This window comes from Oncorhynchus tshawytscha, linkage group LG26 (assembly GCF_018296145.1).
Source record: "Oncorhynchus tshawytscha isolate Ot180627B linkage group LG26, Otsh_v2.0, whole genome shotgun sequence".
In the NCBI taxonomy this organism is placed as follows: Eukaryota; Metazoa; Chordata; class Actinopteri; order Salmoniformes; family Salmonidae; genus Oncorhynchus; species Oncorhynchus tshawytscha.
In genome coordinates, this window is record NC_056454.1 from 38,205,431 (window position 1) to 38,349,609 (window position 144,179).

Sequence of the window (144,179 nt, forward strand, 5' to 3'; positions counted from 1 at the left end):
AATATACTGTTCCTGGTAATATTATGGTTAATAAACAGTATTTAGCATGACAGGCCCCATCAAATTATCTTTGTATTTTCCAGAATTCTATTTTCTCAGTTTGATTGTAGTTTTTTTACTCTCAATATAACAATTATACATACAGAAAAAATGAAAATGTATGTTCCGAGTCCACATCAATGCTTTAATCACATTTTTGAAGTACGGAAGAAGAAGATAAATAACAAAATGTAGATTTTTTGGGGTGTAATTCCCCATTAATTGAGCATCTATCAAGAGAGGAATGTGTCAGTCTAGAAAGGTTTCTGCTGTTAGGACAAATGTTTCAGAAAATGTCATGGCAGAGTTTGCAATACAATGGCCACCAAAATTGATACAATGAATATATATCGTTCTGTCAGCCTTCTTTGCAGTGTACACATAATGGAGAAAGTTTATATGGAACGTCTTTCCGTCTACCCACAAGACGCCGGTTTTCACTACCTGGCTATTTACGGACTGATAGACAAACTCGCACCAAACAGACACAGGCAATATTGATGGAAATGAATTGGCAAATATTGTGTTACGTTTAACTTTAAGCCAATAGTGGCTAACCAGAGGTGGGATAATGTCAATGTGGCTTTGATTGGATAGTAGCTGGGAGCTTTATGTTTATGACAGTTTGCCATGGAACACATGAAAAAAAGGCAAGTACTTTCAGATTTGATTGGTGAGCTACTCGTAGGTGGGCTGAGCTCGCAATCTACCTGTTGGAGACCCCTGATCTAGAGTAAGCAAGCACGAAGTGTAAGGTAGAATATTACAATTCACAGCACAAAGCTGATTCACCTTAGACATAGCTAGGTCTTTCCACGAATAGAGTGCATTTTGGGTAGTGTAACTTGGTAAAAACAAAAATGGTTTTAAATCACCTAATTTTAACATTCTGTCTTAAAGAGCATATGTTCAACTCCATAAAAAAACATGTTCCCCCATCTCAGGGGTTAAATCAAATAAAAAGACTATAGTAATTGCCAATAAAGCGGCATTAAAGAAACAGGCTTGACTGTAACAGTACCAACTGACAAGGTTGAGGTTTTCATCTTAAAAGTCAGCCATAAAACCCCTTGTGACAGGAGGAATGGAAGCTTGTGTGCAACCCGGGAGGGGCAATTGAATGCAAGCTTCACATGTTTTTTAATATATTTTTTAAAAGGAACAGACCCTTTTTAAAAAAAAAATCACCTAAAATTACACACCCAAATCTAACTTCCTGCCTGGAGCTCAGGACCTGAAGCAAGGATATGCAAATTCTTGATACCATTTGAAAGGAAACACTGAAGTTTGTGGAAATGTGAAATGGATGTAGGAGAATAACACATTAGATCTGGTAGATCTAATCTGGTAGAATACAAACAAAAAAACATACGTTTTCTATTTTGAAATGCAAGAGAATAGCCATAGAGTTAGGATCCTAGGTGTAATTTAGATTTTGTCCACAAGGTGGCAGCAGTGTGTGTGCAAAGTGTCAGACTGATCCAGTGAATAATTACATTACTACACAATATTTTGTATCAAGTCTGCCAGGAGTTTACCCAAATGTGCCGAATTGGTCAATTTATACATTTTCAAGTACATAACTATAAAGAACATACAACAATGCTATGGTAATAAAACATTTACGTTTACACTCCCAGGAATCTCATACATGAATCATTAGCTTCCCTACAGAAAATACACCAACTTTCACACATCTAGATGGCCGGGCAGGGTGGGTGTGGAGCCAGAGACAGCAGTGGGGTCAAACTGTAGACCCTAGTTCCTACTTTTGAATATAAAATGGATTTTATCAAATAAAACTATGCTACATTTTATCTCTGGGACCCTCAGGATGACAAATCAGAGCAAGATTAGTGAATTTAAGTACATTATTTACCTTCAGAGGAGATTAAATCAAACCAGTTGCTGTGGTAAAAGTGTTTTGTTGTTGTGCACTATCCTCAAAACATGGTATTGTTTTTCTGTAATAGCTACTGTAAAATCAGACACTGCAACTAGATTAACAGCTTAAATTATATTCTGCCCATATAAAACATGTCTATGTCCCGTAAAGTTGTATGTTGTATACAAAGTTTTCCGGTCACATTAATCGCATATTGAGCAACAACCATCCCGGTTTAGGGACACCGATCCAGTAGAGGTTAAAAAATGTCTAGCCTATCTATGGGTAACAGGGTTGACATGTTATGCTTGACACACAGTTTTCCACCATAAAACACCAGAAAAATGTTCAGTTCACGTAACAGGGTTGACCTTAAAATGAGGGACACATGTAAATTAATCACATGATGAAATCAATAAAAATCTTCAGAAATGACTGTCAAAGCAAGAATATAACTACGGCTTCACAATGATGGTGAAAACTTGAAATGTTGTGGTTAAGTGGGTTAAAAATCGTCCTAGAAGTCGGAAAAACATGACGAAGGTACTTTAGCAAGTCTTTTTTCATATAGAAAAATCAGATTTATTGAATTTTCTATGTGGTCACTTCATTTAATATAACAGGCTTTTAAAATGCAATATTGGTGAACAATTTCTACTTAGAATATCAAAGGGATGCAAAATGTACTCTATTCGTGGAACAACCCAGCTACAGTAGTACTGTACATCAGTGGTGAATTGTGGTGGGTAGGAGAGAGACTTACATGGAATGTAGGAGACCATGGTGAGGATGAGGAAGGTGTGGTAGTCGAATGAGAAGTTGTACTTGTTGGGAAGGGTGACAGAGTAGAGGCCTGTCTTCTGAACGTAGGGCAGGGCTGCATAGACAGTCAGCAGTTCGCCAGTTACTCCCATGGGGTACAGCACTAGGAAGAATGTGTACCTGGAGAGATTTTATTTCATTTTTATAGAAACCCTTTATTGTCACCATTTAGCTACTGGAAAGAGGGAGAGGAGGCATCACTGGTAAACAGGGACTAGCACACCAAATGGGTAGCTCATGAAGATAACACTTTACATTTTACAAGTTGCTTGTAGTATTAACGCTGTATATTACAATAGTAACATTGTATTATCATTAGTATTGCATAGTAATGTAGTGAGACCTGATCTAAATCACTGAGGCTAATCTTGGCACCCTTAGTTTAATTTCTCACCTACGTGACGCTACCCGTCATATACCTCAATCTGCCTTTGAAAAGCCAATTGAATGTGAAAAGAGCAAAGCACCAGAACATTGTCTGACATTGGGAGAAGATTCATCAACATTTTCTACCCGGCAACAAAAGAAGGTCCCACCAGTAGGCTACTGGAGCTCGTTAAGACTTTGTTGCCATGGTTGTGACTGAGAAAAAAAATATTATGGAGGTGGAGTGTCATAACAGTTTCAAACACTCCCATGTTCCATCATTCTATATTTAACTTCCATGGACACATATAGAATAAGAAAGCCTCCAGGGATAAAGTCAAAGTTTCCCTACCATTTAAAATATTGCTTTTGTTTTACTGCTTTCAACCCTGAATGTTGCTTTATGGCCTTAGACTTTTAGTGAATAAATAGAGGGGTGTTTTTGGACCCACGTATTCAAACAACACAGATCATTACACTGTATTTATGACATCCTATTTGATTAAATGTGAGTGCCTGTGTCATCCACCTGTCCAAGTCAAATCAAATGTTATTAGTCACATGCACAGAATACATACTAACCAACAATGCAGTTAAAAAAAAACAGATAAGAATAAGAAATAAAATTGACATGTAAAAAATAAGTTACAAACAACGCAAAGAAACAAACAAAAAACACAATTGTTTGGGCACATGTAAAACTTCAGCCTTCTTCTCCGGCGCCAGGGTTATGCCATAGAGATACATAATGCATTCAAAAACTGATATCATATATTCAATATAATGACTGTGTTCTATTTCATTATGTGAGCCTTACCGTGCCCATTTGACGAGGTAGGGCAGGTGGTTGAGCAGACTGAAAGTGTAGAAGGAGTAACGGATGATCTCTGTGATGGTCCAGGCTGACACAAAGAGCAGGACACTGTCTTCATTCTGGACCTGTAGGGACCACACAGGCACCAGACAAGCATGAGGGTGGGAAACAAGAAGCACTCTAGCAGGAAATAGACGGGGTTATGGTAGAATCGTGCAGTTTGTAGCACCCACTACATACAGCATTCTATAGTAACTTTGCATCTCATGACAGGCATGGAGACAGAGACACAAGTCAGCACAAGTTAAAAAGCTAAACTCAGTCTTGGTAAGTTAACATAGATTCAAATGCTCACAAACATATAGAAAGTTTGAATGTTTCAGCGCTCACAATCATGTCAGTGTTATTCACCATGTTGGTTTCAAGCATGTTTACTATTTCAGGCTCACAGACCTTAGTGTCTCCGCAAAGCTCTTTCTTTGGGACGAAGACAACTGCTGACGTAAAAAGGACTTTAGAAATAAATGCCATTGATTGATTGACACTGATGCACATAGAGATAAGGGATAAGAGAAAGAGAAGAGACGTACCTCTCGAACACTGTGTGTCACGGCCCAGGTGAGGAAGACTCGTGACAAGACCTGAAACCCTGTTAAAACTACTGAGGACGGCACGATCCCTGGAGCAGAAGACAACACAACGGTTAGAGAAGATGTATCACCTCACATCAGTTTTACCATGTTTTAGAGCACAGTGATATGGAGAAAATTATAGGATTTCAATTAGCCAATCAAGAGTTGACTACAAATAAAAAAGTATGCTACAAAGAATGATAAATAGGTAGCAAAACCTAATGCACAGTAGCAATATTAGCTCATTCAAATACAGTAGCATTCAACTGTATAACTCTATAGTACATGAGAATACATGCTATGGTGTGGCATCGGTGTTTGGCCAGTAGAGAGTAGCAGAGAACAAGACCAGGAGTGGACAGACAGCTGCAGTATGTGAAAGGTCAGGTTTAGCTTTAAATCCCAGATAATGAGTAGTGGACTGTGAACCGGGAACGCCACGACCACAACGTAGCAGGGCCAGGCTGTTATCAGGCTTAGCTTATCCACCATCTTCTGTATAGACTCTGAGCTGAGGGAATGGCTTTTTGTAGTAGGCCTATAGCTCCACATGCCTGGTTTAGTCATAAAGAAATACCACTATGTGGTCACCCTTGAACCTGTATGGGACTTTCAACAGGAGCAGAAGAATGAACTTACCTACTGCACAGTGCAATACCTGAGGGGAAAGGAAAATAACGTAATACATAAACACAACACATGGTCAGTGAACATACTAAACATGCAATAATATCATTTCCTAAATAAATACTCAAGCTGCATTGTCATAATAATGTTGCTATAACACAGCTACGATATACTGTATGTAAAAATTCCTCAAATTGTTCTTCAATGAACCATGGTTAAAAATGTAAATAAGATGGTTGTTGGAACACAATAGATATGTGCACCAATACAGTTCTTTCCACTAGTCAAGGAATAGACAAAAGCCTACACTAGTCTCTAAACCTAATCACAGCACAGGAAATGGCCCGTGTTTGAAGACGTTTTTATGAATGATTGGAGTTAGTATGACTGAGAGGTCAATTACCCGGTAGACAGAGCTGGAGTTCCACTAGGCCTAATCCTTATCTCTGTGTTACAGTATGGCTGGCTGGAGAGGATCACACTAACACCCTACTAGGTATTCGTACTGAGTAGAGTAGGACAGAGGTGGAAGAGGGGAAAGGCCAAGGCCAGTCACTATGGAGGACTTATTATATTTTTTAAAAATGTAACAGCACTGTGAGATTAAACATTCCTGCCATTAAGTTGTATTCGTACAGTAGGGGACATAACCAACTCACCACCCACAGAAAGCGATGAGTCTGTTCTATTTACCCTTCTCTGAATAAAAGCTCATATTCAGTGGGGAGAGAACATTTGGAAGGGAGTGAAATTCACATGTTGTTATTAGTCATTTAGCAGGCGCTCTTATCCAGAGCAACTAGTGCATTCATCTTAAGATTGCTAGGTGATACAACAACATATCACAATCATAGCAAGTATATTTCCCCTCAACAAAGTATAAAAATACATTGTTGTAAGTTTGTTAATGTTTTTAAATTGGGGGGGGCACTACCGAATAACGTTTTGCTAGTGTACCTAATGAACATGACCCAGGTCTGACCTATACAACAGAGACTCGGGGGGTATTCATTACGGAAACCATTTACTGTTTAAGAACCAAACGGAAGCAAATGGAACGAAACAGGGAGGGACCTACCTGAATTTGTCCAATAGAAACTCTCGTCTGTATTTTTAGTTTAGAGTAAACGTTTCCTGTTGCAAAACGTTTTGCAACAGAATCGGCATAACGATTGCACTCTTGGCCTACAGCCACTCACCTCCAGAAGAGCTCCGGTCTGGAAAAACTTCAGTGGTTTCTCTATAGAGTAGTACAGGCCATGGTAGCTGCCTCTGGCCAAGTAGGCCCGCACCAGGCCCACGGCTATGACCAGCCACCTGGAAGAACGCACAGATTTTCATTTAGGTCATTTAGCCAGGATAGTCCACTCAGTAACAAATGGCACTATTGTCCAAGGAGTCCTAGGTGGGAATATGTTTCTGATATAAAAGAATAGCCTCAGTTTGCTCTTAGAGGACAGGGTAAAGCAAAACAGTCCAACCACGTAGAACGGAGGCCCAATACATAGATACTTCTATCTGCATCTGCATAATAATATACTTGAATAGGCATGATTGGTATGAGTGACTGAGGTTTTCAACAGATAGAAACTCATCTACTAAATAAAGTCATAGAAACTGAGCAGGCTACATAGCTCCTGAAAAGGTGGGATGTACCCCACTGTAGCTGGTATTCAATAGACAGAGAAAGTATGACACAGGGCAAATATCACCTCACCAGACAGGAAACAGAGGGGGGAAGCATTTCATATTACTCTGTAAGTAAATTCATTACACTCAATTTAGTATGAAGTTTGGTATAGTTACATAAGACAATGGTTACTTAAGGCAAACAAAGAAAGGAGGGTGGTTGGTAGGGGTAGATGAGTGGGAGTATAACGGGAACGTCAACTTTAGCATCTTTTCAACTACTTTTTAGCTACTTTACAACTACTTAGCTAACCCTTCACTTAACCCTTTAACCTAACTTAACCCTAACCCCTAGCCTAGCTAACATTAGCCATCTAGCTAGAATTTGTAACTTCTCATACATTTAGCAAATCCGTAACATATGGTACATTTTTCAAATTCATAACATATAATACGAATTGTAATTTGTAACATACCATACGAAATGTAGCATATCATACCAAATGCTGTGTCTTGCATTTACATACTCAATAATACAAAATGCTTTGAGACCAGGTTGTGTAAAGTCACCTAACTGGTCAGGATGGGATAGCATCCATAATTCTGCACTTGTGCAATTTCTTTCACAACAACTTTGTGTCATAATAACCTAAGTGAAATCAGAGATATTGCCATAACATTTTTGTCAAAGCAATACAAATATGTATTTAATGTAACCAATTATGATTAGATTGAAACTACATGCAGTATAGAACAATAACTATAATTGTACATAATGACACCGTGGGCGCCAATTGTTTCTTGAAATACACCATTCACGGGATTACAGTACATTTTATTTAACTAGACAAGTCAGTTAAGAACTAATTCTTATGTACAATGACGGCCTACACCGGTCAAACCCGGACGACGCTGGATCAATTGTGCGCCGCCCTATGGGATTTCCTTCACAACAACTTTGTGTCATAATAACCTAAGTGAAAATCAGAGATATTGCCAGCACATTTTAGTCAAAGCAATACAAAAATGTATTTATTTTTTAAACTCTAGGCAACATAATTGCAGAGTATTTTAGACGCGCATTCGGCAACAATGTAACCAAAGACACTGACAATTGATACATTCCCGACGAAGTCGGTTACAAAGTAACAACACAGAAGTTCAGTGTGTGGCTGAGTTGAATTGCTACAGTGCAGCTGAAGGCAGCACAATGAAACGAGGCATTATTGTGCAACATATCCATAAAAACAGTTCGGGATCGAGTCTCGTAACAGGCGCGTGTCTTCTTCCCAAGCCATTCACTCTGGCATTTCATGCACCCTTGCACCCAATTGTCGTTAAGTAGCCTACAACAAGAAGTGTATCAGAATTATGTACATACCCAGCTGTCATAACCACGTTATATATAACCAGATACGCCGTAGCCAGTGCACCCGGTCCCCTCTTTTTCTTCGGGGCCACATCACTGTGCGCCGTCTTCGTGGTCCCCATAGCAGGTGCCGACATGACTGAACCCCACTTGGCGCTGCCGGATAAGTGTGCCGGATGGTACTAGTATTCTACAAGCAGCACAAACTGTGACGTCACTTTCATATGGCAATGAGGAAACCTTCTAAATAAAAGCCCGCATTTCAAAACAATGAAATGTGGATAACTCATTCAAATTATATTGAATTTTAATCAATAGCCACGTTTATTGTGACAACAAGAAAATGCAATAAGTAAAGAAGAAATATGGTTTTAAAAACAATTTTTAAGACCAATAATGAAAATAATACAATATTGACACTGGTATGTTGCGAATATTGGGCTGTAGAGAGAAAAATGATCTACCTGTCTCAGCTAAAGTGGGGTGGGAAATACTCAGTAGGGTCTCTACTAACCAAATATGCTACGTTTTGGAGGGGGACTGTGTCGTACATACCAGCAGCACTTCATTATCTACCCCTTCCATAGCCCCCAATGCAATGCACTGTAATAGACTGTACATGGTATACATATTGGCTTTTAGAGAGAAAGCTTTTACCTGTCTCAGCTAAAGTGCATGGGAAACTTTAACTTTAACACTATTATATTGCTTACCCGGTTTGCTTCCAGTGTGAAATCAAATGAAAATTTAGACAGACAAAATGTAATCAATGATGAAATGGCATACATGTTAACAACCCAGATTAATTTAATGGCGATGGTAATGGGTGCACCTTTACAGATTTAAATCAGCTCTTGGCCAGCCTTGACATGTGCCAAAACTTGCATATGGAAGCAAGCACAACATGAGTCTGAAATGCACTTTTCACCTGCTTTATACTTTATTTTAAAAAATGTTGTTTTAACTTGTGCTCCTTCCCTTGTGCTCCTTCCAACCTCCCTTTCAATTATTGGGTAGAATTTCCAAAATAAATCTCTAATTTGATAGGCCTACCTGTAAAAGGGGAGGGGTGTCATATCCCCTCAACCAGTATAAAAGAGAATTAAAGGATAGACTACTTCCCCTTCAGAAATACCTGGCATTACAGTATCTGGTACTGCATAGATGTGACACTTAACTATTAATTTTCTCATTGGTGCCCCAATGTAATGCCTTTGCTGACCTTGAAAGATAATCATGACAATATTGCTTATAAAATAATCGTGTCTATGTTATTACCCTTTTAAACTAGGTACCAGGCTTTTACTCTATACCAGTGTTTCCTACCCTGGTCCCCCAGTACCCCCAACAATACACATTTTCATTGTAAGCCTGGAAAAACACACTCATTCAACTCATTGAAGGCTTGAGGATTAGTTGACCAATTGAATCAAGTGTGCTTGTCCAGGGTTACAGTAAAAATGTGTACTGTTAGGGGTACTGGGGGACCAGGGTTGGGAAACACTGCTCGATGCGGCAAAACTTCATAGATAAGACTTGTAAATCATTTTCTCCATTGCTGTTCAGAAAGTGTAATTACACTGTGTCTTAGCCTGGTTAATATTCATTACATTTATTATTTTTGATTTAAAAGGTTGCTTTGTGTTTATTTTCTTTTTTGGTGTATTGTTTTCAGGACTATGGATACTGCTGGGTCATTTAAAGCGGTGTTGCTGGATATGTACAACACTGTCCCCCTCCAAAACGAACTATATTTGATTATTTCCCACCACACTGAGACAGGTGGAAAAGTTCTCTACTAGCCAATATGTACCCCATGTACAGTCTGTTACAGTGCATTGCATTGGGGGCTATGGAGGGGGTAGATAATGAAGTGCTGCTAGGTATGTATGACACAGTCCCCCTCCAAAACAAAACATTTTACATTTTTGGTTAGTAGACACCCTACTGAGTATTCCCAACCAACTTCAGCTGAGACAGGTCAAAAAGCTCTCTCTGCAAGCCAATACGTATCCCATATACCGTATATTGCAGTGAATGGAGCGGGTGGAGTAAGGAGTCTACAAGTACTCTGCATTAAACCCGTTGCCGAGCACAAGAGACCTATTTCAGTTTTACAGACTTTATTGAGTAATTCCAATAACATATATTTGTATTTTATTAAAAGTGTATTTCTTTAAATATTGCCTAGATATACAATAGCTTTCAACATACCAGTATTTTGTGTACCCTTTCAAAATAAATGCTGGTATAAGTAATACATTATTAAAAATAAAATATGCCAAATTATCCTTTTATTTATTCAAATGTAGTTGCAATGCTATGCAAAACAGTTGAAATGCACTAGTTCCCAAAAGTATCATTATTCCCCAAATATAGCACGTCTTTGCAATGGGACTCTTATTCCCTCCCAAAATCAGCGTGCTGTCAGTATAATATCAAATATTTGTATAATTAGCTGTGATAATATCCTGCTGCTTGTTGAACGGTAATCCCAATGCTAAGGAATCGGTCCACCAAATCAGGAAATGAAAGGCGTAAACTGGGCCTGCGCGGTATTTTATGGGACTGTTTCGGCAACGTTTGACGTTACCGTGAGCAGTTTTGTTTAGTGCTTGTTTTGGCGCAAACAAAATATTGTGTGCGTAGCCTATATTTCTAATTTACAACAAATGATGAATATCGATCGGTGTGGCCATTTAGACAGATTTACTGCTGTTGCTGCATGACTCTTTGTGAGTGGCAATATACGTCATGCTTTTCGAACCATTCCATTTTTATTAACGCCTTATAATAAAATAAAATGAACATTGGGATATTCTCATACGTACTTCTTCCTCCCTAGGGGTGGCAGTGTAACGTTACACCAGGATTTTTAATTGGGTCATAAAATGTGTCTTTTTATCTGCCTGTACATTATACATTTGAATGCAGAAATACAGCAATGTTAAATGTACGCTAATTAATGATCTTAACATATACATTAATCAATAAGTGTCGATATGATTTCAGTTCTATTTATTTTCCATGTAATGCTCGCAAATGTATTCAGGCATTTTCACAGCCACCTAAGTGTACGGAAGAGCAACTGGTGAAAGTGTACAGGGTTTGATGGATGAGCAAGGGATTTTTTTACGTTCTTGAAATAAATATTCTAGCTACATTTTCTTTCTCAACAACGTCGGTTTATTTAAAGAAGTAGACATGCCTTTATTTGCGCAGAATCCATTCGACCAAGATGTTGGTAAGTTGAGCGCTTCATTTGGCATGTTGGTTAGCAGTGACCTAGCGTAACTACCGTAGCTTCGTACATGGCGAAACCTCTCGCCCGCAAGCTAACAACAACAACTAGCTAACGTTAACCGGGCTGCATGTCTGTAGCTAGCTACCTTGACGTTCTGACCAAATGTGAGATTATCCACATAGCTAGCTAGTTATGCGGTTTGGTAAACTCGGTAACTAGCTTGTAGCAGACAGTCATCGGCCAGACTTTTTTTTTGCTAGCTATGTTAGCTAGTTGTTGTGTCATCACTTTATCGTAATGAACGATTTTCAATAACAAGACTGACTAAACTGCAACAAGCTCACACATTAAACAAGAACAACATTATCTAGCTAGTTAGCTAGTTAGTTAATTTAGCTTAATGCATTCATGAGTTGGGTTAGTTTTAGGTTTACTGAAAGGAAAGGAGGGTCTTGTATGCAAACGTTGTATGCATATAATATACAGTGCATTCGGGAAAGTATTCAGACCCCTTGACTGTTTCCACATTTTGTTACGTTACAGCCTTATTCTAAAATTGATGTAAAAATAAAAATATTATCCTCAGTCTACACACAGTACCCCATAATGACAAAGCGAAAATAGTTTTAAAAACATTATTTACATAAGTATTCATACCCTTTTCTATGATAATCGAATTGAGCTCCGGTGCATCCTGTTTCCATTGATCATCCTTGATGTATTTCTGCAATTTGATTGGAGTCGACCTGTGGTAAATTCAAATGATTGGACATGATTTGTAAAAGCACACACCTGTCTATGTAAGGTCCCACAGTTGACAGTGCATGTCAGAGCAGAAACCAAGCCATGAGGTTGAAGGAATTGTCCGTAGAGCTCTGAGACAGGATTGTGTTGAGGCACAGATCTGGGAAGCGTACCAAAAAATGTCTGCAGCACTGAAGGTCCCCAAGAACACAGTGGCCTCCATGATTCTTAAATAGACAACGTTTCGAACCACCGAGACTCTTCATAGAGCTGGCCGCCCGGCCAAACTTAGCAATCGGGGGAGAAGGAGGTGACCAAGAACCCGATGGTCACTCTGACAGAGCTCTAGAATTCCTCTGTGGAGATGGGATAACCTTCCAGAAGGTCCACCATCTCTGCAGCACTCCACCAAATAAGCCTTTATGGTAGATTAGCAAGACGGAAGCTACTCCTCAGTAATAGGCACTTGACAGCCTGCTTGGAGTTTGCCAAAAGGCACCTAAAGACTCAGACCATGAGAAACAAGATTGATGAAACCAACATTTAACTCTTTTGGCCTGAATTCCAAGTGTCACGTCTGGAGGAGACCTGGCACCATCCCTACGGTGAAGCATGGTGGTGGCAGCATCATGCTGTGGGGATGATTTCAGGGGCAGGGACTGGAAGATTAGTCAAGATCGAGGGGAAGATGAATGGAGCCAAGTACAGAGAGATCCTTGATGAAAACCGTCTCCAGGACCTCAGACTGGAGCAAAAGTTCACCTTCCAACAGGACAACGACCCTAAGCACAGGAATGGCTTCAAGACACGTTTTTGAATGTCCTTGAGTGGCAGAGCCAGAGCCCGGACTTGAACTCGATGTGAAAATAGCTGTGCAGCGACGATCCCCAACCAACCTGACAAAAGCTTGAGAGCATCTGCAGAGAAGAATGGGAGAAACCCCTCAAGTACAGGTGTGCCAAGCTTGTAGCATCATACCCAAGAAGACTTGAGGCTGTAATCGCTGCCTCAAGGCTGTAAAGGTGCTAAAACAAAGTACTGAGTAAATTGTATGAATACTTTAGGTAAAGCGTTTTGAGTTTTTATGGTGTTTTTTTTACAAATTCGTAAAAAAATCTATACTTGTTTTTGATTTGTCATTATGGGCTATTGTGTGTAGATTGATTGGGGGGGGGTCATACATTTTAGAATAAGCCTGTAGTGTAAAACAAAATGTTGATCAAGTCAATGGGTCGGAATACTTTCCGAATGCACTGTAGCTAGCTAACCCCCTCTAAGGTGAGCAGTTTAGCCATCATCTTTGTAACAGATGCTCTCGTATCTCCTAGTGTCTTTGTAGCTACAATAATACGAATTTCACTCTGTACAGAAATATATAGTTAGCCATGTGTAATGGCTTTATCACAAATAAAATAGTCTATTGGTCGCATACACAGATTTGCAGGTGCAGCGAAATGCTTGTTTCTAGCTCCCAACAAAAAAAGTTTAGTCATAAAAAATACCTACCAATCACATAATCCAAAAAGTAAAAAGAAAGCAATTAAGTCAGGTCTGGATGTCCACATTTCTATTGAGTGACTAAGTAATAATACATGGTCTGAGCAAATAAAAAAAATACTGCAAAGTTGGCTAGGAGCTAGAAACACGGTGACTGTGCCATCTTGTATCACACATCAGATACGGAATAATTGACTTTATTCCTAGTCTAGTCATACAACTTCCAGAATTATGTGTTAACTGTCAATCCTATACAAATATAGTGGTGAACTAAAGCAATGAGAACTAGAGGTATAATATTGAGTTAATGTTGGCCCAACACACTACATGCCAACCACAGATTGTCTTTTCCCAACTAACCACATGTATCTCGGTGTACCACATTTTCAGAGAAAGCCACCAATGAAACCAATACAGTGGAGGACTGGGCTCTGATTATGGATATCTGTGACAGAGTTGGACAGACGCCCAATGGGTAAGTTGAAGTGCGACTTCCTTTTTCTAAAATATCAGCATTGTTTCTAAAAAAAATGTTTAAAATTTTTTTTAACCAAAAATGAACAGTACAGGGACAATGGGACAATGTACAAACATTTGAGAAAGATCATTTGAAAAGACCGTTTCCTTTTATTTATTTTTTAAATTAACCTTTAACTTTGTTTCATCTTGATATGAGATGAACATTAATTAATTCAAGGTTAATTGTTGATGTACAAATCGAACCGATTTTTAAGGTTGTAATTATTGGTGGGGTGGGTTCACGAGAAATGAGGTTCCTGCTGAATAAGTTATAATGCCACTGCTCTAAACTAACTCCAGGACTCAAGTTGAGGTTATTGGTTATGATTATTTTATTTATAGCTATGGTATTGAATAGCAGTGACTCAAAATGCAATTCATATCTGCATGAAAAAGTATGCAGTCACCATTGGAATTCGCTCTGGATAAGAGTGTCTACTAAATGTAAATACAGTGTTTCAGAAAGTATTCATACCCCTTGACTTATTCCAAATTGTTGTTACAGCCTAAATTCAAAATGGATGAAATATATTTTTTAATAAACATCTACACACAATACAACATACTAACAAAGTGAAAACATGTTTGCAAATGTATTAAAAATGAAAGATCTAGTTTACATAAGTATTCACATCCCTGATAGTTTATAGAAATACCTTTGGCAGTGATTACAGCTTTGAGTCATCTTGAGTAATCTTGGGTTGTAATAGTAGTAGAGGGAGGGATTTATTTCAGCTTTTATTTCTTTCATCACATTCCCAGTGGGTCAGAAGTTTACATACACTCAATTTTAGTATTTGGTAGCTTTGCCTTTTCAATTGTTTAACTTGGGTGAAATGTTTTGAGTAGCCTTCCACAAGCTTCCCACAATAAGTTGGGTGAATTTTGGCCTATTCCTCCTGACAGAGCTGGTGTAACTGAGTCAGGTTTGTAGGCCTCCTTGCTCGCACCCGCTTTTTCAGTTCTGCCCACAAATGGTCTATAGGATTGAGGTCAGGGCTTTCTGATGGCCACTCCAATACCTTGACTTTATTGTCCTTAAGCCATTTTGCCGCAACTTTGGAAATATGCTTGGGGTCATTGTCCATTTGGAAGACCCATTTGTGACCAAGCTTTAACTTCCTGAGTAATGTCTGAAGATGTTGCTTCAATATATCCACATAATAAGTGCACCAGTCCCTCCTGCAGCAAAGCACCCCCACAACATGATGCTGCCACCCCCGTGCTTCATGGTTGGGTTGGTGTTCTTCAGCTTGCAAGCCACCCCCTTTTTCCTCCAAACATAACGATGGTCATTATGGCCAAACAATTCTATTTTTGTTTCATCAGACCAGAGGACATTTCTCCAAAAAGTACGATCTTTGTCCCCATGTGCAGTTGCAAACCGTGTCTTTTTTATGGTGGTTTTGGAGCAGTGGCTTCTTCCTTGCTGAGCGGCCTTTCAGGTTATGTCGATATAGGACTTATTTTACTGTGTTTATAGATACTTTTGTACCTGTTTCCTCCAGCATCTACACAAGGTCCTTTGCTGTTGTTCTGGGATTGATTTGCACTTTTCTCACCAAAGTACGTTCATCTCTAGGAGACAGAACGCGTCTCCTTCCTGAGCGGTATGACGGCTATGTGGTCCCATGGTGTTTATACTTGCGTACTATTGTTTGTACAGATGAACGTGGTACCTTCAGGCGTTTGGAAATTGCTCCCAAGGATGAACCAGAATTGTGGTCTACAAAAACAAATTCTGGGGTCTTGGCTGATTTCTTTTGATTTTCCCATGATGTCAAGCAAAGATGCACTGAGTTTGAAGGTAGGCCTTGAAATACATCCACAGGTACACCTCCAATTGACTCAAATGATGTCAATTAGTCTATCAGAAGCTTCTAAAGCCATGACAAATTTCTGGAATTTTTCAAGCTTTAAAGGCACTGTCAACTTAGTGTATGTAAACTTCTGACCCACTGGAATTGTGATACAGTGAATTATAAGTGAAATCTGTCTGTAAACAATTGTTGGAAAAATTACTTGTGTCATGCACAAAGTAGATGTCCTAACCGACTTGCCAAAACTATAGTTTGTTGACAAGAAATTTGTGGAGTGGTTGAACAACTAGTTTTAATGACTCCAACCTAAGTGTATATAAACTTCTACACCTGCATTGCTGGCTGTTTGGGGTTTTAGGCTGGGTTTCTGTACAGCACTTTGAGATATCAGCTGATGTACGAAGGGCTATATAAATAAATTTGATTTGATTAAACTTCCGACTTCTATCCCTGAAATCTGAAGACTGTTCCTTGGACTTCTGTTTCTGCTTTGACATGCCCAGTCAACTGAGGTACCTTTTTTTAAAATAGACAGCTGTGTTTCATGTCCAAACAATTGAATTGGCCACAGGTGGACTCCAATCAAGTTGTAGTGACATCTCAAGGACGATCAAAGGAAATTGGATGCACCTGAGCTCAATTTGGAGTGTCATTATGTTAAATAAATTTGCAGAAATGTCTAAACATGTTTTCACTTTGCTATTATAGGGTATTGTGTGTAGATGGGCGAAAAAAAAGTATCCGTTTTATCAATTTTGAATTGCAGCTGTAACACAACAAAATGTGGAATAAGTAAAAGGGTATGAATACTTTCTGAAGGCACTGTAACTGTATATTGAAGATGGTATACTTTTGGAAAACTCATGTAGGAATAACCTTCTACTTGAGCCATAATAACCATGTCTCTACCTGCCATTCTTCTCCCAGAGCCAAGGACTGCTTGAGGTCTGTGATGAAGCGAGTCAACCACAAGGTCCCACACGTTGCCATGCAGGCCCTCACCGTGAGTTCTTATAACTTACTTTATTATTTAATGTGGTATTCAAGATACCTGGAGCAAAAGCTGCATATCATTTGGTAGACCGTTGAAAAACCTACTGCTTAACTGTGTAATAGGCTTTATTATACATGAATAAACCGATGTCAATAGAGAAATAGTCTGCATAGGGTGTGGGGTTAGTGTAAGGTCAGGTGTTTTAGTCTCAGCATGGTGTCAGGCCCTGGAGCTTGTTTAGTGACTGCGAACATAGACACAGTTAATGAGTCATGAATCCTTCTATAGAATGCATAGAGTTTAAACAATTTGTTTGTATAAAGTCTGAGTGTGAATTTATTGGTTCAGGCAGTGAGGCTGGTGGATCAAAAGTTCTCTGACTGTTCCCATAAGCCTCAGTGACACCCACCAGTCTGATGTAATAAAGTATTTGGGAAGAGTGGTCCATCTCCTTCTGCTCTTGGCAGTTCTAGAGCTCTGAGCTCATAACTCTCCTGCTCTGGGTAGCCAGTCAACCAGAGTGTGATGATCCATGGCCCTGGATCCATTTTTTTTTACTGCTTTGTTCTGTTCTCTCTGCTGCTTAGAGTTGTTATAGAGTGATGATGCTAAGCCTCAGACCATGTGAGCCTTCTCTCTGACTCACCATTAGGGTATATAGTCAAATGGCTGTTCCATTTACTAGATATCTCTCTTCACTCAGTCAACTTTAGCTCCCTCTGTCATAAAATCATGCATCATTTCAATGATGTTACATTTATTAGTGTTAATACATTTATGTTATTCAATTAAATGTGGAATTGTGGAAGATTATAAAAGCGTTGGGCTACTTCTCTTGCTGTAATGTGAAACTTCTACATAAATCATCTAAACTGACTACTGTACTAACCTGGCTTTTCTCCCTGTTACAGTTGCTGGCTGCCTGTGTCAATAACAGTGGAAGAATATTTCACTTAGAAATCTGCTCGCGGGAGTTTGCCTCTGAAGTCCGTACTGTGTTGAGCAGGGTAGGGAAGCCGTCTCAAGTTTTTTTTCGTTTGCAATATTTGTGATGAATTGAGGATGTTCAGACTTACACACACGTGAGCAAGCATAACAATTTAAATCAAATTTTATTTGTCACATGCGCCAAATACAACCGGTGTAAACCTTACCGTGAAATGCTTACTTATAAGCCCATAACCAACAATGCAGTTCAAGAAATAGAGTTACTCAAATACTAAAATATATACGACATAAACTAAAGGAAAATTAAAAAGTAACACAATAAAATAACAATAATGAAGCTATATACAGGGGGTACAGAGTCATTGTGCAGAGGTACAGGTTAGTCAAGGTCATTTGTACATGTAGGTAGGGGTAAAGTGACTATGCATAGATAATAAATACTACTGCTACACTAACAGTAGCAGTAGTGTAAAAACAAATGGGGGGGGTCAGTGTAAATAGTCCAGGTGGCTATTTGATTAAATCTTATGGGCTGTGGGTAAGAGCTGTTAAGGAGCCTTTTGGAACTAGACTTGGTGCTCCAGTACTGCTTGCCGTGGGGTAGCAGAGAGAACAGTCTATGACTTGGGTGACTGGAGTCTTTAACAATATTTAGGGCCTTCCTCTGACATGCCTAGTATATAGGTCCTGAATAGCAGGAAGCTTGGCCCCAGTGACGTACTGGGCCATACGCATACCACCCTGCATACCACTGCTGGCTTGCTTCTGAAGCTAAGCAGGGTTGGTCATGGTCAGTTCCTGGATGGGAGACCAGATGCTGCTGGAAGTGGTGTTGGAGGGCCAGTAGGAGGCACTCTTTCCTCTGGTCTAAAAAAATATCCCCAGGTGCCATCTTTCGGATGGGATGTTAAACGGGTCTCCTGACTCTCTAAGGTCATTAAAGATCCCATGGCACTTATCGTAAGAGTAGGGGTGTCCTGGCTAAATTCCCAATCTGGCCCTCAAACCATCACGGTCACCTAATAATCCCCAGTTTACAATTGGCTCATTCATCCCCCTCCTCTCCCCTGTAACTATTTCCCAGGTCGTTGCTGCAAATGAGAACGTGTTCTCAGTCAACTTAACTGGTAAAATAACGAATAAATAAAAAATAAAATAAACCTTTGGTAGCTCCTTACAGTCAGATGTCGAGCAGTTGCCATACCAGGCGGTGATGCAACCGGTCAGGATGCTCTCAGTGGTGCAGCTCTAGAACTTTTTGAGGATCTAGGACCCATGACAATTTTTTTCAGTCTCCTGAGAGGAAAAATGTGTTGTGCCCTCTTCACGACTGTCTTGATAGTTTGTTGATGTGGACACCAAGGAACATGAAACTCTCAACCCACTCCACTACAGCCCCGCTGTTGTTAATGGGGGCCTGTTCAGCCCTCCTTTTCCTGTAGTCCATGATCAGCTCCTTTGTCTTGCTCACATTGAAGGAGAGGTTGTTATTCTGGCATCACACTGCCAGGTCTCTGACCTCCTTATAGACTAATCTTTTTCGGTAATCAGGCCTACCACTGTTGTGTCGTCAGCCAACTTAATGAGGCTGTTGGAGTCGTGCTTGGCCACGCAGCCGTGGGTGAACAGGGAGTACAGGAGGGGACTAAACACGCACCCCTGAGGGGCCCCAGTGAGGATCAGCATGGCGGATGTGTTGTTGCCTACCCTTACCACCTGGGAGCAGCCCGTCCAAGATCCAGTTGCAGAGGGAGGTGTTTATTCCCAGGGTCTTTAGCTTCATGATGAGCTTTGTGGGCACTATGGTGTTGAAAGCTGAGCTGTAGTCAATGAACAGCTTTCTCACATAGGTGTTCCTTTTGTCCAGGTGGGAATGGGTAGTGTGGAGTGTGATTGAGATTGAGTCATGTGGATCTGTTTGGGCGATTTGCGTATAGGACTGGGTCTAGGGTTTCTGAGATAATAGTGTTGATGTGAGCCATGACCAGCCTTTCAAAGCAATACATGGCTACCAACGTGAGTGCTTCGGGGTGGTAGTCATTTAGACAGGTTACCTTAGATTTCTTGGGCACAGGTACTATGGTGGTCTGCTTGAAACATGTAGGTATTACAGACTCAGGCAAGGAGAGGTTGAAAATGTATTTGAAGACACTTGTCAGTTCTAACACACATGCTCTGAGTACACATCCTGGTAATCCGTCTGTTGACCTGTTTAAAGGTCTTGCTCACATCGGCTACTGAGAGCGTTATCACACAGTCGTCTGGAACAGCTTGTGCTCTCATGCTTGCTTCAGTGTTGCTTACCTTGAAGTGAGCATAAAAGGCACTTAGCTCATCTGGTAGGCTCGCGGCTGGGTTTCCCTTTGTAGTCTGTAATAGTTTGCCAGCCCTGCCACATCCGACGAGCGTCAGTGCCGGTGTAGTAGGATTTAATCTTAATTCTGTATTGACTCTTTGCTTGTTTGATGGTTCGTCTGAGGGCATAGTGGAATTTCTTGAAAGAATCCAGATTAGTGTCCTACTCCTTGATAGCTGCAGCTCTAGCCTTTAGCTCGGTGCAGATGTTGCCTTGTAATCCATGGCTTCTGGTTTTGTATATGTACGTATTATCACTGTGGGGATGACATTGTGCACTTATTGATAAAGCCGGTGACTGAGGTGGTATACTCAATGCCATTGGATGAATCCTGGAACATATTCCAGTCTACTAGCAAAACAGTCCTGTAGCGTAGCATCTGTGTCAGACCACTTCCGTGTTGAGCGAGTCACTGATGCTTTAGTTTTTGCTTGTAAGCAGGAATGAGGAGGATATAATTATGGTCAGATTTGCCAAATGGAGGGCGAGAGAGAGAGCTTTGTCTGTGTGTGTGGAGTAAAGGTGGTCTAGAGTTGTTTTTTTCCTCTGGTTGCACATGTGACATGCTGGTAGAAATGAGGTAAAACCTTATTTAAGGTTGCCACCATTAAAGTCCCCGGCCACTAGGAGCGCTGCTTCTGGATGAACATTTTCTTGTTTGCTTATGCCCTTAAACAGCTAGTTGAGTGCAGTCTTAGTGCCAACATCGGTTTTTGGTGGTAAATAGATGGCTACGAATAATATCGATGGGAACTCTCTTGGTAGATAGTGTGGTCTACAGCTTATCATAAGGTACTCTACCTCAGGCGTGAAATACCTCGAGACTTCTTTAATTTTAGACATCGCGCACCAGCTGTTATTGACAAGTAGACACACACCCCTGCCCCTCGTCTTACCAAAAGTAGCTGCTCTGTCCTTACGAATCACGGAATACCAAGCCAGCTCTATATTATCCATATCGTAGTTCAGCCACAACTCGGTGAAACATAAGAAATTCGTTTTTAATGTCCCATTGGTAGGATAGTCTTGATTGAATATCATCCAGTTTATTCTCCAGTGATTGCACTTTGGGCAGTAGGACAGATTGTATATTGGATCTTTAAAAATAAAAATTAAGGCAAGCATCCCGGAGTCTCCTCTTCACTGTTGATGTTGAGACTGGTGTTTTGCGGGCACTATTTAATGAAGCTGCCAGTTGAGAGCTTGTGAGGCATCTGTTTCTCAAACTAGACAGTCTAATGTACAGTAGCGGTTTACCCACTTGCCATTGAATTCTCACAGGGCAGCTCGACCTTCCCGTGTATCTCCATCTTTTCTTCACGCGAGTGACAGGGATTTGGGCCTGGTCTTGGGCGCTATTATTATCATTCAGCTGGCTCTTTGTGTCAATGTTTTGTTTGTATCTACCTCTGTCAAATAAGTAGCCTAATAATAATTATTATTACTATTCCCAATGCAGGCCCACAGCAAGGTGTGTGACAAGCTGAAGGGGATGATGGTGGACTGGTGTGATGGGTTTCAGAAAGATCCACAGCTCAGTCTGGTCAGTGCCACCATCAAGTCTCTGAGAGAGGAAGGGGTCATCTTCCCATCCTCTGGGTCACAGGTAATGTAGTCAACAACCTATCGTCTATCACCCTAACCCAGTGTTGCCTCTATCATTGTATAGGCCAGGCAGTTTCCCCTCACTACTAACTGTTACCCCCTTCCTAAAAGAGTTTGTTTTTTATTTGTTTCAATTGACAATTTTTGTGCCAGATGGCCTGGATGTGCCTCACCTGGAAAATAGAGCCGTTTGAACCGCAATGTCTTTAAAAAAACTTTTACCCCTTTTTTTTCTCCCCAATTTCGTGATATCCAATTGGTAGTTAGTCTTGTCCCATCGCTGAAACTCGCCTATGAACTCGGGAGAGGCGAAGGTCGAAAGCCATGCATCCTCCAAAACACAACCCTGCCAAGCCGCACTGCTTCTTGGCACACTGCTCGCTTAACCCGGAAGCCAGCCGCACCAATGTGTCGGAGGAAACACTGTCCAGCTGGCGACCGAAGACCGCTTGCAGACGCTTGGCCCACTAAAAGGAGTCGCTAGAGCGCGATGAGACAAGGAAATCCCAGCTGGCCAAACCATTCCGGGACCCGGATGACGCTGGGCCAATTGTGCGCCGGCTCATGGGTCTTCCTGTCACGGCCGGCTGTGACATAGCCTGGGATCGAACCTGGGTCTGTAATGCCCCAATAACATATACTACCCACCACTGCGACCTGTATGTTCTCGTTGGCTGGTCCTCGCTTCATATTCATCGCCAAAAACACTGGCTCCAGGTCATCGATAAGTCTTTGCTAGGTAAAGCTCCGCCTTATCTCAGCTCAATGGTCGCCATAGCAACACCCACCCTTAGCACGCACTCCAGCAGGTATATTTCGCTGGTCATCCCCAAAGCCAGAACCTCCTTTGGCTGCCTTTCCTTCCAGTTCTCTGCTGCCAATGACTAGAACGAATTGCAAAAATCACTGAAGTTGGAGACTTCGATCTCTCTCACTAACTTTAAGCGTCAGCTGTCAGAGCAGCTTACTGATCACTGCAGCTGTACAAAGCCCATCTGTAAATAGCCCATCCAACCAACTACCTTCCCTCATCCCCATATTTGTTTTTGTTTTTCTGCTCTTTTGCACACCAGTATATCTACTTGCACATCATCATCTGCACATACATCACTCCAGTGTAAATTGCTAAATTGTAATTACTTCACCACTATGGCCTATTTATTGACTTACCTCCATACTTCATTTGCATACACTGTATACAGATTTTTCTGTTGTGTTATTGACTGTACATTTGTTTTTGTCGCACTGCTTTGCTTTATCTTGGCCAGGTTCCAGTTGTAAATGAGAAGTTGTTCTCAACTGGCCTACCTGGATGCAATGCAGTTCCTTAGACCGCTGCGCCACTAGGGAGGCCCCCATAAACCAACGTTGTTTTATGTACTATATCAGTACTTTACCCTCTTACAGGGTGCTACGCTGATATTTTTTACAAAAAATGTAGGAGCACATCAAGAAATTTAGGGGCACAAATGAAAAATATTCACATTTTTTTGTATAAGAATTGCCAGCAATAGCAACATACTGGTTTAAGGAGCACCAGAATTTTTTGGGGGGGGTATGAATCTTTTGAAGCTCATCTCCTGAAGAAGCTATTTTCCGTTTCCTTACTTTTTGTTCCACTAAATGTTATCTGGGTGTTTATTTTATTATTTTTTTATGTAAAAAGTAGCACAGCAAAATATTTAGGAGCATAGCCGACTGAAAAGGTAGCATTGTAGAGCCCTGTGTTATTGAAGCTATCGCCAGACTCGCCTACGAATCCAAGACAACTGTTTTTGGCTAGCTCAAACACAAAGCTCTCCTCATGACTTCAACCTGTGGTCCACTGTAAGCAAATAAGCTCTGTGTGTGTACGTTCACTGGCCCCAGTGCAGTGTGGTCTATCCTTGTCCTCAGTACGCTGCTCTCCCATGTGTTGCCAATACAGAGGAGGAGGATGGCGCTTGTCTCTGTGTTTTTAAGGCATGACATCCGAATGGAATTTTCTCTCACATATTTCATGTAGTACCCCAGTTCTCCCTATTTATTTTGTATTTTTTATTTCACCTTAATTTAACAAGGTAGGCTAGTTGAGAACAAGTTCTCATTTACAACTGCGACCTGGCCAAGATAAAGCAAAGCAGTGCGACACAAACAACAACACAGAGTTACACATGGAATAAACAAGCATACAGTCAAATAATACAATAAAGTCTACATACAGTGTGTGCAAAGGAGGTAGGATAAAGGGGTGAGGCAATAAATAGGCCATAGTGGTGCAATTATTACATGATGGAAAATTAAATATATGTGATAGATGTGCAGAAGATGAGTATGCAAGTAACGATATTGGGGTGCAAAGGAGCAAAATAAATAAATAAAATGAATAACAATATGGTGATGATATGGTGATGAGGTAGTTGGATGGGCTATTTACAGATTGGTTATGTGCAGGTGTGATCTGTGAGCTGCTCTGACCGCTGGTGCTTAAAGCTAGTGAGGGAGATATGAGTCTCCAGCTTCAGTGATTTTTGCAGTTCGTTCCAGTCATTGGCAGCAGAGAACAGGAAGGAAAGGCGCCCGAAGGAGGAATTGGCTTTGGGGGTAACCAGTGAAATATACCTGCTGGAGCGCGTGCTGCGGGTGGGTGCTGCTATGGTGCTATGGGTAGGTGTGGGCAGCGATTGGTTGAAGAGCATGCATTTTATTTTGCTTGCTTTTAAGAGCAGTTGGAGGCCACGGAAGGAGAGTTGTATGGCATTGAAGCTTGTCTGGAGGTTAGTTAGCACAGTGTCCAAAGAAGGGCCAGAAGTATACATAATGGTGTCGTCTGCGTAGAGGTGGACAGCAGCAGCAAGAGCGACATCATTGATGTATACAGAAAAAAGAGTCAGCCCGAGAATTGAACCCTGTGGCACCCCCATAGAGACTGCCAGAGGTCTGGACAACAGGCCCTCCCATTTGACCTCTGTCTGAGAAGTAGTTGGTGTACCAGGCGAGGCAGTCATTTGAGAAACCAAGGCTGTTGAGTCTGCCGATAAGAATGTGGTGATTGACAGAGTCGAAAGCCTGGGCCAGTTCGATGAATACAGCTGCACAGTGTGGTATCTTATCGATGGCGGTTAGGATATCGTTTAGGACCTTGAGCGGGGCTGAGGTGCTCCCATGACCAGCTCTGACACCAGATTGCATAGCGGAGAAGGTACAGTGGGATTCTAAATGGTCAGTGATCTGTTTGTTAACTTGGCTTTCGAGGACCTTAGAAAGGCAGGGTAGGAAAGATAAGTCTGTAGCAGTTTGGGTCTAGAGTGTCTCCCCCTTTGAAAAGGGGGATGACCGCGGCAGCTTTCCAATCTTTGGGGATCTCAGACGATACGAAAGAGAGGTTGAACAAGCTAGTAATAGGGGTTGCAACAATTTCGACTGATCATTTTAGGAAGAGGGGGTCCAGATTATCTAGCCCGGCTGATTTGTAGGGGTCCAGATTTTGCAGCACTTTCAGAACATCAGCTATCTGGATTTGGGTGAAGGAGAATTGGGGGAGGCTTGGGCAAGTTGCAGTGAGGGTGCAGAGCTGTTGATCGGGGTAGGGGTAGCCAGGTGGAAAGCATTGCCAGCCGTAGAAAAATGCTTATTGAAATTCTCAATTATCGCGGATTTATCGGTGGTGACAGTGTTTTCTAGCCTCAGTGCAGTGGGCAGCTGGGAGGAGGTGCTCTTATTCTCCATGGACTTTACAGTGTCCCAGAACTTTTTGGAGTTAGTGCTACAGGATGCAAATTTCTGGAGTGACGATGAAAGAGATATTGTCTCTAGAAATATCATTTAAACCAGGTGATGTCACCGCATGTGTGGGAGGTGGATCTAAAGTGTTAACTAAGGCGTATTGAGCAGGGCTAGAGGCTCTACAATGAAATAAGGCAATACTTACTAACCAAAACAGCAATGGACAAGGCATATTGACATTCGGGAGAGGCATGCGTAGCCGAGTGATCATAGGAGTCCAGTGAGTGGCTTCAGGCAGCTAGCGGGCCGGGGCTAGCAGAAGGGGATTAGAATTCCTTTTGTGATTGTATGTGAGGGACAGTCTGGTACTCTATTAATTTGGTTGAAATGGTGGGCTGAGTATCCTATTCTATATTAAAGGCCCAATGCAGTCAAAAGTTTGTTTTTTCCTATTTTGTATGATAGTTGCTGGTTGAAAATACAATCTACACAAGACCTTCTAATCAGCCGTTTTGCATGGGTAGGAGTTTTGGCCTTCCACGGTGACATTAACATGCGGTTAATTGGTTAATAGTCCAATCAAAGAGATCCAAACCGCTCTGCAAAACAGCTATTTTTCAGTTTCCCCCTCGCAACTCAGATCATCACTCCAAGCTAAATTCTTGCTTGAGAAATGGCCTAGTTTTTAAAAATAAAATCTATTAAATGAAAGTACTTTATTTTTACACAGAAATCATTTGTTATTGATATAAAACTGCTCCATTGGGTCTTTAATAAATTACTCTGAAGTATTTTCAACTGAAACTGACTTTTCCCAACCTTTCTCACAGACATCAATTTATTCTTCATACTGTAGTCAATGTCACTGTTTTCCAGATGTTAGGCTATATATGTTTGCGTATGAAGCGATTGCAATTTCATGTCATTCAATGTCCTATTTAATTTTAGGAGCTCTTTTATACTCTTAAGGAATCCACATGCTTCCCAGCTAAAACAGTTCAGAACAGTTTCTGCATATATTATGACAACATTTTTGTGACTTTCTTTGTATTTTTTTTGGTCTTGCAGCAAGTGGTTTATTGGCCGTTCGTGCACACACTTTTTTGGGGGGCAAGCAGAAGTCTACTCCCCTTCGTCTGTGATTGGTCAACAGTAAGGATTCTTCAATGACGTGTCATTCAACAAGAGACAAATCGTTTTCAAAAATGTTTTCGCTTGAGAAATATTGCAGCAAATACCTTAGTTATATGTCAAATTGTGTGACTAAGATATCTACAAAACTTACATGAATGACCGATTTCTTATTTTAGATTAATTCTGACGCTACGGTGTCTCAAGATGGACAAACGGTACTATTGCTGCTTTTTTTCTTATTTTTCAAGCAAGGTCTTTTAAGGGAGTATGTAAGCACATTCGTTTGGTTCGCCTAGCCGAGTTTGGGTAGCCGAAACAAAGCATGCTGACGCCTTTACTCGCTCTCAGTTTACTACCAAAATACTGCCTGTAAAGCCTGTAGTACCTATCAATCCCTACAGGTGGCATCAGTCACAGCTAATCCCAAATCCCCTCTGCTCTGGAAGGCTTCTCTCTAACCAACCACCTCTTATCAACAGGGGTCCAGCCTAAAGGGCACCACTCCAGCTGTTAGTAAACCATCTGACGATGACGACCTGGCCAAAGGTACAAATAATATCCAACAGATTCTAGAATACCACATCATATTACATTATGAATTGTGCATGTTGATGAATGAATTAATACATTTATTAGACACATTAAAATCATTGAGAATGACACAGTGTAGAGCAGTGTATTTCAATTTTGTTCCACTGCCTCTGTCCTCCTCCCATCTGCAGCCATCGAGCTGTCCCTGCAGGAGCAGAAGCAGTATGTGGAGACGCGACCCCTCACCGTGACCGCCGACCCCCCCTTCAATACCAACGGGGGCGGGGGTAGCAGGGATTCCCGGAAGTTGCGGGCGCTCTACGACTTTGAGGCGGCCGAGGACAACGAGCTCACCTTCAAGACTGGAGAGCTCATCCTCGTCCTGGACGACAGGTAACTAACGACATGCTTCTATGGAAACCTGGCTCTGACCCATATGATGGCCTACTGTATAGGCAAATATGGGAACAAAAGTTCTTCAGTTACATGTCTGTTGTTCTGCAATGCATGCATTCATTTAATTTATAATGGGAAGTGTTCACTTACAAGAATGTTTGAACTGATTTAACCATGTTGATGCCAAAGTGACCCAAACTGGTGGAAAGGAGAGAACCACAGAGGAGTAGGTCTCTTCCCGTCCAACTTTGTCACGACCAACCTCAACGCTGAGCCTGAACTAGGTACGTTTCCCCTCTGTTCCTGTCCAGTACCATACCTCACTCTTGTACCACCATACGGAGAGTCCTTCTAGTCAAGTGTTTGGTTTCATGTTTTAAATACTGACTCTAAAGTGGCTCTGAATAAGAGCGTTAACTAAATGTGTAAAATGTAAATTCCTCTCCTAACAGTAACGTATGTTGAGAAGACACCAGCCCCGGAGGAGCCCAGCATAGAAGCCAACGTAGAGCCTGAGCCTGTCTTCATAGATGAGGTGGGTGCTTCTACGTACCGTACCTACTGCATGATTGTCCATACAAGTAGGCCTAAATCATGTTATATCATCATGTATCTTTTCTTCTTAGATATAATCAGTCCACCGTCAGTTTTGACCGTTTGACCATTGAAAACCCTCTTCATCAGTCTGTCAGTTGTAACTTAGTAAAACGTTTAGAATGGTTAATAAAGTCTGACATGGCTTGTTATACAAAGTTGTAATGTAACATCGTATAACAAGAATCTTTCTCCCCCTCTCTCATCCCCTCTTCCTTGTTTCTCTCTTTTTCCCCCTCTGTTCCTTCCCTTCTCCACCTCAATAATCCTCACCTCTCTTCCTCCCTCCCCCTCTCTCATCCCCTCTTTTCCTTGTTTCTCTTTTTCCCCCTCTGTTCCTTCCCTTCTCCCCTCAATCATCCTCACCCCTCTTCCTCCCTCCCTCCCTCTCATCCTCACCCCTCTTCCTCCCTCCCTCTCATCCTCACCCCTCTTCCTCCCTCCCTCTCATCCTCACCCCTCTTCCTCCCTCCCTCTCATCCTCACCCCTCTTCCTCCCTCCCTCCCTCTCTCTCATCCCCACCCCTCTCTCTTCCTCCCTCTCTCTCTCCTTTCTTGCTCTCCCCTCTCTCTTCCTCCCTCTCTGTCTCTGCAGGAGAAGATGGACAGAGCGCTGTATCTGCTCCAGAACACAGACCCTGCTGAAGCAGCACCTGACTGCCAAGAGCTGGTCCAACTGGAGGGTATAAGACAATGACTTAATGCTCTGATAAATCCTAGTAGCCATGCTCACTAACATTGCAGTTGGACTATTTTCTAACACACACACACACACACACACACACACACAGTCTCACCTTATCAATGCTTTACCCACCCAGGTGCTTGTGAGCAGATGAATCCAATGATTGATGACAAGCTGGAAGACATTGACAGGTAAAATGAATTTAACTGTAGTATAATTAATTATTCATAATGGACTATATTTTCAATTTGTATGTTAGAGGCTACACTATTGCATGTCAGAGTTTTATTTCTATTGGTTTCTATTGTTGTACAGAGTTATTCAAATTGTATGTATTTATACATACATGATATAGTTTATATTGACTGTATCTGGATGACCGCTACAATCATCAGTCTTTGTCCTACTTGTGTCGTGATGACCTCTATCTCCACCCCTCCCACTCTCTCTCCCTCCCTCCCTGGCAGGCAACACTCTGAGCTGTCTGAGCTGAATGTGAAGGTGCTGGAGGCCTTGGAGCTCTATAACAAACTGATGAACGAGGCACCGTTTTACACAGCCTACTCCAAACTGCAGTCCCAGCAGCAACCGCAGCAGCAGCCCCAATACGCACCTGCCTCCCAAGTCCCCATTCAGGTCAGGAAAAACAAACTATCTAACCACTGTCACATACACTACATGACCAAAAGTATGTGGACATCTGCTCGTCGAACATCTCATTACAAAACCGTGGGCATTAATATGGAGTTGGTCCCCCCTTTGCTGCTATAACAGCCTCCACTCTTCTGGGAAGGCTTTAGTGAGGTTGGGCGATGGCCTGGCTCGCAGTCGACATTCCAATTCATCCCAAAGGTGTACGATGGAGTTAAGGTCAGGACTCTGTGCAGGCCAGTCAAGTTCTTCCACACCGATCTCGACAAACCATTTCTGTATGGACCTCGCTTTGTGCACGGGGGTGTTGTCTTGCTGAAACAGGAAATGGCCTTCCCCAAACTGTTGCCACAAAGTTGGAAGCACAGAATCGTCTAGAATGGCATTGCATGCTGTTACGTTAAGATTTCCCTTCACTGGAACTAAGGGCCCTAGCCCGAACCAGGAAAACCGTCCCAGACCATTTTTCTTCATCCACCAAACTTTACAGTTAGCACTATGCATTGGGGCAGGTAGCACTCCCCTGCCATCCACCAAACCCAGATTTGGCCGTCAGACTGCCAGATGCGGACGCGTGATTCATCACTCCGGAGAACGCATTTCCACTGCTCCAAAGTCCAATGGCGGTGAGCTTTACACCCCTCCTGCCGACGCTTGGCATTGCACATGGGGATCTTAGTTCGCTCGTTGCGAACTAATTTGCAAGAATTTTACCCGTTAGATCAAATACGGAACGGTTCTGTATTTCACTAAAATAATAAACGTTTTGTTTTCGAAATGATAGTTTCCGGATTTGACCATATTAATGACCAAAGGCTCGTATTTCTGTGTTATTATAATTGAGTCTATTATTTGATAGAGCAGTCTGACTGAGTGATGGTGGGAACCAGCAGGCTCGTAAGCATTCATTCAAACAGCACTTTCCTGCGTTTGCCAGCAGCTCTGCAATGCTTCAAGCGTTGCACTGTTTATGACCTCAAGCCTATCAACTCCAGAGGTTAGGCTGGCAATACTAAAGTACCTATTAGAACATCCAATAGTCAAAGGTATATGAAATACAAATAGTATAGAGAGAAATAGTCCTATAAATATTATATTAACTACAACCTAAAACTTCTTACCTGGGAATATTTAAGACTCATGTTAAAAGGAACCACCAGCTTTCATATGTTCTCATGTTCTGAGCAAGGAACTTAAACATTAGCTTTCTTACATGGCACATATTGCACTTTTACTTTCTTCTCCAACACTTTGTTTTTGCATTACTTAAACCAAATTGAACATGTTTCATTATTTATTTGAGACTAAATTGATTTTATTGATGTATTATATTAAGTTAAAATAAAAGTGTTCATTCAGTATTGTTGTAGTTGTCATTATATATATATATATTAAAAATAAAAATTTAATCGGCTGATTTTTTTTGTCCTCCTATAATTGGTATCGGCGTTGGAAAATCATAATCGTTCGACCTCTACTAAGGAGATTGGAAGCTCGATTTTATACACCCGTCAGCAACGGGTGTGACTTAAATAGCCAAATCCGCTCATTTGAAGGGGACACATACGTGTGTGTGGCCTCGGTGAAGGCAGAGAGACTATGCCAGTGTCCAAAATGGCATCCTATTAATTGCCTAGTTAAATAAAAAATATCATATGGTGGGCTCTGGTCAAAAGTAGTGAACTATATAGGGAATAGGATTCCATTTCAGATGCTGACCATGTGTGCTGTTTGTCCCTGATGATGGATGTCAGTCCCTCCTTGGAGACGAATGGGAGATTCCAGTGGTCATGTTTGGACTGTTTTACCACCTCACTTTCTGCACTGCAAAACCAGTTTAGAAACAATCTCTTCCTTGTTGTGTACCTGGCTGCACCTGTAGTAATGTTGGTTGTATAGTTTAGTGGAGTAATGCAATGTACACTGTACTATGAAATGTGTTTTACCCAATTTCACATTGAACGTTCTCTTTTTGCTCCCCTCCTCCCTCTCTCAGGGTTACCCAGGTCAGCCTGGTGGTTCCTACATGCCTCCAGGGATGCCCCAGGGCCCCCCAGCCCAGCAGGCCTACATGGGCTCTGACCAGCCCGGACCCCTCCACTCACTCCACCCTAACGTCACATCTCCCAACGGTCAGCCAGCACAGCTTCCTTACAGGTAAGCCTCGTACTTTACAGGGTTACACGTCTCCTCGGTATACCAGTACTTTACAGGGTTACACGTCTCCTCGGTATACCAGTACTTTACAGGGTTACACGTCTCCTCGGTATACCAGTACTTTACAGGGTTACACGTCTCCTCGGTATACCAGTACTTTACAGGTTACACGTCTCCTCGGTATACCAGTTACACGTCTCCTCGGTATACCAGTACTTTACAGGGTTACACGTCTCCTCGGTATACCAGTACTTTACAGGGTTACACGTCTCCTCGGTATACCAGTACTTTACAGGGTTACACGTCTCCTCGGTATACCAGTACTTTACAGGGTTACACGTCTCCTCGGTATACCAGTACTTTACAGGGTTACACGTCTCCTCGGTAAACCAGTACTTTACAGGGTTACACGTCTCCTCGGTATACCAGTACTTTACAGGGTTACACGTCTCCTTGGTATACCAGTACTTTACAGGGTTACACGTCTCCTCGGTATACCAGCCCTGACTAGGCAACTAGCTAGCTAAATGGCAGCCATTTTGTGAGGTCATTTGAGAGTATTACATTTTTGGGGGTGGCATTGCTCCTGTGTTGAGGGTTAAATGTCTGTCTTAATGCTTGTGTTAGGCAGTAGGTGGCTAATATTGTACCATTCTGTCTCTTCACCGCAGTGTACCATATGCACCTGCTGGATACCCTCCACAGATGGGTGTGGCCCCACAGATGGACATGTCGGCCTATCAGAACGCCAACCTGCCTCCAGCCTCCTATCAAATGGCTGCTCCATCGCAGCAGGCCCCACACCAGCAACAGGCCTACTATCAGCAGCCTCTCCTATAAAGGCAGGCTGTGCAATACTATCAGGGCTGTCTGAGTGAGAAGCAGCATATCCCCACCAACAGACACAGTACAATGACACAATCCTCCCCCTCTTTTGTCCTTTATGAAAAGATTATGGCAATGGTATGAGGTATGCTTGTGTCCCAAATGGCAACCTATTCCCCATGTAGTGCTCTACTTCTGACCAGGACCCATAGAGCTCTGGTCAACAGTAGCACACTATTTGGGAAATAGTCATTTGGAACACCGCCTAGATTGTCACAAAGGTCAGTGTCTGTCTGAGAGGTGTGGAGACCCACAGGAGGAGACCAAATGCCAACCTACCACCCACCCACCACGGCCTGTTTGGAAGGGATGAATGTTTTGAAACAGTATGTGAAATAAGTACTTTTCCTTGTCTTGGTTTGCCTCTTTAAAACAGTTAAGGGGGCAGCTCATCCAAACTGCTTCATTAATGTTGTGTGTATTTGTCCTTGTTCAGAGATCTTTTGTTTGTTTGCTTTTTAATCATCTTCTATTTTTAAATGTTTGTTTTTCTGTTCACCGTCTGGTTTGGTGTCTGTCTGGAGATCAGTCCAAATGAAGGAACCCATGGCTGGCCAGGACCAGGGTTCGAGTCAATTCGAAATGGAATTGACCCCAACCCTGGCCAGGACTTTTCTATCCCCCTCTCTCTAACAGCGTCATCCACTTTAGTTGACCCTTCTTGGGGCCAAAGGTTATGGAGTGCTCTAGGTATGTCTTGTGCTATAATCAGTACCATGTTTTATTAGATACTATGGTACAGTTAGAGATTAGCTTCCCATACACTGCCTGCCTTGCAGCACTCTTTGGGTGTTTAATATGTTCTAGGAGTGACACGTTTTATCATTTTCATGTCATTTTGTTATGAAATTAACTGAAGTCATTGTTAAATACATTTTGAAGTGTGACCATGCAGCCTTTCCAAATTAATGCTATTGTAGGTTTAGTGCACATTTTCATACACATAGCTTTTTTAGTAATGCAAATGTAATCTAGCTTGGGTGCCTGTCTGTTTCTACTCTATTGCCAACTCCTTATGGAATTTGTCATGTTTGCCTTGACAATGACAACAATGCAGTTGGCAAGACAGCATAAACAGATCTGGGACCAGGCTAAATGGAATCTTCAGATTATATGGTTGTTGATTAACAACATTCATGTGCCAAGGCTCTTGGCAACTTGGTAGATGTCCTATATACCTTGAGTAACAAGTTGTAATCGCAAGGAATAAGAGATTGGGAAATGAGCCAAGTCCTAGCTATATCTTTCTATGGTCCTTCTTCATTCACTCTTCTGTTGAAAAGGCTTTTGACCATCGCCGTTAGTAATAGATGTTTGTAATTATTAAATTAATATCGGTGTGCTTTTCATGTTTCTGGGCTGTAGGTCACGTTTTCATATAACCATTATTTCCACAAAAAGATTTATCTTTGGAATGGCTGTTTGCTCTGCATTTGGACCTTTAATTAGAAATTGTAAATGACATCACTTGTATATTATCTTTCTCTGGATTATATCCATATGATCCATATTATTTTATGGTTTATAAATGTATGGTATGCTTTCCCCTTTAATACTTTTTGGTTTTACTTTATTTGTGTCAGAACAAATGGCTACCGTGACCAACAGTTAGAACTGGCTCATTGATAAATGTGTGAATTGTACAAAGTTTTATAGCTAGAGAACTGTTTGGCCTAAAATGTTCATCTGAAATTAATGAAACTGTTGGGTGTAACCGAGGACCAGATTTATTTACCCCCCTTCTTTAGCTGGATAGTCTACTCTGACTAAAATAATAACTGTGTCCACTTTACTTTTTCTTTATCTGCATCTGAAAAGGTGTTGTATATTAGATGTAAAATATCTTCTGGCATTGTGGGTATTGCACCTTAACTTTGTAAACATTTTATTTACCACTGGATGCCTTGTTTTCTTTAGAAATAAAATCAAAATGGAAACATCTTTGGGAAAGGACTTGACCCTGAAGCTGCTGTATATCTAGAACTATATATTTAAAAAATATTCCAGGGAGTGTTCCCATTCAGTACTACCGATTTATTATAACTCACTCCATGTTTTGTTACTTCAAGATTTCTCTGTGTTATCATTGTAAATCCTTTTGTAACACTGTCAACTCTAATATTCTTTAAAATAAAATGTACCTGTGTTCACAGCTTTCTACTGATGGATGCAGTTTTTTCATGTTGCAATGTGTGTTCTCTGAAAACTCTGAGATGGACATCTTGTAAGTGCGTGCTGTTTGAGGGGATACTTTTGAGTCGTTTGAGAACAGTTCAATGACACATTTCTGATGTAGAAAGAGAATTAAAATGAATTTCTATATGCAGCACAGATGCTGTATCTTAATTTGACCCAGTTTTTCATAGCAGGAAAATAATCAACTGGAAATGAGAATTATGTAAATTGTCATTATTGGGCATTTTTTTTGTAGGGGCTGAATTTTTTTCGTTGGGCAAATCATGTCTGAAATTTAAAGTGGAAATTACAAACTTTGGACACCTTTTAAACTTTGAATACACTACAAGTTTGCATTTCCTGCTGTGCAGGAAAATACCTGCAACAGCATGATCAAATTAAGATACGGCATCTATAATATTCAAGACAGATGGTGTGGGAATTTGATCTCGCGTACAGAAAACACTCCTATTCCCTTGTGTTACACAACTTAAGTCTCAAGTCTTTTCAGTTTCTCGTTGACCATGTATGGCAGGGGTAATAACCTCTTACCCGATAAGGTCTGGAGCTGGAAGTTTTTTTTGTTCCACTTGATACTTAATTGCACCAACCTGGTGTCCCAGGTCTAAATCAGTCTATGATTAGAGGGGAACAATGAAAGAAAGCAGTGGAACTGGCTTCGAGTGATGTATGGGGTCATATCTATTTGGAAGAGGGAGACCCATATCCACTATTCATCTTGTACCTGTGGAATTGGAGGACTGGAGGTAGTCCCTTATTGTCCGATATGTCATGTTCAATGGGTCACAAGTTTTGTTTCATTCTTTCGACTCTGTGAAGGGGTTAGGTCCATTCTGTTATAACAGCTTTGGTGAGGGGTGTGAACAATGGTCTACTGAGCAGGGAACATATTCACACTACATTAAAAAAATCTCTCCCGAGAAACTCACTGTGGCCAGGACACAAGTTTTATTCAGTGAGCCTTTTCTTTATGATTTCTTCATATGATAGCTGGGGTGCTTTAGCTAGTGTAGTAAGGTTCTAGCACAGAGGTTGAAGGTTCAACAAGCCTGGCGTCCTGTCTAATTATCCCACTTCATGTGAGCTGTCTTTGGGTCTTGTTCTGGCTTGTGTGCATTTCCAAGATACTCTAGGGGCAATGTTTCCCAACTCCAGTCCTCCAGTACCCCCAACAGCACACATTTTTGTCGTGCCCCCAGACAAACTCATCTGATTCAACTCATTGAGGGCTTGATTAGTTGACAAGTTGAATCAGTAGTGCTTGTCCAGGGTTACAATAAAAATGTGTGCTGTTAGGGTTACTGGAGCACTGGAGTTGGGAAACATTGCTCAATGGCAGGGTCAATTTCTTGACTCTTTTTCCACTTGAAAATGTCCTTGGAGAAGACTGAATGTACACAGTGTACAGAAATATTATGAACACCAGACATAGACTGATCAGGTGAATCCAGCAAAAGTTATTATCCCTTATTTATGTCACTTGTTAAATCCATTTCAATCAGTATAGATGAAGGGGAGGAGACAGGATTTTAAAAAAAGGATTTTTAAGCCTTGATACAATTGAGACATGGATTGTGTATGTATGCCATTCAGAGGGTGAATGGGCAAGACAAAATATTTAGGTGCCTTTGAAGGAGGTATGGTAGTAGGTGCCAGATGCACCAGTTTGAGTGCGTCCAGAACTGCAACGCTGCTGGGTTTTTCACACTCAACAGTTTCCCGTGTGTATAAAGAATGGCCCACCACCCAAAGGACATCCAGTCAACTTGATATAGCTGTGGGAAGCAATATATATATATTGGAGTCAGCATTGACTAGCATCCCTGTGGAATGCTTTTGACACCTTGTAGAGTCCATGCTCTGACAAATTTAGTGTTCTGAGGGCAAAGAGGGGGTGCAGCTCATTATTAGGAAGGTGTTCCTAATGTTTTGTGCACTCAGTGTGGTCCTCCATTGCTATGCCTAAATGGTTAGTATTATCTGGGATCCTTGGGACGTCCCTACCCTAGAGCCTAACCCTATCCCCCTCCTACCCTAAACCCTAACCCTTAACTATCATGTTTCAGGAGAAGACCCAGATACAGACAGATGGAAACAGGAGACATGGGTTTGATCCTAGACACATGAAAAGTGGGATGTATACGGAGGGTACAGGGCAACAGAAGACGAACAGCAGAGGGGCTAATGATCTTGGAGATGGGGAACGGGACCGATAAACCGAGGGGAATGTTTGTGGGACTCCACTCGGAGGGGAAGATTTTGGGGGACAGCCTTACCCTCTGCCCGAGATGATACCGGGGGAGCCGGGGTCCAGTGGCAGTCCGCTTGTCGTCGAAGTGGTCTTGAGAAGAGCCGACCGGGCTCTCTTCCAGGTACGATGACAGCGGCGGACAAACATCTGGGCCGAGGGTATGGGGACCTCGTCTTCTTGCTCCGGGAAGAGCGGGGGCTTATAAACCAGGGAACACTCAAAGGGCGAGAGACCCATGGCAGAGCAAGGAAGGGTGTGGCGGGCACATTCAACCCACACTAGTTGCTGGCTCTAGGTGGTGAGGTTGGCAGTGACCAGGCAGCGAAGAGTCGTCTCCAGGTCTTGGTTGGCTCGCTCCGACTAGCCTTTGGACAGGGGGTGGAACCCAGAGGACAGGCTGGCCGACGACCCAATGAGTGTGCAGAACGTCTTCCAGAAACGGGACGAGAACTGAGGACCCCGGTCGGAGACCATGGATCCGGAAAACATGCTGCACCATGAGCTGGGCCATCTCTTTGGCAAAGGGTAGCTTGGGGAGAGGAATGAAGTGGGCGGCTTTGGAAAACTGGTCCACTACTGTCAGGATGGCGGTTTTGCCATCGGACGGGGGAGACCCGTGACAAAGGATATGTGAGAACAGGGATGGTGAGGAACAGGTTGAAGGAGACCAGCCGGAGCTTGCCGGGAGTCTTATTCTGCGCACAGATCATGCATGTGGCGACATCAGGAACCATGGTAGGCCACCAAAAGCGTTGTTGCACAAAGGCCAGGGTCCAACAGGAGCCCGGGTGGCAGACAAGCTTGGAGGAGTGAGCCCACTCCAGGACCGGGGAGTGGACAGCGTCAAGAACAAACATTCGGTTATCTGGGACCAATCCACCACCGCTCTCACCTTCGGACGTAGAGCGCGAGGATGTTGTCGAGGTAGACGAAGATGAACCGGTTCAACATGTCTGGAACACAGCCTGGAGCCTGGAACACAGCAGGGGCATTGGTAAGGCCAAATGGCATGACCAGATACTCGAATGACCGCTGGCCGTGTTGAAGGCAGTCTACCACTAGTCGCATTCCCGTATCCGCACCAGGTGGTAGGCATTTGGTAGGTCCAGCTTGGGGAACACGGTGGCCCACTGGAGCGCCTCGAAGGCCGAGGAGATGAGTGGTAGTGGGTAGTGGTTCTTCACTGTGATGTCATTGAGGCCCTGGTAGTCAATGTATAGGCGCAGGGTTTTGTTCTTCTCCACAAAGAAGAACCCTGTGCCGGTGGGGAAGTGTTAGGAGAATTCTATTCTCCTGTTCATCAACAAATTAAATTATGTTACCCTCAGTCTGTTATATCAGGATTTGTAAGATACTGATAGAAATTAAAACAGACAGAGTCCCAGTCTACCAAAGTTAAATGTTTATTCACGGAACGTTCTGACGTGCACAGTACAAGACCTTCAATTTATAGTGACACACATACTTCCACACAAACCATCAAATCCGCCCGCCAATAGAGATTAGAGGAGTACATAAAGAATAGTGTCTTCCTACCCTCCCCTAAGATAGGGAGAGACCTGGGACTGGGAAGTTCTCAGTGTCCCAGCCAAGGTCGGCCCCGAATCTGGCTCAGACAGACAGTCTGTTCTCAAAACACTAGACATATTGTTCCCAAAACGTTGATTCTGACTAAAACCACACACAGTATTATAATATAATAATCGAATGATTCTAACACTTACACACATGTATTATAATAATCTAATGATTCAAATCAATTTCATACAATCACATGGTTTCAGACCTATGGTTTCATGCAATCACATGGTTTCAGACCTATGGTTTCAGGAGTGTAACATTCTAATCATTTATTAAAACACAGAAGGATGGATGAACCCTGCAGCTAGGAAGTCCTTAATGTTGGTCTCCATTGTCTTGGTCTCCGGACCCGACAGAGAGTACAGTCGTCCCCGGGGCGGAGTGGTGCCTGGGAGAAGGTTGATCCTGCAGTCATAGGATTGGGGCGGCAGGAAGCGAAGTGGCCCGGGCCTTACTGAACACCTCCCGGAGGTCCTGATACTCAGCGGGAATGGAGGAGAGGTCCGGTGCAACTTCCAAGTCCCCAGAAAGACATTCCGGGGCAGGCTGTGCTGACTTCAGGCAATGAGCATGGCAGAACGGGCTCCAGCCCATGATTGGCACCAACGGCAGGGTAGCCTAGTGGTTAGAGCGTTGGACTAGTAACCGGAAGATTGCAAGTTCAAATCCCCGAGCTGACAAGGTACAAATCTGTCACCCTGCCCCTGAACAGGGAGTTAACCCACTGTTCTTAGGCCGTCATTGAAAATAAGAATTTGTTCTTAACTGACTTGCCTGTTTAAAAAAATATTTTTTTTAAATAAGACCAGTCAATAAGGGGATTGTGTCTCTGGAGCCAAGAGAATCCCAAAACCATGCAAACCTGAGGAGACTTAATGAGCAGGAATTGGATCGCCTCGCTGTGGATCTCTGACACACGTAGGTTGATGGGGGTGGTATTGTGGGTGACCCGGCCTATAGAGCGCCCGTCCAGCACTCTAACGTCCATGGGAATGGAGAGGGGCTGAGTGGGGATGCCCAGCTTGGATGCCAGGGTAGCGTCCATAAAGCTCTCATCAGCCCCAGAGTTGATGAGCACCCTGAGTGATTTCAACTGATTCCCCCACAGCAAGATGGCTTGAAAAGGGTTGCGAGTAAGGGGAAACGAAAAGTTATTCGTATGGCCCACCAGCCGTTCAGCTGGAGACAGCCTAGCTCTGCCTAGTTGCATCGGCTCGGAAAGAGGTGAATTGGCAGACTTCGGGGGAACTCGGGTAGCCTCGGGTTCTCTCTGCAACGGAGCCGTCTGAGACTTCCGGGATGTCTCGGAGGCGAGCCTTGGGCGGGTGAGTGAAATCAAACCTCCTCTCCTTTGCTCCAGTAGTCGCCCATCGATCTGAATGGTCAAGGCGATGAGCGAGTCGAGATTCATCGGTGGTTCCCGGGCAGCAAGCTCGTCCTTTACTTCCTCCGATACTCCGTGCAGGAACATGTCGAACAGCGCTTCCGGGTTCTAGGCACTCTCAGCTGCCAACATACAGAAATCAACTGCATAGTTGATTCCCACACTGTGGGAGTCTTGCCGTAGCTGGAGTAACTTCCGGGTAGCCTCTCTCCCGGACAATGGAGCATCAAAAACTTTCTTCACCTCCGCCCCGTGTAACGGATGTGAAACGGCTAGCTAGTTAGTGGTGGTGCGCGCTAAATAGCGTTTCAGTCACTTGCTCTGAGACCTTGAAGTAGTGGTTCCCCTTGCTCTGCAAAAGCCGTGGCTTTTGTGGAGCGATGGGTAGCGATGCTTCGTGGGTGACTGTTGTTGATGTGTGCAGAGGATCCCTTGTTCGCGCCCAGGTATGGGCGAGGGGACGGTCTAAAGTTATACTGTTACATTGATGCTGTTGACCCGGATCACTGGTTGCTGCGGAAAAGGAGGAGGTCAAAAGGGGGGTGAGTGTAACGGATGTGAAACGGCTAGCTAGTTAGCGGTGGTGCGCGCTAAATTGCGTTTCAATCGGTGACGTCACTTGGTCTGAGACCTTGAGGTAGTGGTTCCCCTTGCTCTGCAAGGGACGCGGCTTTTGTGGAGCGATAGGTAACGATGCTTTGTGGGTGACTGTTGTTGATGTGTTCAGAGGGTCCCTGGTTCGTGCCCAGGTATGGGCGAGGGGACGGTCTAAAGTTATACTGTTACACACGCACTCCCCCAGACTGAAGCATATGGTCGACTGCTGTTCCCATATTGCCGTAGCCCAGGCAAGAGCCCTCCCGGACATTGCGTGAGCGGTCCAAGGGGAAGGAGGAGGGCTGCAGCTCGATGATGAGGGAACACTGAGCGAGAAACGCCCGACAGGTGCCCGACTCTCCATCGAAGTGTTCCGGGCGAGGTAAGCAGGGTTCCCGGGAAATCGGGGTGGCCGGGTTACTGAGGGACTGGGAAGTTGCCATAGTGGTAGGCTGCCTAACAGACAACCCGTGGAATTGCTCCAATAATGTGTTCAATGCGCGGTCATGACGTTTGGTCTGGAACCCTTCCATAAGACCATGAAGCAACTCCTTGTGCCTTCTAATGGTGGCTCCTTGGGAGGAGATGGCTTGCGGAGCTGGTCTGAGTCTGCAGGGTCTGTCATGGCCAGTTCGTACTGTCACAATTCAGGAGAAGACCCAGATGCATAAGGTGTCAAAGTAACAAAGTGTATTACTAGAACAGGGGGCTGGCAAAACGACAGGTCAATGGTAGGCAGAGGTCAGCAATCGAGATCAGAGTCCATAAGGTACAGAACAGCAGGCAGTCTCAGGGTCAGCGCAGGAAAAGGTCAATGAACCAGGGTGGTGTGACAAGGTACAGAATGGCAGGCAGGCTCAGGGTTAGGGCAGGCAGAATGGTCAAAAATGGGAAAACTAGAAAACAGGAACTAGAAAAAGAAAGGAGCAAGGGGAAAACACTGGTAGGCTTGACGAACAAAGCGAACTGGCAACAGACAAACAGAGAACACAGGTATAAATACAGTGGGGATAATGGGGAAAATGGGTGACACCTGGAGGGGGGTGGAGACAAGCACAAAGACAGGTGAAACAGATCAGTGTGTGACATTGAAATAACCCTTACCGTAACTTTTCTTTTTTCATTTTACCTTAACCGTTTTAAATGTCAACTTCAATGGGGTGACATCAGATTTGGGATCTCCCTTTCCATGCCTGTTATGGAGAGGAAGAGGATGCCCCTGGGAGAGGGAGTGCTTTGATCAACCAATCACACTCTCTTGACTAGCAGTGGATTACAAACAGTATACTTTAATAGAGGGCATCACAGCTATCTCTCTTGATCCTATCACCACACCACAGCTCCTTAGTCTGTTGAAATGTAAATATTCAATGTGTGTAATGCTATATGTATGTTTTATGTCTGTTTTGATATGTTTACCCTGTAAGACAGAACACCAAATACACATTTATATTTAGTGTTAAGCTAATGGACAATAGTTTTATTGTCTTATCAATTCCCAAAATACATTTCAACAGGATTTATTGTTTTCATATTTCATTCTTGGGTAAATTGTTACATTATTTTCATTCCAAATATATATGTACACACCGGCAGAGATTGTTCCAAGGTCAAAAGGAAATACAAACATAATATACAAACCTGTAATAAAACAAAACTGTAAGAAGCTGATGGAACTAGAAACATCAATACATTCTCCAGATGAGAATGACAGATAGAGCCATTGACATAATGTAAATGGTTAGTACGATGGATGATGCGAGAGGCAGAGCTCAGCAGCCAAGAGCGTGCCAGTTGCGCGTGCACATCTGTCGCGTAACCTACAACAGCAGCACAGAGTAGCACTACTGCACGCGCGCAAACAGATACCGGTTGGTTAATTCACACGGACTGTTTACCAAGAAAGCACTGTATCGTATCGTTCCTCTCTCTGTTGACAGTTTGTAAGCAACAGTGCAAAGCTGGAGGAACCAACTCAACAACCGCAACAGCAGTTGCCATGGACCGGGACAGAGAGGCAGCCTCCCCCTTGGACCGACGAACTAGCCGAAATGTCCCGGCACATCTACACCCGTCACGGTGCAGGCGATGGACTCCAGAAGGTAAAGTACCGCAATATAGTAGATACTCTGCTCTATCGGTTTCTGACTCTGTTCTCTTACTGCTGTTAATAAAACGTGTTAAATTCCCATTTTGTGTAATTAAGATTATCCTGTGGGATGACTACCAACTTCACTGCACCAAAATGGGGAAAGCATTCTCTATGAGGCTACCTACCTTCAGAAAGTTAGTTACAGATTCATGTTGTCTATATATTTATTTATTAATAGGCTAGTTTCTTTATTTTCTCACATTTGTGATCAACGCTCAATAATCCTTGGTACGTCATAAGCTTCGCGCTGTATGTGATGTAGTCGTGATCAGTGTGACGTTTAGCAGATGGTATGTGAATTTGATTGATGTGGTTTGAAATAGGGTATTTAATAATTCATCCATGTAGCTGGAATCCATTGATGAAGGGCAGACTGACTGAACACATGACCTAGTTTTACAGCCTCATACCAAAATATTAGAGCATCTTACATATGTAACATCTTACAGCAAATAGTAAACATGTAATATATAGGTTCTAAAAATGACACACTTGTTTTTAAGTTTTTAAGGCAGAAATAAAATGTGATGCAGGTGTATTTTCTCTGCAATAAGCTACATCCTTAGTTCTTATGAAAGGTCACCAGCTGAGCTAAAGGTTACCCATTAGTTTGGGGAGCCAATGCAAGTCTTCAGGTCTCAGCCAGAAGTGGACAGCAGGCTACACCGTTACAGACAGGATGGAAATGCATACATTAGGGATAGGCTATACCCAGGCACCTGATCACCTGTAGGGCCCCAGTGTTCCTTATGGTGCCCTTGTTGTCGTGCTGCAAAGTGAGTGACAGTGAGAATGATGTGTGTGTTTCTGGCTGTACCTACTCAGGTGAATAGAGGGACCTACTCCAGACGCAGCCGGCTAAAGAGGTCTGACGGGAGCACCAACTCCACCAGCTTCATCCTCAGACAGGTGAGAGAGACAGATGGGTAACACATTACTACTCAATTACAATAGATCCCTATGCAACAACGCGTTATCACAACGTTTTTACGAGTGTAATTACAGCATTACTACACAGTCAGGAGCAAAAATTGTATCGGGGCACAAATCCCACTACACTCTCTATGTTTGTCCAAAACAGGCTGTGCACAATACTTTAAACCATATTTGCTGATAGTTTTTCAGCAGTGACTGCTCTTGTAATCCACAACCAGTTGTGTTATCCAATTAACAGTTGCATACTGTCTGTACTACACCCTGTACAAAATGTATTGTCTGAAGGAAACATTCTGAATGGTTAAATTATTCTGGGATAAGAGAACGGTCAACGAGACCGATATTGCTTCAACATGGGGTTGTCACCTCTGTTGCAGGGGAGCCAGTGGCCTTGATTTGAGTGTTATCGGGAATTCACTTCCTCTCATTATCTCTGTATTCACTCTCTGTATTCACTACCATTCATCTATTCTTTTTTATGAACGATTGAGACATATTGTTATGGACAAAGTCATAGTTGTCTCAGCACCTGTGTTCAACTGTATAATAAATGTAAAATAGTCCTTCGGTGTAAAACTATTATTGTGTAATACAGAGGGGACCATTTGCTGCTGGACTGTGAGATCCAAACTAATGGGTTGCCTAGGGAACTGGCTTCCATCAAGGCTATTCAACAACACAAGGACACCTGAATGTTATTGCCTACCTTTGTTCTGCTTCTCTATCTCTCTGTCAGGGGGCTGGTCTATCACGTGTTAGCTAGTGCGTGTGTCTGTGTGTCTGTAAAGCTTAACAAATCAGGTTCAGTTTGGATGAGATAATTGACATGAACTACATACATGACAGATTTTCAGAGATAGTATGTCTACAGATTTGCTGACACTTATGACTGACTATGAAGGATGTTATGAAGTCTTGCACAGTTGTTTATAAAGCTTAATGAATGCATATATAAGGGGGGCTATGGTCAAGTGTTAAATATTACGTTATACACTGAGTGTGCAAAACATTAAGGACACCTTCCTAATATTGATTTGCATCTGCCCTTTTGCCCTCAGTACAGCCTCTACAAGGTGTCCAAAGCGTTCCACAGGGATGCTGGCCCATGTTGACTCTACAAGGTGTCCAAAGCGTTCCACAGGGATGCTGGCCCATGTTGACTCTACAAGGTGTCCAAAGCGTTCCACAGGGATGCTGGCCCTTGTTGACTCTACAAGGTGTCCAAAGCATTCCACAGGGATGCTGGCCCATGTTGACTCTACAAGGTGTCCAAAGCGTTCCACAGGGATGCTGGCCCATGTTGACTCTACAAGGTGTCCAAAGCATTCCACAGGGATGCTGGCCCATGTTGACTCTACAAGGTGTCCAAAGCATTCCACAGGGATGCTGGCCCTTGTTGACTCTACAAGGTGTCCAAAGCGTTCCACAGGGATGCTGGCCCATGTTGATTCTACAAGGTGTCCAAAGCGTTCCACAGGGATGCTGTTCTTAACTGACTTGCCTAGTTAAATAAAGGTTAAAAAAAGTAATAATTTAAGTCTTTGAATTGGAAGTAGAGCACAGTTTGTTCCATTCGCAGTTTATTTATCTCTGAAATGGTAAATGCTTATCCAGTTGTGTCTTGCAGACAGGCATCTCACGCTGTTTTCCAATGACAGAAGAATCTGTATGGGGAACTGGTATGATACGTGTGGGCCCCATTGAGGCATAAGGTTAGAGGGAAAAGACAGCTTCTCACAAGTCGTCTAGGTAGACAAGGCATGCATTATTCATTCAAAATACACACGCACGCACACACACACACACACACACACACACACACACACACACACACACACACACACACACACACACACACACACACACACACACACACACACACAGATATCCTGCACTGTTGCCTGGCTGACCTTCCTCAGTTTGCCCTCATAACACTATATAAATGGATGTTAGAGGCAACATCTGCCAGAAATGCCTAGTGACTCTTTCCAGAGTGGGGATTTACTGAGGATCTGCTTAATGATACAATCTGGGATCTGGGAATCTGTTCAATGGTCTTTTCAATGCTACTGTTTTGCTGAAAAACAAGTCCCAGATTGAATCTTTAATGGCCCACCTCAGGGAAAGTTGCTGGACTTATTACGAGTAATTCCTGTCCTAGAGCGGAAATTGTTATTCGGTTCCACCTCGAAGACTGACGCAGGCTGCTAATACGTATTCAGGCATTGGGGGTGGGAACGTTGTGTTGATTACTATGTAGCAGAGAAATAACATCAAATAGCGCACTGACTCACGGCTGTTACTGTAACTAGCTATCATGCTAACCTTAGCTAGCTCATCAAATTTATGTGTGTACCGTTTCAGAAAAAGACTACCAAGAGACGAGTCTCCGCTAAACTGTGCCTATATTAGGGGTTGACATGTTGAGGGTTGGCGTTTGTCTGACTCTGTCACGACTTCTGCCGAAGTCGATGCCTCTCCTTGTTCGGGCGGTGTTCGGCGGCTGATGTCCCCAGGCTTCTAGCCATCGCCGATCCATTTTTCATTTGTTTTGTCTCGTTTTCCCACACACCTGGTTCTCATTTCCCTCATTATGTGTTGTGTATTTAACCCTCTGTTTCCCCCATGTCTTTGTATTGAACAAAACACTATGTGTCTGACTTTGTGCTCAAAGGAATCACATTTTTCTGAAGACGACAGAAAAAGCTTGCCTGCCTCTCATAGTGCATCAAAATTATTTGAGCACGAGCTCAAATAGTACAGTCGTGGCCAAAAGTTTTGAGAATGACACAAATATTAATTTCCACAACGTTTTGTCCCCAAGTCATAAACCACTATGATGACACACCAAATGTGTTTGATGGATCACGGGAAAAGAGCAGGAATAGGCTTCTTTAGGCCACAGTCCGAGCTATATCTTCCAATGGTGCGACTAGTGTCGGCATCCAAAGATGATTAACGTTGACACCTATTGTAATTTGCTCCATGGCTCAGGCAACCAAGTACCAGAGACAGAAAAGGAAGCGAGACACCCCACTCGCTGTTTTTTTTCTGTTTCAATGAAAGTCAGTGAACTAGGTAGACCAGACCCAGCTGCTATTGTTTTGGTGTCTATGGGAGACCCACCCGTTTTGTAGACCGGAACTATTTAAAAAAAATAGTAAACGGCTTAGGTGAACAATCTTCATTGAACCACCATATTTCCTGTAGCTAAAGACGATCTATTATGTTGCCCAACTCAGTCGTGATTCACACATTTTTCAGGTGTTTCCGATTAATGAACAATGCCATGCTGGTGGGTGGTACCATTCAAATAAAACCCAACCCTAAAAAAAAACATGGGCAAAAATCATTTGAGCGTCATTTCATAGGAAAAGACACGTCATTGGCATGAATGTGCATGAAGAGGGCAGTTCGGTTTTGTCACTTCAAGCCCAAATATATCATACTTTGGCTATAACGATGACTTATTGACTTACATCATTGTGCAAAATCATGGGTAAGCTCCGCCGATCTTCTTTCAGCTTGAAAAAGTGGATTTCTACTGGTGTGGGCGTTCAAGGTGTTAGGGTTAGTCATGGATGAGCATGACAGTGTCTAGAGATGCAGATCTTGGGTGATCTTAAAAATGTACCCAACTCCACAGCCTGTTCAGGCCAGGGGTTGCTCTGAGCTGTGTGTTTGGACAGTAATCTCCTCACAGAAGAGAATGGTGTCTGAAGGGTGTTAGGGACAGAAAGAGAGGGTTAAGAGTATAATGAGGGAAGGATGGAGTGTTTCTGAGAGGTTTCTGAGAGAGGCTTAATGAGGAAAAAGAATCGAGCTAGAGAAGACAGAGTCAAGAGAGAGGAGAGGTAATGGACACGTTTGTGAAAAGTTTAAATGATTCAGACTGTCAAGCGATGCAGCAGCATCTAATGTGTTCATCTCTCACCCCCAGATGTTGTGTTGAACAGTGGCACGTGAGCTTCCTGTATCCAGATGTTGTGTTGAACAGTGGCACGTCAGCTTCCTGTATCCAGGTGTTGTGTTGAACAGTGACACGTCAGCTTCCTGTATCCAGATGTTGTGTTGAACAGTGGCACGTGAGCTTCCTGTATCCAGATGTTGTGTTGAACAGTGGCACGTGAGCTTCCTGTATCCAGATGTTGTGTTGAACAGTGGCACGTCAGCTTCCTGTATCCAGATGTTCAATGCTGGCTTTGTGATGGGATAGTCATAGAATTACAATGAGTCATTCAAGTTCTATGGGAAAATTACATGTTCCGATCTGACCTATGACCCTGATCACGTCTCTTAGTCTGGGCTCTGTCCCATGAACATATTTTTAGCTCACGACAACCCCTTCTTTACTGAAATAAAGAAAAGAGGACGTTAACAGACTGAAATTACATTGCGTCTTTGCGGGGTGTACCAACAATACTGTAAAATATGAGATAATCCCATCCCATGTGATTCCATGGTAGCAGGCTGACTTTAGTTGATCTGAGGTGGTATTAATGAGTCATAGACTGAATGAACAGTAGTTCCACAATCCGCATCACTGGCTAACTCTGTCTGACAACCTACCAGTTCTATTATTGTACACTACAGTATCAAAGACATCCCTGTTCAGTATTTGGTTCTGTTAAGTAGTGAGACATAAAATAAAACACTTTCCAAAGATGGGATCAATAAAGTACTACTCTACTGTTCTCTACTCTCTGCAGCTCCTTTGCCTAATTCAGTAGTGACTATACTCCGGTCACCTCTAAAACTTTCAGGTCTTCTGCACTGAGATGAAATCATTTATCTCATCCTAGGTACTGGACAGAAACTTCCAGCCATGATTTTTCTGGGGCTCAAAGGTTACGTCCATGACTGTCTTGAGTTGGGAAGGGAGGGTTCTTATTTAGATCTTCTAATTGAATGGGCTTCAACATTTATTCACCACTGAAATAAATCACAATTTGGGGTGCAGTGAAGTAGCGAAGTAGCGAAGTAGCGAAGTAGTGAAGCAGCGAAGCTCGTCTGAATTCACTGAATGTTGCCCGAGATGTAATTTCCTTTCTAAATCACAAAATGTGTCCCAAATGACCCAAATGGCACCCTATTCCCTCCTACATAGTGCACTACTTTTGAGCAGGGCCCATAGGGCTTGGTCGAAAGTAGTGCACTATATAGGGAATAGGGTGCCATTTGGGACTTAGACAATGTCTTAAATAAAACCATCCAGTTAGCCTATTTTTCTACTTTCAGTTATAGCATCAGCAGCTATTGGGAACTGATTACCTGTAGCTGAAAAATTAGGGACAGATGTAAATTAATCAGTATCCTGTGCTATAAACACACACACACAACTGTTGGTCATAATTACCATTTTATAAAGCACTGCTGCGAAAGCAAGAATCTCAAATCAACTGTATTGTGCACATCTGAACCAATAAAGATCTGATTGATTCACTGATGTTATTCACAGCTCATTAGATGACATTGCAAACAAACCAAAAAAGTATTACGGTAAGGCTTGATTTTCCCTCTTTAGTAGGTCGCCTGGCTGAACTCTGGAACAGTTTATTCAGGAGTTTCTTCTTCATGGGGCTATGGACACAGCTCTCCCACTTCTCACCTTTCTCACTCTCCTCTCCCCTCATCTTCTCACCCCATCTGCACCCTTTCACCTCCTCTCCTTACCCCCTCTTCACCCTCCAGTTCATCCCAAAGGTGTCCGATGGGGTTGAGGTCAGGGCTCTGTGCAGGCCAGTCAAGTTCTTCCACACCGATCTCAACAAATCATTTCTGTATGGACCTCGCATTGTGCACAGGGACATTGTCATGCTGAAAGAGGAAAGGGCCTTCCCCAAACTGTTGCCACAAGTTGGAAGCACAGAATCGTCTAGAATGTCACCCCTTTGGCTCAACTTACCCCACTCTCCCTTACATTGACATCTCATAGAGTGCATTGACAACAAAATCCTTGCCCTTTTGAAAATCTAATTTATTTTGAACCCTAATTCAGATTAGATATAAATACATTATAGTACAGTCAGGCAGAGTGTCAGCTCTTGGTGCAGCAGGGTTTCTCTCCCTGGACATCTGTAGTGCATGAATGCTCTCTGCTGCCTGCTTCTAGATACTACTGAACATAGGCCATATAATCTCACACCTTAGAATACTGTACGTTCAACTCAACTCTAATTTGAAGTTCTAGGTTGTTTTAGCTGGTCTTTATAGTCTGTATGTATTATGTAAGGTATAATCAACGAGGCTCTATGCGTTCTATGGAAAATAATGGACAACGTGGAAGGTGTGTTCCACGATGCTCTAGCAGGGTGGAACTGACCTTCCACAGGGTTGCATTATTTTCCAGTGAACGCATAGAGCCCTGAGTTGATTGTCCCTTTTATGCCATTGCTATAACTTAACAGAAGTGGGGGGTGGATCTCAGGGTTTACCACAGAGGTGGGGGGTGAATCTCAGGGGTTTACCACAGAGGTGTGGGGTGGATCTCAGGGGTTTACCACAGAGGTGGGAGGTGGATCTCAGGGGTTTACCACAGAGGTGGAGGGGTGTGGAAAGGATGGACACTCCTCTTCCTCCCCAGTATCCTAAAAGGGTGGGGTAGGAGAGACTCAAACCTGTCCGGGTGTAATTTTTTATATTTTCAAACTAGAGCAGTGGTTTTTCAACTATGGGTCAGGACTCAAAGTGGGGCCCTGGGCATGTGATCACACATTATTTCTTCTTAATTTGGGTTGTTGGAGGATGATTTGGGTCACAAGAGGACTGTTAATTTCTCATTTGGTTCTCGATCTAAAAATGTTGAAGAACCACTGAACCCCCCCCCCCAGCACTACACATCTGATTAAAATAACCAACTCATCATCAAGCTTTGATTATCTGAATCAGCTGTGTAATGCTAGGGCAAAACCAAAACGTGTGTCCAGGGGGGGTCCCAGGACCGACTTTGAGAGACCCTGGACTAGATGGCCAGTTTGTAGCAGTTGCACCTGCTGTAAGTCTCTTCATCACTAGAGGGCGACATTGCTCCAGTCTTCCACCATGCCTTTAGAAAGGAACCCACACAATGTGATGTGTTTCATTGCAATTTAACTTGATTAAAGCAAAGGGAAAGACTTGTTTGAAAATCTATACGTTTCTAGAAATGGAATCAGAAATTACCAAAAATATACCATGAGTATATTGCATCATTATAAAATAAAATAGATTTATGTCTAATTGTATATCACATGAGATTAGTCTATACACATTCATTTGTCTTTTTTGTTATATTTTTTTCTTAACCCTTTGATCCCTTCCAATTCTAATGACCTAGTGAATCTGTAGACTGCATGTTGGGTGTTTTATGGTCCCAGCGGGTCCATGAAGATGGTTTAACACAGAACCTGGGTATTGGAACACTGTGAGGATCAACACTGTGATGATTAACACTGTGTGGAACAACACTGTTAGGATCAACACTGTGAGGATCAACATGGGTCAAGATCCAATTTGTAATGATTCATGGATGGCATGATGCTGTGTGTGTGAATGATGTGACAGTGTGTGTGTGTGGCTGTTAAACTTGGGTGATTAGGTCAGGAGATCCTCACACACACACATACAAACACACACACACTCTCGCCTCTTCAGCAAGCCACCTTATGACAGAGAAAAAGAAAAAGAGGGGAAGAGGGGAGGGGATAAGGGTAAAGAAATAGGGAGGGGGATATAGGTAAAGAAATAGGGGAGGGGATAGAGGTAAAGAGAGAGGGGAGGGGGATAGAGGTAAAGAGAGAGAGGGGAGGGGGATAGAGGTACAGAGAGAGAGGGGAGGGATAGAGGTAAAGAGAGAGGGGAGGGGGATAGAGGTAAAGAGAGAGGGGGGGATAGAGAGAGAGAGGGGGAGGGGGATAGAGGTAAAGAGAGAGGGGAGGGGATAGAGGTAAAAGAGAGAGGGGAGGGGGATAGAGGTAAAGAGAGAGGGGAGGGGATAGAGGTAAAAAAAAAGAGAGAGGAGGAGGGGGGGATAGAGGTAAAGAGAGAGAGGGGAGGGGGATAGAGTTAAAGAGAGAGGGAGGGGATAGAGTTAAAGAGAGAGAGGAGAGGGGATAGAGGTAAAGAGAGAGGGGAGGGGATAGAGGTAAAGAGAGAGAGGGGAGGGGGATAGAGGTAAAGAGAGAGAGGGGAAGGGGATAGAGGTAAAGAGAGAGGGGAGGGGGATAGAGGTAAAGAGAGAGGGGAGGGGGATAGAGGTAAAGGGAGAGGGAAGGGGATAGAGGTAAAGAGAGAGAGGGAAGGGCGATAGAGAGAAAGAGGGAGGGATAGAGGTAAAGAGAGAGAGGGGAGGGGGATAGAGGTAAAGAGAGGGAAGGGGATAGAGGTAAAGAGAGAGAGGGGAGGGGATAGAGGTAAAGAGAGAGAGGGGAGGGAGATAGAGGTAAAGAGAGAGAGGGGAAGGGGATAGAGGTAAAGAGAGATGGGAGGGGGATAGAGATAAAGAAGAGAGAGAGAGAGAGAGGGGAGGGGATAGAGGTAAAAGAGAGAGGGGAGGGGATAGAGGTAAAGAGAGAGAGGGGAGGGAGGATAGAGGTAAAGAGAGAGAGGGGAAGGGGATAGAGGTAAAGAGAGAGGGGAGGGGATAGAGGTAAAGAGTGAAAGAGAGAGAGATGGAGAGAATACAACACAGGGTATTAGACACTGGTGAAGAAATACAAGAAACCACTGTCAGAGGTGGAGGGGAAAGTCAGCTGCTCTCAAGCTACAGACCCTCCTCTTCTCCCGTACCTCTTCCCTTCCTATCCCCTCATCTCCTTTCCTTTTCTCTCACTTCCTTATTCACCATCAGTGAGAATGCTCTTCCAAGCTGACTGGAGCATGAAGCAGCCAATCAGAAGCCTGCCCCCCTGCTCTGTCATCAGCCTGTGATTGAGGAATGGTTGGCTCTCCTCTCCTGCTCTCTGTTTGGAAGGGAGATAAAATGCCAGGTCTGGATCTAGACAGCAGCATCTGAGGATAACTGAAGCTCTGCGTTGCCTTATTAAGATGATGGAAATAAGGACAATTCTTTAAGCTAGGGGGGAAAACCATCTATTTCACCATCAAGGCTCAGGGAGGAGAACAATAAGAAAAACTCCACCTGTTTCTCATTTCTGCTTTAGTGTTGTTGTTTTCTAGAGGGAATGTAACCCCTGTTAATCCATCTCTGGTGCTTCAAGCCATCCTTGCTATTTTTGTCAATTCTCAAGAGGTGCTTGTTGGAATATCAAACCTCCATGTATGATAATTTGTACCTACATGGATTGGAAGACTCGGAGGCGGTGAGTAATGGGGTGTAGTGTAAGGGTAGACCATGTAAGCAGTGGTAACTGCCTGTACGGTGCTGTTATTCTCTCATTGTTTGCGTGTGTGAGAGAGAGAGGGAGAGAGCGAGAGAGAGAGAGATGCCTGTGTATTGACAGAACCACACAGTTGATGCTGGTTGAACATGCAAACACACACACACACACACACAGGGTGGGGGGAGGCTGGAGATTCAGCTTGTATATTATGTTTCCTCTGTTGAGTTGGAACAGAGTAGGTGGGTGGACCATGGAGGGGAGGGGAGGTGTGGGGAGGGGGAGAAGAGGGGGAGAGGAGAGGGAGAGGAGGGGAGGGGGAGAGGAGGGATGGAGGGAAGGGGGGATGAGATAAGAGGGACGCATGTGTCTCTGTGTTACTGTCATCTCCTAACTGCACGGTTCTCTTGGTTCTCTGTAGGTTCTCTTGGTTCTCTGTAGGTTCTCTTGGTTCTCTGTAGGTTCTCTTGGTTCTCTGTAGGTTCTCTTGGTTCTCTGTAGGTTATCTTGGTCCTCTGTAGGTTATCTTGGTCCTCTGTAGGTTATCTTGGTCCTCTGTAGGTCCTCTTGGTTCTCTGTAGGTTCTCTTGGTTCTCTGTAGGTTCTCTTGGTTCTCTGTAGGTTGCCTTGGTTCTCTGTAGGTTCTCTTGGTTCTCTGTAGGTTGTCTTGGTTCTATGTAGGTTCTCTGCACAGTTCTCTGTAGCTTCTCTGTACGGTTCTCTGTATGGCTTTGTGTGATGCCACTGAAGGAGAACAGGCAGAGGAACCATTCCTTCATTCCATATCATTGAACACTGATCTGGACATACAGGGCTCTCTCTCTCGACCATCTACCATGCCTGTGGATGACTGATTAGCCAGTAAATGTTGTAACTCTCGCTGTGTGTGTGTTTAGCCAGCTGAGCCCTAGCCTTCCCTTTAAGGTTGTGATTGTGTGTGTGTTTAGCCAGCCGAGCCCTAGCCTTCCCTTTAAGGTTGTGATTGTGTGTGTGTTTAGCCAGCCGAGCCCTAGCCTTCCCTTTAAGGTTGTGATTGTGTGTGTGTTTAGCCACCCGAGCCCTAGCCTTCCCTTTAAGGTTGTGATTGTGTGTGTGTTTAGCCAGCCAAGCCCTAGCCTTCCCTTTAAGGTTGTGATTGTGTGTGTGTTTAGCCAGCCGAGCCCTAGCCTTCCCTTTAAGGTTGTGATTGTGTGTGTGTTTAGCCAGTCGAGCCCTAGCCTTCCCTTTAAGGTTGTGATTGTGTGTGTGTTTAGCCACCCGAGCCCTAGCCTTCCCTTTAAGGTTGTGATTGTGTGTGTGTTTAGCCACCCGAGCCCTAGCCTTCCCTTTAAGGTTGTGATTGTGTGTGTGTTTAGCCAGCCGAGCCCTAGCCTTCCCTTTAAGGTTGTGATTGTGTGTGTGTTTAGCCAGCCGAGCCCTAGCCTTCCCTTTAAGGTTGTGATTGTGTGTGTGTTTAGCCAGTCGAGCCCTAGCCTTCCCTTTAAGGTTGTGATTGTGTGTGTGTTTAGCCAGCCGAGCCCTAGCCTTCCCTTTAAGGTTGTGATTGTGTGTGTGTTTAGCCAGCCGAGCCCTAGCCTTCCCTTTAAGGTTGTGATTGTGTGTGTGTTTAGCCAGCCGAGCCCTAGCCTTCCCTTTAAGGTTGTGATTGTGTGTGTGTTTAGCCAGCCAAGCCCTAGCCTTCCCTTTAAGGTTGTGATTGTGTGTGTGTTTAGCCAGCCGAGCCCTAGCCTTCCCTTTAAGGTTGTGATTGTGTGTGTGTTTAGCCAGTCGAGCCCTAGCCTTCCCTTTAAGGTTGTGATTGTGTGTGTGTTTAGCCACCCGAGCCCTAGCCTTCCCTTTAAGGTTGTGATTGTGTGTGTGTTTAGCCACCCGAGCCCTAGCCTTCCCTTTAAGGTTGTGATTGTGTGTGTGTTTAGCCAGCCGAGCACTAGCCTTCCCTTTAAGGTTGTGATTGTGTGTGTGTTTAGCCAGCCGAGCCCTAGCCTTCCCTTTAAGGTTGTGATTGTGTGTGTGTTTAGCCAGTCGAGCCCTAGCCTTCCCTTTAAGGTTGTGATTGTGTGTGTGTTTAGCCAGCCGAGCCCTAGCCTTCCCTTTAAGGTTGTGATTGTGTGTGTGTTTAGCCAGCCGAGCCCTAGCCTTCCCTTTAAGGTTGTGATTGCTTAATGTATCCTTCTGTAGCCCCTTGGAACAGAGAGCTGCAAACATTTTGTCTCATTTAAAAGGAAAGCTTCTCACCATTTTCCTTCTCTCGCTCTGTTGTTTTCTCCTCTCACTCTCTTTCTATCCGAGGGAAAAGTGTAGTAAAGACAACACACACATAGGAATGCCGACGATCAAAGAACCTTGAGGTCTAAAACACAGAGCAATGCCGCAGTCCTATCAGTGCATGGAGATAGTGTCTGTCGACCTACGCAGAGCTACAATAGGTCTTCATAAACACAACCATTATCCTCCATTGCTATGGAGCAACCCAGCTTTACGTTGACGTGTGATGGGGATCAGTAAGAGAGCCCTGTGTTGTGGCTTGGTGGGGAGTGTAGGGAGGGAAAGGGGAGTATAGATTCACACTGAGCAGGGATCTAACAGGCCTTTTTACACTATCCCTCCATCTGTCTTCCAGTACACTGAAATTACACTGTTATTACACTACTATTATACGGGCATGAACCTTTTCTATTGCTGTATGTTCTATTGCTGTATGTTCTACTGCTGTATGTTCTACTGCTGTATGTTCTATTGCTGTATGTTCTACTGCTGTATGTTCTATTGCTGTATGTTCTACTGCTGTATGTTCTACTGCTGTATGTTCTACTGCTGTATGTTCTATTGCTGTATGTTCTACTGCTGTATGTTCTATTGCTGTATGTTCTACTGCTGTATGTTCTACTGCTGTATGTTCTACTGCTGTATGTTCTACTGCTGTATGTTCTACTGCTGTATGTTCTACTGCTGTATGTTCTATTGCTGTATGTTCTACTGCTGTATGTTCTACTGCTGTATGTTCTACTGCTGTATGTTCTACTGCTGTATGTTCTACTGCTGTATGTTCTATTGCTGTATGTTCTACTGCTGTATGTTCTATTGCTGTATGTTCTACTGCTGTATCCTCAAGATCTGTCCAAGTCTATTTGTTTGTGTCATCTGTTCTGTGAGAGGACGTCTCGTTGTTTCTTCTCCAAGGCATCTCTGCTCCAGAATAGCTCCTATATTCCTGTAGACTGTTGTTCTTAGTGCTTATCACAGGTCTGTAGGTGTCAGTGGCTGCCGTTTTCGGAAGTGAGACGGTAGACGATACAGAGTGAATTGTTTTGAAGATGCAAAGAGATACAACAACATTCTGGACTTTATCAGTGCATCTGCCAGCTTCGCTTTTCTCCCCAGAAAGGGTGGTACAAATCGGACCCCTCTGCGTGGGCATCGACTGTAGTGCAATGTTGTGCCACCGGCTAGGGCCAGCCAGGGTCGGGCCAGCCAGGGTCGGGCCAGCCAGGGTCGGGCCAGCCAGGGCCAGCCAGGGTCGGGCCAGCCAGGGTCAGGGCCAGCCAGGGTCGGACCAGCCAGGGTCAGGGCCAGCCAGGGTCGGGCCAGCCAGGGCCAGCCAGGGTCGGGCCAGCCAGGGTCAGGGCCAGCCAAGGTCAGGGCCAGCCAGGGTCGGACCAGCCAGGGTCAGGGCCAGCCAGGGTCAGGGCCAGCCAGGGTCGGACCAGCCAGGGTCAGGGCCAGCCAGGGTCGGGCCAGCCAGGGTCGGGCCAGCCAGGGTCAGGGCCAGCCATTGTCAGGGCCAGCCAGGGTCAGGGCCAGCCAGGGTCGGGCCAGCCAGGGTCAGGGCCAGCCAGGGTCGGGCCAGCCAGGGTCGGGCCAGCCAGGGTCAGGGCCAGCCAGGGTCGGGCCAGCCAGGGTCGGGCCAGCCAGGGTCAGGGCCAGCCAGGGTCAGGGCCAGCCAGGGTCGGAGATGCTAATGTCATTTTTCATTTGTAGAGGAAACAGTTCCAGGATATGGTTTGCTGGAGTGTGTTCAAGCCAAGCACTGCAGCTCCGTTCGGAAATGCGTCAAATATGGTGACACACTGGCTGATGGATGAATCAGACTCCCCCCCCACTCAGCAAGCTGTTAGAGCTGCTGTAGGAGCAATCATCATACGGGAAAACACATTTCCCAAAACTTACATTTCCATTTAAAGATGGAATCCACAGTAGGGGAAACAGCGCCACTGACCACCCCTCAAACATTGTTATTGTTTTGTAGAAGAAGCAGAGGTGGGAGTGCTGGGGGAGGTGGGAGTGCTGGGGGAGGTGGGAGTGCTGGGGGAGGTGGGGAGTGTTGAGGGAAGTGGGAGTGCTGGGGGAGGTGGGGAGTGCTGGGGGGGGAGGTGGGGAGTGCTGAGGGAAGTGGGAGTGCTGGGGGGGGAAGTGGGAGTGCTGAGGGAAGTGGGAGTGCTGAGGGAAGTGGGAGTGCTGAGCAAAGTGGGAGTGCTGGGGGAGGTGGGAGTGCTGGGGCAAGTGGAAGTGCTGAGAGAGGTGGGAGTGCTGGGGGAGGTGGGAGTGCTGGGGGAAGTGGGAGTGCTGGGGGAGGTGGGAGTGCTGGGGGAGGTGGGAGTGCTGGGGGAGGTGGGAGTGCTGGGGAGGTGGGAGTGCTGAGGGAAGTGGGAGTGCTGAGCGAAGTGGGAGTGCTGGGGGAGGTGGGAGTGCTGAGGGAAGTGGGAGTGCTGAGCGAAGTGGGAGTGCTGGGTGAGGTGGGGAGTGCTTAGGGAAGTGGGAGTGCTGAGGGAGGTGGGGAGTGCTGAGGGAGGTAGGGAGTGCTGGGGGAGGTGGGAGTGCTGAGGGAGGTGGGAGTGCTGGGGGAGGTGGGGAGTGCTGTGGGAGGTGGGGAGTGCTGGGGAAGGTGGGAGTGCTGGGGAGGTGGGATTGCTGGGGGAGGTGGGAGTGCTGGGGAAGGTGGGAGTGCTGGGGGAGGTGGGATTGCTGGGGGAGGTGGGAGTGCTGCTGGGGGAGGTGGGATTGCTGGGGGAGGTGGGGAGTGCTGAGGGAAGTGGGGAGTGCTGGGGAGGTGGGGAGTGCTGGGGAGGTGGGGAGTGCTGAGCGAAGTGGGAGTGCTGGGGAGGTGGGGAGTGCTGAGGGAGGTGGGAAGCTGGGAGTGCTGGGGAGGTGGGGAGTGCTGAGCGAAGTGGGAGTGCTGGGGGGGTGGGGAGTGCTGGGGGAGGTGGGGAGTGCTGGGGGAGGTGGGGATTGCTGGGGGAGGTGGGAGTGCTGAGGGAAGTGGGAGTGCTGAGTGAAGTGGGAGTGCTGGGAGGGGGGAGGTGGGGAGTGCTGGGGGAGGTGGGAGTGCTGAGGGAAGTGGGAGTGCTGAGGAAGTGGGAGTGCTGGGTGAGGTGGGGAGTGCTGCTGGGGGAGGTGGGAGTGCTGAGGGAAGTGGGAGTGCTGAGCGAAGTGGGAGTGCTGGGTGAGGTGGGGAGTGCTGAGGGAGGTGGGAGTGCTGAGGGAAGTGGGAGTGCTGAGTGCTGGGGAGGTGGGGAGTGGGGGGGAGGTGGGAGTGCTGAGGGAAGTGGGAGTGCTGAGCGAAGTGGGAGTGCTGGGGAGGGGGGAGGTGGGATTGCTGGGGGAGGTGGGAGTGCTGGGGAGGTGGTGGGGATTGCTGGGGGGAGGTGGGGGTGGGGAGTGCTGAGGGAGGTAGGGAGTGCTGGGGGAGGTGGGAGTGCTGAGGGAAGTGGGGAGTGCTGGGGAGGTGGGGAGTGCTGGGGAGGTGGGGAGTGCTGAGTGCTGGGGAGGTGGGAGTGCTGGGAGTGCTGGGGAGGTGGGAGTGCTGAGGAAGTGGGAGTGCTGGGGAGGTGGGGAGTGCTGAGGAAGTGGGAGTGCTGGGTGGGGGTGGGGAGTGCTGGGGGAGGTGGGGAGTGCTGGGGGAGGTGGGGAGTGCTGGGGGGGGAGGTGGGAGTGCTGGGGGAAGTGGGATTGCTGGGGGAGGTGGGAGTGCTGGGGAGATGGGAGTGCTGGGGAAGGTGGGAGTGCTGGGGGAAATGGAATTGCTAGTGGGAAGGTGGGAATGCTGGGGGAGATGGGATTGCTGGGGGAGGTGGGAGTGCTGGGGAGGTGGGATTGCTGGGGGAGGTGGGGAGTGCTGAGGAGTTAGGGAGTGCTGGGGGAGGTGGGAGTGCTGAGGGAGGTGGGATTGCTGGGGGAGGTGGGAGTGCTGGGAGAGGTGGGGAGTGCTGAGTGAAGTGGGAGTGCTGGGGAGGTGGGGAGTGCTGAGAGAAGTGGGAGTGCTGGGGGTGGGGAGTGCTGGGGAGGTGGGGATTGCTGGGGGAGGTGGGAGTGCTGAGGGAAGTGGGAGTGCTGAGGAAGTGGGAGTGCTGGGGGAGGTGGGGAGTGCTGGGGGGGAGGTGGGAGTGCTGAGGAAGTGGGAGTGCTGAGTGAAGTGGGAGTGCTGGGGAGGTGGGGAGTGCTTGGGGATGTGGGGAGTGCTGAGCAAAGTGGGAGTGCTGGGGGAGGTGGGGAGTGCTGGGGGGGGAGTTGGGAGTGCTGAGGGAAGTGGGAGTGCTGAGCAAAGTGGGAGTGCTGGGGGAGGTGGGGAGTGCTGGGGGAGGTGGGAGTGCTGAGGGAAGTGGGAGTGCTGAGGAGGAGGTGGGGAGTGCTGGGGGAGGTGGGAGTGCTGGGGGAGGTGGGATTGCTGGGGGAGGTGGGAGTGCTGAGGGAAGTGGGAGTGCTGAGCGAAGTGGGAGTGCTGGGGGAGGTGGGAGTGCTGGGGGAGGTGGGAGTGCTGGGGGAGGTGGGATTGCTGGGGAGGTGGGAGTGCTGGGGAAGGTGGGAGTGCTGGGGGAGATGGGATTGCTGGGGGAGGTGGGAGTGCTGGGGGAGATGGGATTGCTGAGGGGGGGAGGTGGGGGTGCTGGGGCAGGTGGGAGTGCTGGGGAGGTGGGGAGTGCTGGGGAGGTGGGGAGTGCTGGGGAGTTGGGGAATGCTGAGCGAAGTGGGAGTGCTGGGGAGGTGGGGAGTGCTGGGGGGAGGTGGGAGTGCTGAGGGAAGTGGGAGTGCTGAGCGAAGTGCTGGGGTGGGTGCTGGGGGAGGTGGGAGTGCTGGGGGAGGTGGGGAGTGCTGGGGAGGTGGGGAGTGCTGGGGAGGTGGTGAATGCTGAGCGAAGTGGGAGTGCTGGGGGGAGGTGGGGAGTGCTGGGGGAGGTGGGGAGTGCTGAGGGAAGTGGGAGTGCTGAGGGAGGTGGGAGTGCTGGGGGAGATGGGAGTGCTGGGGAGGAGGGAGTGCTGGGGGAGGTGGGAGTGCTGGGGGAGGTGGGAGTGCTGAGAGAGGTGGGTGTGCTTGCAGAGGTGCGGAGTGCTGGGGGAGGTGTGGAGTGCTGGGGGAGGTCGGAGTGCTGGCAGAGGTTGGGAGTGCTGAGGGAGGTGTGAGTGCTGGGGGAGGTTGGGAGTGCTGGGGGAGGTTGGGATTGCTGCCGGAGGTGCGGAGTGCTGAGGGAGTGTCGCGCATCAATAATTTTTTTGCAGTACATATACTGGCATGCTGCTGTTCTGTCACGTCTGCAATGATATCCGAGGGGAAAAAACTGTGTTTGTTGTTTGCAGTAATTACTTTGTTGTAATATCGCAAACGGACGTGGCAGTTTCACCATTAAGGATTCTAGCTTTAAATAGATGGAGGTCCATTCCTGTTTTAGGGGCGATGGATCGTTCATATCATCTGGCACAATGACAGTTAAGGTACCACAGTTAGCTGCTGTACTCAGTCCTCAGACACTGTCTACACTGTGTCACCTGTCAAATGCTTTGTCTTTGACCAATGTTAGTCTGTCCACGAGAGATGAACATAAAGGGTATTGTAACTTCTGTCAAAGACTTTTCGATGGAAACACTAACGAGCAACAGTTGTTCTGGTGCGCTAGTTTTTAGTCACTGATTAGTTGGACAAGTCACAATCTAGCAGGTGTGAGCATCATTAGAATTTACAAAGGGGAAGGGACATTTGGCCCATAGACTTGCATATCAAAGGGGGTTGAGCTACTGCCCCACTTCTGCTCCTGGTTCTAGTATCTTATCACATACATCTCCTTAGGAACTTAATCGAGCATCTGACCCAATTACGCACAATTTTAATAAATAGGAGATTAGTAAATACTCTACCACAATGTAACTACTGTAACTACTAATTACAATTTTGCAGATTAATAACACTGGAGTGATAAATGATCAGATGGTCATGTACAGGTAGAGATATTGGTGTGCAAAAGAGCAGAAAAGTAAATAAATAAAAACAGTATGGGGATGAGGTAGGTAAAAATGGGTGGGCTATTTACCGATAGACTATGTACAGCTGCAGCGATCGGTTAACTGCTCAGACAGCAGATGTTTGAAGTTGGTGAGGGAGATAAAAGTCTCCAACTTCAGCGATTTTTGCAATTCGTTCCAGTCACAGGCAGCAGAAAACTGGAACGAAAGGCGGCCAAATGAGGTGTTGGCTTTAGGGATGATCAGTGAGATACACCTGCTGGAGCGTGTGTTACGGATGGGTGTTGCCATCGTGACCAGTGAACTGAGATAAGGCGGAGCTTTACCTAGCATGGACTTGTAGATGACCTGGAGCCAGTGGGTCTGGTGACGAATATGTAGCGAGGGCCAGCCGCCTAGAGCATACAAGTCGCAGTGGTGGGTGGTATAAGGTGCTTTAGTGACAAAACGGATGGCACTGTGATAAACTGCATCCAGTTTGCTGAGTAGAGTGTTGGAAGCAATTTTGTAGATGACATCGCCGAAGTCGAGGATCGGTAGGATCGGTGCGGAATAGAAAGCCGATTCTTGATTTGATTTTCGATTGGAGATGTTTGATATGAGTCTGGAAGGAGAGTTTACAGTCTAGCCAGACACCTAGGTACTTATAGATGTCCACATATTCAAGGTCGGAAGCATCCAGGGTGGTGATGCTGGTCAGGCGTGCAGGCAGCGAACGGTTGAAAAGCATGCATTTGGTTTTACTAGCGTTTAAGAGCAGTTGGAGGCCACGGAAGGAGTGTTGTATGGCATTGAAGCTCGTTTGGAGGTTAGATAGCACAGTGTCCAAGGACGGGCCGGAAGCATATAGAATGGTGTCGTCTGCGTAGAGGTGGATCAGGGAATCGCCCGCAGCAAGAGCAACATCATTGATATATACAGAGAAAAGAGTCGACCCGAGGATTGAACCCTGTGGCACCCCCATAGAGACTGCCAGAGGACCGGACAGCATGCCCTCCGATTTGACACACTGAACTCTGTCTGCAAAGTAATTGGTGAACCAGGCAAGGCAGTCATCCGAAAAACCGAGGCTACTGAGTCTGCCGATAAGAATATGGTGATTGACAGAGTCGAAAGCCTTGGCAAGGTCGATGAAGACGGCTGCACAGTACTGTCTTTTATCGATGGCGGTTATGATATCGTTTAGTACCTTGAGCGTGGCTGAGGTGCACCCGTGACCAGCTCGGAAACCCGATTGCACAGCGGAGAAGGTACGGTGGGATTCGAGATGGTCAGTGACCTGTTTGTTGACTTGGCTTTCGAAGACCTTAGATAGGCAGGGCAGGATGGATATAGGTCTTTAACAGTTTGGGTCCAGGGTGTCTCCCCCTTTGAAGAGGGGGATGACTGCGGCAGCTTTCCAATCCTTGGGGATCTCAGACGATATGAAAGAGAGGTTGAACAGGCTGGTAATAGGGGTTGCGACAATGGCGGCGGATAGTTTCAGAAATAGAGGGTCCAGATTGTCAAGCCCAGCTGATTTGTACGGGTCCAGGTTTAGCAGCTCTTTCAGAACATCTGCTATCTGGATTTGGGTAAAGGAGAACCTGGAGAGGCTTGGGCGAGTAGCTGCGGGGGGGGGCGGAGCTGTTGGCTGAGGTTGGAGTAGCCAGGCGGAAGGCATGGCCAGCTGTTGGGAAATGCTTGTTGAAGTTTTCGATAATCATGGATTTATCGGTGGTGACCGTGTTACCTAGCCTCAGTGCAGTGGGCAGCTGGGAGGAGGTGCTCTTGTTCTCCATGGACTTCACAGTGTCCCAGAACCTTTTGGAGTTGGAGCTACAGGATGCAAACTTCTGCCTGAAGAAGCTGGCCTTAGCTTTCCTGACTGACTGCGTGTATTGGTTCCTGACTTCCCTGAACAGTTGCATATCGCGGGGACTATTCGATGCTATTGCAGTCCGCCACAGGATATTTTTGTGCTGGTCGAGGGCAGTCAGGTCTGGAGGGAACCATGGGCTGTATCTGTTCTTAGTTCTGCATTTTTTGAATGGAGCATGCTTATCTAAAATGGTGAGGAAGTTAATTTTAAAGAATGACCAGGCATCCTCAACTGACGGGATGAGGTCAATGTCCTTCCAGGATACCCGGGCCAGGTCGATTAGAAAGGCCTGCTCACAGAAGTGTTTTAGGGAGCGTTTGACAGTGATGAGGGGTGGTCGTTTGACTGCGGCTCCGTAGCGGATACAGGCAATGAGGCAGTGATCGCTGAGATCCTGGTTGAAGACAGCAGAGGTGTATTTGGAGGGCCAGTTGGTCAGGATGACGTCTATGAGGGTGCCCTTGTTTACAGATTTAAGGTTGTACCTGGTGGGTTCCTTGATGATTTGTGTGAGATTGAGGGCATCTAGCTTAGATTGTAGGACTGCCGAGGTGTTAAGCATATCCCAGTTTAGGTCACCTAACAGAACAAACTCTGAAGCTAGATGGGGGGCGATCAATTCACAAATGGTGTCCAGGGCACAGCTGGGAGCTGAGGGGGGTCGGTAGTAGGCGGCATTAGTGAGAGACTTATTTCTGGAGAGAGTAATTTTCAAAATTAGTAGTTCGAACTGTTTGGGTATGGACCTGGAAAGTATGACATCACTTTGCAGGCTCTCTCTGCAGTAAACTGCAACTCCTCCCCCTTTGGCAGTTCTATCTTGACGGAAAATGTTATAGTTGGGTATGGAAATCTCAGAATTTTTGGTGGCCTTCCTGAGCCAGGATTCAGACACGGCAATATATAAAGTGATCCAGGATAGAAAGTGATCCAGCATATAAAGTGATCCAGGATATAAAGTGATCCAGGATATAAAGTGATCCAGGACATAAAGTGATCCAGGATATAAAGTGATCCAGGATATAAAGTGATCCAGGATATAAAGTGATCCAGGATATAAAGTGATCCAGGACATAAAGTGATCCAGGATATAAAGTGATCCAGGATATAAAGTGATCCAGAATATAAAGTGATCCAGGATATAAAGTGATCCAGAATATAAAGTGATGCAGGATTGAAAGTGATCCAAGATATATAAAGTGATCCAGAATATAAAGTGATCCAGGATATAAAGTGATCCAGGATATAAAGTGATCCAGGATATAAAGTGATCCAGGATATAAAGTGATCCAGAATATAAAGTGATCCAGGATATAAAGTGATCCAGGACATAACGTGATCCAGGATATAAAGTGATCCAGGATATAAAGTGATCCAGGATATAAAGTGATCCAGAATATAAAGTGATCCAGGACATAAAGTGATCCAGGATATAAAGTGATCCAGGATATAAAGTGATCCAGAATATAAAGTGATCCAGGATATAAAGTGATCCAGAATATAAAGTGATGCAGGATTGAAAGTGATCCCAGATATAAAGTGATCCAGGATATAAAGTGATGCAGGATATAAAGTCATCCAGGATATAAAGTGATCCAGGATATAAAGTGATCCAGGATATAAAGTGATCCAGGATATAAAGTGATCCAGGATGGAGTTACTGTATTGGTAGTTAGACAGGGAGAGAGAGAGGGCATGAGTGGTTCTCTGAGAGCTTCAGACTGACTGGGATCAGATAGGAGCTGGAGCAGAGGACAGAGCACAGAGGACAGAGGACAGAGCACACAGGACAGAGCGCAGAGGACAGAGAACAGAAGACAGAGAACAGAGGACAGAGCACAGAAGACAGAGGACAGAGCACAGAAGACAGAGGACAGAGCACAGAAGACAGAGGACAGAGCACAGAGGACAGAGCACAGAGGACAGAAGACAGAGAACAGAGGACAGAAGACAGAGCACAGAGGACAGAAGACAGAGCACAGAAGACAGAGGACAGAAGACAGAGCACAGAGGACAGAAGACAGAGCACAGAGGACAGAAGACAGAGGACAGAAGACAGAGGACAGAAGACAGAGGACAGAGCACAGAGGACAGAAGACAGAGGACAGAGCACAGAGGACAGAAGACAGAGCACAGAGGACAGAGCACAGAGGACAGAAGACAGAGGACAGAAGACAGAGCACAGAGGACTGAAGACAGAGGACAGAAGACAGAGGACAGAAGACAGAGGACAGAAGACAGAGCACAGAGGAACAGAAGACAGAGGACAGACAGAGGACAGAGCACAGAGGACAGAAGACAGACAGAGGACAGAGGACAGAAGACAGAGCACAGAGGACAGAAGACAGAGGACAGAGCACAGAGGACAGAAGACAGAGGACAGAAGACAGAGGACAGCACAGAGGAGACAGAGCACAGAGGAAGGACAGAAGACAGACAGAGGACAGAAGGGGTGGGAGTGGGTGATTCAAGTCCAGTGGGGTGGTGAGTGTTGGTAGGGTGTGGTGGGGTGGGAGGGTTGGGAGGGGTGTGGAGGGGTGGGAGGGTGGGAGGGGGGGTGGGGTGGGAGGGTGGGGTGGGGTGGGAGGGGTGGTGGGGTGGGGTGTGGTGGGGTGGGAGGGGTGGGGTGGGAGGGGTGTGGAGGGGTGTGGTGGGGTGTTGCGGGTTCCTTTTTGTGTCACTACAGTCATTTTAGGAATGTTTTAAAGTGTGTCATCATGACATGCCTCCGATGAGCACTACCTTGTGTGAAGAGGGGCCAACAGATACTGCCTTTGTTGTTCTAATCTTCTATTTCTTTGTCTTCTCTCCTGACCCATATTCACAAAAGTAGTGTGAGTTTGGCTTCAAGAATACTTACATTGTAGCCGCAAGGTCAAAGTAGTTCCCTCCTGTGGAACTGCTGGCTGGTTTGCTTTGTCGATCAGTCAATGTCTGACATAGGTGTGACAGACAGACTGGCAAGTCCCTCTTATGCAGGGGCCTAGATGGTTCCCAAGCAGAAAGACCGTTCATTGTTTTGAACTGACATTACATAGTGACAGTGTGGTGTATACTGTACATAATAACTGACATTACACAGTGACAGTGGTGTATACTGTACATAATAACTGACATTACATAGTGACGTATACTGTACATAATAACTGACATTACACAGTGACAGTGTATACTGTACATAATAACTGACATTACACAGTGACGTATACTGTACATAATAACTGACATTACACAGAGACAGTGTGGTGTATACTGTACATAATAACTGACATTACACAGTGACAGTGTGATGTATACTGTACATAATAACTGACATTACACAGTGACATTACACAGTGACAGTGTGATGTATACTGTACATAATAACTGACATTACACAGTGACAGTGTTTATTTTTTTATTTTTTTTATTTAACTAGGCAGGTCAGTGAAGAACAAATTCTTATTTTCAATGACGGCCTAGGAACAGTGGGTTAACTGCCTGTTCAGGGGCAGAACAACAGATTTGTACCTTGTCAGCTCGGGGATTTGAACTTGCAACCTTCCGGTTACTAGTCCAACGCTCTAACCACTAGGCTACCCTGCCGCCCGGTGTATGCTGTACATAATAACTGACATTACACAGTGACACTGGGGTGTATACTGTACATAATAACTGACATTACACAGTGACAGTGTAGTGTATACTGTACATAATAACTGACATTACACAGTGACAGTGTGGTGTTTACTGTACATACTAACTGACATTACACAGTGACAGTGTGGTGTATACTGTACATGTCTGACTGTTGGCGTGTCTTTGGCTATGCCGGATTATTAAGTGATATGACATGCTACTCTATAAAATCATTTTTCTGTAATTAATATTACCTGATTAAGCTAATAAGGTAGATAATTAACCACAAAATAATATTTATCGAGCTGAAAAAGGAGAATGCAATAAATATTTACTCTGAGCTGCGCTTCGGTAGGTTGGTTGTAGATGCTGGCCGTGTTGCCCAACAGAGATCTTCCTTGTCCTTTGAAGAGTGTCTCTGGTGGTAAACTAGATACTTGGTAGTATCGTGTAGTTTGTTAGAAGAGATCCTTTGTCTGTCCTTTCCTAGCCCACGTTTACAGCTGAGGTTGCTAACGCAACGGCTAGGAGGTATCACTTCATTAGTGAATAAGAGTTCAAAGTTCATACCAAGTTGCCATACTTTAAGCTCATGCTATATTCTGGCTGGTATGGTCGAAATTCATCCATTCGGCGTGTCGATCGTCACCTTCACATTGAGTCACGATGCTAATTTTGTTAGGTTATTATCTGAGCCCTTTTAACGTAGGTCCGTTGTCCACACGTCCTCGAACAGAACGTTTTATTTTCGTAAAGGGCTTATATAGTGGAGGGAGAGAAGGGTGCGTTTCATAGTTTATAACCAATGTCTCTTCACAGGGGCAGGCCACTGATGAAGCAGAGCTTTAACCTTATGAAAACCCAATTCTCTCATTTGGAAGCTAAAATTACATTTAATCTTTTCACAAATAGTTTCATATTTAAACATTTCAATTGCACAACAATTCCATGTGAATCTGATAACTATAATCTGACTATAATCTGAATCTGATAACTATAACTTTCCAAGATACTGTTTATGTCATCCTATCATTAACAAGAATGTCTCAGATGACAACCGAACTGACATCATATTCATTAAGTACCAACACATATTTTAAACTGGTTGGATTACCGAAATGTGGTTCCTTTCCCCCCACCTTTTGATGTTCCCAGACTCTCTATGTTTAACAAAGGCTCTTCAAGAGTCTTTCTGTAGAGTCAAGAGAGCGAGGGAAGGGAGAAAGGTATTTATGGGGGGGTCATAAACCTACCCCCAGGCCAACGTCATGACGCTGTAGATAATAAAGGTGTGGTGGTCTCATTTGGATTTCTTTACTGTCCCATATTTATGGATTTATCACTGTACGTAATGAGGTAGTAAATAACAGTTATTTGTATTAACGAAAATCTTGCCCTGGAAGCATTAATCCTTACATAACTGTCTCACTGGTTGATTTCAATGGTTTTTTTCAGTCTTGGATATTTATAATTTTCCCAAGATGCCCTTTTTTTGTTCTGCTTATTTGTGAAGTTTTGTAAGGGACAGACGACGCTCCAGTTTTCCTATGCCTTTGGGTTCCGTGGAATGATATCCTTGGCCAATGAAGTCGGTGGTGGATGGAAGAATTGCTTTCAAATGTTTTCATGACACGTCATTGTTATCTGGTATACATATTCAGTATACCTCATGAATATTGTTTTACAGTGGATTCACAAGATCTTTACATTCCTCGGTCTTGCTCAGAGGGAACCCCTATGAAAAATAGTATAGTATACTATGGTATAAATACTATAGTATTCACTGTAGTATTTTTGCAGAATTGACTGTAGTATTTACTATAGTATTTATGTTTTATTTTCTCCTTCAGGAAACCTACTGGAGAAATACTAAAAGAGCAAATTTTCCATAACCATATATACACACGGTATATTTACGAACATTGGTCCAAAATCATACATTAGTTACTGTGTGGGAGAGTATTTACTAATCTCGTACTTACAAAAATTGTGTGGAATTGCTCAATTAAGTTCTGGGAGGAGATGTATGTGATAAGATACTACAACCAGGAGGTAGGTAGGACTGGGATCTGAACAGATAGTTCAGTGCTTCTGCTCTGTAGGGAACATAATATATGGTCTATACTTGTAGGTTTCTCACTTATGGGTGGCACAAATTGTAATATGGGGGAGGGGAATGGGCAGGGTATATGCATATTAAATACTGTAGTATATACTGGACTGTAGATTAAAAAGTGTTGTGTTTTTGTACACAGTACTGTAGTTTAAAAGGGTTGTGTTTTTGTATACAGTACTGTAGTTTAAAAAGGGTTGTGTTTTTGTACATAGTACTGTAGTTTAAAAGGGTTGTGTTTTTGTATATAGTACTGTAGTTTAAAAAGGGTTGTGTTTTTGTATATAGTACTGTAGTTTAAAAGGGTTGTGTTTTTGTATACAGTACTGTAGTTAAAAAGGGTTGTGTTTTTGTATATAGTACTGTAGTTTAAAAAGGGTTGTGTTTTTGTATACAGTACTGTAGTTTAAAAGGGTTGTGTTTTTGTATATAGTAGCAGAGGTTAAAAAGGGTTGTGTTTTTGTATACAGTACTGTAGTTTAAAAGGGTTGTGTTTTTGTATACAGTACTGTAGTTAAAAAGGGTTGTGTTTTTGTATATAGTACTGTAGTTTAAAAAGGGTTGTGTTTTTGTATACAGTAGCAGAGGTTAAAAAGGGTTGTGTTTTTGTACACAGTACTGTAGTTTAAAAGGGTTGTGTTTTTGTACACAGTACTGTAGTTTAAAAAGGGTTGTGTTTTTGTATACAGTAGCAGAGGTTAAAAAGGGTTGTGTTTTTGTATACAGTACTGTAGTTTAAAAAGGGTTGTGTTTTTGTACACAGTACTGTAGTTTAAAAGGGTTGTGTTTTTGTACACAGTACTGTAGTTTAAAAGGGTTGTGTTTTTGTACACAGTACTGTAGGTTAAAAGGGTTGTGTTTTTGTACACAGTACTGTAGGTTAAAAAGGGTTGTGTTTTTGTACACAGTACTGTAGGTTAAAAAGGGTTGTGTTTTTGTATACAGTACTGTAGTTTAAAAAGGGTTGTGTTTTTGCGGACTGTAGTGTTTTTTACGAACATTGCTGTAGTATTTACTAGTATTTTTTGCGGATAATACTGTAGTATTTACAATAGTATTCTACAGTGTACTATAGTTTACTATATAATTCTATAGTAAGTACTGTATTATTCTATAGTAAACTGTAGTATTTTTTCATTTGGAAGGGGCATCCTTGACCACTTTGACAACACTTAGGCCATGAAGCATATGCTCTATCACAGAAAAGCATTCGTTCCACTGTGAAAGTTGTTCTGGATTGTAATTAGTTAGGATTGTTGTGCAAAGGGAAGTGCTATTCCAGGAGAAAACATTGGTGGGAGGGTGTATTGTAAAGCAATACATCATGTGTAACTGCTCATGTCAAGCAACTTTTTGTAAGCATGTTTCTCTGCTCCCATGAGCTTATGCACAGCTATATGTGTCTCTCTCTCTCCCTCTCTCTCTCTCATCCTCCCCCAGTATAGCTAAGTCTCTCCCTGATCCTCCCACTGTCTTCCCCATCCTTCCCCAGTATGGTGGAGTCTCTCTCCACATCCTACCTCAGTCTCTCCTATCCTCCCGCAGTTGTCCCATCCTCTCTCCCATCCTCCCCAGTCTCTCCCATCCTTCCCCACTCTCCCATTCTTCCTCAGTCTCCCCCATCACCCCCCAATCTCTCCCATCCTCTCCCAATATAGCTGTCACCCCTATTCTCCCCCATCCTCTCCAGTATTGCTGAGTCAGCAGTATTGGTAAGACAGACCAGCTGGCTGCCTGTTCTAATGTGTTCCAAAGTGGAGTGATCGTCTGACTGTGAATTCCGTGGAGTGCTGTTGAAGAAAACCCTCCGCTTTCTGCCGAACCACAGAACAGCTTGTCTGCCTGTATAGAAACACATTGCTGCCTAAATGTATGTCTGAGGAAGATGATTCATCTTAGATGGTAGTGTTGGAGGAAGTCCTTTGTGAATGGTTTACTATTATTATATTTAAGATGGGGTTTAGTGACCATGTTAGATTGATTTATTTTGTCTTATCCAAATGCATCATATCTTTCTCATATTCTATTACTGTGCCATGGACCCATGTAGTCAGTGGAGAATTGTCCTGCTAGATCTTCATGCTTCAGCAGTTGAGAAGATGCATGTAGATTGCAGTGTGGTCTACTAGGTTTGTACCAGAGGATGGGGGGAGGTTAGGTTAAGAGTGGAGAGGAGAGGTGGAGGTTAGGTTGAGAGCAGAGAGGAGAGGTGGAGGTTAGGTTGAGAGCAGAGAGGAGAGGTGGAGGTTAGGTTGAGAGTGGAGAGGAGAGGTGGAGGTTAGGCTGAGAGCAGAGTGGAGAGGTGAAAGTTTGGTTGAGAGCAGAGAGGAGAGGTGAAGGTTAGGTTGAGAGCAGAGAGGAGAAGTGGAGGTTAGGTTGAGAGGAGAGGTGGAGGTTAGGTTGAGAGTGGAGAGGAGAGGTGGAGATTAGGTTGAGAGCAGAGAGGAGAGGTGGAGGTTAGGTTGAGAGTGGAGAGGAGAGGTGGAGGTTAGGCTGAGAGCAGAGTGGAGAGGTGAAAGTTTGGTTGAGAGCAGAGAGGAGAGGTGAATGTTAGGTTGAGAGCAGAGAGGAGAGGTGGAGGTTAAGAGTGGACAGGTGGAGGTTAGGTTAAGAGTGGAGAGGAGAGGTGGAGGTTAGGTTGAGAGTGGAGAGGAGAGGTGGAGATTAGGTTGAGAGCAGAGAGGAGAGGTGGAGGTTAGGTTGAGAGTGGAGAGGAGAGGTGGAGATTAGGTTGAGAGCAGAGAGGAGAGGTGGAGGTTAGGTTGAGAGTGGAGAGGAGAGGTAGAGGTTAGGTTGAGAGTGGAGAGGAGAGGTAGAGGTTAGGTTGAGAGTGGAGAGGAGAGGTGGAGATTAGGTTGAGAGCAGAGAGGAGAGGTGGAGGTTAGGCTGAGAGCAGAGAGGAGATGTAGAGGTTAGGTTGAGAGCAGAGAGGAGAGGTAGAGGTTAGGTTGAGAGCAGAGAGGAGATGTAGAGGTTAGGTTGAGAGCAGAGAGGAGAGGTAGAGGTTAGGTTGAGAGCAGAGAGGAGAGGTAGAGGTTAGGTTGAGAGCAGAGAGGAGAGGTAGAGGTTAGGTTGAAAGCAGGGAGGAGAGGTGGAGGTTAGGTTGAGAGCAGAGAGGAGAGGTGGAGGTTAGGTTGAGAGCAGAGAGGAGAGGTAGAGATTAGGTTGAGAGTGGAGAGGAGAGGAGAGGTGGAGGTTAGGTTGAGAGCAGGGAGGAGAGGTGGAGGTTAGGTTGAGAGCAGAGAGGAGAGCTGGAGGTTGGGTTAAGAGTGGATAGGAGAGGTGGCGGTATAGGCTCATTGCTGGTACACAGAGAAACATGCTACTCTGCTGGCTTTATTCAGTATTGTACAGTGGAAAACCCTACAGCCCATATATGTAAATAGGCCAAAGGAATGTGATGCCTCACATGGTTGTGACATCATGTGTGTTACAACATGTCACAGTATATCTACAGAACCCTCCATGTCTCCAAATGTCCCTGTGTTGTTAGGTATTTATTGTTTCTCTGAAAGCCAATGGAGCTCCATAGTCCACACTGTCCACACAGGAGAGGGGGAGGTTGCTGTTCTTCACAGGTTATAGCATGGGAAAATGATACAGACACTGAATAATTTTGTGAGCGAATGGAAGATAAGGTGGTGGTCGTGGTTGATATACGCAGTGCCTAAGATCGTTTGTCAGAGAGAGAGAGAATATGAATTTCAGCAGTAGTAGCAGCAGGAGCAGTAGTGGAGATGATAGTGGCCCTCTTCTCTCTCGTCACTCAGCCTGCTGTCCTTATGTAACATGTAATGAGGTCACATGACTGACTGGGGTCAAGGGGCAGGGGGTGACGAGTGGCTGATGGTGATGCTGATGCTATGGGGCCTGTGAGTCTTACAGTCCAGTACAGTAGCCTACAATGTGATAGGCCAAGTGGACAGACAGACAGTGTTAATCAGTAGTTGTCTGAACAGTATCTGCACAGATTAAACCCTGCCTAATGAGTAACTTATTACGTGTCATTATGATCGTGCTTGTCTAGAGGTAGGATGTGTGCCTTGTCTTCTCCTTAGCAACATCACACGTCACAGTAGACACATCGTGACCCAGAACTGAGTTATATCAGTTGTCTTTGTGACTGCACACTGAGCTGATCATCGTCACCGCCACTGCTGATGCCTTGCAGCACCTTCGTCAGGAGGCCTGAAATATGAGTCCCCTCGGCTCCCCTCAGAATCATCCACCCCCTCACAGCAGGCATGTGCTGTGTTCTGGCATTTGGGGCTTCGCTGTGCTGCTTTTAGTCTTTTTCTGTCTCTCTCTCTCTGTCCCTCTTTATGTGTCTGTCTCTATCTCTCTGTCCCACTTTATGTGTCTGTCTCTATCTCTCTGTCCCTCTTTATCTGTCTGTCTCTCTCTCTCTGTCCCTCTTTATCTGTCTGTCTCTCTCTCTGTCCCTCTTTATCTGTCTGTCTCTCTGTCCCTCTTTATCTGTCTGTCTCTCTCTCGGCTCTCTTTATCTGTCTGTCTTTCTCTCTCTGTCCCTCTTTATGTGTCTGTCTCTATCTCTGTCCCTCTTTATCTGTCTGTCTCTCTGTCCCTCTTTATCTGTCTGTCTCTCTATCCCTCTTTATATGTCTGTCTCTCTATCTCTCTGTCCCTCTTTATCTGTCTGTCTCTCTGTCCCTCTTTATCTGTCTGTCTTTCTCTCTCTGTCCCTCTTTATGTGTCTGTATATCTCTCTCTGTCCCTCTTTATCTGTCTGTCTCTCTCTCTCTGTCCCTCTTTATCTGTATGTCTCTCTCTCTCTGTCCCTCTTTATCTGTCTGTCTCTCTCTCTCTCTGTCCCTCTTTATCTGTCTGTCTCTCTCTCTGTCCCTCTTTATCTGTCTGTCTCTCTATCTCTCTGTCCCTCTTTATCTGTCTCTCTCTATCTCTCTGTCCCTCTTTATCTGTCTGTCTCTCTCTCTGTCCCTCTTTAAGTGTCTGTCTCTATCTCTCTCTGTCCCTCTTTAAGTGTCTGTATCTATCTCTCTGTCCCTCTTTATCTGTCTGTCTCTATCTGTCCCTCTTTATCTGTCTGTCTCTCTATCTGTCCCTCTTTATCTGTCTGTCTCTCTCTCTGTCCCTCTTTATCTGTCTGTCTCTCTCTCTCTGTCCCTCTTTATGTGTCTGTCTCTATCTCTCAATTCAATTCAAGGGGCTTTACTGGCATGGGAAACCTATGTTAACATTGCCAAAGCAAGTGAAGTAGATAATAAACTAAAGTTAAATAAACAATAACAATGAACAGTGAACATTAAACTCACAGAAGTTCCTGAAGAATAAAGACGTTTCAAATGTCATATTATGTCTATATACAGTGTTGTAATGATGTGCAACTAGTTACAAAAGTACAAAAGGGAAAATAGGGAAAAACTAAGTACAAAAGGGAAAATAAATAAACATAAATATTGGTTGTATTTACAATGGTGTTTGTTCTTCACTGGTTGACCTTTTCTTGTGGCAACAGGTCACACATCTTGCTGCTGTGATGGCACACTGTGGTATTTCACCCAGTAGATATGAGAGTTTATCAAAATTGGGCTTGTTTTTGAAGTCTTTGTGGGTCTATGTAATCTGAGGGAAATATGTGTCTCTAATATGGTCATACATTTGGTAGGAGTTTAGGAAGTGGAGCTCAGTTTCCACCTCATTATGTGGGCAGTGTGCACATAGCCTGTCTTCTCTTGAGAGCCAGGTCTGCCTACGATGGCCTTTCTCAATTGCAAGGCTATGCTCACTGAGTCTGTACATAGTCAAAGCTTTCCTTAAGTTTGGGTCAGTCACAGCGGTCAGGTATTCTGCCACTGTGTACTCTCTATTTAGGGCCAAATACCATTCTAGTTTGCTCTGTTTTTTTGTTAATTCTTTCCAATGTGTCAAGTAATTATCTTTTTTTTTCTCATGATTTGGTTGGGTCTAATTGTGTTGCTTTCCTGGGACTCTGTGGGGCCTGTTTGCGTTTGTGAACAGATCCCCAGGACCAGCTTGCTTAGGGGACTCTTCTCCAGGTTCATCTCTCTGTAGGTGATGGCTTTGTTATGGAAGGTTTGGGAATCGCTTCCTTTTAGGTGGTTGTAGAATTGAACAGCTCTTTCTGGATTTTGATAATTAGCGGGTATTGGCCTAATTCTGCTCTGCATGCATTATTTGGTGTTTTACGTTGTACACGTAGGATATTTTTGCAGAATTCTGCATGCAGTCTCAATTTGGTGTTTGTCTCATTTTGTGAATTCTTGGTTGGTGAGCGGACCCCAGACCTCACAACCATGAAGAGAAATGGGTTCTATACCTGATTGCAGTATTTTTTGCCAGATCCTTCCTAATTGGTATGTTGAATTTGATGTTCCTTTTGATGGTTTAGAAGGCCTTTCTGGCAATGGTGTCTAGAATTTGTATTTGTGGTCCTTGTAACTGGACCTTTTTTTTTAACACCATTATTTTAGTCTTACTGAGATTTACTGTCAGGGCCCAGGTCTGGCAGAATCTGTGCAGAAGATCTAGGTGCTGCTGTAGGCCCTCCTTGGTTGGTGAAAGAAGCACCAGATCATCAGCAAACAGTGGACATTTGACTTCAGATTCTAGTAGGGTGAGGCCGGGTGCTGCGGACTGTTCTAGTGCCCTCGCCAATTCGTTGATACAGTTATGTTGGAGTCATTAAAACTAGTTTTTCAACCACTACACAAATGTCTTGTTAACAAACTATAGTTTTGGCAAGTCGGTTAGGACATCTACTTTGTGTACGACACAAGTCATTTTTCCAAAAATTGTACAGACAGATTATTTCACTGTATCACAATTCCAATGGGTCAGAAGTTCACATACACTAAGTTGACTGTGCCTTTAAACAGCTTGGAAAATTACAGAAAATTATGTCATGGCTTTAGAAGCTTCTGTTAGGCTAATTGACATCATTTTAATCAATTGGAGGTGTACCTGTGGATGTATTTCAAGGCCTACCTTCAAACTCAGTGCCTCTGCTTGACATCATGGGGAAATCAAAAGAAATCAGCCAAGACCTCAGAAAAACATTTGTAGACCTCCACAAATCAGGTTCATTCTTGGGAGCAATTTCCATACGCCTGAAGGTACCACATTCATCTGTACAAACAATAGTACGCAAGTATAAACACCATGGACCACATAGCTGTCATACCGCTCAGGAAGGAGAAGCGTTCTGTCTCCTAGAGATGAACGTACTTTGGAGCAAAGGACCTTGTGAAGATGCTGGAGGAAACAGGTACAAAAGTATCTATATACACAGTAAAACGAGTCCTATATCGACATAACCTGAATGGCCACTCAGCAAGGAAAAAGCCACTGCTCCAAAACCGCCATAAAAAAGCCATAATACGGTTTGCAACTGCACATGGGGACAAAGATTGTACGTTTTGGAGAAATGTTCTCTGGTCTGATGAAACAAAAATAGATCTGATTGGCCATAATGACCGTCATTCTGTTTGGAGGAAAAAGGGGGAGGCTTGCAAGCTGAAGAACACCATCCCAACCGTGAAGCACGGGGGTGGCAGCATCATGTTGTGGGGGTGCGTTGCTGCAGGAGGGACTGGTGCACTTCACAAAATAGATGGCATAATGAGGAGGGAAAATTATGTGGCTCTATTGAGCTTGGTTGCAAATGGGTCTTCCAAATGGACAATGACCCCAAGCATACTTCCAAAGTTGTGGCAAAGTGGCTTAAGGACAACAAAGTCAAATCAAAATCAAATCAAATTTTATTTGTCACATACACATGGTTAGCAGATGTCAATGCGAGTGTAGCGAAATGCTTGTGCTTCTAGTTCCGACCATGCAGTACTATCTAACAAGTAATCTAACAATTTCACAACAAGTACCTTATACACACAAGTGTAAAGGAATGAATAAGAATATGTACATAACAATATATAGATGAGTTATGGCCGAACGGCATAGGCAAGATGCAGTAGATGGTATGGACTGCAGTATATACATATGAGATGATTAATGTAGGGTATGTAAACATTATATAAAGTGGCATTGTTTAAAGTGGCTAGTGACACATTTATTACATCCTATTTTTTATTATTAAAGTGGCTAGAGATTTGAGTCCGTATGTTGGCAGCAGCCACTCAATGTTAGTGATAGCTGTTTAACAGCTGATGACCTTGAGATAAAAGCTGTTTTTCAGTCTCTCGGTCCCTGCTTTGATGCACCTGTACTGACCTCGCCTTCTGGATGATAGCGGGGTGAACAGGCAGTGGCTCGGGTGGTTGTTGTCTTTGATGATCTTTTTGTCCTTCCTGTGACATCGGGTGGTGTAGGTGTCCTGGATTGCAGGTAGTTTGCCCCCGGTGATGCGTTGTGCAGACCTCACTACCCTCTGGAGAGCCTTATGGTTGTGGGTGGAGCAGTTGCCGTACCAGGCGGCGATACAGCTCGACAGGATGCTCTCGATTGTGCATCTGTAAAAGTTTGTGAGTGTTTTTAGTGACAAGCCAAATTTTTTCAGCCTCCTGAGGTTGAAGAGGCGCTGCTGCTCCTTCTTCACCACGCTGTCTGGGGGGGGTCCATTTCAGTTTGTCCGTGATGTGTACGCAGATTAATTTAAAACTTTCCACCTTCTCCACTTATCCACTACTGTCCCGTTGATGTGGATAGGGGGCTGTTCCCTCTGCTGTTTCCTGAAGTCCACGATCATCTCCTTTGTTTTGTTGAAATTGAGTGTGAGGTTATTTTCCTGACACCACACTCCGAGGGCCCTCACCTCCTCCCTATAGGCCGTCTCGTCATTGTTTGATAATCAAGCCTACCACTGTAGTGTCATCTGCAAACTTGATGATTGAGTTGGAGGCGTGCGTGGCCACTCAGTCATGGGTGAACAGGGAGTACAGGAGAGGGCTGAGAACGCACCCTTGTGGGGCCCCAGTGTTGAGGATCAGCTGGGTGTAGATGTTGTTTCCTACCCTCAACACCTGGGGGCGGCCCGTCAGGAAGTCCAGGACCCAGTTGCACAGGGTGGGATTGAGACCCAGGGTCTCGAGCTTGATGACGAGTTTGGAGGGTACTATGGTGTTAAATGCTGAGCTGTAGTCGATGAACAACATTCTCACATAGGTATTCCTCTTGTCCAGATGGTTTATGGCAGTGTGCAGTGTGATTGTGTCTGTGTTGTCTATGGACCTATTGGGGTGGTAAGCAAATTGGAGTGGGTCTAGGGTGTCAGGTAGGGTGTCGGTGATATGATCCTTGACTAGTCTCTCAAAGCACTTCATGATGATGGAAGTGAGTGCTACGGGGCGATAGTCATTTATCTCAGTTACCTTAGCTTTCTTGGGAACAGGAAAAATGGTGGTCCTCTTGAAGCATGTGGGAACAGCAGACTGGGATAAGGTTTGATTGAATATGTCCGTAAACACACCAGCCAGCTGGTCTGTGCATGCTCTCAGCTAGGGATGCCATCTGGGCCGGCAGTTTTGCGAGGGTTAGCACGTTTAAATGTTTTACTCACGTTGGCTGCAGTGAAGGAGACCCCACAGGTTTTGGTAGTGGCCGTATCAAAGCGAGAGAAGAAGTTTTTAGTTTGTCTTGGAGCAAGACATTGTGGTCTGCGACGGGGCTGGTATTCTTTTTGTAGTCCGTGATTGACTGTAGACCCTGCCAAATACCTCTCGTGTCCGAGCCGTTGAATTGTGACTCTACTTTGTCTCTATACTGACGCTTAGCTTGTATGATTGCCTTGCGGAGAGAATAGCTACACTGTTTGTATTCGGTCATGTTTCCAGTCGCCTTGCCCTGATTAAAAGCAGTGGTTCGCACTTTCAGTTTTGCGCGAATGCTGCCATCAATCCATGGTTTCTGGTTGGGGAAGGTTTTGGAGTGGCCATCACAAAGCCCTGACCTCAATCCTATAGAAAATATGTGGGCAGAACTGAAAAAGCGTGTGCGAGCAAGGAGGCCTACGAACCTGACTCAGTTACACCAGCTCTGTCAGGAGGAATGGGCCAAAATTCACCTAACTTATTGTTGGAAGCTTGTGGAAGGCTACCCAAAACATTTGACCCAAGTTAAACAATTTAAAGGCAATGCTACCAAGTACTAATTGAGTGTATGTAAACTTCTGACCCACTGGGAATGTGATGAAAGAAATAAAAGCTGAAAAAAATCATTGTCTCTTTTATTCTGACATTTCACATTCTTAAAATAAAGTGGGGATCCTAACTGACCTAAGACAGGGAATTTTTACATGGATTAAATGTCAGGAATTGTGAAGAACTGAGTTTAAATGTATTTGGCTAAGGTGTATGTAAACTTCCGACTTCAAGATGTTGAAGAGGGTGGGGCTGCATCCCTGTCTCACCCCACCTCTCTCTCCCTCTCTTTCCCATCTCTCAATATCCCCCTCTTTGCCTTTCTCCCTCTTTCTCCCCTTCTCTTTCTGTCCCTATCCCACTTTTTTTTTCAGCCCCTACTTTCTATTTATGTTCAGTCTGTCCCTATAGCTTCCTCTATCTCCACTTCACACTTTCTCGTTCTGTCTTTTCCACTCTGACTGAGTGAGTGGGTGTTGTACCGGGGAACTCTCCCACCCGCCATTGACTCGTTAATAAGAGAAAGGGTGGTGTGTGTGTGTTGTGTGTGGCATCTGGGGGGCAGCTCTTCTGATCGTAATGACATGAGACTGGCTCTGCCTGAGGCTGGGTGGGGGACCCAGCCACCGTATCCACCCCCACCCAGGGAGACAGAGACTGCGACACACTATCTCTCTGTCTCTGTCTCTCTTTCTCCCCCCTCTCTCTTTTGCTTGCTCTCCCTCCCTCTCTCGCTCTCTCTTTCACTCTCTCCCTCCCCTCTCTCTGCCCCACTCTCTCTCTGTCTCTCTTGTCTCATTCTAATCAGACCTGTGCTCTTCTGAGAAAGGACTATTGAATACATTAGCAATAGACTACTTTGATCCAGGAATCAAAAGATCCCACACAAAAGGAACAATCCCCTTGAAGGTTGATTAACCTTGTTGCACCGGGCCTAAAAAGGCAACAGACGTTGACCAAGCTTTCTTTTAACCTTTTAGATAAATGAATCCCACTGCTGCTTCCAGTGAATCTAGTAGAAGTTGTAATGACCAACCACACTATACTGCACGTCATGGTGGTTTAACTGATCATCTACCCTGTCACTCACTCACAGTTCTAACACTAGTTCACTCTGCTCCCTTCAGTCTGAGATTTGTTTTTGAATTCTTTGTGGGTCTGTGTAATCTGAGGGAATATGTCTCTCTCTCTCTCTCTCTCTCTCTCTCTTTCTCTCTCTCTCTCTTTCTGTCTGTCTCTCTTTCTCTCTCTCTCTCTCTCTGTCTCTCTCTCCTTCGCTCTCTGTCTCTCGTTCTCACTGTCTTTCTGTCTCTCTCTCTGTCTTTCACTCTCTTTCTGTCTCTTTCTCTCTCTCTCTGCCTGTCTCTCTCTTTCTCTGTTTGTGTCTATCTCACTGTTCAGTTCCTCCTCATGCAGTATTGATCCAGCCAGTCTCTCTTTATTCCCACTCTTTCTCCACTTAATGTGGTTTCCAATGTGATCACTTCAACTAAGATCGGCTGGTTTGCTCACCGCTCGCCAGCTGTGGGCTTCAAAAACATTCCTATATTTGTGAGTTGTGTCTCCTGGCTCACCAGCTTTAATCAGGGTCCCTGTGATCCCGCTTGGAGAGGCATATTCCCGCCCACGCAACGTACGGACTCCACCTCTGTAGCACCTGGTTGCAGGCCTATCATAGCCACCTTCACTCAGTGCTCAGTACATTCTGACAATATTAGGACATGGGCTCCTGACTGGTGCAGTGGTCTAAGGCACTGCATCTCAGTGCAAGAGGCCTCACTACAGACCCTGGTTCGATTCCAGGCTGTATCACAACCGGCCGTGATTGGGAGTCCCATAGGGCGGCGCACAATTGGCCTGGCGTCGTCCGTCCGGGTTAGGGATTGGCCGGGGTAGGCCGTCATTGTAAATAAGAGTTTGTTCTTAACTGACTTGCCTAGTTAAATACGGACAAATAAAAATACTGTAGGGTAACCATATAGCCTTTTATCTGTTCAGGATTACAGCTTTCATAGTGATGACACAGCTCACAAACTTCACTGACCTGTGTAAGCATGGTAAATATTCCTCACTGACCTGTGTAAGCACGGTAAACATTCCTCACTGACCTGTGTAAGCATGGTAAACATTCCTCACTGACCTGTGTAAGCATGGTAAATATTCCTCACTGACCTGTGTAAGCACGGTAAACATTCCTCACTGACCTGTGTAAGCATGGTAAATATTCCTCACTGACCTGTGTAAGCATGGTAAATATTCCTCACTGACCTGTGTAAGCATGGTAAACATTCCTCACTGACCTGTGTAAGCACGGTAAATATTCCTCACTGACCTGTGTAAGCATGGTAAACATTCCTCACTGACCTGTGTAAGCATGGTAAATATTCCTCACTGACCTGTGTAAGCATGGTAAATATTCCTCACTGACCTGTGTAAGCATGGTAAACATTCCTCACTGACCTGTGTAAGCATGGTAAACATTCCTCACTGACCTGTGTAAGCATGGTAAATATTCCTCACTGACCTGTGTAAGCACTGGTAAATATTCCTCACTGACCTGTGTAAGCATGGTAAATATTCCTCACTGACCTGTGTAAGCATGGTAAATATTCCTCACTGACCTGTGTAAGCATGGTAAACATTCCTCACTGACCTGTGTAAGCATGGTAAACATTCCTCACTGACCTGTGTAAGCATGGTAAACATTCCTCACTGACCTGTGTAAGCATGGTAAATATTCCTCACTGACCTGTGTAAGCATGGTAAACATTCCTCACTGACCTGTGTAAGCATGGTAAATATTCCTCACTGACCTGTGTAAGCATGGTAAACATTCCTCACTGACCTGTGTAAGCATGGTAAACATTCCTCACTGACCTGTGTAAGCACGGTAAACATTCCTCATAATAACAATGACAACTACAGAGGGGTTCAGACAGCAAAAATATGTCATATTTTTCAGGGACAAATGTCACAAATGTCTTGGCCCTTTATAGGGTTCAGCTGACTCCTACACTAGCCAATCATTTTACTGTTGTCTTGTTGCCTGGCTATTATCTAACTGTTACCTGACTGTTGTCTGACTGTTATATTGTCTCTCTGCAGGGGTCAGCTGACTCCTACACTAGCCAATCATTTTACTGTTGTCTTGTTGCCTGGCTATCATCTAACTGTTACCTGACTGTTATCTGACTGTTTTATTGTCCCTCTGCAGGGTTCAGCTGACTCTTACACTAGCCGACCATCGGACTCAGATGTCTCCTTGGAGGAGGAACCGGCAGGCGGAAAGCTGGAGAAGGAGCAGCAGGCTGCTGTACAGCTGGAGAGGGCCAAGGTGAGACACCTGCAGGGTGTTCCACTGTGGAGCCTTATGCTATACTAGGCACATAGGTTCAGAACAAGGCCCCTATCATTGGAAAGGTCCCAGTAGGCAAGGCTGGTTGAAATTAAGTTATTTATTAAAAGCACATTACAACCAGAACTGGTATATTTGCAGAACATTTTGCCCACTGGGTTATGGTTGAGCTTATCTAGCTAGGCTAGGCACTCTTCTTATACATGGCGTTTCCTGTATCGTCTCAGGCCAAAGCCGTGGCCTTTGCTGTGAAGACTAACATCAGTTACTGTGGAGCCCTGGATGAGGATGTCCCTGTGGCAGGAACCGCCATCTCCTTCGATGCCAAGGACTTCCTGCACATTAAAGAGGTACAATATACTGTACAGTACATAACAACTCTACTGCTACAGCTATGCCTGTGTCTGAAATGGCATTCTATTACCTATGTAGTGAACTACTTTTGGCCGGAGCCCATGAGTAAGTGCACTATATAGGGAATAGGGTGCCATTTCAGACAACCTATGTTTGCTGCAAGCCATATCTGTTCAAGGGCCATTATGGATGAATCAATATCAATAATGCATGTCCCATTTTAGATCCGAGAACAATGGACTAGTGAGTGTGTATACAGCCTAGTATGTCTGTGGAGTTTACACACTCTTCTTTTCTATTCTGAGTCATTGTGTTGTTTTGTGTTGACTTTCAAAGTTGCATAGAGTATGTACTGTATGCAGGGCCGGCTCTAGGCATAAGTGACATAAGCAGTCGCCTAGGGCCCCCGGCCGTTAGAGGGCCCCGACCCAAAATATGTTTTTCTTTATTTTTCGGGGGGAACTCAGTCAGGGTTTCAACTTGCTGTTGAGAGTTAGAATAGTAGAATACACAAGGTGCAAGATCTAAATGTGGTTGTGCATCAGCAATTTTCAGTTTTTCTCCTGTTTTGTCACTCAGTTAGCCCATGTCAGCTAACATTGTTTAGATTGTTACGTTAGTCTAGCCAGTTATCTAAACGTATAGTAATCATGTCCGAATACCAGTGGTGTAAAATACTTGAGTAAAAATACTTTAAAGTACTACTTCAGTAGTTTTGGGGGTATCTGTACTTTACTTTACTATTTATATTTTTGACAACTTTTCTTTTACTACACTACATTTCTAAAGAAAATAATGTACATTTACTACATACATTTTCCCTGACACCCAAAAGTATAAATGTGTATAATTGCAGGAAATTAGCTTTAAAATTACAACATTTTCTCTCCACCCCATGGTAAAATGTGTATACCGGAAGCAAACTTGCTTTAAAACTGCAATAATGTCTCTCTTCCCATTGGCAAAATTAGTAGAATGACATGACATTTGTTATAAATTGCTCAATTGTCTCTTCGCCCCATGGCAAAATGTGTAGAACTGCAGAAAACTTGCTTTGAAACGGCAACATTTTCGCTACACCACATGACAAAATGTGTAGAATTGTAGGAAATTAACTTTAAAGCGTACATTTTTCTGTCCACCGTCATTTCTCTCCACCCGCTTGGTGGGGACTAAGATTGAATCATACTACACCGGCTCTGATGCTCGTCGGATGTGGCAGGGCTTGCAAACCATTACAGACTACAAAGGGAAGCACAGCCGAGAGCTACCCAGTGACACGACCCTACCAGACGAGCTAAACTACTTCTATGCTCTCTTTGAGGCAAATAACACTGAAACATGCATGAGAGCACCAGCTGTTCCGGAAGACTATGATCACGCTTTCCGCAGCCAATGTGAGTAAGACCTTTAAACAGGTCAATATTCACAAGGCCGCAGGGCCAGACGGATTACCAGGACATGTACTGCGAGCATGCTCTGACCAATTGGCAAGTGTCTTCACTGACATTTTCAACCTGTCCCTGACTGAGTCTATAATACCAACATGTTTTAAGCAGACCACCATAGTGCCTGTGCCCAAGAACACTAAGGTAACTCGCCTAAAGGACTACCAACTCGGAGCACTCACGTCTGTAGCCATGAAGTGCTTTAAAATGCTGGTCATGGCTCACATCAACACCATTCTCCCAGAAACCCTAGACCCACTCCAATTTGCATACCGCCCCAACAGATCCACAGATTATGCAATCTCTATTACACTCCACACTGCCCTTTCCCACCTGGACCAAAGAAACACCTATGCGAGAACGCTATTCATTGACTACATCTCAGCGTTCAACACCATAGGGCCCTCAAAGCTCATCAATAAGTTAAGGACTTTGGGACTAAACACCTCCCTCTGCAACTGGATCCTGGACTTCCTGACGGGCTGCTCCCAGGTGGTAAGGGTAGGTAACAAGACATCCGCCACGCTGATCCGCAACACAGGGAGCCCTCAGGGATGTGTGCTCTGTCCCCTCCTGTACTCCCTATTCACTCATGACTGCACGGCCAGGCACGACTCCAACACCATCATTAAGTTTGCCGATGACACAACAGTAATAGGCCTGATTTTGCGAGTCGTAGAACCACTGAATTCTAATTTCAAAGCTGTGGCAAGTTTAGCGTAGTCATTTAGCACGTGTTGCTGTTGTAGACTAATGAACCTTGTCACGTGTCTATTCGATGTTCGCTTCAACAGGTAAACCCTGTCACAACCCGTAGCGTTCGTGTAGCCATCCAACGCATCCTCTATGTCAGCTAGGAACGTCTCAGTATCGTTTGGCTGACCTGGAACGGGGTCAAAGGTGGGGAAATTCTTGATGAGTTTGTCAAGGTATTCCGCGCCAAGCGAGCGGAGAGGGTTGGCTTCATCCTGTGGAGAGATTGGGGCCGAAAGGCCAAGAGGAGAAGCTAAGCCTTGTTGTTGTTGGCCAAGAAGCGCAATATTACTCTGTGCCGAATGGCCAAGAGGAGAAGACTGAGGGACACATGAGGGAGGCCTGAAAGGTCTGAAAGGTCTGAAACCTATCGTCTTTACTCCTGTGATTACAGGGCTCCGGTTGCTTGGATTGGTAGTCACGCTGTAGAGCGTGACCATTCTGGATTTCCTCCAGATGGTACCTAAGGGTGGTATTCTGCTGCATTGCAGAGTCCACTTGAGTGCTTAGAGTACTGATTTTGGACACGTGAGTGTCACACTTGCTCTTTTCGTTCTCAAACTTATCTGTCATGGTTTGCAGATAGAGGTCTTGAGTACGGAGCGAGAGATTCAGTGAGGAGATTTCCTCCGCTTGGGGCTGTTTTTCTGCAAAGGGACCAGGACGACTGATCCGTGTAAAGGAAAGAATGAATGGGGCCATGTATCGTGAGATTTTGAGTGAAAACCTCCTTCCATCAGCAAGGGCATTGAAGATGAAACGTGGCTGGGTCTTTCAGCATGACAATGATCCCAAACACACCGCCCGGGCAACGAAAGAGTGGCTTCGTAAGAAGCATTTCAAGGTCCTGGAGTGGCCTAGCCAGTCTCCAGATCTCAACCCCATAGAAAATCTTTGGAGGGAGTTGAATGTCCGTGTTGCCCAGCAACAGCCCCAAAACATCACTGCTCTAGAGGAGATCTGCATGGAGGAATGGGCCAAAATACCAGCAACAGTGTGTGAAAACCTTGTGAAGACTTACAGAAAACGTTTGACCTCTGTCATTGCCAACAAAGGGTATATAACAAAGTATTGAGATTTTTTATTTTTTTATTTTACCTTTATTTAACCAGGTAGGCAAGTTGAGAACAAGTTCTCATTTACAATTGCGACCTGGCCAAGATAAAGCAAAGCAGTTCGACAGATACAACGACACAGAGTTACACATGGAGTAAAACAAACATACAGTCAATAATACAGTATAAACAAGTCTATATACAATGTGAGCAAATTAGGTGAGAAGGGAGGTAAAGGCAAAAAAGGCCATGGTGGCAAAGTAAATACAATATAGCAAGTAAAACACTGGAATGGTAGTTTTGCAATGGAAGAATGTGCAAAGTAGAAAAAAAATAATGGGGTGCAAAGGAGCAAAATAAATAAATAAATTAAAATTAAATACAGTTGGGAAAGAGGTAGTTGTTTGGGCTAAATTATAGGTGGGCTATGTACAGGTGCAGTAATCTGTGAGCTGCTCTGACAGTTGGTGCTTAAAGCTAGTGAGGGAGATAAGTGTTTCCAGTTTCAGAGATTTTTGTAGTTCGTTCCAGTCATTGGCAGCAGAGAACTGGAAGGAGAGGCGGCCAAAGAAAGAATTGGTTTTGGGGGTGACTAGAGAGATATACCTGCTGGAGCGTGTGCTACAGGTGGGAGATGCTATGGTGACCAGCGAGCTGAGATAAGGGGGACTTTACCTAGCAGGGTCTTGTAGATGACATGGAGCCAGTGGGTTTGGCGACGAGTATGAAGCGAGGGCCAGCCAACGAGAGCGTACAGATCCAATGGTGGGTAGTATATGGGGCTTTGGTGATAAAACGGATTGCACTGTGATAGACTGCATCCAATTTGTTGAGTAGGGTATTGGAGGCTATTTTGTAAATGACATCGCCAAAGTCGAGGACTGGTAGGATGGTCAGTTTTACAAGGGTATGTTTGGCAGCATGAGTGAAGGATGCTTTGTTGCGAAATAGGAAGCCAATTCTAGATTTAACTTTGGATTGGAGATGTTTGATATGGGTCTGGAAGGAGAGTTTACAGTCTAACCAGACACCTAAGTATTTGTAGTTGTCCACGTATTCTAAGTCAGAGCCGTCCAGAGTAGTGATGTTGGACAGGCTGGTAGGTGCAGGTAGCGATCGGTTGAAGAGCATGCATTTAGTTTTACTTGTATTTAAGAGCAATTGGAGGCCACGGAAGGAGAGTTGTATGGCATTGAAGCTTGCCTGGAGGGTTGTTAACACAGTGTCCAAAGAAGGGCCGGAAGTATACAGAATGGTGTCGTCTGCGTAGAGGTGGATCAGGGACTCACCAGCAGCAAGAGCGACCTCATTGATGTATACAGAGAAGAGAGTCGGTCCAAGAATTGAACCCTGTGGCACCCCCATAGAGACTGCCAGAGGTCCGGACAGCAGACCCTCCGATTTGACACACTGAACTCTATCAGAGAAGTAGTTGGTGAACCAGGCGAGGCAATTATTTGAGAAACCAAGGCTGTCGAGTCTGCCGATGAGGATGTGGTGATTGACAGAGTCGAAAGCCTTGGCCAGATCAATGAATACGGCTGCACAGTAATGTTTCTTATCGATGGCGGTTAAGATATCGTTTAGGACCTTGAGCGTGGCTGAGGTGCACCCATGACCAGCTCTGAAACCAGATTGCATAGCAGAGAAGGTATGGTGAGATTCGAAATGGTCGGTAATCTGTTTGTTGACTTGGCTTTCGAAGACCTTAGAAAGGCACGGTAGGATAGATATAGGTCTGTAGCAGTTTGGGTCAAGAGTGTCCCCCTTTGAAGAGGGGGATGACCGCAGCTGCTTTCCAATCTTTGGGAATCTCAGACGACACGAAAGAGATGTTGAACAGGCTAGTAATAGGGGTGGCAACAATTTCGGCAGATAATTTTTAGAAAGAAAGGGTCCAGATTGTCTAGCCCGGCTGATTTGTAGGGGTCCAGATTTTGCAGCTCTTTCAGAACATCAGCTGAATGGATTTGGGAGAAGGAGAAATGGGGAAGGCTTGGGCGAGTTGCTGTTGGGGGTGCAGTGCTGTTGTCCGGGGTAGGAGTAGCCAGGTGGAAAGCATGGCCAGCCGTAGAAAAATGCTTATTGAAATCCTCAATTATGGTGGATTTATCATTGGTGACAGTGTTTCCTATCTTCAGTGCAGTGGGCAGCTGGGAGGAGGTGTTCTTATTCTCCATGGACTTTACAGTGTCCCAGAACTTTTTGAGTTAGTGTTGCAGGAAGCAAATTTCTGCTTGAAAAAGCTAGCCTTGGCTTTTCTAACTGCCTGTGTATAATGGTTTCTAGCTTCCCTGAACAGCTGCATATCACGGGGCTGTTCGATGCTAATGCAGAACGCCATAGGATGTTTTTGTGTTGGTTAAGGGCAGTCAGGTCTGGGGAGAACCAAGGGCTATATCTGTTCCTGGTTCTAAATTTCTTGAATGGGGCATGTTTATTTAAGATGGTTAGGAAGGCATTTTTAAAAAATATCCAGGCATCCTCTACTGACGGGATGAGATCAATATCCTTCCAGGATACCCCGGCCAGGTCGATTAGAAAGGCCTGCTCGCAGAAGTGTTTCAGCGAGCATTTTACAGTGATGAGTGGAGGTCGTTTGACCGCTGACCCATTACGGATGCAGGCAATGAGGCAGTGATCGCTGAGATCTTGGTTGAAGACAGCAGAGGTGTATTTAGAGGGGAAGTTGGTTAGGATGATATCTATGAGGGTGCCCGTGTTTAAGGCTTTGGGGAGGTACCTGGTAGGTTCATTGATAATTTGTGTGAGATTGAGGGCATCAAGTTTAGATTGTAGGATGGCTGGGGTGTTAAGCATGTTCCAGTTTAGGTCACCTAGCAGCACGAACTCTGAAGATAGATGGGGGGCAATCAGTTCACATATGGTGTCCAGAGCACAGCTGGGGGCAGAGGGTGGTCTATAGCAGGTGGCAACGGTGAGAGACTTGTTTTTAGAGAGGTGGATTTTTAAAAGTAGAAGTTCAAATTGTTTGGGTACAGACCTGGATAGTAGGACAGAACTCTGCAGGCTATCTTTGCAGTAGATTGCAACACCGCCCCCTTTGGCAGTTCTATCTTGTCTGAAAATGTTGTAGTTTGGAATTAAAATTTCTGAATTTTTGGTGGTCTTCCTAAGCCAGGATTCAGACACAGCTAGAACATCCGGGTTGGCTGAGTATGCTAAAGCAGTGAATAGAACAAACTTAGGGAGGAGGCTTCTAATGTTAACATGCATGAAACCAAGGCTATTACGGTCACAGAAGTCATCAAAAGAGAGCGCCTGGGGAATAGGAGTGGAGCTAGGCACTGCAGGGCCTGGATTCAGATAAACTTTTGTTATTGACCAAATACTTATTTTCCACCATAATTTGCAAATAAATTCATTAAAAATCCTACAATGTGATTTTCTGGATTTTTTTTTCTCATTTTGTCTGTCATAGTTGAAGTGTACCTGAAAATTGATGAAAATTACAGGCCTCTCTCATCTTTTTAAGTGGGAGAACTTGCACAATTGGTGGCTGACTAAATACTTTTTTGCCCCACTGTATATAAATGTAGGCAAGTCAGTTAAGAACAAATTCTTATTTACAATGACGGCCTGCCAGGGAACAGTGTAACAGTGTAACCCACTTTTCCCTGGCAGGCCGTCATTGTAAATAAGAATTGCCTTGTTCAGGGGCAGAACGACCTTATCAGCACGGGGATTCGATCCAGCAACCTTTTGGTTAGTTGCCCAACGCTCTAACCACTAGGCTACCTGCCACCCCAAAAAGACAAATACATAGTCAAGAAAGAGTGTGCTCTTTCCAGTCTTTCCAGTCTTTCCAGTCTTTCCAGTCTTTCCAGTCTTTCCAGTCTTTCCAGTCTTTCCAGTCTTTCCAGTCTTTCCAGTCTTTCCAATCCTCTGAAGCAGGTCGTCAGCAGATTGTCACTGTCAAAAACACTGTCCTTGGAGAGCAATTCAGAGGTAATAATTTTGCGCGGACTGAGCAAGCATTTATTTTTTTAAATTTATTTTACCCCCTTTTTCTCCACAATTCCAGTTGGTAGTTACAGTCTTGTCCCATTGCTTCAACTCCCGTATGGACTCAGGAGAGGCAAAAGTCGAGAACCATGTGTCCTCTGAAACACTTCCCCGCCAAGCAAGGTACTTGGAGTCAAACAGACAGGCCTGCTTCTTGACACACTGCACGCTTAACCCCGGAAGCCAGCCGCACAAATGTGTCAGGGGAAACACCGTACACCTAGCGACCGTGTCAGCATGCATGCACCCAGCCCGCCACAGTAGTCGCTAGAGCGCGATGGGACAAGGACCGGCCAAACAAGATCCGGCCAAACCTGGACGACGTTGGGCCATTTGTGCGTCGCCTCATGGTTCTCCTGTTCACGGCCGACTGCGGCAAAGCCCGGTATCTAACCAGGATCTGTAGTAACGCAGCTAGCACTGCGATGTAGTGCCTTAGACCACTGCACCACTCAGGAGGCCCTGAGCAAGCATTTATGCGGTCCGGGTACAAGGGGTGGCATGTGTCTAAAATGATTTTGTGAGCATTGCGGAGGGCACTGACCTTAAAGATCTCATCCAGGCCTGTCTGTTTGACTCCAAGTACCTTGCTTGCTGTGGTGATAATCCTTCTCAGCATATTTCTCTTGCTGACAGTGGCATTGCCAAACCAACAAACAATAGCAAAAGTAAAAATACTCTCAATGAAAAATGTGTAAAACAGAGTCAGTATAGTACAGTCAACATTTAAAAGATCCCAGCTTTTTTTTGAGAAAGTACAGGCTCTGTGGACCCTTTTTGTAGATCACGTCTGTACATTTACTCCACTGAAGCTTTATATTTGTATTCCTCTACAATCACTATGTTCTGACCTCTGATAGATGTGTGATTCATCACACCACTCTACAAAGTTATTTAGGACTGGGCCATGGTGTTCCTTGTTTTTCATCATGCAACAGGCTGATCAAGGCAGTGTCATCAGGCTCAGGAAGTCCAATAGCCACAAAACCAGCCCCCCATCTAAGGAGAAGTCCCGAATTAGTCTCTGTGCCAGAATGTAAGGCTGGATTGTGTTGAAGGAAGAATAAAAGTCCTACAAACAAAACCCTGACATGGGATTTCCTCTCGATGTCTATAGACTATGTTGAGGAGAGTAGAAATGGCATCATCAACTTCTCTGCTGGGCTGATAGGCAAAGTGAAACGGGTCGAGGAGCTTCTGGGTGGCGCTGAGAACATGACTTTTCATCATTTTCTCAAGGCGTTTCATTACTAAGGATGTCAAGGCGACAGGGCGGTAGTCATTCAGCACAGTGGGATTAGATGCTTTAGGAATGGGTATAATTATTGAGTTTTTCCACAATACTGGCACGTGTTGCTGGTCGAGCGAGGATTGGAAAATGTCTGTAAAAACACCAGCCAGTTGTTTAGCACAGTGCTTTAACACATGTCCACTTATTTTAGCTGAGCTTTTGTGTGTGTTACATCCCCTGAACAACTTCAAAACATCATCCTGTTTAACAACAACCCTCTCAAACATTTGTAATGATGCTTCCATTTGGTTTACCTCTGACATAAAGTTGTCTGAATCAAATCTTGAGAAGAAAACATTCAGTTCATTCACCATGTTCTGGCCCTCATGTCTCCCAAGGTCAGCACTGTTTTTTCCCCTGATCTCACGTTGTACATCTCTTAAAGCCTGTCTATCACCCTCAGCATAAACTGCCTTCTTCCTATTAAGTAGTGATTTTAGATTTTTTGATACCCAAGGCTTATTGTTAGAGAAGATTTTTCAGGTTTTAGTAGGCACAATTGACAACACAGAAGTTTACAGAAGTCTGAAACAACATCTGTGAGTTCATCGAGATCAGTGCTGCTGTCCTCAAATACCTCCCACATAGTACAGTCAAAACACCCCTGGAGACCAAATAACTCCCACACAGTACAGTCAAAACACCCCTGGAGACCAAATAACTCCCACATAGTACAGTCAAAACACCCCTGGAGACCAAATAACTCCCACACAGTACAGTCAAAACACCCCTGGAGACCAAATACCTCCCACATAGTACAGTCAAAACACCCCTGGAGACCAAATAACTCCCACACAGTACAGTCAAAACACCCCTGGAGACCAAATACCTCCCACATAGTACAGTCAAAACACCCCTGGAGACCAAATACCTCCCACATAGTACAGTCAAAACACCCCTGGAGACCAAATACCTCCCACACAGTACAGTCAAAACACCCCTGGAGACCAAATACCTCTCAGTACAGTCAAAACACCCCTGGAGACCAAATACCTCCCACATAGTACAGTCAAAACACCACTGGAGACCAAATATCTCCCACAAATTACAGTCAAAACACCCCTGGAGACCAAATACCTCTCAGTACAGTCAAAACACCCCTGGAGACCAAATACCTCCCACATAGTACAGTCAAAACACCCCTGGAGACCAAATACCTCTCACGTAGTACAGTCAAAACACCCCTGGAGACCCAATACCTCCCACATAGTACAGTCAAAACACCCCTGGAGACCAAATACCTCTCACATAGTACAGTCAAAACACCCCTGGAGACCAAATACCTCCCACATAGTACAGTCAAAACACCCCTGGAGACCAAATACCTCCCACATAGTACAGTCAAAACACCCCTGGAGACCAAATACCTCCCACATAGTACAGTCAAAACACCCCTGGAGACCAAATACCTCCCACATAGTACAGTCAAAACACCCCTGGAGACCAAATACCTCCCACATAGTACAGTCAAAACACCCCTGGAGACCCAATACCTCCCACATAGTAGTCAAAACACCCCTGGAGACCAAATACCTCTCACATAGTACAGTCAAAACACCCCTGGAGACCAAATACCTCCCACATAGTACAGTTAAAACACCCCTGGAGACCAAATACCTCCCACATAGTACAGTCAAAACACCCCTGGAGACCAAATACCTCCCACATAGTACAGTCAAAACTCCCCTGGAGACAGGTGATACTGTTGTCGTTCCAGATCTGGACAGTTTTAACTGTGGGTTTCTCCCTCTCCAGGAGCTGACAATAGGTTGGCCTGAGGTAGACAACATTGTGGTCTGATGTCCCCAGGGGAGGTCTGGTGGTGGCAGAGAACACATTTGGTATTGTCCCATAGCACAAATCAAGAGTCTTATTTTTCCTAGTGGGACATTTCACATTCTGGTGGTACATGCGCAGGACTTTGTGCAAAGTACAGTTGTTAAAATCCCCTAAAATAAATGTGAGTGCGTCTGGCGAGATAGATTCCAGTTTCTGTGACAGATTATAAATCATCTCTGATGCTTTTGCCATATTAGCTTTAGGTTGAATGTACACCACGGTAACAAACAATTGAGGGAACTCACAGGCAAATAGTAGGGTCACAGTGACACAGAAAGCATTTCAATGTCGAGGGTACAGAGTCTCTCTCTTACCAGCTTCCATTTACACCACTGGTCCCTGACAAGCAGGCAGACGCCCCGCCGTGATGTTTCCCTGTAACTGTCAGATCACGATCCGCTCTGACCAGAGTGAAGCCGGCTCCATTTCCCTGTAACTGTCAGATCACGGTCCGCTCTGACCAGAGTGAAGCCGGCTCCATGTCCCTGTAACTGTCAGATCACGGTCCGCTCTGACCAGAGTGAAGCCGGCTCCATGTCCCTGTAACTGTCAGATCACGGTCCGCTCTGACCAGAGTGAAGCCGGCTCCATGTCCCTGTCCGGGACTCTGTTATCCAGCCAAGTCTCAGTAAACGCCAGCAAACAGGCCTCCCGGTATTCGTGTTGGAAGCAAAAATTCGCTGACAGCTCATCCGCTTTAACCCTCAGTGACTGGGCATTGATCAGCAAGGTGGTGGGAAGGGAAATGTGTTCTTTAATTTTTTAACTCTTTGTCTGATTGCCCCATGTTTTCTACGTTTGCATTTGGGTTTGTAATCCACTCGCAGACAATCAGGGATTAGATGGGTCATTGGGATATCTATCGCGTTTGTGTTTGAGTTGCATTGTAGTAGGAACTCTCTGCTGTATTGGATTCTGCTGCCAGTAGCGTTTTCATCATTTAGTCTGTTTGTAGCAGGTATGTACATGATCAACAAGATCAGTCCAACACCCCACCACTGTAAAGCCATCGTTGACAGATGGCAAATAGTTTACAAACAACGTGTTCAAATTCATGTTGCAAGTTCTAGCAACAGACCTAGCAACAGAAGCTAGAACTCATCGAATCCCATTGTGACGCAGAGGGGGACACTATTTGGCATGACAGGCCCCCAAAAGGCTAGAGCCGGCCCTGACTGCATGTCTATGAATTGTTACACACTTCTGTTCTAAGACATTCGCTTTGTGTGGCTTTGCCCACAGCCACATATAGTGTGTATTTTTCTGTGGAGTTTGCACACTGTCTTCTGTTCTGTTGTTTGTGTTGTCTTGTCCACTACAGACGTACAGCAATGAGTGTACATGTCAGTGTATAACAAACACACAAACACACACTCACTTCACTCATTGTGTTGTTTAATGTTGTCTTGTCCACTACAGAAGTACAGTAATGACTGGTGGATCGGCCGGCTGGTGAAGGAGGGCTGTGAGATCGGATTCATCCCCAGCCCTCTGAAACTAGAGAACATCCGTCTACAGCAGGAGCAGAAGAGAGGTACACGCTCTTACGGGTAAGGCCCTGGTTGAGGGGCTGGGCAGGGGCTGGGGGGTGAGAAGTTTACTGAGTGGGTGTGCTTGTTTGGGCAAATGGGCTGAGCTGGTGCTGGGAGGGTTTGGTTGGGTGGAGGGGCTGTGTTGGAGGGTGGGTTTAGGGTCTGGGGGTTTGGTTGGGTGGAGGGGCTGTGTTGGTGGGTGGGTTTAGGGTCTGGGGGTTTGGTTGGGTGGAGGGGCTGTGTTGGAAGGTGGGTTTAGGGGCTGGGGGTTGGGGGTTGGTTGGATAGGTGGAGGGGCTGTGTTGGAAGGTGGGTTTAGGGGCTGGGGGTTGGTTGGACAGGTGGAGGGGCTGTGTTGGAGGGTGGGTTTAGGGTCTGGGGGTTTGGTTGGGTAGGTGGAGGGGCTGTGTTGGAAGGTGGGTTTAGGGGCTGGGGGTTGGTTGGATGGTTGGGTGGAGGGGCTGTGTTGGTGGGTGGGTTTAGGGTCTGGGGGTTTGGTTGGGTGGAGGGGCTGTGTTGGAAGGTGGGTTTAGGGGCTGGGGGGTTGGGGGTTGGTTGGATAGGTGGAGGGGCTGTGTTGGAAGGTGGGTTTAGGGGCTGGGGGTTGGTTGGACAGGTGGAGGGGCTGTGTTGGAGGGTGGGTTTAGGGTCTGGGGGTTTGGTTGGGTAGGTGGAGGGGCTGTGTTGGAAGGTGGGTTTAGGGGCTGGGGTTGGTTGGATGGGTGGGTGGAGGGGCTGTGTTGGAGGGTGGGTTTAGGGTCTGGGGGGGGTTTGGGCTTGTTGGTGGGTTTTGGGGGGTTGGTTGGGTAGAGGGGCTGTGTTGGAGGGTGAGTTTAGGGTCTGGGGGGGTTGGTTGGGTGTTGAGGGGTGGGTTGTGGGTTGGAGAGGGGATAACTGTTTCTAAGAAATATCCTGAATAAGCATTAATCAACTATTTATAAACAACTTAATTAAGCATTTGTAAAAGTATTATAAAAGGTTACTGAAGAGGGAAAGCGACATGGGTGGGTCTGATGAGAGGCCACCTACTCCAGGTGTGGCTCTGCTGTAACTAGGGTGGTTTACTCATAATAACATATTGGTGACACTAATATGAAAGAGATGATATGCATCATTTTATATAAGTTTCCTCATTGCTGACTATGACAGAGAGAATAGTCATTCTCCCACTATTGAGTCATTCAGCTCTGTTTTAACTCTTTGTTGTCTACTTTAAAGGACACTTCAGCGTTGGCCTCATGTTGCCGAGGGTTACGTTATGTAACAATTGTGGTAAAACAGCGGGTATGTCATCTCACATAGTGCCTCGATAGATACTATCTCCAAGACAATCACTGCTCATAAATTATATATTAGCCTCTTTAATCCCAGCCCCTTTGTTATCACAATTCCTTGAACAATGTGTTGTCAATACTCATCTATTCTATAATGTATTTATAGTATTCATCCATTCTACTGGTAGACCATTCTATTCTAATGCTAAATATTCAACATGGACACAAATCAAACTTTAGTTTAGAAGTGCATTTAAAACTGTAACAAACTTTAGTTTAGAAGTGCATTTAAAACTGTAACAAACTTTAGTTTAGAAGTGCATTTAAAACTGTAACAAACTTTAGTTTAGAAGTGCATTTAAAACTGTAACAAACTTTAGTTTAGAAGTGCATTTAAAACTGTAACAAACTTTAGTTTAGAAGTGCATTTTTAAAAACTGCATTTAAAACAAACTTTAGTTTAGAAGTGCATTTAAAACTGTAACAAACTTTAAAACATTTAAAACTGTAACAAACTTTAGTTTAGAAGTGCATTTAAAACTGTAACAAACTTTAGTTTAGAAGTGCATTTAAAACTGTAACAAACTTTAGTTTAGAAGTGCATTTAAAACTGTAACAAACTTTAGTTTAGAAGTGCATTTAAAACTGTAACAAACTTTAGTTTAGAAGTGCATTTAAAACTGTAACAAACTTTAGTTTAGAAGTGCATTTAAAACTGTAACAAACTTTAGTTTAGAAGTGCATTTAAAACTGTAACAAACTTTAGTTTAGAAGTGCATTTAAAACTGTAACAAACTTTAGTTTAGAAGTGCATTTAAAACTGTAACAAACTTTACAGTAACAAATAATACAATGAAAGAGATAAAAACAAGCAAAAGGCAATAACAGAGAATAATGAAATAACATTAAAACACCAAGGATGTCTAAAGTAACAATAAAACGACTGATTAAAGACAGAGAACTCTGTTATTTACCCTGTTTCTCCTGAGGATGGGAGTTGTGTGGGACTCCCGTGATGGATGAGACTATCTGTCTGTGTTCCACATGAATGTTTCTTCTCTCTATCTCTGTCTATTATCCTTTGTGCCTTGCAGTAAGTCCAGTGGGAATTCCTCCTCCAGTCTAGGAGACATGGTTTCAGGCGGGTTCAAATCCAACCCTCCCTCTGCAGGTGAGCCTCCAGACAGAAGCCTATTAGGGGAAGAGCGTCTCTCCAGGTCGAGCGCCTCCCTACCCGTTTGTCAGAATTATTAATTTATCATCCAAAACTATGATCTAATTGTCCTTGTCTCTAACATACCATATCATTGTTGCTCAGTGTGTTGTTTATTAACTATTATTATTTATGTATTATTATTATTGTTTATTATATGTTTGTTAACATATCAAATCCAGTGTTAGACGAACTGTCGGTCACTTCACATTAGTGAACTATGAACTGAATGGTTATCAGAGTATATGTACTCAATGACATTGTTCTGCTCTAATGAGAAAAATCAAGTTACTTCAAAATGCTGCAGCTGCTCAATACAAACTTTTAGAGTAAGTTAATATGTGAAAATAGGGAACAGTGTCTGGAGGTTGGGTGGATGGAATGTGGAGTTGTGCGATCTTTGTGTCTTCCAGAATGTGCCATGCACGTTCTATTGGACTGGAATGAGGTGAGCCATGCACTCTCAGTCCACTCCTCCTCCTCTTCCTCTTCCTCCAAGAGGATTATGGACAAGCATTATGTCCAAGCATTGAGTTTGCTTTAAGGCAAACATAACCCTATAGCCCAAACCCTGTTGGGCGAAATTTTATGGTTTGATGACAAGTTAAGATGAGAGATGCTTTATCCAAATATAAGGATTTGCTCCATCTTATATCCATCTTAACATAAATTGAAATATTTCTCTCTTAATTTTAATTTATTTTAAAAAATGTCAAAAAATAAACACTTTTAAAGGATAATGCAACTTACCAAAGGCTTTAGCAGACTCACTTAACAAGTGTAACCAAGGCTGTCACCTGCAAAGGAAGGTTTGGAATAGAAGCAACAAATAAATCAAGTGTTTTGACCACTAATATACTGTCTACATACTGTATATGTAGTACTTCATTTATTTGTGTGATAAGGCATTTGCATCCATTATTGTACTCTTGAAATATTTCCATCAGTATTAGAGGAATACTGAAAAGGTATCTCTCTAACGTGTTGTACTATATATTGTATTACGTTTCTGCCTGGCGTTCATAGGCAATTATCAGTTGTTTTCTCATTTTTACAGGAAAACAGAAGCAGAAAGTGGTGAGTAGTAATAACACGTTTTATTCACTTTAATCCATCCACAGGTAAACCCCAAGGTCTGTCACCACACAGAATCTGGTTGCACCTAGACTAATCATATACTGGATTATATATATTACTGTGTTATTCATCTAGGTGCAATGGCATCCTCCATATCAGCGTTTCAATCTTTATTTTAGGCATACAGACTAACTAATAGGTTGGACTTTATTCACCCCAATTAATATCTTAGGAAGAAATACCATGAAGTGTCTTTGCAGACCTGATTGAGCTCACTTTAATACCATGTAGACCTGTCTTCTTTTATTTCATTCCAGCCCTGGCAAGTACCAGGGCTTAATGATGCTATTAAATTGATTGACCAAAGAAAAATAGGAGTTGCATAAATGAATTGTATCTTTAACAATGATCTGCTGGCAGTATTTTAATTATAACACTTTTTCATTATCAGGAAGTAAAACAGGAACGTCCCAATGTCTTAATAGCATAACTTAATGTCTGACAGTAATATATCCAGCTACTGTTATACTCATTATTTTGTACCTGTGTTGTAACACTGTTGTAACACTGTAATTCCACAGATACACTTTCTTGGTATTAAATAATACTTAATAAAAGGACATAATGGTGAATGGCATGTTACATGTTACTGTTGCTGTGTCTGTGCTCCCTCTAACCCTCGACCTCTGCTACAGACTGAAAACATCCCTCCCTATGACGTGGTCCCCTCCATGAGACCAGTGGTCCTGGTAGGACCGTCCCTGAAGGGATATGAGGTAGGCAATAATATTTTCAGTCTCTTGTAAAGTGTTTTATTCGGGCCACCAATACAGCTATCCAGAACAACTGCAATATTTGGTTGTGTGCCATACAGGGACTCCAATTCCCAGCTCTCCCTTTTGAAATCTATATTGAGGGCCGTCAACGTGCAGACTAGTGGTTGAGATGCAGCTTCATTGAAGAGGTTCACTGACAGTGAATAACTCCCCCGTTCATTGTCAGAGTAGATATTTGGAGCTATCCAAAAATAACAGCTATGTCTGGCTTATCCATTCATTGGTAACTAACCACCAATGAGGGTTTGCAGAAAAAGGAGGGCAGCATCTTTTCCTTGATATGTATGGGGGAAGTGGGGAGCCAGGATCATCGTCGGTCCTCATTGCCACGCCACTGTGTTGCTGTGGTAACAACCTTCTGGGTAAAACACATCAGTCTGAAAATGTAGAGCATGGCTTGAAATTAGAAAATAAACAGCACCAGAAGAAGCTCTCTGCTTGTGTGTGTGTGTGTGTGTGTGTGTGTGTGTGTGTGTGTGTGTGTGTGTGTGTGTGTGTGTGTGTGTGTGTGTGTGTGTGTGTGTGTGTGTGTGTGTGTGTGTGTGTGTGTGTGCGTGTGTGTGTGTGTGTGTGTGTGTGTGTGATAATACAGTGTAAAAAAATAAACAAGGCAATTTATGCGAAGGTTATGCGAAGGTGGATGGAATGGAGGCACAATTTCTTCTTCTTAATGGGATTTTTTCCCCCAATTTACAGAGACGTGTCTATTGGTCCAAACGATCCAATTACACTGACTTGTGTGAACAGCATGATGCTGTTGTTATTAATGCTCAATGTCAAGAGAGCTTACCGAACATCCTTTTTCCTCTAAAAAATGTTCCTTGTGAAATGTAAAAGAAAATGTTTTAACGTTGCCGTGAAATATTCTGAACAAAAATATAAACGCAACATGCAACAATTTCAAAGATTTTGCTGAGTTACAGTTCATATAAGGAAATCAGTCAATTGAAGGCACTAATCTATGGATTTCACATTACACATTCACATCACATTACTGGGAAGGGGCACACCCAATGGGGAGCCAGGCCCAGCCAATCAGAATGAGTTTTTCCCCACAAAAGGGCTTTATTACTGACAGAAATACTCCTCAGCACCCCACCCCACCTCCCCTCAGACGATACCGCAGGTAAAGAAGCTGGATGTGGAGGTCCTGGGCTGGCGTGGTTACAAGTGGTCTGCGGTTGTGAAGCCGGTTGGACGTACTGCCAAATTCTCTAAAACGACATTGGAGGTGGCTTATGGTCGAGAAATGAACATTGAATTCTCTGGCAATGGCTCTGGTGGACATTCCTGCAGTCATTATGAAAATTGCATGGTCCCTCAGAACTTTAGACATCTGTGGCATTGTGTAATATGACAAAATCGCCAATTTTAGAGTGACCTTTTATTGTCCCCAGCCCCAGCACAAGGTGCACTTGTGTAATGATAATGGTGTTTAATGGATGGATTATCTCGACAAAGGCTCAAATGTTCACTATCAGGGGATGTAAACAAATTTGTGCACAAAACCTGAGAGAAATACCTTTTTTGTGCATATGGAACATTTCTGGGATCTTTTATTTCAGCTCATGTAACTGTAACAGTATAACGTTAGTCTGTCCCCTCGCCCATACCAGGGCTCGAACCAGGGACCCTCTGCACACATCAACAACTGACACCCACGAAGCATCGTTACCCATCGCTCCACAAAAGCCACGGCCCTTGCAGAGCAAGGGGAACCACTACTTCAAGGTCTCAGAGCAAGTGACATCACCGATTGAAACGCTATTAGCGCGCACCACCACTAACTAGCTAGCCATTTCACATCGGTCACATAACATGGAACCAGCACTTTACATGTTGCGTTTATATTACATGTTGCGTGTATATTATCCAGGTCAACCAGTGGTTGCAGGAATATGCTCAATGCCTGAACCATTGTCGGGCGGCAGGTAGCCTAGTGGTTAGAGCATTGGACTAGAGCAAGATCAAATCCCCGAGCTGACAAGGTAGAAATCTGTCGTTCTGCCCCTGAACAAGGCAGTTAAAATAAGAATTTGTTCTTAATTTAACTGACTTGCATAGTTAAATAAAGGTAAAATAAAATTGTTGAACTATGTAGACTAGTTTATTAAATCTCATCTGCAAGCATAGCCATCATATGTTAAAGACTCAATAGACTTCATAAACAATCACCATTCACGGGATTAACAGAAGACTGAATTTTGGTCACGTTAGATGTCGAGTCTATATACCAGCATTCCCCATACCGGGGGCTGGCAGCCCGTGCTCACGATTTGAGAGACCGAGATACTAACAACTACCCACCAACAAACGTTATTCTAGAGCTGGCTGAATATGTTTTGATAATGAATACTACCTCCAAACGAATGGATCATCGATGGGCTCCACATTCACTCTGAGCTATGCTAACCTTTATGTGGGTCATTGTGAACGTTTTGTTAACAATGAAAACGAAAATCCATTTGTGAGTAAAGTCCTGAAGTGGTATCAATATATTGACGAGAGAAGAGCTGTCAGACTCGATACCATTACTCAATGACATTGACCTCAATCTCAAATTCACTATTGAATGTGACACTAAACGTGTTCATTGCCTCAATATGTTTATTGAGAAATCAAATGGAACCCTGTTTACAACTCTGTATAGAAAAGAAACAGACAGAAATACTCTATTACAGGGGGACAGCTTCTACCCGAGCCATTAAAAAGGGGACTTCCAAGAAGCCCGTTTTTCAGACTGCGCAATACATGCCACTCCACAGAGGACTATCTAGAAAAAGCAGTGGATTTGCACGATAGTTTTTTAAGAGGCTACTCTCCACAATGTGTGGATTAAGCTCTTAATTTGGCATTAGGGAAAACACGAGATTAACTGCTACAAAAAGACCCACTAGAGCTAAAGAACACTATAATGTTCACCACCACATGAACTCGCGCAAAGTGGGAGATGCTGTCAAGAAACACTGGCATGTTTTATCATCAGACCCAGTTTTGCCAGCTGAATTTAACAATCCACCACTTATTGTATATAGGAGAGGTCGCAATTAACGCGATTATTTTGGTCCAGCCACAAAAGAAAATGAGCCAGGCTCTTTTACGCCTGTTAAGGGATTTTTTTGATCAATAATGACTAATTATGTATACATTTCAATCAGGACTGACTAATCAGAATACTATTATGCTACTGTATAGATGTATGAATTTTATTTTAATCCTAGTACTGAATATAATGTGTGTAATTATAATCAAGAATTAGAACAATGACTGTCTGTTCATTTGGTAGAAATGAATGAACTTATCGTCAGACTGGCTAGAATGCTTATCTACACAGGAAGACCTTGGCTCGGTCATAAATTATCTAAATTGGTGAGAGACGATGTGGGAAGGCTTGAGAACTATACTGCCATTATACCGGAGTGGTGAAGAGACGGGACAGTTCGAAAACTAATGACGTCATTTTTAGTTTATAACCTGTGGTAAATTGTTTCATGTTCAGTACTCTCGTGAATAAACGCTACTGATTGATTTTGAGACTGGTCTCTGTCCATTTTATGCAAATAAGGGTCTTACAAATTCTTAGGAGTGGACAGAGTGTTTAATTGAATTGGTTAAATAAAACATGAAGGAATTTAATTCCTGTAACAACGCCCTCTTCCGAATGGTAGCTATAAATGCAGAGGTTGTGCACAGTGTAACAATATGATGTGTGAATATTGCTGTGACCCACATACAGGAAAACTGTTCACACAAATGACATTAGTAAATGCTCCACCACCCATGTTATCTACATGATTAAATGTCCATGTGGGCTGTGTTATGTAGGTAAAACCTCTTGTTCTCTCAAACAGAGAATTAGTAAACATAAAAGTTCAATCAGGAGACAGGACAGGGATGATCCAGTCTCAGTACATTTTAATGACCAAAGATTTAGATTTTGTGTCATAGAGAAAGTTAGGATATCAGACAGAGGAGGTGATATAAATAATACTCTGAGCAAAAGAGAATGTTTTGGGATTTTCGCCCTCTAGACATTATTTGTTAAAGGTTTTAATGATGAAATGCCTATGTATGTTATGCTGTAAATGTGAACATGGATGAATTCCACCATTTCAGATGACTCTGACGTTTTTATTGCACTGTACCCAATGATTTATGAAAACTTGCTTGATTGGTTGATGTCCTCATTGTGGTTTTACAGACGTGTTTAATATGTTTAATGTACACACTTTATTCAAATATTTATGAAATGTACATTGTTATATTTGTGTAACACTTATTTTCCCTCGACTCCAAGCCCATTCGTTGCATTGAACGAATGTGAGTGGAGCTATAAGGGTGCTATTTAAAAGAAAGCTCACAAAGGTCTGACGAAGGCCTTGAGGTTGAAACTTAAAGCAGTGATACTAGAAAGAGCCGTGTGCGGGTTTCCCCTTTTTGTCTTATCTTATTCAACTGTTACCATGCACCTGCAAAAAAGATAGCTCAGATGTGCGAGTGCCTTTTGAATTTTGTTCAGTGTATATAGAATACGGTTATTGTTGTGTGCAAAAAACACAAATTGTCTTCAACTCCTTGTCGTTATATATGTGGATATACCATATAACAATTGCTCCCTGCTCCTTGTCCTTGCAACTACAGTTCTTTTCATCTTCAGATTCTAATTGAAATACCTTGCAAAAATAGTATTAATGTAGACTGGTCTGACCTGCTATAGCCCAATTCATCACACCGAGTTTTTATGACACTTCATTTTAGGCCTTAATTACCTTATTTAATGTAACCAGGATTAATTCTGTAGAAAATTAGGTGGAAAGAAACCAGAGATCATGCTTCTCCTTTGCTGGATGTTTTGGACCAGTGGGATAATTCACAGGCAGGGCAAGAGGAGCCTGGTGGGACCTAACGGTTGGATGTCATAATGAGGAATATGGAGAAATCTTTATTGGATAGGTAATGGTGGTGGATAGGGAAATATGGGACAGGGTCTTAGCACTCATGCTGCGTTCATACTGAAATCAAAAAGGAAGACAAGGTTGACAACTGTTCTTTTGACATCCTTGGGCACCTTTGTCCATAACATGTGCTATTTTTTAACATTGAACATCAAGGTATGTAGCTTCACCATATGAAATGGGTCTTGTCACAAGGGCCTTCTTGCCATGAGGAAGGCTCTTTGAAAGGCTTGCTGTAGCTGTGAGGAATTGTCAATGCATTTCTACTCGTTTATTTCCTTTCTGGCTGTCAACCCTTTTCACTTTCCCTCTCTTTCTCAACCTCACTTTCTCTCTTTCCCTTCTTTTTCTCCATCCTTTCCTAACTTTCTCCTCTGCCATCCTCTGCTGCTCTTTCTGGCTCTGTGTGCTGCGTGTGCAGGTGACAGACATGATGCAGAAAGCGCTCTTTGACTTCCTGAAGCACAGGTTTGATGGCAGGTGAGGAGTTGTGTTGTCAGCACTATCCCTGTCCCTGCGTACTGTCAACCCTATCCCTTCATATTGCACTAACACTCTGCCTGCTTACTGTAGCATCAGGCTCTCAGCTGCTCATGGCACCTATGCAAACTACTATAAGCTAGTGCGGAAAATACACTGAATGTACAAAACATGACATAGACTGACCAGGTGAATCCAGGTGAAAGTTATGATCCCTTATTGATGTCACCTGTTAAATCCACTTCAATCAGTTTAGATGAAGGGGAGGAGCAGGTTAAAGAAGGATTTTTAAGCCTTGAGCCAATTGAGACATTTGAGTGCCTTTGAAGGGGGTATGGTAGTAGGTGCCAGGTGCACAGGTTTGAGGGTGTCAAGAACTGCAATGCTGCTGGGGTTTTCACCCTCAACAGTTTCCCTGTGTGTATCAAGACTGGTCCACCACCCAAAGGACATCCAGCCAACTTAACACAACTGTGGGAAGCATTGGAGTCAACATGGGCCATCTCTTGACCCTCTACATGGGCCATCATCCCTGTCGAATGCTTTCGACACCTTTTAAAGTCCATGCCCCAACGAATTGGGGGTGCAACTCAATATTAGGAAGGTGTTCCTAATGTCAAATCAAATCAAATCAAATTTTATTTGTCACATATACATGGTTAGCAGATGTTAATGCGAGTGTAGCGAAATGCTTGTGCTTCTAGTTCCGACAATGCAGTAATAACGAGCAAGTAATCTAACTAACAATTCCAAAAAAAACTACTGTCATACACAGTGTAAGGGGATAAAGAATATGTACATAAGGATATATGAATGAGTGATGGTACAGAGCAGCATAGGCAAGATACAGTAGATGATATCGAGTACAGTATATACATATGAGATGAGTATGTAAACCAAGTGGCATAGTTAAAGTGGCTAGTGATACATGTATTACATAAGGATGCAGTCGATGATATAGAGTACAGTATCTACGTATGCATATGAGATGAATAATGTAGGGTAAGTAACATTATATAAGGTAGCATTGTTTAAAGTGGCTAGTGATATATTTACATCATTTCCCATCAATTCCCATTATTAAAGTGGCTGGAGTAGAGTCAGTGTCATTGACAGTGTGTTGGCAGTAGCCACTCAATGTTAGTGGTGGCTGTTTAACAGTCTGATGGCCTTGAGATAGAAGCTGTTTTTCAGTCTCTCGGTCCCAGCTTTGATGCACCTGTACTGACCTCGCCTTCTGGATGGCAGCGGGGTGAACAGGCAGTGGCTCGGGTGGTTGATGTCCTTGATGATCTTTATGGCCTTCCTGTAGCATCGGGTGGTGTAGGTGTCCTGGAGGGCAGGTAGTTTGCCCCCGGTGATGCGTTGTGCAGACCTCACTACCCTCTGGAGAGCCTTACGGTTGAGGGCGGTGCAGTTGCCATACCAGGCGGTGATACAGCCCGCCAGGATGCTCTCGATTGTGCATCTGTAGAAGTTTGTGAGTGCTTTTGGTGACAAGCCGAATTTCTTCAGCCTCCTGAGGTTGAAGAGGCGCTGCTGCGCCTTCCTCACGATGCTGTCTGTGTGAGTGGACCAATTCAGTTTGTCTGTGATGTGTATGCCGAGGAACTTAAAACTTGCTACCCTCTCCACTACTGTTCCATCGATGTGGATGGGGGTGTTCCCTCTGCTGTTTCCTGAAGTCCACAATCATCTCCTTAGTTTTGTTGACGTTGAGTGTGAGGTTATTTTCCTGACACCACACTCCGAGGGCCCTCACCTCCTCCCTGTAGGCCGTCTCGTCGTTGTTGGTAATCAAGCCTACCACTGTTGTGTCGTCCGCAAACTTGATGATTGAGTTGGAGGCGTGCATGGCCACGCAGTCGTGGGTGAACAGGGAGTACAGGAGAGGGCTCAGAACGCACCCTTGTGGGGCCCCAGTGTTGAGGATCAGCGGGGAGGAGATGTTGTTGCCTACCCTCACCACCTGGGGGCGGCCCGTCAGGAAGTCCAGTACCCAGTTGCACAGGGCGGGGTCGAGACCCAGGGTCTCGAGCTTGATGACGAGCTTGGAGGGTACTATGGTGTTGAATGCCGAGCTGTAGTCGATGAACAGCATTCTCACATAGGTATTCCTCTTGTCCAGATGGGTTAGGGCAGTGTGCAGTGTGGTTGAGATTGCATCGTCTGTGGACCTATTTGGGCGGTAAGCAAATTGGAGTGGGTCAAGGGTGTCAGGTAGGGTGGAGGTGATATGGTCCTTGACTAGTCTCTCAAAGCACTTCATGATGACGGATGTGAGTGCTACGGGCGGGCGGTCAGTTACCTTAGCTTTCTTGGGAACAGGAACAATGGTGGCCCTCTTGAAGTTGGGAACAGCAGACTGGTATAGGGATTGATTGAATAGTAATGCTCTTGGGGATGCTGTCTGGGCCTGCAATTACACGTTTAAATATCTTACTCACTTCGGCAGCAGTGAAGGAGAGACCGCATGTTTCCGTTGCAGGCCGTGTCAGTGGCACTGTATTGTCCTCAAAGCGGGCAAAAAGTTATTTAGTCTGCCTGGGAGCAAGACATCCTGGTCCGTGACTGGGCTGGGTTTCTTCCTGTAGTCCGTGATTGACTGTAGACCCTGCCACATACCTCTTGTGTCTGAGCCGTTGAATTGAGATTCTACTTTGTCTCTGTACTGGCGCTTAGCTTGTTTGATAGCCTTGCGGAGGGAATAGCTGCACTGTTTGTATTCAGTCATGTTACCAGACACCTTGCCCTGATTAAAAGCAGTGGTTCGTGCCTTCAGTTTCACACGAATGTTTCTGGTTAGGGAATGTTTTAATCGTTGCTATGGGAACGACATCTTCAACGCACGTTCTAATGAACTCGCACACCATATCAGCGTATTCGTCAATGTTGTTGTCTGACGCAATACGAAACATCTCCCAGTCCACGTGATGGAAGCAGTCTTGGAGTGTGGAGTCAGCTTGGTCGGACCAGCGTTGGACAGACCTCAGCGTGGGAGCTTCTTGTTTTAGTTTCTGTCTGTAGGCAGGGATCAACAAAATGGAGTCGTGGTCAGCTTTTCCGAAAGGGGGCGGGGCAGGGCCTTATATGCGTCGCGGAAGTTAGAGTAACAATGATCCAGGGTCTTTCCACCCCTGGTTGCGCAATCGATATGCTGATAAAATTTAGGAGTCTTGTTTTCAGATTAGCCTTGTTAAAATCCCCAGCTACAATGAATGCAGCCTCCGGATAAATCGTTTCCAGTTTGCAGAGAGTTAAATAAAGTTCGTTCAGAGCCATCGATGTGTCTGCTTGGGGGGGGATATATACGGCTGTGATTATAATCGAAGAGGATTCTCTTGGTAGATAATGCGGTCTACATTTGATTGTGAGGAATTCTAAATCAGGTGAACAGAAGGATTTGAGTTCCTGTATGTTTCTTTCATCACACCATGTCACGTTGGCCATAAGACATACGCCCCCGCCCGTCTTCTTACCAGAAAGATGTTTGTTTCTGTCGGCGCGATGCGTGGAGAAACCCGCTGGCTGCACCGCTTCGGATAGCGTCTCTCCAGTTAGCCATGTTTCCGTGAAGCAAAGAACGTTACAGTCTCTGATGTCCCTCTGGAATGCTACCCTTGCTCGGATTTCATCAACCTTGTTGTCAAGAGACTGGACATTGGCAAGAAGAATGCTAGGGAGTGGTGCACGGTGTGCCCGTCTCCGGAGTCTGACCAGAAGACCGCTTCGTTTCCCTCTTTTTCTGAATCGTTTTTTTGGGGTCGCTGCATGTGATCCACTCGGTTACACTGGTTGTAAGGCAGAACACAGGATCCGCATCGCGAAAAACATATTCTTGGTCGTACTGATGGTGAGTTGACGCTGATCTTATATTCAGTAGTTCTTGTCGGCTGTATGTAATGAAACCTAAGATGACCTGGGGTACTAGTGTAAGAAATAACACGTAAAAAAACAAAAAACTGCATAGTTTCCTAGGAACGCGAAGCGAGGCGGCCATCTCTGTCGGCGCCGGAAGTACAAGTAATGTTTGGTATACTCAGTGTAAACACCTTCCTAATATTGCGTAGCACTCCCAATTGAAGTGGATTTAACAAGTGACATCAATAAGGGATCATAGCTTTCACCTGGATTCACCTGGTCACTCTTTGTCACGGAAAGAGCAGGTGTTCTTAATGTTTTGCATTAAACTATTAGGCTATTTCTTCACATAATAAGCGCAGAAATGCACACTTGCCAGTAGGCTATAAATACAAATGTTCCATTAGCAGGAAAACACCATTATCAAAAGTGACCTCAAATGTGATTATGCATGTAATGCTTTAATTATAAAGGTGCATTTTTATGGTGAAAATGTTCTTCCCCAAATTTGAAGCTCATGCGCTGATTATGTATGCCAGTTAGCCTCTAACCCCCTTGTAAAGCGGATTCATGTGCTTAATTTTAAGAAGTTATTTGGCCACTTTAGTTGTGATACAAACCATATCAAAACATATAGGCCTATGGGCTAGGCTACATGTGTCACTTTATGACCTTAGTTCCTTTATTATGTCTTTCTGTTAGTTTGGTCAGGGCGTGAGTTGGGGTGGGTAGAATCATACTTAGGTTGCCTGTTTTCCCCATTTTGGTTGTGGGTGATTATTTTCTGTGTCTGTGTTTTCTGTCTAGTGTATGTCACCTTGCAGAACTGTTTCGTTTCTTCCATTCACTTCGTTATTTTGTTTTGTGTGTTCAGTTAATAAATTAACATGGACACTTACCACGCTGCGCATTGGTCCGATATTTCATACTCGTCGTCAGACGACGAAGAGATCCGTTACAACATGAGGTGTGCGACTACGTTTAGAAAAAGTTGCAAAAAAATGCAGTTTATTGTGCTGGGCATCATTCACAAGTGATAATATATCATAGGCTAATATTCCCCTGGTCAGTCTTAGTCATGGAAAGAGCAGGTGTTCTTAATGTTTTGTACACTCAGGATATGTAAAGCAGTTATACATGATCATTGAATACTTTGCCAAAGTAAATAATCTGACCACCTGTTTTGACTAAACACTTTCTCTAGGATTATAAACATGGTAGTAGCCATACTTTACATGTGGGTTTGTGATATTCTGTATGCATTGAATCTGTTGCATTTAGGATATCTATTACGAGAGTAACAGCAGATATAGCTCTGGCCAAGAGGTCAGTGCTCAACAACCCCAGCAAGCGGGCCATCATCGAAAGATCCAACACCAGGTCCAACCTAGGTATCATCTGGATGACACTGAATACTGCTATTCTTCACTCAGATGTTTTGTATATGTTAAAAAGGAAATTATAAACTGGGTGGTTCGAACCCGGAATGCTGATTGGCTGAAAGCTGTGGTATATCTGACTGTATACCAGGGGTATGACAAAACATTTATTTTCACTGTTCTAATTATGTTGGTAACCAGTTTATAATCGCAGTAAGGCACCTTGGGGGTTTGTTAAGGGCTGTATCCAGGCACTTCTCGTGGCGTTGTGCTTAAGAATAGCCCTTAGTTGTGGTATATTGGCCATATACCACACCCCCTCGTGCCTTATTGCTTAATTATACAGTACCAGTCAAAGGTTTGGACACACCTACTCATTCAGGGGTTTTTCTTTAATTTTGTTATTTTCTACATTGTATGATAATAGTGAAGACATCAACACTATGAAATAACACATATGGAATCATTTAGTAACCAAAAAAGTGTTAAACAAATCAAAATATATTTGAGATTCTTCAAAGTAGCCACCCTTTGCCTTGATGACAGCTTTGCACACTCTTGGCATTCTCTCAAACCAGCTTCATGAAGTAGTCACCTGGAATGTATTTCAATTAACAGGTGTGCCTTGTTAAAAGTTAATTGGTGGAATTTATTTCCTTCTTAATGCGTTTGAGCCAATCAGTTGTGTTGTAACAAGGTAGAGGTGGGTGATATACAGAAGATAGCCCTATTTGGTAAAAGACCAATTACATATTATGTCAAGAACAGCTCAAATAAGCAAAGAGAAACGACAGTCCATCATTACTTTACATTTCTAGAACTTTTAAAGTTTCTTCAAGTGCAGTCGCAAAAACCATCAAGCGCTATGATGAAACTGGCTCTCACGAGAAAGGAAGACCCAGAGTTACCTCTGCTGCAGAGGATAAGTTCATTAGAGTTAACTGCACCTCAGATTGCAGCCCAAATAAATTCTTCACAGAGTTCAAGTAACAGACATCAACTGTTCAGAGGAGACTGCGTGAATCAGGTCTTCATGGTCGAATTGCTGCAAAGAAACCACTACTAAAGGACACCAATAAGAAGAAGAGACTTGCTTGGGCTAAGAAGATCGGTGGAAATCTGTTCTTTGGTTTGATTAGTCCAAATGTGAGATATTTGGTTTCAACCGCCGTGTCTTTCTGAGACGCAGAGTAGGTGAGCGGATGATCTCTGCATGTGTGGTTCCCATAATGCAGCATGGAGGAGGAGGTGTGATGGTTTGGGGGGGTTTTCTGGTGACACTGTCAGTGATTTATTTAGAATGCAAGGTACACTTAACTAGCATGGCTACCACAGCATTCTGCAGCGATTCGCCATCCCACCTGGTTTGTGCTTAGTGGGACTATCATTTGTTTTTCGACAGGACAATGACCCAACACACCTCCAGGATGTGTAAGGGCTATTTGACCAAGAAGGAGAGTGATGGAGAGCTGCACCAGATGACCTGGACTCCACACTCACCCGGCCTCAACCCAATTGAGATGGTTTGGTATGAGTTGGACCGCAAAGTAAAGGAAAAGCAGCCATCAAGTGCTCAGCATATGTGGGAACTCCTTCAAGACTGTTGGAAAAGCATTCCTCATGAAGCTGGTTGAGAGAATGCCAAGAGTGTGCAAGGCTGTCATCAAGGCAAAGGGTGGCTACTTTGAAGAATCTCAAATATAAAATATATTTTGATTTGTTTAACACTTCTTTGGTTACAACATGATTCTATGTGTTATTTCATAGTTTTAATGTATTTCACTATTATTCTACAATGTATAAATAGTAAAAATAAAGAAAAACTCTTGAATGAGTAGTTGTGTCCAAACATTTGACTGGTACTGTACATACTGTACTTATCAGATCCTATAAAGTGTGTATTGCACAGAATTTGTGGAATTGATGTCTTCCGATTTTGGCAATATAAAGGGTTGTTGATCCACCATCTGTGATCACTGTTCTGTTTCCCCACAGCGGAGGTTCAGAGTGAGATTGAGAGGATATTTGAGCTGGCCAGATCCTTACAGCTGGTGGTCCTGGATGCTGACACAATCAACCATCCAACCCAGCTCATAAAGACATCCTTAGCACCTATCATCGTGCATGTTAAAGTGTCCTCTCCTAAAGTAAGTTTTAGGCTTCCCCTTATCCTCAAATGGTTCTATTTTTGCTACATCCCCAAGGTGGAAATGGGAGGGAAACAGGCTCCGAGAGTAAAATCATTTTGACATGTATGAATTCTGCTGCTTTTATACACACAGTTGTACCCAAGTTCCTGTAAGAGTTTTTTTTTAAGGTGAATTCAAAGTTTTGCCATTTTTCTATTTCCATCCCTGACCCATGCTGATTTGTGTTGCTGCTTTCTTCTGACTTGATATATACCGTGCTTGACTTGGGTAGGAGATCGTGATAAAATGTTCTACAGCTTGGGCTCCTGTTCCTCTTATATAATATTATGTCAAAAGTATTGTGGAGCTCCTGCACCTAAAAATGAACAGTACCGGCACCCAAAATGTGTACCGTAGCCTATTTCAGTCCAAGTCCAGCACTGTGAATATATAAACTATCCACAGGTTCTTCAGCGGTTGATCAAGTCGAGAGGGAAATCCCAGAGCAAACACTTGAATGTGCAGCTGGTGGCAGCAGACAAACTAGCACAGTGCCCTCCGGTAGGTATACAATAACCTTCAGTACACAACTGCTGGTCTCTGGCCTCCCATAAGGAACTATATACCCTCAGTACACCCTGTCAACTGCTGGTCTCTGGCCTCCCATAAGGAACAATATACCCTCAGTACACCCTGTCAACTGCTGGTTTCTGGCCTCCCATAGGAACAATATACCCTCAGTACACCCTGTCAACTGCTGGTCTCTGGCCTTTCCACGAGGGACAATAACCGACAGTTAACTGCTACTACCAGCAACTCAATCCCTCAGTCACTAAGTCAGAATGTGTCTCTGCTCTCCCCTCTCTCCCTGTCTCTCTCGCTCTCTCTCCTCTCCCCCTGTCTCTTAGGAAATGTTTGACATCATTCTGGATGAGAATCAGCTGGAGGATGCATGTGATCACCTGGCAGAGTACCTGGAAGCCTACTGGAGGGCAACACACACCTCCCTGAGCACCCCTCTCAACCCTCTGCTGGGCCGCAACCTGGGATCCACTGCCCTCTCTCCGTACCCCACAACTATAACTGGGCTGGTCAACCAAACGGTGAATCAACCTGACCTTACTTTGACTGATATTTGCCCTCTTATTTGACTGGGAAACTGTTCTTATAGTGTTAAAGTAGATGCAGTGGCAATAGCTATTATCTCGGGCTGTGGCGGTCACAACATTTTGTCAGCTGCTGATTGTCAAGTAAATAACTGCCAGTCTCACGGTATTTGACCGTTAATTAACATAAACACATTTAGCATCTCCTGTCTTCTGCACATATATTTACATGCCACTGATGCAGACCTTTGGAACATCTACATTTTAAAAAGTATATTAAATCCATGTAATAAAGCCTACACCTTCACAATACATCCATTATTTATTTTAGACAGGTCTAAAAAACATGATATGAACAAAATGTAGTCTATTTCAGAAGAACAGAGTAGCATACTGAGTTGTCCTTATGTTAGGCGATGTCTGGCTATGTCTGGCTATGCCATATGGCTGTGGGCTACTACTAGTTCATTTAGCAGACAAGATTTGCTTAGAATTCTGTGACATTATATGTTTTAAATGATTGTATGAAGAAAACAATTGAACAAAATATATATATTTTCTCCAAATGATTTGAGGGAGTGCACACATGCGGCTATTCTGTGTTGAGTGGTTAACAAAGAAATAGGCACTTCTATATGCTTAATTTAGATTTATTAATGTAACTTTAGTTGTTCTATAAACGTTGGGCTATATGTTTTGATTTTTAAAACATTGTAAGGCTGCATGTTGAGATTAATGATGATTTCAAAAATGTCGCTTGAAAGGCATGATTTCTGCTTTGTTTTTTTGCGGAGGCTTTACACACTTCATCAGTCTCTCATTCACAATTTGACAAGCACTTGATAATGCCTCGAATTTCACAGCAGCATCCCCTTTATGATTACAAAAAGTTTCAAAAAAAGGCAGTTTTTTATGCTGGGCATCATTCACAAGTGATAATATAGAATTCAGAAGTAATAGGCTATTATCACCCATCATTTAATATTGTCTTTACATATACTAAATAATATATGCGTGAAATTTGTTTTGATATAAAATGGACCATTATCATGCACCTGTCTCGAAACAGGGGCAGCAGGAAAAAATACAAATCTATGTACTTAAATAGCGAATGGAGGACACATTACCCATGGTTCATTTTCATGCCAGCCAGGTAGGTTATACTCCTGTTGTAAAGATAAACAATTGGCTTAATATTAGGAAAGTTGAGAAAGAAATATAGTATGCCTAGCCTATAGAAGGCTGATGGGATCCTACTCGTTTTAGTGGAGGCCATCACTCTGTTTTCTTGTAAAATTGTATAGCCTATAGAAATGTTGCGCAACATGAGCTCTCATGAAGTGTTTGATTCGATTTTCTAAAACATTTGCATTGAGTGATTAGAGGGACAATAGAGTGCTGAGTACCAAGTAGTCAGCAAGTTTGGTAGGCTACTAATGACGATCAGCAGCATCAGAGCTTGGAGAAGCCTAATTACGGTGACTAAACGGTCATGTGGAATTTGACTGCCTTCTTGACTTGTGACCGCTGGTTTGGTGGTAATACGGTCACCTTAACAGCCCTAATTATGACTAGTTGTTGGGCAAATTGGTTGTAAATAATTCATTGAAACTGGTATGAATTAGTAGTGAAGTGATACAGGATTATGATACCGGATTGCTGCCTATTTATCAAGGACGTTTTGCTCACTACTACAGGATTTTAAAAAAACAATTATACCGTTTTGGAAAGCTGATGCTATAGTCAACTGCTGAATGTATACATTATGTCCTCTCTTTCTCTCTGAACAGGGTCAAAGAAACACAAACAGGAACAGCAATCACACAGCAGGAGAACACTCGCCATCAGACGAGAACTACCACAATGAGCGGCAGAGGAAGAGCCGTAACCGCCTGTCCTCCGGCTCGCAGCACAGCCGGGACCAGGTCCACTACCCCCTGGTGGAGGAGAATTATCATGACCCCTATCAGGACACGTACAAGCCCCACCGCAACCGTAACGGCTCCCCCGGAAGCTACAGCCATGACTCCAGGCACAGGCTTTGAGCTGAAGACCCCCTTATGTCACTTAGGCCTCTCTTCCCTTCACAGTGGGTACGACACAGCCACACGACCACTCTCTAGTTTAATTGTACCGTAACCAACTTTTTTTATAAAGTGTTAGTACCTCGCTTTTCCTCTGGCACTGGTTCACGGTGAAAACATGAACATTGACCAACTAAAAATCTAATCTCTATGCCTTTTTCTTATGAGGGAGACAAAAAATAGGATGAGGGGCAGATTTTCACCATGTTTTTTTTCTAAGGGAAGGCCCAACTCTGGGCTTGTCTTCTTTTTAACATGGCAAAGCCTTGACATGTTGGTGTGAAAGGGGTGACCATGTGGTCTGGCCATCGACTCCCTGTTGTCTCAGTGTTAGCAGGGCTAGCTGTCGTGGTGGTCTTGGTGACCCATCAACACCTGCCTCGAACCAGTGCCAGACAGCGTCAAGCGTCCCTCGATCAGCACAGAACTTCTTTGCACATTTCCAGGAGCCAATAGCAGCAGAGTCAGTGCACTGTATATTTAATTAATGTCACTAAGTTGTTTGAAATTGTCTTGGATTTGAGTGTTTTCAGTCCTGTAGCCTACAACCAGTGTCTCAGAGTCGGCAAAGTTCCTGTTTGTCAAAATGTTGAGGGATTTTTTTAGGGGGGGTCCTGAAACGGAATCTTCTAGTTTCCAGGGCTTTTATCCCCTTCTTCTCCTCAATGATACTTAGCTAATGCCATTGGGGCGGCAGGGTAGCCTAGTGGTTAGAGCATTGGACTAGTAACCGAAAGTGTTGCAAGTTCAAACCCCTGAGCTGACAAGGTACAAATCTGTCCTTCTGCCCCTGAACAGGCAGTTAACCCACTGTTTGTAGGCCATCATTGAAAATAAGAATTTGTTCTTATTAACTGACTTGCCTAGTTAAAGAAAGGTAAAAAAAATAAAAATCACACTTTTCTAATAAGAATTTGCTAAGTAAATTAAGGCAGTTGCAAGTTTCATATCTTGTGCTCTTTCAGGAAAGGCTATATACAGTACCTTAACACTCTAGTGTGAGGACTATTCCTATCAGTTTTTAGTATGCTGCAACCAAGAGGAAATAGTCTAATTGAAGTTTTTCCATTAGTACTCATGACTAGGAATAAAATATACAGTAGAGAGGGATGATATGCCCATTGAGCTTAATTTTAACTGTTTAAATGGGTTTCATAATTGACTAATGATCAAAGGATAGGCTTTAGTATAGATGGATATACTTCCAATCAGGGAAATATTGATCATTTGAATTGAGGTATACCACATTCCATTTACTGTACAAGCAGCCTGTTATAGTGATGCTTGTATTTCCATTTGCATCATATTTTATTGTCTTTTAAATGGTCTTGTGAATTAAAGTGAAATATATTCAAAGAAAGTCCTGCTTGGCAAGTAAAGAAATAACGGCTGTCCGTGGACCGACGTTTCATTGGTTTAGAATGATCAATGGCAGCATGTCTTTTTGTCAATATACAGTATGTCATGGAATAATGATTCAGTGCTGTCATGTATGTGTTAGGCCAGAAAAATCCCTAGGAGACTGTAGTTGAGTGAGTGACTGTTGTTTAGGACAGTCTCATTTGAACAATTCATTTAGTCAACAGTAACACATAAGCGGATGAGAGCGCTTCATTCAGTCTGCTATGAAGTTATATTGTTGATTTCATGAAACAAAGAAATTGTGAGTCTAACATCAAACATTTGGTCATAATTACTATGTAAAGCGCTTTGTGTGTCTAGAAAGGCGATATATAAGTAAAATCAATTAATTGTAATTATTTGCCAACCATCAGCTCTTCTTTTCAATGCCCCATTTAAAAGTCTTCCATGTCCTGGCCATTAAAAATAAATTATGATGTTTTTTAATGAACGATTTTACTTTCCTAAGCATTGCGTATCAAAACACCATGACAAATGAATTGTTCAAAGCCTTATTGCTTAACCCAGGCCTTGTTTTAAACTTTTTTGGGGGGGTACTGTAGCAATGGAGTGGTTCTCTCCTATCCATATACATATCCTCAAAATGTAGCATTTTATTTCATAGTTTTTATGGTCTAAATGGTTAGGAACAATTATAGAGGTTTAGTCATATGAAGAGAGTGTGAAGGGTACAGACTAGGGAGTTCTGTATAGAGGTTCATGTCAGAGAATGTCTCTCATTATGCTACCAGTTATGCATAGAGCACCAATAGAGGGTATGTATCAGAAACCCCCAACCAAACAAATCACAACATATTTTATTTGTTTTCTTCGAATACCTTCTTCTGTTGCCAAGATAGCTCGATTTCTGTTAGTGCTGTATTCTATAAAGGCATGCTGGTAAAGAGAAAATAATTGGACAAACTAATCTAGAGAAAAAGATAAATGTACTATGCAAATGTGTACAGTGCTGCATGTTGATGCTTTTCCTCCCTCGGCTACTTAGCGGCTTCATTGGAGTTCAATGAGATTGTGTTCTTGTTATTTTTGTGAAAGATAAAATTCAAAAGGGAAATGCGAAACTGCATGACTAATACAACTTTTTAATTCATCAAGAAGAAAGATAAATATGTTTTATGGGAAATTGATGTAAAATGAGAACTACCTAGTTAAAATGAACTTTTTTATCAAATAAATTCAGAGCTCTGTTATAATGATGGTCCAGATTCCACTTTTCTTCATTGACTCCCATCTTCAAACAGATATGTTATCTTAAGATGTAGGCTATTGAGTTGGCCCTTCTTATCAAAATATTATTTTATTTTCACAAAGACAGAACACAGTGCGGTGATATAGTGAATCATAATTTCTTCATTGTGGCCAATTGTAATGTCCTTGATGTGTTGTTCAATTGATGTTTGTTTGACCCAGAGCCAGGTTAGATCAGTGGTTCCTAAACTTGTGCAATATGGAGTCCCATGAAATTGGGGTTACCTGAGAAAATCTGTAATCTTATCAAACAAATGAAAACTTTTATCTTCAAATGAGTATAGGATACAACCTTTTAGTATAAATGTAAGGCCTTTTATACTGTTATAATTCGTTTTCATGTAATTAGTATGTGTTGGAACAGCGAGCAGGACCTTAAATTGAGTGAATATGAACACAGCGTTAGGGAATGTCATTTTCCCACGTGGGGTCCCCTGCATTTTCTACTGTCAATTGGGTTTTGTGCAGAAAAAGTTTGGGAATCCCGGGTTAGACCCCGCATGAACTGAATATACGATCTTATTAAATATATGGCATTTTGTGAATGGCTGCAATTGCCTCACTCCAAATGATGAATGACCTGAAGTGCCTATGAATGCAGTACTACTGGATAGTGGGCTTTGCACACATAATGCAATGTAACGTATATGGTGTCACCCTAAACTGTATTCGTCATAATTGTCTTTGGTAATCACTCTGGAATCCATCCTCACTGGGCGGATTGTGGAGAGAGCATGCGTCAGTGTTGACGACTGCACTCCAGGGCTAGCTAATCAGCTACCGTTGTATTCTGTAGTTAGAAATGCAATAACGTCGTCCTGTAATTCTATTTCGGCCATAAAGGAAAAGCCTTCGTGCAAAAATGATAACTTTATCAATAAGCGTTGATATTACTGGTCTCTTTTCCACCGTCAAATATTGCCAGGTCGTGTGACTACATTGCCCGATTTACGTTAGCAACATCTTCAGGAATTCGCCAGATAGCAAGCTAGCTAGCCAGTCAGCTAGTTACCTAGCTAAATTACTGCCAAATTGGTCGTAGTTAGTTTCCTCCAAAGGCTCTACAACAACAGCCATGGGAATAATTTTCACCAAGCTATGGAGGCTTTTCAATCATCAAGGTATGTCAGACCTATCGTTGACGTCGAGTGTGTATTTAGCTAGTTAGCGTAGCACGTTTCCTAGCGTCTAACGTATCCAGCTGAGTTCATGTTGTTTTTAGATAGTCCAGCTGTTAGCCAAGAATGTTCCAGTGTTTACAAAACTGCTAGCTAGCTTGCTATTACATTTTATATATATATATATATATAAATATATCTGTCCTATTTCACGCATGTGGGAATTGGACATCTTTTTTTGATATCCCAACTTCCCCTGACTGAGAGACCCTCTGAGACGGCCAGGGTCTGCCATTATTAACGGCGACCCTGGAGCAATTAGGGTTTCGCTGCACCTGCGATGACATCAGCAAATATGTGTACTTTGATTTGAAGGGCACGTCGACAGCTCGGGGAACTACAGACCTTTCGGTTACAGGCCCAACGCTCTATCTGTTAGGCTACCTGCCGTCCACAAAGTACTGTAGTGTAATACACAGGAGGTTGGTGGCAACTTAATTGGGGAGGACGGGCTTGTGGTAATGCCTGGAGTGGAGTGGTATCATTCCATTCGTTAGGTTCCAGCCATTATTATTAGCCGTCCTCCCCTGGTGTAATAGCTAGCTATATTGAATGATATCACCATGTGTTTTGTATATTGTTATAGCTATATCAGTACTGCATTGTTCAGAGAGCCTTGGTTCTGGACCGCAACTATGGGAGTCTGTTGGGACATTGGGATGACATTTGGACTCCCGTCCTCCCTGTGTACCACATGAGTTGAGTCAGCCTAGCTAAAGTTCAGGATTACTGGAGAGTAAAATGGAACTTGAATATACATTTTGAGCATTAGCCCAGCAACTAGCCTTTGATGCAGTATTTTTCCTGTTTTCCCTCACAGATGGTCAGCTAAGAGCTGTGCTGAATGTCCTCTTTAGTGCACTGTGTTTTTGTCAAATTTAGCTGAAAATGTAATCAATCTCTCCCTGCTGAATCCTGAACTAACTCAATCTGTAAACAGATCTGTGCGAACCTGTAACACGAGACCCGAGGGCAGCAGAGTGCTCCAATGGAAAGTTCTCTCTCTTGGCCTCTTTTTATGTAGTATGTGGGCCTATTCTCAGGGGGTCACTGACTGTGTTAAAGGATTGTTTGCCTAGTCAAATCAAGGTCGTATACATAAACAATCCCAGATATTGAAACTAAAGACTTCACTTTAGTTTTCACTTTAGGTTTACTGTTCACTCCTATCCCCACATGCAGTCAGTGCCACATCAGGATGTGTTTACCTATGGATGAACACGAAGCACTCATGACGACGACGAATCCTGTTCTGTTGTACTAGGCTGGTCCCAGATGTTTGTGTTTGCTAACTAAATTGCTGTCATTGTCAAGCCTAACATGTTTGGCATGGAAATTCCATTAGGAGTTGACAAGAGAGCTACTATTGTCGCATGCTGTTTACCTGTTACTACCAGACAGCCAGGCCACTCTCCGCCGGGTCGATAGAAAGCGGATGTTTCCGTTTTTCAGGAATACGGTATTTTCCACCGAACTTCCATTTCCCCTGAAAAACAAATGTGTGGACTCTGCTCAGGCATCTTTTTTACACCTGCTAGGTTAGGTTAGAGACGGGTATACCTCCCACCCAAAGCATGTCCCATCATGAAGAGCTTTTTATGCGTTTCAAGTAGTGATTGGGGGAAAAATCGATACAATTACATATTGGGATATTATTTTTGACGATTTATTGACAATATCGCAATATTAAGTGTTGTGAGGTCCCTGCCAATTCCCAGCCCTAGTTTTCAAGTCTGCTGAAAGGGGGAAATATAAGCGTTTTCAACAACTATTGACCCACTTTATTCGCTGTCAGTGTAACTCTTGTTACAGGCATACAGCATGACCCATCTCTTAGCGGTTCCATATCGGTTCAGTCAGAGCAATACTGTAGCTGAATTGTCTCTTAAAAACCTAGGCTAGTTTCATTGGACTCTCCTCTCACAATGTCTTTATTTGTAATATAAAGACCTTGTCCTCTCACATAGGCCTATTGTAATTGGCTATGCCCGGTGTCTGGGGAAGGCTTTGATTGGTAGTCGTCCACAAGCAACAGTGTTCCACGTGTCATAAAGCCTATGGTCCGAGAGACGTTAAGTTTATGTCGCTGTGTCAGTAGTACTTCAAACAGGAATTTCAAAGACTTCTCAATGTGGGCTGTGGCAGTTTTAAATAAAAAACAGCAGTTCATTCACAAGGTGAATGACAAGTAAAATACACTAGCACAGCACCAGGTACAAAGATTCTTTACAGTGAATATAGTTGATATCGTTGATTGAACCGTGTGCACCAATTTTAACTACAACACAGCCTAAAACACCTGAGGTACCTTTGCAACAGAGACAAGGTCTTATGCATTAGTTTACGCAAGACTAACTGGAGACCTCAAACTCAGGTGACAGATGTGTGCTCTTTGCAATCTGCATTTTGCAGTGGCTGCAAAAAATGTTCTCATATTAAGGTCTGCTCTTTGTTAAATACATTTTGTTTTTAGCACTGTTATTTCCATGACTGATCAAAACTAGTTTTCTCCTGGCTGTCTCTTGACCCTCTGCAGCAGACATATGGCACCAAAGTATCGTGATAATATCGTATCGTCCCTGGCGTTTCCCAGCCCTAGTGTCTATCTAGATAACGCCCACCAAAAAAAGTGTCTACATAATGTCATAGCTTAGACCCCCCACATGGGAAGTTGGCTTCCCGTGCTACTTGGTGTCATCTGAAGTTGTTTCGTAAAGCAAAAATAGGAGTTTCCCTTTCCTTAAAAAATGAACACCAAAGTAGTCTTATTTGTGACCGGGAATCGAAGTAGACCACTCCTTTTACTGTAAACAGTCCCGAGAAGCAGTCAAGTTGAAGCCCGGTGCTGTAGCCTAAACACAGGGGATTGTGCTGCAGGTCTGCCAAAAATACATGTAGCAAGAGACAGGAAGAGAAATGACGAAGGGGAGTGAGTATTAAGGACGAAGGGGAGTGAGTATTAAGGACGATGGAGAGTGAGCATTAAGGACCGAGGGGAGTGAGCATTAAGGACCGAGGGGAGTGGGGCATTAAGGACCGAGGGGAGTGGGGCATTAAGGACCGAGGGGAGTGGGGCATTAAGGACCGAGGGGAGTGGGGCATTAAGGATCATTGGGAGGGGGGGAGTGGGGCATTAAGGACCGAGGGGAGTGGGGCATTAGGACCGAGGGGACCGAGGGGAGTGGGGCATTAAGGACCGAGGGGAGTGGGGCATTAAGGACCGAGGGGAGTGGGGCATTAAGGACCGAGGGGAGTGGGGCATTAAGGACCGAGGGGAGTGGGGCATTAAGGACGAGGAGGGGAGTGGGGCATTAAGGACCGAGGGGAGTGAGCATTAATGAAGAGGGGAGTGAGTATTAAGGACGAAGGGGAGTGAGCATTAATGAAGAGGGGAGTGAGTATTAGGGGAGGACGAAGGGGAGTGAGTATTAATGAAGAGGGGAGTGAGTATTAAGGACAGAAGGGGAGTGAGTATTAATGAAGAGGGGGAGTAAGGACGAAGGGGAGTATTAAGTGGACAGAAGTATTAAGGACAAGAGGGAGTGAGTATTAATGAAGAGGGGGGAGTGAGTATTAAGGACAAGAGGGGAGTGAGTATTAAGGACAGAGGGGAGTGAGTATTAAGGACAAGAGGGAGTGAGTATTAAGGACAAGAGGGAGTGAGTATTAAGGACAAGGGGAGTGAGTATTAAGGACAAGAGGGGAGTGAGTATTAAGGACAAGAGGGGAGTGAGTATTAAGGACAAGACAAGGGGAGTGAGTATTAAGGACAAGAGCTCTAGGGGATCCAATAAGGACCAAAGTATTAAGGACACTGCCTACTCCTAAGGACCTGTGGCTTTTAGGAAAGGACAAGTGGATATTGTTTCAGACTTATTAGTCATATGTTTGGACAGCCTGCTGTGCCCATATCTGTCTGGATTAGCCAAATATACTGCCTACATGCCTTGGCTTTTAAAAGGGGTGGATATTGTTTCAGCTTATTAGTCATATGTTTGCTCAGCCTGCTGTGCCCATATCTGTCTGGATTAGCCATACTGGACATGTCTTGAATTCCGGTCAAGGTGTGGTTTTTGCATTAGTACGAACCATCCCGATGACCTTGTACGAACCATCCCGATGACCTTGTACGAACCATCCTGATGACCTTGTACGAACCATCCCGATGACCTTGTACGAACCATCCCGATGACCCTGTACGAACCATCCCGATGACCCTGTACGAACCATCCCGATGACCCTGTACGAACCATCCCGATGACCTTGTACGAACCATCCCGATGACCTTGTACGAACCATCCCGATGACCTTGCAAGCTTAAATTATCTTTTCACTACCGCTACATGGATACAGAATGTAAGCTTGCCAGATCAGGATAGTTCGTACGAGGCTAGTTTTGTATAGGCCATGTACCTTCTTTAGTCATACTCATGAGGACTAGACTAACTTCACAGGTGTAATGTAATGTCTTGTCTAGTGGCATCTAGCACCATGCTAACAACATTGTAGTGTGTGTGTATGCTAAGAGTATCCTGTCTTTTGTTTTGGTCCAGTGTTTCTTGTTGGTGTTTATTTGTCTGTCTGCCAGTGACAGTGTTTACATGGAGCCGTATATTTGAGTGCAGATGGCTTTGTTCAGTTGAGCAGGTGGGTCAGTGTCCGTTCTGTGTTCAGCTGAGCAGGTGGGTCAGTATCCGTTATGTGTGTGCCATCCATTACCGACAGCTGCTGCTTTAAACCTTAGCAAGCACAGCACTGAGACCACTCACTCTAGTGTGTGTGTCTCTGGCACTGCCATGTCTCAGAGAAAGGGCAGTGAGAGAGCTGTTTGAATATGTGTGTAACATTGCAGTTTGTCACTGTGAAGTCTTAAGTCTTGCAGCTCCTATAATGAATGGCTTGTTTAGTTTATGACTGTGCTGTGGAGAGCTGAATAACACATAACCAAATGACTCGATTGTGCTGCTCCATATTGGGAGCGTAGGTCAGCCACTGGGCATTGAAGTCAGACTTATTTTTGAAGTTTATAGTGTCTCGTGATTATTTGAATGTGTTTTTAAAATGTATTTCTTCTCACTTTTTCAGAGCACAAGGTTATTATTGTGGGCCTGGACAATGCAGGGAAGACCACCATTCTTTACCAGTTGTAAGTAGCCTATTGTACCCTTTTTTAAGGGGATGAGAGGGACGTCTATGAAAGGGAAGATGTAATTTATGTAGTGCTTTTCATTATACTGATAATCTCAAAGACTGTAAGAACTAAAACAAAGTAGGCCTACATGTAGTTATTGGGTTGGACAATGGTCTTCAACAGAGGCTGTTATTGGGTTGGACAATGGTCTTCAACAGAGGCTGTTATTGGGTTGGATGTATAGGTCACATCCAACTCCGGTGGGCTGCACATAGGCCAAGCCTAGAACAGTTTCCTGAAAGTCAGTCAAGAAGAGCCTTCACGCTTCACCCTCAGCACTCTCCTCCGCCACTCTGTTCTCAGCTCTTCTGATGCCCTGAAGCAGGCTTGGTTGGGTGGGCTGCCATGCCATTTATCTTCAGTTTTCATATCAACTTTCTTTCGTTGTCAATCCTAGTCATATTAGTAACCCATCTTAGTTGTTGCATCTTTAGATACCCCCTATTTCTAAGTTTCTAACAGAGATTTTCATTTTATCACAAAATAGAACCGCTATTAGGTGCTCTGTTTAGAATGGTGTTTTCCTGCAAATTCCATTTGGGCAAATTACATTTTATTGGCTGCTTCATTACATGAGTTGCATGTTCTGTTAAGATGCATTACCATAATCTAAATGTGATTTCTGTCATTCTGAGCACCGTGGGTGGACGCCATAATGGTTTATGTACCCAATGCATATGGGTTAGAGGTCGACCGATTAATTAGGGCCGATTTCAAGTTTTCATAACAATCAGAAATCGGTATTTTTGGGTGCCGATTTTTCAGATTTTTTTATATACCTTTATTTAACTCAGCAAATCAGTTAAGAACACATCCTTATTTTCAATGACGGCCTAGAAACGGTGGGTTAACTGCCTTGTGCAGGGGCAGAACGACAGATTTTCACCTTGTCAGCTCGGGGGATCGAATCTTGCAACCTTACAGTTAACTAGTCCAACGCTCTAACCACCTGCCTCTCATTGCACTCCATGAGGAGCCTGCCTGTTACGTGAATGCAGTAGAAGCCAAGGTAAGTTGCTAGCTAGCATTAAACTTATCTTATAAAAAACAATCAATCAATCATAATTACTAGTTATAACTACACATGGTTGATGATATTACTATTATTTATCTAGCGTGTCCTGCGTTGCATATAATCGATGCACACTGGGGGATGATTTAACAAAAGCGCATTTGCGAAAATAGCACAATCGTTGGACAACTGTACCGAACCATAAACACCAATGCCTTTATTAAAATCAGTACACAGAGGTATATATTTTGGGCGATTACTTGTCATTAGAATGTCTCTTTTTGGACTATACTGTCGGCAGTTGCATTTTTCCTTTCTTCTCTAGGGAAAAGTCACTTGGGGCCCAGAGAGGGGAGAGGTCAGAATGGAACATTGTCTTTCAATGTGAATGTACAGTGCCTTGCGAAAGTATTACAGATTTACAATGTCTTTGGGCAATAAAGCCTAAAGAGCATTCCAGATCGTGAGGTAATGTTTTGGTACTAGGAACGAGATTAGAATCTCGTTTTAGAGACCAAACTGAACGATAATTTGTAGCTAATGCTATCTGGCTATGGGATACTCCTTTTTTAAAGTAAAAGGCCCTTTGTGAAGAGTTCCTGAGATCTGTGGTTTGTCATGTAAGTTGAGAGGGGTGGATCTTTGCTATAAAATATCTGTTACCATTATGTTAACACTCTCAGAATTAATTTATAGACACTGAATTGATCTGAGAGTCAAAGGGCTATGGTGAAGCTCATATAATTAAAGATTAAGTTTAAAATATAACTCTGACTTGTGTGTGGTTTGTAAACTCTCCTCATTTAGTAATACAGGAAATTACCACAACAATATGCAACAGTTTGGGCAGCCTGGCTCATTGCGAACTAATTTGCCAGAATTTTACGCAATTATGACATAACATTGAAGGTTGTGCAATGTAACAAGAATATTTAGACTTAGGGATGCCACCCGTTAGATAAAATACCGAACGGTTCCGTATTTCACTGAAATAATAAACGTTTTGTTTTCGAAATGATCGTTTCCGGATTCGACCATATTAATGACCAAAGGCTCGTATTTCGGGGTGTTATTATGTTATAATTAAGTCTTTGATTTGATAGAGCAGACTGACTGAGCGATGGTAGGCAGCAGCAGGCTCATAATCGGTCGACCTCTAATATGGGTCCAGTAAATTTCTCAAATGGCCAGTAAATTCAAATCTTCCCGGTCACATTGTCCGGCACCATATTTTCCTAACGGAAATCTTGATATCCCCAGATTTTTCTTTTCTTCTGTTGGACCCGGGATTTGAACTGCCAACCCTCCGGTTTCTGGCTCGTCTCTAACTGCTAGGCTGCCTGCCTAAGGTCCTTGGACTATAAGGAGTAACGTTATGCTCCTTTTGTCCAATATTGAGCTAGGTTTTGGTTAACCCACAGTTCATGGAAGAATGATACAATGGGGCATAGATTACAAAGTGAAGTGAACTCCGGGAACCCCATTGTTCTCATGCCTACCAGAATTGTATCTGACTTTTTTTTTGCATTGATTGAGAACCTTCTGTGCTTGTGATGCAGTTCTATGAACGAGGTGGTGCACACCTCTCCTACAATAGGCAGCAACGTGGAGGAGATAGTGGTGAACAACACTCATTTCCTGATGTGGGACATCGGAGGGCAGGAGTCACTGAGATCCTCCTGGAACACGTACTACACAAACACAGAGGTCAGACCACGTATTGTGGCTGTATGGCAGTTATTATTATTTTGTAGTTTTATTTTTTATTAAATTAACAAAAACTGCTCAATAATATTGCTATGCAATTGTTTTTTTTTTAAACGGCTCAATACAATGTTTCCAGTGTTTTTACTTCGGTATAAGAGCAATTTAATGTAAAGTGTTGCCGGCTGTCTTTTTAACTGTCCTTATCGCTCTCCCCATCTTTCTCTCCAGTTTGTGATCATAGTGGTGGACAGCACTGACCGAGAGAGAATCTCTGTCACCAAAGAGGAGCTCTACAGAATGCTTGCACATGAAGTGAGTTGTTGGTCTTCTTGTTCATGTTTTATGTGAGAGGACGTATGACAATATGTGTGGGTCAAGATGGTATGAGTTCAATACAACCCACAGCAGAAGACATGGCAGCAGCCGGTGTTCCATGATGGTCTATGACACACGTGTCAAACTCATTCCACGGAGATCCGAGTGTCTGCGTGTTTTTTGCTCCACCCTTGTACTTGATTGTTGAATTAAGGTCACTAATTAGAAAGGAACTCCCCTCACCTGGTTGCCTAGGTCTTGATTGAAAGGAAAAACCCAAAACACGCAGACACTGTCCTTCGTGGAATGAGTTTGATACTCCTGGTCTATGAGCATACGGGCACCTCTCGCTTTTTCTCCTCATCCTCCTTCTATTCCCTCATTGTATCATTTACCAGTCCTTCCCCTCCATCATCAGTTGAAATTAAGTGTGTTAAACTCCAAATTCTCTCCCCCCCCCAGGATCTGAAGAAGGCGGGCCTGCTGATCTTTGCTAACAAGCAGGATGTGAAGGGCTGCATGTCTGTGGCTGAGATCTCCCAGAGCCTGCAGCTCACATCAGTCAAAGACCACCAGTGGCACATCCAGGCCTGCTGCGCCCTCACTGGGGAGGGGTAAGACATTTTATTTTCTCCTTGGCGGACCAGACCACTCTCATTAAAACTAGCACTTGTCTCGAACATTGACTAAATTGGTGTCAGCTAACCATTTTAGGGACTGGTGCTGTTCCATGACCCCAAGGTTGAGAAACTGCTGTAGACAGTGCTAGCACTGGTAGTACTGGCAATCCTTTACTTAGGCATACAGTGCGTTTGGAAAGTATTCAGACCCCTTGACTTTTTTCACATTTTGTTACACGTTACAGCCTTATTCTAAAATGTATTAAAAAGTTATTTTTACTCTTCAATCTACACACAATACCTCATAATGACCAAGTAAAAACAGGTTTTCAGACATTTTTGCAATGTATTAAAACTAAACTATCACATTTCCATAAGTATTCAGACCCTTTACTCAGTGCTCTGTTTAAGCACCTTTTGGCAGTGATTACAGCCTCAAGTCTTCTTGGGTATGATGCTACAAGCTTGGCACACCTGTATTTGGGGAGTTTCTCCTATTCTTCTCAGCAGATCATCTCAAGCTCTGTCAGGTTGCATGGGGAGCGTCGCTGCACAGCTATTTTAAGGTCTCCAGGTTTGATTTGATTTGTATCTCTTTTAGTCCCCATTTGGACTAATCTTCCAAGAGTCCTTAAACATTAAAATACAATTTATAATACGAACACATTTTCACATATAACACACTATTACAAACATACATAATATACTAACACAATGACCCAATAAATACTCAATCTAAAAAATATTGATTCTTCATCTACTATAGTCCCACAATATTTATATATACTATATTTAAAATTGTTTTAAAATAATGTTTACATTTATATATCGAAAGGTTTCTAGTTTGCTCAGTTAATTTATTCCATTTCTTTATTGCTCTAAATCGAAATGTTATTTTGCTTATTTCTCTTTTCTGTCTGGATAACGCATAGATGGTGGACAATCTATTCCTAGTATTTACGGAATGTCTGTCTCTTACCTGAATACCGTTGTGAATAGAACTTGGCTGTTTTAAATTATGTATATTATGAAATAAAATAAGCATGTTTTTTTCCCAAATTATCCTGTCGATTGATGACCAACCAAGAACACTTGGACTGCAACAGAAGAACCATATCTCCACCTTAAAACAATCCTTGCTGTTTTATTCTGTGCATTCTACAGTCTCCTAACTTCACTTAATGATGCATTTCCCCAGACCACAGAACAGTAGTTCACCTGACTCTCAATTAACGCTTGTGTTATTTGCTGAAGAATTTTTCCTGGTAAATATTTAGCTATCCTTCTGATTATGCATGCTGTTTTTGAAAGTTTTTTTTTTTTTTTACATAGATTAGTTATTTGAGATGACCATGATAAGCTGCACTATCTGCACTCCCAATAGTTTGGTTTCTGCCACTTCTTCAATTTGTACTCCTCCCATACTTAATTTTATCCCATGCTGTTTTGGCCTTTTCCTAGTTGAACAGACTAACATAACTTTGGTTTTCTTTATGTTTAAAACAAGTTTGTTTTGGCAAACCCACTCCCCGATATTCTCCAAATCTCCTTGTAAAGCTTGCTGTACCTGTTTAACCGATTGTCTTGCTGCATAAATTATAGTATCATCTGCAAGTATTAGTAGCTTGAGTTTCAGCTAAGGCATAAGTAAGGTCGTTGGTATATATTAAATAAAGAAGTGGCCCAAGGCAGCTGCCCTGCGGTATTCCACAGTTTAACACATGAGGGAAAGAAATGGAACCATTGATATAGGTGGACTGTTTCCTGTCAGTTAGATATGACTGTACCCGATTCAATGCTGCCTCCTTAAAACCATAATGCGTTAATTTTGTCAAAATTATTTCATGATCCACTAAATCAAATGCTGCACTGAGATCTAAAAATAGTACACTCACAAACTTGCCATTATCCATAGCATTGAGCCACTGGTCAGTCACGTCAATCAATGCAGTGGTAGTGGAATGGTTTTTACGATAAGCATGCTGATTGGCTGTAATCAGATCATTCTTTTCCATGTACTCCCACATTTATCTGCTCACAATACCCTCCAATATCTTACTGAGTGTAGGGAGTAGACTAATTGGTTGACTATTGGCAGGAGTAATGGGTTCTTTGCAGTCTTTCGGAATAGGATACAGTTTCGCATGCTTCCATACATTTGCAAACATCCCCTTTTCAAGTGACCAATTAAAAATGTATTTCAGTGGAACTGCAATCTGGGGAGCAGCACAGCGAAGCAAAAAGTTGTCCATAAGACCATAACCTGTAGATTTACCATCAGGTAATGACTTCAATAGGTTTAACACCTCCTCCACTGACACCGTTAGTAGACTAAAAGAGCAGATCTTGTTGCTCATAATATGATCATCATCCATTGGACAATAGCTTGTTTGGAAGAATGTATGTTTACATTGTTGCTCAGTAAATACATTTTCTTTGTAAAAAAATCTGCAAAATGATTGGCAATATCAACTGGTTTTGTTATTATTCTCCCGTCAACCTTCACACTAGATGGGCATGATGAGATAAATGTACCAAGTAAGCCCTTAACTTGTGTTCCATACCTTTTTTAGAATCATTTTTACAATAAACGCATCGTTGTAAAAACTTTTTTTCCTTTCGATTCAATTTAACTGCATAATTACGTAATGTTCTATAATTCTGTTCATCAATTTCTAATTTTGACTTGGCTGCTAAGACTTTTGCCATATTTCTTAGAGAAAAAGCCTCACCCAGTTCATCATCAATCCATGGAGATGGACGTGCACCAACTGTACTCTTTCTTATAGGGGCATACTGGTCCATTACCTCAGTGAGCAAATCAATAAAACATTCTGTAGGGTGATTTAAATCATCCTCTAGATAAATCAGCTCCCAGGGTACAGCAGCCAAATCATTTAGAAATAGCTCATGATTAAATGTTTTAAAATGTATTTTGACCACAATCCTAGGGGGTGTCTTTGTTCATGGTTATGGTCACAATATTATGGTCTGTCCATCCCACTGGCATTGATCTGGCTTTTAAGCATTGCAATGGTATATTACAGAAAATCAGATCTCCATCTCCAGAGATGTTCGATCAGGTTCAAGTCTGGACTCTGGCTGGGCTACTCAATCATTCAGAGAATTGTCCCAAAACCACTCCTGCTTTGTCTTGGCTGTGTGCTTAGGGCTGTTGTCCTGTTGGAAGGTAAACCTTCGCCCCAGTCTGCGGCCCTGAGTGCTCTGGAGCAAGTACAATTGAAGTCAGAAGTTTACATACACCTTAGCCAAATACATTTAAACTCAGTTTTTCACAATTCCTGACATTTAATCTTAGGTCAGTTAGGATCACCACTTTATTTTAAGAATGTGAAATGTCAGAATAATAGTAGAGCGAATGATTTATTTCAGCTTTTATTTCTTTCATCACATTTCCTGTGGGTCAGAAGTTTACATACACACACACACACACACACACACACACACAATTAGTATTTGGTAGCATTGCCATTAAAGTGTTTAACTTGGGTCAAATGTTTCGGGTAGCCTTCCACAAGCTTCCCACAATAAGTTGAATTTTGGACCATTCCTCCTGACAGTAACTGAGTCCGGTTTGTAGGCCTCCTTGCTCGCACACGCTTTTTCAGTTCTGCCCACAAATGTTCTATAGGGTTGAGGTCAGGGCTTTGTGATGACCACTCCAATACCTTGACTTTGTTGACCTTAAGCCATTTTGCCACAACTTTGGAAGTATGCTTGTGGTCATTGTCCATTTGGAAGACTCATTTGTGACCAAGCTTTAACTTCCTGACTGATGGCTTGAGATGTTGGTTCAATATATCCACGTAATTTTCCACCCTCATGATGCCATCTATTTTGTGAAGTGCACCAGTCCCTCCTGCAGCAAAGCACCCCCACAACATGATGCTGCCACCCCCGTGCTTCACAGTTGGGATGGTGTTCTTTGGCTTGCAAGCCACCCCCTTTTCCTCCAAACATAACGATGGTCATTATGGCCAAACAGTTCTATTTTTGTTTCATCAGACCAGAGGACATTACTCCAAAAAGTACGATCTTTGTCCCCATGTGCAGTTGCAAACTGTTGTCTGGCTTTTTTATGGTGGTTTTGGAGCAGTGGCTTCTTCCTTGCTGAGCGGCCTTTCAGGTTATGTCGATATTGTTTTACTGTGTATATAGATACTTTTGTACATGTTTCAACCAGCATCTTCACAAAGTCCTTTGCTGTTGTTCTGGGATTGATTTGCACTTTTTGCACCAAAGTAAGTTAATCTCTAGAATACAGAACGCGTCTCCTTCCTGAGCAGTATGACGGCTGCGTGGTCCCATGGTGTTTATATTTGCGTACTATTGTTTGTACAGATGAACGTGGTACCTTCAGGCATTTGGAAATGGTCTTGGAGAGGGTCTTGGCTGATTTCTTTTGATTTTCTCATGATTTCAAGCAAAGAGGCACTGAGTTTGAAGGTAGGCCTTGAAATGCATCCACAGGTGCACCTTCAATTGACTTAAATTATGTCAATCAGCCTATCGGAAGCTTCTAAAGTCATGACATAATTTTCTGGAATTTTTCAAGGCACAGTCAACATAGTGTATGTAAACTTCTGACCCACTGGAATTGTGATACAGTGAAATTATCTGTCTGTAAACAATTGTTGGAAAAATGAATTGTGTCATGCACAAAGTAGATGTCCTAACCGACTTGTCAAAACTATAGTTTGTTAACAAGAAATTTGTGGAGTGGTTGAAAAACGAGTTTTAATGACGCCAACCTAAGTGTATGTAAACTTCTGACTTCAACTGTATCTCTCTGTACTTTGCTCTGTTCATCTTTCCTTTGATCCTGACAAGTCTCCCAGTCCCTGTTGCTGAAACGCATCCCCTTAGCATGATGCTGCCACCACCATGCTTCACCGTAGGGGTGGTTCCAGGTTTCCTCTCGAGAATATTGTTTCTCATGGTCTGATGGTCTGATGGTCTTTAGGTGCTCCAAAGCAGGCTGTCATGTGCCTTTTCCTGAGGAGTGACTTCCGTCTGGCCACTCTACCATAAAGGCCTGATTGGTGGAGTGCTGCAGAGATGGTTGTCCTGGAAGGTTCTCCCATATCCACAGAGGAACTCTGGCGCTCTGTCAGAGTGACCATCGGGTTCTTGGTCACCTCCCTGACCAAGGCCCTTTTCCCCTAATTGCTCAGTTTGGCTGGCTCGGCCATCTCTAGGAAGAGTTTTTGTGATTCCAAACTTCTTCCATTTAAGAATGATGGAGGCCACTGTGTTCTTGGGGACCTTCAAGGCTGCAGAAATGTTTTGGTACCCTTCCCCAGATCTATGCCTCGACACAATCCTCTTTCGGCGCTCTTCGGACAATTCCTTCGACCTCATGGCTTGGTTTTTCCTCTGACATGCACTGTAAACTGTGGGACCTTATATAGACAGGTGTGTGCCTTTCCAAATCATGTTAAATCAATTGAATTTACCACAGGTGGACTCCAATCAAGTTGTAGAAACATCTCAAGGAGGATGAATGGAAACAGGAAGGCCCCTGAGCTTAATTTTGAGTCTCATAGCAAAGGGTCTGAATACTTTTTTGTTTAGAATAAGTAACATAACAAAATGTGGGAAAACGGAAGGGTCTGAATACTTTCTAAATGCACTGCGTGTTAGTCTGAAGAACATACATTTGTGAAGTATCAAAATATATTCCCACAAACTGATAAATCCGTTATCTTGTTTCCTTATGTCTCCCTACCTTTAGGTTGTGCCAAGGCTTGGAGTGGATGACGTCACAACTGCGAGTCAGATGACCTTTGACCCTGATCAACAACAACAAACAGGTGTGCTGTTCCTCTCCTTTTCTCTACACCTTCAGTCCTGAGGGGTGTAGTGGTTGGTTGACGGTTGACGGGTGGCCGTCTCCATGAAGCCTCTGACCTGACCCAGCCGGTCAGACTTCCAGGATTTTGTTTTTCTGCTGCGTGTTTATTTATTACTACAAAACACTGCTCTGACTGAGAACTGTGAGCAACCAAGAACCGAAAAACTCTACCTTTTCAGGATCAATTCTGGAAAGAAAAGTTCAACAAAAGACTGATAAGAATTCCGGTGTGTTGAATTTCTGAATCTGCAAGGTTGGTTTTCCAACTAAAAAAAGATATGGACAATCTGGGACTGGAGGTGAGCTTGGACTTAAAGAGGACTCGTATTTAGTTGTTTGGGTGAGCCTGCCTGCCCAGCGTGGCCTTGTTTCAGTATTGCCATACTGTCTGAGATGGTGGTATTGCCCTATGTGTACAGTCCAGTATTTACATTATGACTGCGTCCCAAATGGCGCCTCTATTCCTTAATTCACATTTCATTACCTTGTGCCTGCTGCATCGGAATCCTGAAGTGATGATGGCTGAAGATACTGAGTCACAGAACCGAAGAGCGGGAAATCCAACTCTCTCAGCTCATATGAAATACATTGGAAAAAATAAAGTGTTTTTATCTGTTTTGGGTTCATTACATTTGTCGTGAATGTGTATTTATTTGACAGGTAAGAAATATTCCTATGTTTCTGGTTATCTTCGTATACCCTTGTAATGTGGTTTTGTCATTCTCAGCGATACAAACTAGTCACCTTTAGGCGAAATTCGCCGTTTTGAATTCAAAATAGGTGACCTATGTGATTCGTGTAGATCCGATGAGAACGTTTGGGAGGGGGGGCTTTGGATCACTATTGGCCGTAAGCGAACGAGCGATGCGCGTTTGGAGCAATACTGGTTGTATCCAAGGCTCAGCCAATCGTTTACATAACAGAAATCAGCACAACAAGCGACTGAAGAGAGAAGAGACAACCATCAGCGCTCTGGGAAGACAGCGGAGAGGAATGGCAGCTTGCCAGCTACAGCAGCGCGTCCCTGAACGATAACGAAGAGGTAACGTTAGATGAGAAGCCTGACCACATGACGGGGGTGAGAAGGTGATGAAGAGTACTTAATGAGCTGTAACCGAAAGACAACTGTCATTTGGAAAGTGAGGTGAGGTGAAGGAGAAAGTATTTTTAGCATTGTTAAGAATCTTGCTAACTGGATCAAAATCTCCGTAAGCTAGCCAGAGACATGTTGAGCAACATTAGCCAATTTACTTGATTAAAATTGAGTTTAGGAAAATTAGCTGGCTAATAAAGTCAGACAGCTAACGTTACAACATCAGATGAGATAACATTAGTAACCTAACCAATTCGCTATAGTAATGAAACAGGGAGGGAGCCGGTCTCGAACCCTCGACCTTCTAGCCCGAAGTCCAGCGCGCTATCGATTGTGCCCCAAAAGTGTACTCGAGCGGCAACGGTGTTGCCAACTCCTCAGTAAGGGAAGTAGCTATTGGCTGTCCTATTTTTTTTATCAACTTAAAAAATATATATATTATTCGTAAAACAAATAACTTACATTGCTACATCAAACATGTCTAGCAAACCAAACACAGGTATTAACAATGCTCAAACATACAAAAAATATAAATAAAATACAAAAAAGAAACAATTTTAAGTGCAATTATATTCACTCTGAAAATATCTTATTATAATGATTCATGAAGATATTATTTTTGTTATTTACTAGGGTTAGTGTTTTAATAAGATAATTAAATTCAATCAGAAAAATTGGTAATTTTGGTATAGAATTTTGGAATTTTTGTTTGTGTATAAAGTATTTGGCAACAATAATTTAAAAAAATAACAATAATTTCAGTGGTTTTGTTATCATTGCAATAGTAACATATATATTTTATGTTAAAATTATAGGCAGTGTTCATAATTGTAAATAAGTACTTTGCAAGGTTTTCCCAAAATTCGGGCACAAATTTACATTCAAAGAACAAGTGAGACAGATTCTCACCTTTTTCACAGAAAACGCAGTTATCATCAATAGCCACAAATTTGGACATCATAGAATTACATGGATATATCTTATGCAAAATGTTGAAGTGCTCCCTTTTCTGATCATCACTTGATTTCCCTGAATTTACAAGCTACTAAAAAATCAAAAGGTACTCTAGGATATTGGATAGAATGCCTTTTTGTTTCATTCTATTTCTACTTTAAGATGTTTTTTTCCCAAGTGCAATATATAGATGTGTGTGTGGTCACAAGCACTCTATTATAAAGGCCGTCATGGCTAACTGCAATATTAGTGTATTGTTCTTTCTCAAGAGTGTCATTTGCAGTGAAGTCTAGGCAACAAATGGATTGCTTTTTTTAGCTGTGAGTTTATTTTACACACAGAGACTGATCATGTAGATCCGTGGTTTAATTAGTTATAACCTGCATTCCCCCTAGCAGGGATTTTTTTTGCATGTTTCAGTGCAACAAAAAAAAGTGTCACCTTTTTGGGCCCTCAGCAGTTTGCAACCCTGTATTCTTCAATCAATCTCTTGGGGGCAGTTTGTTCTGGTGTGGACCATTGGACTCATGTTCAGCATTCGTTTTGAGAAAAATGGCCTCTGATGGACAGACCGGGAGCAGTGAGAGAGTGACACAGTCTGTGGGACAGCTGAAGACAGGATGAGGAACACAGCTGAACAAGGCCTTGTCCAAGGCAAGTATCCTTTATTATCCCACACTTTGGAAATCACTTGCTTAACTTCACATGGGGAAGATCTCTTGCTTAACTTCACATGGGGAAGATCTCTTGCTTAGCTTCACATGGGGAAGATCTCTTGCTTAACTTCACATGGGGAAGATCTTTTGCTTAGCTTCACATGGGGAAGATCTCTTGCTTAGCTTCACATGGGGAAGATCTCAATTGTTGTCCTCTCTCCTCATCTCCTCAAACCAAGTTGGTTGAGAGAGCCAGAGATCACTCCTCTGACTTTCTCCAATCGGTTTTGAGTAGGAAATGAGGAGTATGCAATTGAGATCTTCCCATAGAAAGGGTGAGCAGACAGACATGAGGAGAGGTGAGAAACTGCAGGACTAAGTACTGTTCCAGGTTGAGCTATAATGTCTTTTCATAATGGTTCAGATTTCAATTTTTCTATGGACAGTACATTCCGGAACAGCACTTCAACACGAGAGTTGACATTTGCATACTGTAGTATGTTTCTACAGTAGGAGACCATTATTTTCTCACTTTCAGTTTTACAATGAGATGACTTTTAGTTGGCATAGCGAGATTAATTTATTTTAGAATTGTCATACATGTTAGTCATCAAAAGGGAATAAGCAAGCAAATAATGTCCAATTGTAAGAGAATAACATACAAGTATTAAGGTAGGAGTGTATTGTCTCTGATTACTCAGTTGTGAAACACCATTCTATTGGTCACTTGTCCAGAGTGAAACCATAGAGAATGAGGGAGGCCTCTAGTGGCCAAAAGGCAGTATTAGCATGAGCACTGCCATTGAGTGCTTCAACCATTTTAATGTAGTCAACTGGGTGGGACTTCCAACTTCATTGGCTGCTCTCTCCTGGTGACCCTGTTGGGGTCATGTCCAACCTGTATAAGCCAATCTTGAAGAAGAAAATTGACTACTTCAAATGGAGATGGCCTCAATGGCGCTGCCCATGCTGTCACAGACCCTATAATAGCACAGATATGTTTTTTTTTGAGTCCTCAATCTATCTCTGAGTGGAACAGAGGAACTGTCTTCAACAAATAGTCTTGTCATTGGTTGTAAATGTGTCACTGTGTCAAACACCATAAACATGAGAATGATGTAATCTGAAAGGTGTGTACCACATCCCGGCCCTGCTATTCTCACATATGATGCTGAAGTCTCCCATGCTGCAAAAAAGGTTTTTCTCAATGAGAATACCCTGTAGAAATAAAGGATACATAAAAAATGCAAACATGTTCACCCTACATACATTATGAAGATAGTCAAATAAAAACATTTGCCACTGTTAATGGAAAATGTGCATTACTCAGCATACAGTATGAAAAAACAAGACCGCAGTCCTAAAGCATTCAAGTCCTAGTCACTTTATGGGCTACTGACCCCTATATGTCAGTTACCCATTAGAACACCCAGACAGGTGTCTGGACTGGGTGACTGTCCAGTCACAGTGGTATGGTATTGGTAAACATGCCAGGATCATTTGCACAGTTATGTCATGATGACCTATGACACTCACCACATCTTACCTCTGTGTTTATGGGGACAGTTGTTTTCCCAGGAGTTAGTGATGGGATTATTGAGAGTTGAGGCTGTAGCTATCAATGTGCAGCTGCTAATGTCCTCCATCATGTAATTTCCTTCAATAACTAAGCTGCATCTTCTGGCTTCTCCCCTGGTGTAAGCGTTTCGCTGTTAGCCTACACCTGTTGTTCACGAAGCATGTTTATTTATTTTATTTCACCTTTATTTAACCAGGTAGGCTAGTTGAGAACAAGTTCTCATTTGCAACTGCGACCTGGCCAAGATAAAGCAAAGCAGTGCAACACATTTCAGCACCACAGAGTTACACATGGAATATAAACATACAATCAATAATACAGTAGAAAAGTCTATATACAGCATGTGCAAATGAGGGAAGATAAGGGAGGTAAAGGCAATAAATAGGCAATGGTGGCGAAGTAATTTCAATATAGTAATTAAACACTGGAATGCTAGAATGTGCAGAAGATGAATTTGCAAGTAGAGATACTGGGGTGCAAAGGAGCAAGATAAATAACAGTATGGGAATGAGGTAGATTGGATGGGCTATTTACAGATGGGCTATGTACAGGTGCAGTGATCTGTGAGCTCCTCTGACAGCTGGTGCTTAAAGCTAGTAAGGGAGGTAAGAGTCTCCAGCTTCAGTGATTTTTGCAGTTCGTGTCAGTCATTGGCAGCAGAGAACTGGAAGGAAAGGCGGCCAAAGGAAGAATTGGCTTTGGTGGTGACCAGTGAGATATACCTGCTGGAGCGCGTGCTATGGGTGGGTGCTGCTATGGTGATGATAAAATCATTTAAATGTTGAAAGATAATGATTAAATAATTCCACTCTGAAACCTTATAATTGTATGAAATTGATGAGAATCATAAAATTATAATCTGATTATGTGTGTAGAATTAGTCAGAATTAGATTAAACAATGTATCTGTAAAGTGGAAAAACACAGACTGTCTGAGCAAGGCGTAGCTTAGGATTTGAACTTGTATGTGTGTGCCGAAGAAATAAAATGAGAACAGTTTAACTGTGTTTGGACCGACCTGGCTAGGCCTCTGAGGAACCTATGATGGCATAGGGAGTACTTCTCAAGGTTTCCCTAATCTCGGGGGAATGGAACTGTCGGCTGGGTAGTGATACACAGTGGTGAGAACTATGGAGAAGGATAAAACTCACCTACTGTTTGTGTGGAAGTATGTGCGTAGGATACCTACTGTTTGTGTGGAAGTATGTGCGTAGGATACCTACTGTTTGTGTGGAAGTATGTGCGTAGGATACCTACTGTTTGTGTGGAAGTATGTGCGTAGGATACCTACTGTTTGTGTGGAAGTATGTGTGTAGGATACCTACTGTTTGTGTGGAAGTATGTGCGTAGGATACCTACTGTTTGTGTGGAAGTATGTGTGTAGGATACCTACTGTTTGTGTGGAAGTATGTGCGTAGGATACCTACTGTTTGTGTGGAAGTATGTGTGTAGGATACCTACTGTTTGTGTGGAAGTATGTGCGTAGGATACCTACTGTTTGTGTGGAAGTATGTGCGTAGGATACCTACTGTTTGTGTGGAAGTATGTGCGTAGGTTACCTACTGTTTGTGTGGAAGTATGTGCGTAGGATACCTACTGTTTGTGTGGAAGTATGTGCGTAGGATACCTACTGTTTGTGTGGAAGTATGTGTGTAGGATACCTACTGTTTGTGTGGAAGTATGTGTGTAGGATACCTACTGTTTGTGTGGAAGTATGTGTGCAGGATACCTACTGTTTGTGTGGAAGTATGTGCGTAGGATACCTACTGTTTGTGTGGAAGTATGTGTGTAGGATACCTACTGTTTGTGTGGAAGTATGTGCGTAGGATACCTACTGTTTGTGTGGAAGTATGTGCGTAGGATACCTACTGTTTGTGTGGAAGTATGTGCGTAGGATACCTACTGTTTGTGTGGAAGTATGTGCGTAGGATACCTACTGTTTGTGTGGAAGTATGTGCGTAGGATACCTACTGTTTGTGTGGAAGTATGTGCGTAGGATACCTACTGTTTGTGTGGAAGTATGTGCGTAGGATACCTACTGTTTGTGTGGAAGTATGTGCGTAGGATACCTACTGTTTGTGTGGAAGTATGTGTGTAGGATATCTACTGTTTGTGTGGAAGTATGTGCGCAGCTATAAAATGGATGTCTTTTGTATAATGAACTTTAGAACGTTCTCTGAATAAACTGTACTAACCTTTTGCACAAAGCTGAGTCTTTGCCTAATTATTATTATACCCATGGTCTTACAAACCTCGGGGATTGGTCAAAGCTATTGATTGATTGTTCAATTCCATTGATAATAACTTTCTTGTGACCAGTGAGCTGAGATAAAGCGGGGCTTTACCTAGCAGAGACTTGTAGATGACCTGGAGCCAGTGGGTTTGGCGTCGAGTATGAAGCGAGGGGCCAGCCAACAAGAGCGTACAGGTCACAGTGGTGGGTGGTATATGAGACTTTGGTGACGAAATGGATGGCACTGTGATAGAGTACATCCAATTTGTTAAGTAGAGTGTTGGAGGCTATTTTGTAAATGACATCGCCAAAGTCAAGGATCAGTAGGATGGTCAGTTTTACAAGGGTATGTTTGGCAGCATGAGTGAAGGATGCTTTGTTGCGAAATAGGAAGCCGATTCTAGATTTAATTTTGGATTGGAGATGTTTGATGTGAGTCTGGAAGGAGAGTTTACAGTCTAACCAGACACCTAGGTATTTTTAGTTGTCCACATATTCAAAGTCAGAACTGCCCAGAGTATGTTAAATGTATGCTAAATGCCTTTTATGCTCCCTTCAAGGCAAGCAACACTGAAGCATGCACGATCCAGAACGCTGGGGCCCCTCAGGGGTGTGTACTTAGTCCCCTCTTCTATTCCCTGTTCATCCACGACTGTGTGGCCAAACACAACTCCAACACCATCATTAAGTTTGCTGACGACACAATAGTGGTAAGCCTGATCACCGACAACGATGAGACGGGCTATAGGGAGGAGGTCAGAGAACTGGCAGTGTGGTGCCAGGACTACAACCTCTCCCTCAATGTGAGCAAGACAAAGGAGTTGATCGTGGACTACAGGAAAAGGCGGGCCGAACAGGCCTCCATTAAAAACTTCTTGATGCACCCATCCCGTTAGCGGGATCATTTTCATCAACATCCGCTGAATTGCAGAGTGCCAAATTCAAATTAAATTACTAAAAATATTTAATTTTCATGAAATCACAAGTGCAATATAGCAAAACACAGCTTAGCTTGTTGTTAATCCACCTGGCGTGTCACATATCAGATTTCAAAAAAGCTTTTCGGCGAAAGCATACCAAGCGTTTATGTAAGGACATCTCTCAGCAGACAAAACATTACAAACAGCTAGTAGCAACGTAGATTGGTCATGAATGTCAGAAAAGCAATAAGATGAATCGCTTACCTTTGATGATCTTCGGATGTTTGCACTCACGAGACTCCCAGTTATACAATAAATGTTCCTTTTGTTACATAAAGATTATTTTTATATCCTAAATACCTCCATTTGGTTGATGCGTTATGTTCAGAAAGCCACAGGCTCGAGCGGTCACGACTGGACAGACAAAAATTCCAAATAGTATCTGTAAAGTTCGTAGAATCATGTCAAAGTTTTTTTATAATCAATCCTCAGGTTGTTTTTACAATATATAATCGATAATATTTCAACCGGACCTTAGCTTTTTCAATCGGAGTGAGAGAGAAAATGTCTGCTCCACGCTGCTGGCACCCAGCCATCTACTGACGCGATGGGATCTTTCTTGCTAATCTTTCTTTCAGTATAAAAGCCCGAAACTATATCTAAAGACTGTTCAGACCACGTGGAAGCCATAGGAAAAGGACTCTGGTTGATATCCCTTTAAATGGAGGGAAGACATGCAATGGAACAGGGAGCTTTCAAAATAATTATAATTAATTAATAATTATAACTTCCTAATTGGATTTTCCTCAGGTTTTTGCCTGCAATATCAGTTCTGTTAACTCAGACAATATTTTGACAGTTTTGGAAACTTTAGAGTGTTTTCTATCCTAATCTGACAATTATATGCATATTCTAGCTTCTGGGCCTGAGAAATAGGCAGTTTAATTTGGGTACGTTTTTCATCCAAACATCAAAATACTGCCCCCTAAACTCAACAGGTTAACATCGATGGGGCTGTAGTGGAGAGGGTCCAGAGTTTCAAGTTCCTTGGTGTCCACAGCACCAACGAACTATCATGGTCCAAACATACCAAGACAGTTGTGAAGAGGGCACGACAAAAAATATTTGGCATGGGTCTGCAGATCCTCAAAAGGTTCTACAGCTGCACCATTGAGAGCATCCTGACTGGTTGCATCACCGCCTGGTATGGCAACTGCTCAGCACTTCTGGTATGGCAACTGCTCAGCACTACCTCAACTAGCCTGTACGCCTTCATACTGACTCGGTACCAGTACCCCCTGCATATTGCCTCATTATTGCTATTCTTATTGTGTTACTTTTTATTGTTCATTTTTATTTTAGTCTACTTGGTAAATATTTTCTTCTTCTTGAACTGCACTGTTGGTAAAGGGTGTGTCAGTAAAGTCTATGCTTTCTGTATTCAGCGCATGTGACAAATAAAGTTTGATTTGATTTGATTCTAGGCCTTGTCTGATAAAGGATGCCGTAGCTGTCTCCAATGCAGATAAATGACAACAAACTGTAGACAATGTGTATAACATGTTGAGTTATTAAGCTTTCTATTGGATGTACTCTAAATGAAGTCATGTCTCCATATTAGCCCTATTTCTTAATTAATAAAGGCCAATGTATCTGTCTTTCTGTTCTCATACTTGACAAACTGCAGCGATGTTGCTAAGAAGGGCTAGACAGCATTGATCCAGTGCATTACAGACCACTGAGTGCTGAGATTACTGCTTTCAGACCAGAGAGAGACGCCGTGTGAGGCAAAGACGACTCAGCTGTGCCTGTCACTCAGGCTGCTGCAGCTCCCTTCTCCTGTGGAGGATGTCACATACCTCAACCTAGCGAAAGACGCAGGCAGAGCCAGAGGGGCAACAGAAAGGTAGATGTATGAATAAACCTCAGGATGCATTTTGTTGTAAAATTGTTGTATTGTGGTATTATACACGTATTGTAGTGGTAGATTAGTGGTGTAATAATGTGTTTGTGATGTAATTTAAACAAATCGTGTTTGAACCCCATGAAGTAAACTAATGTGGATCCTAATAATGTATATATTTTTTGTCTTACGTCAGATCGAGAGTCGTGTAGGAGCAGTGGCGACCCGTCATGGGGCAGGGCCCCAACTGTTTTGAGCCCCACATTTTTAGCAAAAAATAAATAAAATATTATCTTTCTTTTTTGGGGGGGGAGGCTTTCCTGTTTTGCATGTTATTTTGGCATTAATACATGTCACATCAGTTTGTAAACAAAAATATATATATATATATATCATTGAGTTAATAAAGCCGCATACAAACATGGTCTCTTTTTTGTTTTCTTGAGTAAGGCAGCTCCAAAATGCAGGTGTTTCAGCCTAGCTTAGTGCTTTCTGTGGTAGTGGGGTAAGTCAGCAGAAAATACCGTGATTGGCTCACTGTTCTGTCAGTCAAGGAGACACTTCGTCACCACCAAGTCTAAGTGTAGAGCTAGAAAATTATAGCCCCTTGTTTTTATTTTAACCTTTATTTAACTAGGTGAGTCAGTTAAGAACAAATTCTTATTTACAATGACGGCCTACTCCGGCCAAACCTGGACGACGCTGGGATAATTGTGTGCCGCCCTATTGTGATACAGCCTGGATTCAAACCAGGGACTGTAGTGACGCCTCTTGCATTGAGATGCAGTGCCTTTAGAACGCTGTGCCACTCGGGAGCCATCTATGCTTCCACAGAGCTACATTAGAAGTTCCCATCCAAGAAGGCTCAAGGTTATTGGCCACAAATAAAATGATGTCAAATCACATAATATGTACAGTAGTGCTCATCGGCCATTGGACATAAACATTACACCACAAGTTGGAAATCACAAATTCAACAATGAGTGGTTTGGAAGGAATCAGTGACAGTGGCTAACAGCAAGCATTACAAAGCAATCACTAGCCTGCTATTCAGTGGAGTGGCTGTGTGGTCACAAATCTGGGATTGAGAGTCTCTTCCAAATGTAAAATGATAAATATTCAACATTGCTGTCAATAAAGCCTGATTTGTGTCGTGCTCAAAACAGCTGTTAACTCGGAACTGCAAAAACTTGACTTCAGTGAGTTCAAGACAACTGGGAAGTCTGTAATAAACGAGCTCTGACTGGGAAA

General features: G+C 43.6%; 4 protein-coding genes across 5 annotated transcripts in view; 3 read left to right on the forward strand and 1 right to left on the reverse strand.

Moving 5' to 3' along the window:
- The window catches only part of hacd2 (3-hydroxyacyl-CoA dehydratase 2), a 9,303-nt gene extending 931 nt beyond the window's left edge, over window positions 1–8,372 (reverse strand). The window contains exons 1-6 of the mRNA XM_024389687.1: window positions 8,196–8,372; window positions 6,385–6,502; window positions 5,198–5,216; window positions 4,517–4,605; window positions 3,930–4,051; window positions 2,688–2,866 (exon numbers count right to left, since the gene is read on the reverse strand). Coding sequence (XP_024245455.1) covers window positions 2,688–2,866; window positions 3,930–4,051; window positions 4,517–4,605; window positions 5,198–5,216; window positions 6,385–6,502; window positions 8,196–8,320 — 652 coding nt within the window. The 5' untranslated portion in view covers window positions 8,321–8,372. The remainder of the gene's footprint in view (window positions 1–2,687; window positions 2,867–3,929; window positions 4,052–4,516; window positions 4,606–5,197; window positions 5,217–6,384; window positions 6,503–8,195) is intronic.
- Window positions 8,373–11,242: 2,870 nt separating this feature from the next.
- On the forward strand, window positions 11,243–34,833 carry LOC112225595 (signal transducing adapter molecule 2). Its single transcript, XM_024389688.2, has 14 exons — window positions 11,243–11,427; window positions 14,059–14,143; window positions 16,935–17,010; window positions 17,913–18,008; window positions 21,765–21,911; window positions 27,229–27,295; window positions 27,472–27,673; window positions 27,866–27,960; window positions 28,129–28,211; window positions 28,866–28,953; window positions 29,092–29,146; window positions 29,423–29,591; window positions 31,603–31,763; window positions 32,435–34,833. Exons 1-14 carry the CDS (start codon window positions 11,388–11,390, stop codon window positions 32,601–32,603), a joined length of 1,533 nt encoding a protein of 510 aa, XP_024245456.1. The 5' UTR covers window positions 11,243–11,387; the 3' UTR covers window positions 32,604–34,833.
- Window positions 34,834–42,491: 7,658 nt separating this feature from the next.
- On the forward strand, window positions 42,492–115,804 carry LOC112225596 (voltage-dependent L-type calcium channel subunit beta-4-like). 2 transcript variants are annotated; one of them, XM_024389689.2, is made up of 14 exons: window positions 42,492–42,759; window positions 43,635–43,718; window positions 82,191–82,310; window positions 82,559–82,681; window positions 94,517–94,647; window positions 96,998–97,074; window positions 98,174–98,193; window positions 98,889–98,969; window positions 104,406–104,464; window positions 109,607–109,716; window positions 111,700–111,851; window positions 112,299–112,394; window positions 112,742–112,936; window positions 114,730–115,804. In XM_024389689.2, the coding sequence occupies exons 1-14, from the start codon at window positions 42,709–42,711 to the stop codon at window positions 114,982–114,984; spliced, it is 1,554 nt and encodes a 517-aa protein (XP_024245457.1). In that variant the 5' UTR covers window positions 42,492–42,708; the 3' UTR covers window positions 114,985–115,804. The 2 variants fall into 2 exon arrangements, with proteins under 2 accessions (XP_024245457.1, XP_042162806.1); XM_042306872.1 differs by lacking the exons at window positions 42,492–42,759; window positions 43,635–43,718 and adding an exon at window positions 52,652–53,044 and having other exon boundaries at window positions 114,730–115,803.
- A 2,590-nt stretch (window positions 115,805–118,394) lies between these two features.
- Window positions 118,395–134,220, forward strand: LOC112225597 (ADP-ribosylation factor-like protein 5A). The gene is made up of 6 exons (XM_024389690.2): window positions 118,395–118,814; window positions 123,957–124,017; window positions 126,634–126,781; window positions 127,010–127,093; window positions 127,559–127,710; window positions 133,472–134,220. Exons 1-6 carry the CDS (start codon window positions 118,769–118,771, stop codon window positions 133,518–133,520), a joined length of 540 nt encoding a protein of 179 aa, XP_024245458.1. The 5' UTR covers window positions 118,395–118,768; the 3' UTR covers window positions 133,521–134,220.
- The last annotated feature ends 9,959 nt before the right edge of the window (window positions 134,221–144,179 follow it).

Bases quoted from the DNA above. Each gene is read 5' to 3' on its own strand.
- LOC112225595 (XM_024389688.2), top strand. From the start codon at position 11,388: ATGCCTTTATTTGCGCAGAATCCATTCGACCAAGATGTTG. The intron at 14,144-16,934 runs GTAAGTTGAAGT...TTCTTCTCCCAG, and splicing joins GTTGGACAGACGCCCAATGG to AGCCAAGGACTGCTTGAGGT. The intron at 31,764-32,434 runs GTAAGCCTCGTA...TCTTCACCGCAG, and splicing joins CCAGCACAGCTTCCTTACAG to TGTACCATATGCACCTGCTG.
- LOC112225596 (XM_024389689.2), top strand. From the start codon at position 42,709: ATGTCCCGGCACATCTACACCCGTCACGGTGCAGGCGATGGACTCCAG. The intron at 98,970-104,405 runs GTAGGCAATAAT...CTGCGTGTGCAG, and splicing joins CGTCCCTGAAGGGATATGAG to GTGACAGACATGATGCAGAA. The intron at 109,717-111,699 runs GTATCATCTGGA...GTTTCCCCACAG, and splicing joins CAACACCAGGTCCAACCTAG to CGGAGGTTCAGAGTGAGATT.
- LOC112225597 (XM_024389690.2), top strand. From the start codon at position 118,769: ATGGGAATAATTTTCACCAAGCTATGGAGGCTTTTCAATCATCAAG. The intron at 127,094-127,558 runs GTGAGTTGTTGG...TCCCCCCCCCAG, and splicing joins ACAGAATGCTTGCACATGAA to GATCTGAAGAAGGCGGGCCT. The intron at 127,711-133,471 runs GTAAGACATTTT...CCCTACCTTTAG, and splicing joins TGCGCCCTCACTGGGGAGGG to GTTGTGCCAAGGCTTGGAGT.